At 36.8% G+C, this 121896-nt stretch overlaps 1 protein-coding gene across 2 annotated transcripts; it reads left to right on the top strand.

The window, feature by feature from the left end:
• The first annotated feature begins 402 nt into the window (after positions 1-402).
• Positions 403-70493, top strand: CLIC5 (CLIC family member 5). 2 transcript variants are annotated; one of them, XM_087919404.1, is made up of 6 exons: positions 403-933; positions 45096-45205; positions 45425-45550; positions 46755-46861; positions 65342-65523; positions 69117-70493. In XM_087919404.1, exons 1-6 carry the CDS (start codon positions 505-507, stop codon positions 69270-69272), a joined length of 1110 nt encoding a protein of 369 aa, XP_087775530.1. In that variant the 5' UTR covers positions 403-504; the 3' UTR covers positions 69273-70493. The 2 variants fall into 2 exon arrangements, with proteins under 2 accessions (XP_087775530.1, XP_087775531.1); XM_087919405.1 differs by lacking the exon at positions 403-933 and adding an exon at positions 15277-15677.
• Positions 70494-121896: the final 51403 nt, after the last annotated feature.

Genomic DNA, 121896 nt, shown 5'->3' with positions numbered 1-121896 from the left:
TTATTCCTGTGTTGTGTTGCTTTCCTCAAGTTTTATGAAGACTACCCTACGCTTTTGGCAAAACTAGAAAAATCTTTTCAAACTGTTCACTACTCTTTTGTATCCATTATCTAAATTGTTATTCTAATGTGCTTTTTGAGAAGAAATGGTGATCCTTGGGGAGAAATGTTCCACAGGTTTGTTATTAGAAAAACAGATGAGAACTAAGGAAAATAATTTATCCCTGCTGTCTGTCTGCTGAGAATATGTGAGTCAAAGTTATTTTGAAGAACAAGTGCTCACACTTCGAACTGTGCAAGGGTTAAAAAGTAGTCTTCAGTGGATATGCAGTTTGTTGATTTAAAGCTCTTTGTAAATGATTGTTCGAAACTTCTCAGGTGTAACAATGTGTTCAGAAAACATATCACAAGCACGGTTTAAGTAGGGTTTTTATATATCACCACCATCATCTACCTAGCTTGATTTGATTCCCAGAGGAACTGATAATTCATTGAATTGTCTGTCATGGAAAATGGGGAGCTTAGCAATGCGCATGAAAAAACAGAGGAAGATCGGTTTTATGAAAATTCAAATTTAGAGGAAGGAGAATGTGAACAAATCTCTAATCAGAACAGTGGAGATTCACTCTCTCCTTGTTTAATTGCCATGCTAGACAGCATGGACATTAGATGTGAGAATAGCATAGAAATTAGCCAGCAAAACTCTTGTTCCTCCCAGCATGGATGTGACAGTGGGGAAGAAGCAGATTCTCTGCAGGATGGTTCTGAAGACAGTCAATACAAAGTTAGAGAGGACAGAACTTTCGAAAGCACAGTGGCTATGGAGGACATTTTCAAAACTTCAAGAAATACTGTCAAATTTCCCTTCAACAACAGTTCAGAAGAGAACAACAATTTTCCAAAGGAAGAACATAAGATTTTCCTTGTTGTTAAGGTAAGTTCTTTTGCTAGGCATTTATACAGTTATGGTAGTCTCAGACGTAACATAACTTTTCCCTAACATTTGGAGAAAAGCAATAATTTTACTTTTCTGCTCGGTGGAGAATTAAACCACATTTTTGCATGTTTTTACCACTTCAATAAGAAATATTGTGTCTTATCCTTATCCAGTATCAAAGAGGATACCGCAGTTGCCCATAAGCTAATGATAATAGCAATCCTATATCTGCTTTTCAGGGAATAGGATTCTCTGAGAAAGCATGCAGAAATTGGTGGAAAATATTTTGAATATTTTACTGAGTTATTTAAGTGCCTTTCAGAATATTAGAAATTTGTGATATCTGTAGAAGCTTCATGTGCATATTTTCAGGCCATTGCTGTGCTCTATCATAGCTTTTTCCTTGCCTGAGTTGGTTGAGAAAAGCATATACTTGACAGTACTTAACACAATTTAGTGCTTTTCCCAACACTATATAGATAAAGAAGGTGTGAATATCAGTTTTCCAATTTATTCTCTGAGTAAAAACAGAGCCTTGTTGCCATTCAGTTACTGAATGCAGAAGTTAAGGGTATATATTTGTTGGTGCTCACAGAGGAGAAAAGCAAAAGCCGTTTCCTTGATTGCATGCTCAGAAGTTAATCTATTCCAAAAATTATGCAGAATGTGGTTTTGCAGTTCTGCTTTTACTCCTCTATACACAATTACTCTGGCTGCAATCTTGTAATCACTATCCTTTTTTAAAAAAAGATTTTTAGGAAAACAACATTTTTTTTTTCATAGATGCAAATTTGGTATTTTGATTCTGTAGGAATTGAGAACTGTAGAAACAAATTAATTAAGAAGAGAATCAACTTAAAAATAAGGGGAAATTTCCTGAAAGAACAATTAATCAGTAGAATGACTTGTCTCCAGAAGATGTGGGTGCTCTAACCACTGGAGGTTTTTAAGAAGAGATTAGACAATCATTTATCTGAAACAGTATAAGGTTTCCTGCTTGACTAGAAGCTCTCCAACGTTCCTTCCAACTCTATTATTCTGTTAAAGTTATAAATATTCCTTCCAGTTGGTAGTAAAAATATATTTTATTTCTGTTATTTTAATAGCTCAGAGTGCAACTTGGTAAAATGTGATTTTGTTTTAGTGGTGATAACCAGGGGTGGGATTCAGTTGTTTTAACAACTGGTTCTGTGGGCGTGGCTTAGGTGGTGGGCATGGCTTGATGGTCATGTGACTGGGTGGGTGTGGCTTGGTGGTCATGTTATTGGCTGGGTGTGACCAACTCAATATCACTCACATCGAGGCACGCATCTCCTCGCCTGGCCTCTCATGACTGTGGGGATGCTACAACAGTTGTAAGTGTGAAAAATGGTCATAAGTCACTTTTTTCAGTGCCATTGTAACTTTGAACGGTCACTCCACACAAGCAAAGTACCAGCAAAGGAGGGGGAAAAAACTCCATAGAAGTTCCTGAGACAGGAAGTCTAATCCTGTCAAGAATGTAAAAAGGGTTAATGGAGAGGCAGTTTCTGTAAGCAACACCAGAATGTTTCCTTCCTGCTTTCCTTACAGGATTAGGCCAGTAATTTCTTCTAACAACCGGTTCTCTGAACTGCTTAGAATGTTAACAACTGGTTCTAGTGAATAGGTGCGAACCTGTAGAATCCCACCCCTGGTGATAACGGTATTCAGGTTATTTATGAAGAAATACAATCTGAACAAAACATGTAACATATAAATACAGTATGCACATGCTAATTTATAGTCTTGTCTATTGATGTTACACTTCTCAATTTTATCAGGTCGTTATCTGAAACCCCTGTTTGTTGAGTGAGGATACTTTTAAGTGTTTCATTTATAGCAATTAACAAGTTATTTTTTCAGATTATTTCTCTTTAAACTGTAATGGATATAATATTTTATGAAAGGATTAGGGGAAAATTATACTAACAAAGCTATTTAGCAGCACAATTCTATTCCTGCTTCCTGTGGAATAACTATTCCATTCTGTACCTAGGCAGTCTCCTATCATACCAGTTCATTATTCAGAGACTGTTTGCAGATACTAGAAGACTAACAAATAGTTTCTGGTTGCTTGAAACAAGTTTAAACTTGCTAAACATAAACAAAGGTTTCCATAGGTTATGTTTTATATACAAAATGAAATGACTCCCAAATTAGAGTCTCTGGTCATGGATCATATTTCCATAATTTCATGAATAATTAGAAGACACCTAATCCAATGTTTATTATGTAAAATAAGTTAACAATAACTCATTGAACAAAACATTTTGCATATTAAATTGAGGTATCATATTGTTAATGTTTGACTATTCAATTGTTCAAGAAGAAATAATTTTCATATTCTGCTTATGAGTATAAAGAACAATAGAAGAATATGCTTTCTTGTTTTTTACTCAGTTTCTGATGTGTATAATTCTCTCTTCTAGCAGGAGTTCTCTCTCTACAGGCTCGGGCTACCTATTGACTAGGCCTTTTAGAGATTGCTGAACTAGAGCCTATACTAAATCCAGCCTCTTCAGTTTATTGGAGGCTCCTATATGTAATTATTATACAGGGGTAGGAGGTCAAAAGGAGACAATGCCAACATCTTGCAGGTCTACTGACTGTTGATAATTGGCTTCTGGCCAGATTATCCCAAGCTGCTCCCATCACGCAGGAGGCATTGCTGCTTGACTGTGTGCTTAATCTTTCATTGTGCAATTCCAGGGGGCCCTTAGGATGGCAAAAGTAGTTTGAGGACTGCATGTGGCTCACATGGATTGCTTTTGTCTATCTTATGTCATAACAATTTTAATGCCATATGAAGGTGTGAGTAATGCTCTACCTTTTGTCCTTCAGGTGCCACTGAGAAGTTAGGCCCTTTCTTCCCAAGAGTTTAATCATTGAACAAGCAAAACATGAACTGGCCAAAGGAGCAATTTGCTTCACCTATTTTAATATTGTCCTTATCTTTCAGCATTGTACTTCACACACTACTCAGTCCTATTTTGTTTAACTATGATTTATTGGTTCATAATTGACTCATTCTCACAATATGCTAGATTAAACTATGGCTTATGAGCAACAAGGATTAGATTCACTCATTAAACCAAACCTAAACAAATCACGTTATGACTTAACTCTGTTTCCCTGAAAATAAACCCTACCCCAAAAATAAACCCTAGTGAAGAGGGGGTGAGCATGTGAGTACATGTTGGGCGAGAATGTCTGGCAGCAGCCGCATCCTGTGCAGTGCAGGTGAGTTGATTATCAGTCCAAGGAGCAGGTGGGAGCAGAGGTGGAGTGAGTCATCTGATCTGGATGTGCTGCGTGGGCTGCGCAAAAGCCAAGAGACCATGGGCTAGAGTGGGCTGGTGACTGTGGGTGGCTTGTCCTCATGTGGCAGCACCGGCACCAGATGGCAGCAGAGGCATGAGGGGGGAAGCAGGCAATCCTGATGCTGCAGGCATGTCAAGAGACATGAAGATGAGCTACCTGTCCACTCGGTCCCACCGTCTCTTGGCTTGCCTGCAGCCCATGTGCCTCCGGATTGTGTGCCTCCCCCCATGCCTCTGCTGCCATCTCCGGTGCCACCACATGAAGATGAGCCTCCTGTGCCCACTCACCTGCCCTAGCCCACCAACTTTCAGCTTTCCCGCAGCCCACATGGCACATCCAGATTGCATGCCTCCCTCCTGCGCTTCTGTCACTGTCTGCTGCTTGGACAAGTAATCAACTCACCTGTGCTGCCCAGACTGTGCAACCCGAGAGTGCACCAACCAAGGGGGCAGAGGGCTGCAGCTGCTCCAGACAACGGCTTGTCTTTTGCATTTGGAACAGATTTCGGGTGGGGAGGGGAAGTAGAACTCTTTAGCATCAGAGCATGTTAATAATAATGATAATAATATACAAAATACTAATGCTCTGATGGTCATTTTGAAAAATCCTTTCTTAGAAGCCAAGAGGAACATACCTGTGAAATTTCAAGTTTGTAGGCTTTACGATTCTGGAGATTTTGTGATGATGCGTGAGTGGTATTTCACATAGATAGATAGATAGATAGATAGATAGATAGATAGATAGATAGATAGATAGATAGATAGATAGATATAGATATAGATATAGACATAGACATAGACATAGACATAGACATAGACATAGACATAGATATAGACATAGACATAGACATAGATATATAGATATATGCCAAGAAGTAGATATTTGTAGCTTTGGCTTCAGTTCCTTTTTTAGTTTGGCCATCAGTAAGCCAGAACCCAGATCTTGGGATCCTGGTGGTCACTACCTATTTCCTGAAAGCTGCAGAATTTTCATCTTTTCCTTTCTTACAATGCAACTGCGGCTCTACTACAGATTGCTACACCTTTCAAAAGGAATCAGAGGAGTTGGCATAGTGTTACCATACACTTGGCATTCCATAGACAAGCTGGTTTTTAAACTTTGCCCATTCAGCCAGGCATTTAAGAAGATCTAAAATGTCCCAACCAACTTCCTTCCTTCTCTTTCCAGGTCTGTGTGCTGTCTTGCTGTCATGACACAATCTCTTCATTAAAACATATACCATTCCAAAGTGTGTGTTTTTTAAAGAATAATAACCCTAACTTGGCACCAAGCAATGAATTCTTCTCTGACTCTCAGATCTGACCCCAAAATTTGAAGCTTACTAGATTGTGCATCCTTCCTTTGTTCCTTCTTCCCTCCCTCCCTCCTGTTATGAACTGTTTGTTACATGCTCAGCCCTGTTATAGATAAACTACTGAGAAATTGGCCATACTATACAAATACGTTCATGGTTAGGCATCCCACTCCTTTGAATTTCTTTATTTTTTCAGACAAATCTTTTAAAACAGTAAAACAGTGCCCTCTGCAAGCTGTTATGATAAATAGCAGCAAAAAAGACGTAAATTAGATAATTATGTTTTTTTTTTACTGCGATATAATCTGTTACTAATTCTAAATGTTTTCTAAACATTTAATTTGGACATTTTACTTTCTAAATACATTGATAATATTCCTGTGGCTTCTTTGTCATAATATGTACAAGACCAGTGAATCTGTATAATTCAGATGTGAATTATACAGATTCACTGTAAATAATTCAGAAGATGGAAGCAGAGATTACCCTCGCCCACCTCACATGCATACGTAGTACAGAATGGAGGCAACTTTCATATTCATGACAGTAGGTTGCTTTATTTACAGTATTTTATAGGGAATCTGATTAACTGCATCCTTCAATATGATCTTGTCAAATTTTTCTACATTTTCATATATGGGGTTATAAAAATAATGTAACTATTATGAGCTTTAGAGTAAGAATTTGATATATTTTAACCTATATTTGTAATAAAGTTAAAAGTCATTTTAAATTTTTTTTCTTTTTGCACTTCTATCTCTCCCTCCCCTTTCCCCCCCAGTTCTTTTTCTTCTTGCTTTATCTTTTATTCCTGTATTTTTAAAAACTCCAATAAAGTTACATAGAAAACAATTCCTGTGATGGTGAAATGTTAATGATCTTACAAGATTTTGGCTATTTCTTAAAACATAATGATTTAATTTTGAGGTTTGCTGTTGCCCTTTTAAAATGTAGAGAATCTGTCATAAACTCTGACAGAAATAGAATTAAGGTTGGGCCATACAATAGATTATGAGAACAAGCTCTTTACCTCCATTTCCCAGGTTTTATAGCCTTTTCCATTAGTGCCTCTGCTAAGGTTCATTTCATTCCCACCACAAATTGAATGAAATGTCAGGATATGGCAGCTCTGGATAAGCCAATCTTCACAAATTTTCTGTTCCTCTGAGCTGTATTTTTGCTGGAAAGAGAGGCTGGAAAAAGGCATTACACTGTTACAGGCTGCCGCTTTTTTTCTATTCCCCAGTAGTTTTGCAAAATGTGAAACCTGCTGGATCTCCTCTGTTTAGAACTCCCAGAAAACATATGTTCTTGTTACAGGGAAGTTGCTATTAAAATGAATTTATTAGACAATTACATATGTGGCTTCATGCTCACTGTACCAAGAAATAATCTTTGCTCTGAAGTAAGTCATAGTTTAGGCCCAAGAAATATGAGAGAGCCTTAAGGATAAGATACAATAATGCTTTCTTGCACAAAATGTTACAACTTCACTTCCAAAGCTGCTGCTCTGTTTTATTATTAATGGGTTGGTGTGATCATTTTCAGTTGTCCACTCCTTAGAGGAGAAACTATAATGAAACTCCTGCAAAAGCAAGCCCTACTATTCATTTGTGGTGTGTAATTTTAAACCTTTGTAGTTCTGGATTGATAGGCAACACCCTGGCTATCTAAATGAAGTTATTTCTTACAGTAACTTGAGAATGCACTATTTGTTTCCTAAACACATTGAAAGTAATGTGACTTCCTTTCCACATTGAAAGTAATGTGTTGACCAAAGCAACATTGATTACTGTAATGTGGCAGACACTGTTTTGCTGATATTTTTACAATTTAGTGTTGTAGAAACTAGTCAGGAATTGGCACCAATAAAAAACAGAAGCAGTTAAATGAAGGGACAAATGGAAATTTGATAAGGACAGGTAAAATATTAAGCTCCTTGAAAGTTTGACACATTCAGTTGATGGTATGTCAACAGCCATAACTCATGTTTCTGAATTTTATGCAAGATATCACATTGGGCTTCTAATGTAGTTAGATTTGCAAATCCTTTTAGCATCTAGATGTGTACAAGCCAGATCCAGATGATCTTCAATTTACACACAAACAACATTGGAACAAAGATTAATGCTTCTTCAAGTGGCATTGAATCCTCTAAACTTAACACATCATTGTTAAATCTAGATTAAATTGCTGCCAAGTTAGATATAGTTACCTGAAAATGAATTCTATTGACATTTGTAAATTATGCTATAAACAACTTTCTTTCAATGTGATACCAATTAAATGGTATGTTTGTAATGATTTAGTTAAATCTTTTAAATAATCCTCCTGCAGTCATACAAAATAAAATGTTTGCTTCATATCAAGGTACTGGATGTTCTCTGAAAAGCATAGAGTAAGTGATTTGGGTTGAGATAGGGAGTATTAACTTTCACTTTGCAGGGATATGCAAAACTGCTCAGGTTAAGGTTCTTGAGTTCTTAGGGAGGAACTCAAGAACAACAGATATTTAATTACTGACCTTAAATAACTGCTGAATCTTAGCATTCCAAAAGATTTTCTTATTTAGTATTATTGTTTAATTAAAAACCTGTTTCCAAAGAAATATAGAGCCCTGTAAGCATTTTGACCTGTGCAGATCCTAAAAAACTTTTCAGACTACAGAATTGATTTGGATCTGTTTGATGGGATTAAAATGAGCTGGATATTTATACCTTGTCCAGCAAGGGACAACAGAATAAAACAGAAATGGGAGCACCTTTAGGTAGACTCCTATTCAGTATATTACTTAGGTAGTTTGTTCATACATTTCACTAATATTGGCTACATATAGGAATAGTATGCCAAGGTATACTAGGTTTTGTGGTGATACAGAATGTTATGAAAAGTTGGATGTGATACTGGACACCAAACTTTAAATGACTTATTCCCACAGTGTCATTAGATAGAACCTTAAAGTCAGCAACCAACCAAGATATTGAATAGAAGTCCTAGATAACACTTTCAAAACATGCTATTCTTATTTGGTGGGCCATCAGCAATCAGTCATCTGCTTTTGGGTTATTGTTGAATCCTTACAAAAACTTCACTCTTTTTGGAAAAGTGATGGATTCCAAATTAAAGTGGCAGTATGCTGTTGAACAAACATCCTAATAAAATGAAGCAATTGCAAATCTAGCAAAGTTATCCTCTTGTCACTGTCTACAGTTGCTTTGGATAAAAATAAAAAGAAGTGACTGTAATATGAGAGAATGGAGCATGCAAACAACAAGCAAAGCAAAATAGTGATCTCCAGTACATTTTTTAAAGAAGTATGCACAAGATGAAGAGAATAAGGATTGTTTTTTAAAACAAGTTTTATTCAGTTTCCCCCATTTTAACATCTTTTTAGTGAACAGCATGATTACAGGTTTCATGTATACATACAAATATGACGATGGTTACATATACAATTTTTGTATTCAATTTCTTATTTTAACAATGCTTTTATACATTTTCTATTTTATTATATTATTCCAAATGCTTACCTCTTATTTAGTTCACCTATATTAGCTTCATAATTATTACACTTTGATACTTTTAACTGTCACATTTGTATATTTCATCTTAAATTCTAATTAAAAACACTCCTAATAGTTTCCCCCTTAAAATATCAATTTAAGTATGCCATCTCTAAATACTACGTATTCATTATCTCCCCTTTTAAATCCCACTAAACATTTAACTTGCCTAAAACATTAAAATTAGTAATCCCTTGAAAACTACATAGCGTATATAAATCAGATTATGCATGGTTTTTCCCCTTTTTTATTTTATAAGATTTGTTTACAATTTCAAAAAAGAAGACATATTAATCTACTCATTTAATCCTGAATCCTGGTGTTAATTCCATTTCAGCTCTCCTCCTATATCATTTCATTTATTTCAGCATATTTAATACACAAATTCCATCAATTATTCTATTCATCTTTATATATTTAAACAAAAAAGCCTGCAATCCACTCCTAAAATAATATCTACTGCATTACAACCCTTCTTATCTTTCATTTCAATTATTTCAATATATTTAATAAACATATTCCATTGGTTATTGTAGTTATCACTGTACATAAAAGAAAAGAGCTTAAATTCCATTATCAAAAGTAACAGTTCTATTTTCCATCTTATCGGTCTATATGTTCCTTTTTCATAATCTTAAATTTGTTTATGTTACCTCCCAACACCTTGCAGAATCCCCTTTCTGAATTATCAATCAATATTAATTATTATCTCTGTGTCAAATTAAGCAATTTTCCCCACTTTTTTTACAATTTCCATATTTCTTTGTTTCTAAGTCCTGTTTCTTATCCCCTTTTCCCCTTCTATTTTCCCCTTTATTCTTTCACTCCAGTTTTTCTCCCCCTCTCTATTTGTAGCTTCCTTCCACCCTTCAAATTTCTGCCGATTCTTTTTACCTTTTTTAATTTTTGGAATATTCCCCTCTATTTAACTTCTTAAATCTCCTATATTTATTTCCCACTCCTTTCCTCTTTCTTTCCAGGATTCTTTGTTCTTGATGAAAATTAAAAATGGCCTCTTCTGTAGTTTGCTCCACTTCCTCTTCTGTCTTTTGTCTTTGTTGTTCATGTTCTGCAATTGCATTTTCCATAAATTTTAAAGCAAAGTCCAACAATTCACTATGCTCTTGTAGTGTTTCTTTCATGTTTTTAAGTTCCATTTTTAATTCCAGAAGAGATATCACCATTTTAAACCTTTTCTATTTAACAATTTAATCCAAATAGTGTCTATGAAATTACTTTCCAACAATCAGCTTTTATTTTATTCCTTTCACGTTTTGGTCCTCAGCTAATCCAATGCTACATCCATACCAGAATCAACAGTTAATCCAAGGGCAGAATCTTCTTGTTTCTTTCTTTGTTACAACGTTTCAGTTTTTCAAAGTTCTTCTTTAGTTGTATCAATTTTCCTTACAGTTTTTAAGAAACAGAGTCTTTTAGAAAAAAAAAAACAAGTTAAATTCAATCAGTTAGATGGCACTCTTTGTTATAACAGATCTCCACCTCCTCTTTTTTCCAGCTGTTCAGAGCTTTTTAAACCAGTCTTCCAAGAATAAAAATCCAATCCAATTAGTATTAAATTTTCTCTTTAACAATCTATAGTTCAGCTCTACTAGTGCCTATATAGAATCAAAATATACTTATCCAAATTAGTTAAATATTTCTTTTTCCAGCTTCTACCTTTCTTGGTTCAAAGCCCCACCACTGTCAAAAGCAATTCACACCTTTTTTCCTCCTTTCTCCTCACTGCTTTAAATCCTTTCTTAAAGATTCTTGAAAAAGTTAATCCTGGGGGTATTTTCCATTTAACTATATCATCCCGTTCCTCCTGCTGTTTGCTTCTTTCTCTCTCCAGCACAATCTATTCCAGTTTAATCTTCCTCTTCAGGGTGGCCATTTTAGACCACTAGTTCAGATGTCTTCGGGAGGGAGCAATTGCCAAGCCAGGGAGGGGATTTGCGACTCCCCTCTACCTGGCTGATGGTCTCCCCTTCCTCCACTGTCCCTACAAGGTGGCTTCTGCCCCAAATCTGACCGATAGGGGTTCTCCAATGCCAAAGCATGGACCAAAGCCATGGACAATCGTGGTCAGCGGTCCATCTTCGGGGAAGTTCAAAACTGGAAGCCCTAGAGAATAGAGATTGTTTTCTCACCCTTGAAATTTGTCCTATTCTCAACAGACCTGAACTATGCTTTGAGGTGGTTGTTCTTAGCTGGCTTTTCTTATGGGAATTCCATTAATTCTTGTTGCACTTTCCCTGCATATACCATGATTGGTTCATCATGAAAAGCCTTACCAGCCAGCATTACTTGTTTAGTTTTTGGATCAATTTATATTTTAATTTACAAAGCCCAACTTGCAAATTGTATCTCTCTGTGTTGTTGGTTTATGACGCTGTGGCTAATGCAAGCTGAAAATCTTATCAGCACCAATACCGAAAACAAATAACAACAAAATGATAATGTAACTGAGGTGAGTCAATAATCATTCAGTTTCTACCCACTACCGGTGGCTTATCCACCATTCTGGCCCATCACCCAAGAGAAAACCCAGATCTTCAAGGTCTTGTGGAAAGCCAACAGGTAAAAAGGTCTTGTGAAAATCCAACACCCAAATTTCAGGGGTTATGTTGTTCCAGAGGGCAAGTGCTAACAACAGAGAAGGTTTGCCTCCTGAGTCTCACTAGATGACATTGTTTTATAGAAAGGACCCAGACCATGCTCAACTTTTCAGATTTTGTGGGATAGTCAGAAACAATTGGAAAAAGGGAGTTCCACAAATCACCTGGTCCTGCAATGGAGGAGTGTATAGGATTGCATTCAGAAGTTTTCTGAGTACAATTCATAAAACAAGGATATTACATCGGTGTGCCAAGATGTGTCTTTAGTGATCCATGTCACCGCATTGTGTGGTTTAGTTAAGCTTCAGGTTGGTGTTCAATGACAGGACCATGTACAATACAATGTAACAGTTCAGTTGGGAGATAAGCAAAGGCATGAATGACTGTGAGAAGAGTCTCCTAATCAAGGAATGGACACAATCGATGTAGCAATTGCACTTAGCACTTATATACTGCCGCAAAATGCTTTACAGCCCTCTCTGAGTGCTTTACACAGTCATATTGCCCCCAACAATCTGGGTCCTCATTTTACCAACATCTGAAGGATGGAAGGCTGAGTCAACCTTGAGCCCAGTCAGGATTGAGCTCCAGACTGTGGGCAGAGTTAGCCTGCAATACTGCATTCTAACCTCAGTGCCATCAGGGCTTTTATTAATTTTCAAGGATTTGTGCAAAGGCTTTTCTTCCATGGTTGCCATTTGCTGTTTATCAGGAGCCAAAAATCCAGGAGGATAGCCAAATTGTGTGCCAGTTCTATCCAGATGAAAAGTTCTTAATAGTAATGTTTACATTTTTTTACCATGCCATTTTAGATTGGAGATATATAGAGAGTCATAATTGTATGACATTCAGTCTGGGAGCTTTGTTTTCAATGTGATATTACAATAAATAATAATTCCTATCTGCTTTAAATATTAATTATATCAGTTAGAGTGGCCATTAATTTGCCTTAAGAAAAGAGGGCGTAGCAAAAAAGATGAGATTTAAAAAAAAAACAATTAAATGCAGTCCCACTTTTTTTAAAAAAAAAACCCAAACAAATTATTTAACTCTAAGCTTAATTACTTTGCAGTCAGAAAGCTCCAACTCTGAATTATTGCAACTCACATCTTGTAATCCTACTGTCAACCCACTTAAAGGAAGAAGTAAGGCTTAGAAACTTGTCTCATAGCTCAGTCATTTGATTTGCCTCATTCACTTGAGCGCCTTACCAATGCAGACTCCTTAAGAGTTCGGTGAATCAGTCTTTGCACTCACAGGCACTCCTGCCATCTACATGTCTTGTCCCATGGGAAGTCAAAGTAGTAGGATGACTCAATTTGAGCTACAAAAATTTGGTTGACCGCTAAATGGCAATGAACAGGAAGTGTGACATCCTCATCAGTAAAATGAATGATTTCATTAATCTTATATTGTATGTGTTACCTCCTTTTAATCATTAATATTCTATATGTCATAGATATTCTCAAACTTTGCGCACCGATTACTCGCCATGAGACAATTGTCCCATGCAGGCTTGCACTGGCAAAAGGAATTTAAATTTGCTTTGGATAGTACTACTGCCTTCCCTGTGCTAGCCTGATCAATCTGTTGTTGTTTTTTTTGGTTTGTTTTTAAGTTGCTTGTGGTCCCTTGGGATTCTGATCCATAGTTTGAGAATTGTGCATTAAATGCAAAGGCATCCAAAGATCCTATTTTTAAAAACTGGGTTTTTTTGAAGAGGTACATTTAGACAGAAAAGGTAAAAGCTTAAAATATCCCCCCCCCCCAAAATCAGCTACTTAACATATTCTATAACAATAGTTGTGCTTCTCCCGAAGATCTCCGAAGGATAGAGCTTTCTGGGCTAAGAATGTATTGAGCAATCTGAAGCAGGGAATCAGTTCATCGCTCCTCCAGCACTTTCTTTGCCTCACCTCATTGAAGCAGCCTAATAAAACTTCTTGATTTATCCTTCAAAACTGTCTTTGAAGGAGGAGCTCCTTCAAAGACAGTTTTGAAGGATAAATCAAAAAGTTTTATTAGGCTGCTTCAGTTTGTCTTCGCTGCTTCAGATGAAGGAAATGCTGGTTCTATCTACAGTTGGACTGGCCATGGATTCTTATTTCAGCACTGGCAGAAGAAAGGAGAGATTGCATTACTCCTGAAGGTAAAGATTAGCTGAGCAGAGCAGGCTACAGGGTTCTGGGAGAATATGAAGCCTGAGATGCAGCAGTGGTATTCAGCAGATTCTGACCAGTTCTGGAGAACCGGTAGTGGAAATTTTGAGTAGTTTGGAGAACTGGCAAATACCACCTCTCACTGGAGATTTTACAGTATCCTTCCCCTGCCACGCCCACCAAGCCATGCCCACAGAACTGGTGGGAAAAAAAAAATTGAATCCCACTACCGCTGAGATGGATTCCTCATTTTGCCCAGTAATCCTGATCCTAATGTTTTTATAAAGTTTTACATTTGCAAATCAGAATACAACATACTGAAATGTGAAAAGGTCAACAATTAAAGTAGGTCTGGGAGGATTGATTCACATTTCCAGAGTTGTTACTTGCAGTCTGCAATACAACGTGGCAGCTTATATGTGTGGAACCTTTTCCCAAAGACTTATCATTCCACATTCCTTCACTGGAGGCAGGTTGTTGGCCTGCTGCTGCATGAGTAAAATTACAATGAGGATACTCTTAGAGAACTTAGTCTGGGCTCTATTTGGAAGCAAGCCTTATATTCCATCTTTTTCTGATTGAGAAGCTAGAGGAAAAGTAGCATATATATGGAAGAACAATAATGCAAACTGTTTTCATGGATCTATCTCACCCCACTTACTCAGGCTTGTAGCCTCCCACAGTTCCTTCACCTTACTAACTTAATGCTCAACAGGCAAAAAGGAATCCCTCAATGGCAAACAAAGGGGTAAAAACAAAGGAGTGGAGCAAAGATGTCTAGCACTTTCCAATACCAGGAGCATTGAAAGAATCTCCCAGAATTGATAACTACATTCATAAAAATTATGAATGTAGGAAGAATTTAGGCAGATAATATGCTGTGGAGGTGTGGCCACATGAAGGTGCCTTATCTCTCATCTCTGATTGTTGTAAATGCAGAGTGTAATTGCTTACCTTCCTTTCTCCCAGTCACATTGTCTTCCATGCCCTACTGCCCTGTTGGATATTTGGATTTTACAACAGTTCTCTTTGATATCAGGATTCAGTTAGCACCCTTTGGTGAGTGAGTGAGGTCTTTTGGCTTTTGGCTTTCTGTGCCAGGAAAATGTTCTGTGTTTGCAACGATCAGAGCAATCAAGCTGTGTTTACCTCAACCGAATGTGTTTGGGGAGTAAATGAAAACTTGAGGAAGGCTCTCATACTGTTTTTCAAAAGTACTGCATGCAAGAATGCTAGAGAGGGGAGTGCAAGAAAGAACTATTTTGACAGAGTGGGATTAAAAGAAATGGTTTGTTCCGAGGTACCACAGGCTGTGCATTAACCCCACCCTCCTCTCTTGCACTTGGCTATTTTGGGCTGGCAGCATGAGCCAGAGCTCTGACAGATGAGCACTCAGAAACACAACACAGAGCACTGTAGCACTTGTTGCTCCGAACACCAGTGTAAGCTTCTCCCGCTTTGCCTTTCTTGTCCTTTCTGGTTTATTTTGTTTACAGTTTCATAATTAGGAAAATTATTGTCTGAGTTAGTGGAAGTTTCAAAAGCAGCAGCAGGCGCAAAGAGATTGTGTAGAGAAGGAGCAGGAAGCCTCGCAAGTGCTGTGGGTAAAAGGCGAAGCTGTGCTGGCCCTGGACTCTTTGCAGAGCAAGGAGAACAGCTCCTTGCCTGAGGGGGATCAGAAATGAACAACTCGTCTCCTGCCAATGGAGAAGGAAAAGACCCTGAAATTGAACTCTTTGTCAAGGTAGGTCAGACTTTCTCTAGTCAGCTGCAGACGCTCACCGTGTCTAGAGTTCCATTGTGTTTTAGTGCAGAATTTCTCCCTTTTCCCTCCCTGTTCTTGTTGCTTTCCCTCCTGCTGTTGGCTTTAGTCTTTGTTGCTCCAGTGCCATCTCCTCACTTGAATGCCAAGCCTGAGCCACAGTGGTTTCCTCTCTGAATTTACTTTGAGGGAGGAAAACAGCCTGAGCCACCCAAGAAGCTTTGTAGCATGCAGGATGTTAGGGAAACCTTTGTGTGTGCAGTCAAACATCTATTAGCACAGGAAACAGTGTGACACCTGGAACGGACTCTTATTTGCATGTACATAATGTGATTCTATTCAAAATGTGACTAGTGGTGGTTAATTATGTGGACTACCCACTCATATAAAGATGCCAAATGATGCAAAGTGAAACATTTTTAGTAGTATATTTCCGATTGGTTATTTATATGTGCAAGCCATTAATTATCACGTATGTTTGCAGTCATTGGGTAATCAAAAATGATAGCTGTCAGAGAAGGATAACCATGTGGGGTGTGTGTGTGTGTGTGTGTGTGTGTGTGTGTGTGAGAGAGAGAGAGAGAGAGAGAGAGAGAGAGAGAGCAAGCCAGCCTATGGTCTTTCAGATATTGTGAACTTTTATCTCTCAACAGCCACAACTAATAAGGACAATAGGGAACCTTGCTGGAAGTGTAGACTTCATGGCATTTTAACCATCTTCAAATAGAAATAGTAATAACAGTGAAAAACAATAAGGATGTTATATGGTATGCCACCCTTCAAGCATGCTGGAAGAGAAAGGGAGAAAATACAGATAAGGGCAAAAATGAGCTCATTCAGTATATGAGAAAGGAGTGCAAAGTATATATTATAATTTCCAGTCAGACATACAGCTGGTGAAATCAAAACTGACTCTAAATAAAAATTACTTTGGAACCTACAAGAACAAGGCAAACATTCCCCACTGCATGTTCAGATGAGCATTTTACCATTGCCGAACCCATTTCAGGCCTGGTGCAGATGCTCTGCTCCTTGGAGAACTGTATTGACACATAAGATCAAAATTCCCATTGCCACTATTCCCAGAATTCTCCATGACAGCATTTAGGGCTTTGGAGCTATTGATCAAGAGGCCAGGGAAGATCCTTGCGCCCCTCTCTCCTGCTGATGTGAAACTCTCCCACTTTCTTTTAAGGAAAATTAGGTAGGCCTTCGGTAAGTAGCAGGTTGATGCGGAATTGGATACAATTTTCTCTTGGTTATATTGCAGGCATTAGTGTGTCACCCTGGTGTCCTAGATGTTTACCCATAGTTAAAATAAATTAGTCATCAAAATATCTTGCTAAAACAGTGGTTCTCAACCGGTGGGTCATGACCCCTTTGGGGGGGTCGAACGACCCTTTCACGGGTTGCCTAAGACCATTGGAAAACACATATTTTCAATGGTCTTAGGAATCGACCCATAATTTTATGGTTGGGGGGTCACTACAACATGAGGAACTGTATTAAAGGATTAGGAAGGTTGAGAACCAATGTGCTAAAACAATGGCAATCCTAGAGAACGTTGGCTGAAAGTGATGCTCGTATCTCTTGCCTCGTTAATGGGTCATCTTAGGATAGCTAAATTTAGTCAATTGAGTAGCCAGCTATTGCCAAATAATCTACACGGGTATCAATCTTTAAAGAGTGGCTTATCCTATTTTAATGGCATCATTTCAATTCATTCCAGTATTCTTTTATTGTAAGAAAGCTGTGATTGATAGTGTCCTAGCTCTGATTCTTTGAAACCAAGATGTAGACAGTGGGTAGCCAGTAACTTTGATAGGCTTCTCTGTGGTTCCCCCACCCCTAGGACTCAAACTGATAGTCCTCATCGCAACTTGTGTAAATAAGTTTAACCAGGTGCTGGGCACTTCAGAGCTTTCACCAAGTGGTGCTCTTTTCCATCTTCCTGCAACAACTGTTATTGGCTGCCATGAGTTTTATTTTGACATGAATACATCTGCTTGCTTGATAGTATTGCATAAGTTACCTCTTCACTTCAGGCTGTTTAGACTGTCATAGCATAGAGATGGCAGTAAAGCTGTAGTCAATGTCACAAGGAGATGTTTGTAACTTTACAGATTACAAGAGTCATTCCAGAACAGTAAATGTCACCGGGATCATCTGTCTTTGCCTCTCTAAATATGCAGGGGGATCAGCAAGGAGCACTGAAGCACATGAATAACCAGTTGAATGCTATCCCAGCTTGACTGGCAATGCCAGGATTAGGAGACATGATATTTGACCTGAGGTCCACAGTGAAATAATGGCAGATGTATACATGCCATGGTGAGTCATGGCATGTCATCCAAAATTCTGAATTAAATATTAGAAAGTCCTGACTTTTTAAAGTTAAATAACAAATGTTGTGAAGATTTGGCAAGGTTGATCTAGACATCCTAATTATTCAAGAGTCCTTGGGTATTATTATTGCCCACTTATGTCTGCAAACATGCATGCAACAATAGCAGATTTTGGAATAATAATACCTGGCCAAATTTGAACAATCCTAGCTGTTTAAATAGTGAGCGACATGCTGTATGCAGCACACATCGTTTTAAAAAAAATTATTATTATTAAAAGAAACTGATTTCAGTTCGCTATTTCCCTGCTGGGCAACTCTTTTGAAAACCTTAGAATTTTTTTTACCTAGGAATCAAAGTACAACAAAAGTTCTAAAGTTGAACCTCACCATTAATGTGCCCAAAATTGAACAGAAAAATGAAAGAGCTTTATTTTAAGTTCCATGCTCAAGAGATGTAGGAAATTTCAAGTTGCCATGGTACTGCATGTTAGAATTAGGATGTGTTCTTGGGCTGTGATCCACAGTTTGTATAATAATAAATGTGGAACTTTTTTTTTTCTACCATTTCTCTCGGCAGACGTGTTCAGAAATATTTACAGTAGCTTGTTAGAATAGCAGTCAGAGACGTTGGCAGGAAATTACTTTTAGCATACCTGTTAGAGTTGTTCTTAGTGATCCAATTAGCTTAAAGTCAGCAAGTGCAATTTTTTTACCCAAGTGGATCTTAAGCCTTTGCTTAGCCAGTCCTCTGGTGCAAATAAATGTGAGAATCCAGGAAAATGAAGTGTGTTTCAAATATATCAGCATCTCTGAGTTTCTCAATAACAGCAATCAATGGGTAGTATATTTGATACCAAAAATAATTTCTGGGAAAATGTAATCAGCAATTTACTTAAAAAATATTACAATTAGCTTTTTAAATGCTTAGATTTTTTTTTCTTATTATTGCTCTTTATTTACTTTTGTCACACACTGACCTTGGCTGAACTCAAAAAACCCTGAACAGATAGGGAAAGAAAAAGCTAAGAAGAATTTGTATGGGAAAATAGTCAGTAATCACAGGATGATAGGTTAGTCAGAGAAGTTGGGAAAAAAACATTTTGGAATGTTTTTAGGAAATGAAGAACCACTTCTGTATTGTTTCCAAGTGAATTATATACCTGTAGGACACAATGCTCATTTTAAGTTTTTTAAAATATAACCTCTATAATATTATACTTTTTATAATGTATAACTTTTATTATATAACATACCAGGGAAAGTAATAGGTTCAATTCATATATCATGTTATGCCATGATGAGATTTGAGTTTATCTTAGGATATTGTATGAAAGGCAACCAACTGCATCTTTTTCTGTCAACCTGACTTAGTGAAATGTGTGAATTCTTCCATTGTGTTTAAGTTTCAGCAGGTCTTTGTTTAACTGGTGCCTAAAATTGGTTTTAACATAATGTAACATAAAAAGAAAGCAATAAGAAAAAATAATTTCATCAGCAAAAGCTGTCATGACAGGAATTAAAGTTTAGTAGAGGATGCATAAAATGTGCATAACTAATATTTTTGATACGATTTATATCCAAATGTGATTGTTCCTAAAAGCTCAGAGAGAAACAGAAGGGGACATTAACACAATAATAAGCTTTATTCAAGTGTTAGTTATGAATACAAATTATTAACATTAGCATAATTAATACAAACTATAATTCTTGTCTGTCTGAGGATCTCTTTCAAAAACAACATTGGACTGTTGTCCCAAAGGTGCTTTTTCAGGAGGCACCTTGACTTTCTTGGTTTTTCTTTTGAAGACATTGAACTATGACTTATCACTGCATGCATGAACATCTGGTTCATGTATCCTTTCGATGCAGCTGCAGTAAGGAGAATAGAAGCTTTTCCGACCTTTTTCAGTTACTGTGTCAATTGTTATGTCAAAATATAGAACTGGGGTCAATGTTTGCTGTTCAGATTTCCTTCTTTCCTCCCTGCTGCTATAAATAATAGTGATGATTTTCTAGGGTTTCCAATATACGAATAGACTGAGGTGAAAATAGTGAAAATAGAAGGAAAACCTCTCCTCAAATCTTCTTTTTTTGAAAACCCATTTTCACTAATAAATGTTTTTCCTAACCACTATGATACATTTTTGTCGCCTTCTACCAGCAGTAAATACTGCTGGTTCAATGCATTCACATAAAGGGCCATTTTCCATACAAGATTTTCATTGTTTGGTACAATTTTGTATTTTGTATATTGGGCCAGGAACAACTGGTGCTACTGGATTCTGTCTCTGACATGCTTATATCCATATTGATCGATCATGCCATTGCATTTTAAAATACATTTGCTGCATATTTCATTTCCTAGTACTCAGATTCAGTCTTAAATTATATTTATTGTTGGAAATAGGGTTTTCTTTTCATTACTTGGATTTACTTTCATGTCATGCTTGCATTTGAAAAAAGGGATGTTTTAGAGTCCAGCTTTTGACATGCTGTGTTATAAGTGAGCCAGAGATTGCTGTGAAAAAAATGGAAACAGGCTTGCAATATGTTAAACCCTGATAAGAGAATAGAATTTTGTTCAATCAGAAAGGTAGGCATTTCACACTGCTAACAAAACTGCTGCTAATGAGATCAATCTTAGTGCATGTCTGTATTTCACGTTTAAGCTGCTCCTGCCCTATGCTTGATTCTATACTGATTTATGAAAATCCTGTCTAGACTGAGATGCTTACAAGGTATCCCATTCACACAAAAACTACCACATCCCTTTGTTGGACAATTCACCTGCTGCTGTCCCCTTCCACTTTTCTCTTCAGGAAAGCAATGGACAATTGCCTTCCCTCTTGTTACTATATCTTACTGGATATAAATACTGTACTATTATTCAGGTGTATATGGATGGATGTGTATGAATACACACAAACAAAAACACACACATCCAAATCATCCAAATCTATATATGGTATATGCAGGCAGAACAATCCGATTGAAAACAAAAGTCATTTTCTTGTGTTTTCCTGCTTTTACTGACTAAAATCCATTGCCGTGCCTATATAGCAGGTGTTTCTCACTTTTTAAATGTCCAGATGTTTTAACTGTGAGGCTACCGGTAGTGTGGAAGACTTGCTATAACACAGGTTGCAGAGTAGATCCTAATGAGGAAGAAGAGGCCAGGGATCATTCCTATGTTTAGAAAGCAGCTAATCAATCTGCAGTGAGATTAAAGTGCAGCAGGCCAACCTGATGACAATTCTCAAGATGACAGAAGAAGGAAAACTCTGAAAGCAGTACTGGAGACATGCTCAGAGGTCATAGTCATAGTGGGTAGAGCTGGATGAGTACAAGGTGATGTGTGTTTCTTATCTTCCAAAAAAGATTGCTGGCTCACACTGATGATAGGTCAACCTGGCAGAATAAATAACCCTTAATAAAATCACTAAAACCCCTTTTCTCTCTTGCAATGCTAACTATTGCCTGCTAATATAATTTACTATTTGAATTTATAATTCAAATATGCTTTTTTATTTATTTGAACAATTATTGGGAGAATTTATAATCCATCCCTATCATTGCGAAAAATGTAGGTGATACACACTTAATAAATAAACACAACCTATAGTAGAGTATAACTTACCCTAGAGTATTATCAATTGATGTACAAGTAGTTTTCATTACTGACTGCCTCATTTAGTGATTGTTTGCAGTTATGATAGTGGTGAAAAAAATGATTTATCATCAGTCTTTGCATTTACAACTTTCGTAAATCTGTAAAGCACAGGAAAGCTAAAGTAAGTGGCGAACACACTTGCAGCTTCGCTTACAAACCATTTCATTTAATGACCAAATTGCCAGAAATACCTGTATGTGATCTGAGAAGATAACTTATTCCATCCAAATTTCAGCAAAAAGGATAGGGTGTTTAAGAAAAGGGTGTCTGAGGTCACATACAATTGTTACTTGAGTATAAAGTTCCTTAATGTCCAGTGGATTAATTAGAAATATATTAGCCAGTTCATTTTTAATATTTACCTTATATTGTCTAGTGTGACATTATTCTTACTCTTCACATCTTGAGGGTAAACCTCAGCAGCCCTTTGTATCCACTTAGGATACCTATGTACTTTAGAGGGTTATGATTTGGTTCTCCATATTCATTAAACATATTAATAATGTTGTAACATATGATAAAACAAGATGTCTGCAAAATCTTAGTCAGAGATGTGGCTCCTAGGATAAGAGTGAATTCAGTGAATTCAGTTAAATGGAACTCTGAGGCTGTTAAGCAGGGAACAATAGAGTCTGAAAAATTGATGCTGCCGATTTATCACTTTATTTCTGATCAGAAATTTGTCACTTGATTTCTGATCAGAGGCAAAGGGGCTCTCTGTCAGCAAACAAAGGAGCTGGGAGGAGCGCTAAGCAAGGCTGGCATTCTATTTTTATACCTCAGGATACAGGAAATGCAAAGCAGCAATACAATGATTAGTTAAAAATTTCTTATAGTCATTAGAATAGCACATATGCAAGTCATGCTGTTCAGCTTGGAATAGCATGTGTACAAGTCATGCTATTCAGCTGTTCCTAGCATGACCTATACCAGGGGGGTCACCAACCTTTTGGACCTCAGGGATCACCAAACTCATAATTTTAAATCCCGCGGACCACTATTATGAATTTTGACTGATGGTGGCTTGCTGACATTTTCCCAGGGTCTTTGTAGAAAGCAGCAGAGATACTGGGAAAACCCCCCAAAAAAGTCTGCAGGAAAATTCCCCACCCCATTTTCCTACCGATCAATCATTCTTTATTTGGGATCACAAGATACCATCTCCAGCTCCATTCTCAGGGGGAGAGAGAGAGACTTTTGGCTTCATGCAAGGAAAGCAGCAGAAGTCTTTCTTTCTCTCCCCCAAACTCTGCCAGAAATTAGTCTTTGCCGGTGCAGCCTTTTGGAGCAGGATGCCTTGCAGGGTCCCAAAGACTCATTTCTGGCAGAGTCTGGGGGAGAGAAAGAAAGACTTTTGCTGCTTTCCTTGTGTGCAGTCAAAAGTAGAAGAAGAAAGAAGCGGAAAGAAGCAGCCCGGTAGCCAGGCCAGGTGCATGGGGTGTGTAGAGGAAGTCCCCCCTCCCCTCTTTTCCCCCTCCCCTCACTACCTTGTGTTGTTCACAATGCAAGTGACGCAAGCCTTGTGTTCCTACAGGCTATGTGGGTGGTGCAGCCTTGTGTTCCTGCGCAGCCTGGATTAATTGCTTTGGGGGGTGCTTTGCGGGTGACAATTCTCTGTGGACCACCAAAATTTTCCCGTGGACCACCAGTGGCCCCCGGCGCACTGGTTGGCGACCACTGACCTATCCCACCTAGACCCCTGCTTGCCCCTCAACCCAAGCTGCAATAAGCTTCTAGGTACTGTTCTAATCACATCCTTCAGACCTAAGTATAATTTCTTGCTTTGGTTTAGCAAAGTGTTTGGCAGTTTCCTGTTTTTTGCTTCTGTGCAGACAGGATAAAATGAAGCAAGAGCAGTATGGAAAGAAAAGCAGAGGCTTCTGTAAAATGGGTGTTCTTTAAGATGAAGTTTGGGAAGATGAATCTGGGGCCCCAAGTATGAAGTTACGGGTTCCAGGCCTTCATTGGGATGCAGAGTGTGGAAGATGGAGCATTGGTTGTGTCAGGGTGGGGGAGGCCTTGAGAGGGCCAGGAAAGGTGGGTCTGGGCCTTTACTAGGCCTTCAACAGGCCTCCCCTACCTAGGGGCCACCATGCTCCACTTAGCGACCTGCACATTCCTTTAACATTTCATTGGGGAAAGCGGAGATGGGGGGGTTCGTTAAGATGAGACATTTCACCTTAATCCTGCGACATGTACCATAATGTCAAGGTTTGCCTGTATTTTGAAAATGCTGATAAATGGAAAAGATACAATATTTTGAACAATCTGTGTTTCCTGTAATGTAAAATATGGAATTCAAAACAGTTGTAAAAATAGTAGGCTAAAAACAATTTATTATCAACATATGCTTCCTTGTAATCTTGAAAAGCATATTCTTTATGTTCTTAAAAGCAACTAATCCTTATTGTGGTTTTTGTGGCCATCTTTCAAGAGTCTTTATATATACATATACTTGTGGGTCTTCCTGACTTTACCTACTTATTGTAAGTGCTGCTGCATTTGCTAGATGAATATTTGCTTTCGTTACCAGTTTTTTTTTCTAGATTTCAGTTTTCTTTGTGATATTCAACTGGCAATATAGTACTATTATTTTGTTTTCCTTTTTGGTGTGTGGCTGAATGGTCAAATTAGTTCAAAGAGATGCTGGTGAATATCAGAAGAGGAAATGTGTTGCAATTGAAATGAGTATTGTTAAAAAATATTACAAAAGCAGCATTTATAGGAACTTTTATTGGGCAATGAAAAATTATTTGATATTAAAACAGGGAACTGTTATTCAGAAAGTTCTCACGGGTAATAAAACCATGATAAAAGGCTCTGTTTAATATTAACCTCCAAATTCTTTTTAATTCTTCACCTAACATAATACCAATTCTTAATAGGATGGTAGTCTTCCTAAAGCAGCAGTCATCAACCTTTCTGGCTTTGTGGATTGGTGGGAGGGGAGAGGGGATGGTTCCACATGCTCACCTATTGCTTGTGCAAGTGTAGCTGTGCATGCTCACTTGCCCATCACCTCCACGGCTCTGTTCCAAACAAGCTGTGGCCCACTAGTGAGCCAGGGGCCGAGTGCTGGGGACACCTGTGCTAAGGATCAGTTCTACTATCTGGAGGTCCTTCTGGGCTTGCAAGCGGTTGGAGACAATGGTTGGTTTGCCAGATGCAACCTTTCCTGAACCAGGATTGGAAAGATTAGGCCCTTATTATCTCTACGTGCAATTTGCACTACCTGAAGCTTCCTTGATGATGAATCAGAAGCTATACTAATACATAATACAATTGCCTGCCTGCTGCCTGCCTGCTGACCAATGCAAACTACAAGTCATCCTTGACTTACAACCATTCTTTTAATGTCCAAAGTTTCAACAACAATGGAAAAAGTGACCTATGACCATTTATCACATTTATAACAGTTGCAGCATCACTATGGTCACATGATCAAAACATGGATTCTTGGTAGCTGGCCTGTGTTTATGATGGTTGCAGTGTCCTGGAGTCATGTGATCACCTTTTGTGACTTTTGACAAGCAAAGCCAGACTCACTTAAAAATTATTTTACTAATTTAACTGCAGTGAATCACTACGGTGGTAAGAAAGGCTGTCAAATGGGGGGGGGGGGGACTCACTTAACAACTGTCTTGCTTAGCAATGGAAATTTTAGGCTCCATTGCCATAATTCAAGGACTACCTGGAATATGATAGAGTGATAACAATATGGGGGTTCCATTGGCTGCCAGTTTGCTTTCAGTGGACTGGAATTAATCATTAGCATTAGATGAAATGATTATTTATAAAGCCCTCTAAGTTTCAAGCTTCTATTATCTTTGGGACTGTTGGTTCGAGGTAGAATCTGCCTGCCCAATCCATACAGGCCAAGGGTGCATTCTGTAGGTCCTAGCTCTCAGCTCTTCAAGGTAGACCAAGTCAGGAAACAATGCAAGGTTTCCAGGAATGCTACTTTATTAGCTGTAGAGAAGAGTAACAGAATCTGGTCAGCCTGCCAGAATTTCTCTCTGCCTCATCTTATGCCAAACACTATCAAGTTAGGGTTATTTTGAGTCTACTTTCCCAGGAATTAATTGTTTACTTTCTTTCAATGATCTTTTAATGGCCTTTAAGAGAAAACCATTCCTTTATCAGGACTGTCTGAAGTCCTTGACTATATTACTAGTGGACTGGACGAGTGCTGATAGACTGAAAATAGAAGTACCATGGAGAAATGAGCAAAGCTCATATTGTTTGATTTGTTTTGAATGAAAATATAATTTGAAGGATCAAGTTTGACAATCATCTTGAATACTGAGATGTCAAATCATACACTCCAGACTGCTGATGTAAATGGGAAAAATCTGGTTAGAAATATTGATATTTACTGTATTCATCTTTTCCTTTTTACTGTCTTTGGTATTACATCCATTTCCTGAGGTCTTTTATGTTGATACTAAGATAGCCAAGGCTTGATTTGGCATATGCTTGCTTTTTCTTTGTTCCATTTATATCATTACTCTATTTGTCAATACACCAAGAGAGAGTATTAAGACTGAAATACCCACAGTGGAGTTGTCACTGGTGAAGATGACAGAATTTGCAGAGATTACAAAATTGACTTATTTGATTAGAGAAAAGACCGTAACTACATTTTATAGTGACATAAAACCCTTCATGGCCTTTTTTTTTGCTGAAACAGAAAAAAAAAGAGCTTGTGATTTATAGGCTAGATGAGTAGAAAGGGTGGACTATTGAAAGAATGGAGCTGCAATCACAATGAGAGAGAGGATAAAATATACACGCATTTATAACTACTGTAAAGTAGACTAAAGTCCACTTCTCTCTATATAATATTTCTATTATCATTTTCTTTTTACATTTTTTACCATAGCCCCCCCCGCTTTTCTCTAAGTTCGTATTATTTTTATTCTGTAAAAATACTTTATTAAAATCCTTTAATAAAAATAATTAAAAACACAAGAACAAGTGTTCTGGCGGTAGTAATATGCCAAATTTAATCCATCCTATCCATGCTGCTATATCTGCATTTCTTCTGCAGTAAAACATATGAATCTGCCATTTTCCTTCAAATGTCCAGAATTCCAAGCCTTTGAAGGTTTTGGAACCTGAAGTCCAACACATCTGAAAGAGAACAGATTGTGAGGAAACTGCATGATTTCGTAGGGCTCTTAAATCACCATATCTTAGGACAATAGGATTGTACCTTTATGTTTCAGAATTCAAAGCAGGAACATAGTTTGTCTGAAGCAAATTACACTGAAATGAGGACAGAATTCTGAGGAAATGTTTGAGATAAAGATGCCAGATTAAATAGTAGCTTGACTGTAAATAAAACATTCTATTTCAATATTTGCAAGAGCTGTACATTCATACTGTTTCTAATTGTGCTAGCAGCGTCATGGAATTCCAATAAATAATTCAGTATCTTCTCTTATTACATTTTCAGAGTTCACTTTCAGTTCTTGGTTGCCATGAATTTTAGTTCATCTGAAATAGTATTTAAAATGATGGAAATGTGGTTGAGATTCATTCCCACTTGCAGGGATGCTCACAAAGCAAGGTGCCCAGGGGTTCTAAACACTAATGGAAATTCAGATGTACATAATTTATATGACATGCATAATAACTGTTGCTGGTGAATTCCAGAATTGCTTTGAGAGATTAAAAAATGGTTGCACTACCATAATAAAGCATCTCTGCTAAACATCATTCCTACCATTGATTCTCATATGACAAGTGATTTTTAGCAACTTAACACGCTTCAGATTTAAGAATTGTTAACAATAAATATAATGCTAATGGTGTACTTACTTAACCTTTATCAAAAAAAATGGATGTTTCTGCTTTTCTGGAGTTTTCTGTTGTCCAGCTACAGTTTGATGTCTTTTCCCTGCTATTATGTCCAATTATAGTGATACAGGATGCAGAATGCATGATAGTTGTCCTTTCTATTCCATCTTATTTGTGTATGTGTTCTTTGAACCATTCTGAATTAACTTGGTCCCACTTTTAACATAAATTGCCCTTGGGTCTCTGAATCTTTTTCCCACTTATGCTTAACAATCATGTAAAAGTACTCCAGTAACCTCATTTTTCTGCCATTTCCTGAGGACATTGCTATCACCTTATAACTGACCAATATTTGAGGCATTTCTTCATTGTTCTGGTATTCAAGTAGTGCTTGTCCCTTCAGGCAGCAAGCCAGAGCAGTTTTACTGAAGTTGACATACTTCACTAGCTGCTCACTGTTGCAGTTGGATGACTCCCATAAGGATAGGATCAACACATGACTTTAGGTTGCTTTTGGACTCTGGGTACTCCCTTTAGAGCTATTTTGATTTGGGCAGGGCGAGAATCTAGTTCTTTTATCAAAATTTCCTAGCAAAATTTTGTATGTCAGGCCACCCCCACACTGTAATTTATACAGAGGCAAAGTTTCTGCTACATCCTATTAAATCCTATCTGAAGAACTGCCTACTTTAAGTAATACCAATCTATCCAATATCTTTAGTTAGAATGGAGCTGTTAAAAATCTCAAACTCAGATAAGAGAAGTAGGAACAAGAATCTGCTGCTGCTTTTGTATATATCCAAATGACAAATACTTTTCCTCCTAAGATTCAAGTGGCACCTTCTCCAACAATGTTCTAAAAGACACTGAAGACATAATTATTTTTCAGAATTTTGAAGAGTTGAAGAGAAATTATGTAATAAAATGCCAGGTTTAAGTGTGGATGAGGATGCATTTATGTGGTGTTTTTGTTTTATATAGTTTTGCTAGCTGTAGAGAATTTTTAGAAATCAACTGTAGATAAATAATTAATAATTCATAAATACTGAAGAACCATCAATCAACCATCAAGGAATGTTTGGGGGGGCGGAGCTGGCGTCGCAACGATATGGCATGCGATCTTGGAGGTCTGAGATTGCTGACAATATCTTTGCTCCTGGACGGTCCAAGTGGATCTAAACCATCCTGAAGAGACGGTGAATGTAAAGAGCGCATCCTGTTGATCCCAGGGATATCGCAAAGTCCCTAGTAGATCCAGGAGAAGCTCTTTTTGCCAATGGCAAAGAGGCAGCTATTAAAGCTGCTGAAGTTGGGACAGCTCCGAAACGGAAGAGAACGAAAGAGAAAGTGTGCCGGTTTGGTGAGAACTTTTCTTTATTTAAAGATTTGAGAGGACACCCTAAGGGAAAGAAAGAATCTGTAAAAGTTTTTTGACAGAAGTGAATAAGCGGCGATTTTAAACAGGAATGTCAAAGTAATTTTTTTTTCTTATTGCTGATGACCCTATATTTTGAAACTGGACTGGTTTATTCCTTTTTTTATCTACTCTTTTCTTTCCCCTTTTTGATTTTATAATATATTAAGCCAGAGACTCCCTTTTAGTCTTTTTTTTTTAAAAAAAATTATTTTTTTTCCTTTTTTAACTAATTCTTATTATACTCTGCCAGAAAAGGAGGGGGAAAGTGAAAGCTAAAGAAACTTTGTAACACTGCCAACTAGAGGCTTGGAAATACTCTACTTTTCCTTTGACCAGACAAAGCTGAGAAAGAATTGAGACTTTTTTTCAAGGACACTGCCTGTTTGATAAGATAGAGGGAAGAGCATGGGAGAGTATTATTGCAGGTGCTCTTCTGGGTTTCTATCAACAGCTAGAGTCTGGTGTTGAAACCTAGGGGAAAAAAAGGTGATAAGTTTTTGGAGAAGAGAGTTATAATAAGAGCCTTGGATAAATAGACAAAGTGCAGCGTGCTCTTTTTACTTTTTCTAAGTTGTGCTATGCCTCCTCACCAGCTTTATTTTATTTCATTTTATCTTTTTTTTTTTTTTTTTTTTGCAATAGCTGTTTGGATCTTTGGCTTTGTTGGAGCTTGTCTTTGTTTTTCATTTTTTTTTCCTTTGGAAGTCCATCTCTACGCTTGCTTTTTATTTTAAAGGGAAAGCTTTAGTATTAATGTTTCCTTTTTTAAAAAGGGAATAGTCTTTTTTTCTCCTTTCCTGGTATTTTTGTTTTTTCATCTACCTTTCTGGTTTATTTTTATGCACTCTTTTCTATTTGAGACCTCTCAATTGGATTAAGGTGTTGAAGAACCTGAAGAATTTTTCCTTTCCTTTTCTTTTTTTTTTCAAGCCTTTTTCTTCATCTAACCACCAGTTGGATAAAGGTATACAAGAATCTGAAGAAATGTTGTCCTCCCTTATTTTTTCTTCTTCTTTTTTTATCATTACTATTTGGCTTTTTTTTTCTACTATTTTTATTTCGAACTACAATTGGTTATTTCACAATTGGATTAAGGTTTAGAAGAACCTGAAGATTTTGAATTGCTTAAAATGAGTAGGAAACTAACAGTTCCTGGTTCTTCAACTTCTACTTCCTCCTCCCCACCATCTGGAGGACAACGTTCAATACAAACAATGTTAAAGCAAGAAAAAGAACAAGAAAAGTGACTCTGCAGATGATTATGCAAGGAATTCAAAATATTCAAGAAAGATCAGAGAATATTGAAAAGAGAATAGAGAACATTGAACAAAGAACAGAGAACATTGAATGAAGAACGAAGAACAGGGAAAACTGATGAAAAAGTGGAGAACATCCAACAAATGATGTTGAAGTATGAGGAGATATTCCAATAAATTGAAGAAGAAGATAAACAAAGAGACAAGAAGATTGGAGATATTGATAATAGAGTAACGGTGGTTGAACAAGATAAAAGTGGTATGTTGAGATGGGAGATGGATAGATCAGAATTCTGTCTTAGATTCCAAAACATAGAGGAAGAAAAAGGACAAAACTTAGCTGAGATAATGATAGAAATACTGGCTGAAGCTTTGGAAATAACTGAAGAGAAGATGATGGATGGAATAGATGAGGTTTATCGAGTTTTCACAAGATATGTGATGAGAAATAGCTTACCAAGAGAAGTTCACATTAGATTTACAAAGAAAGCCATTAAAACGCAAATACTACAAGTGGCAAAAGAGAAAACATTGAAATATAAAGACAAGGAGATTGTGGTCTTGAAACGAATACCCAGAAGAGTGAGAGAGATGAGAAGAGAATACCAATTCTTGACTAAAATGCTACTTAAAAAAGAGGTGAATTATAGATGGCTGATTCCAGAAGGTTTAATGTTCACATGGCAAGAACAGAGACATAGAATTGACTCAATTGAGAAAGCAGAATTATTTTATACAGATTTTTTGGGAGGGAAAGAGGAAGAGGCAGAAAAAGAAATCTCACTAATTGAATTCCAAGAGGACTGCCAAATGGCGATTGAAAAAGAAGAAGGTGCAGAAGGTGGAAAGGTGGAAGCTAAAGAACAACGTGAACCAAGATCTACGAGAGCTGCTAAACCTAACTACAAAATATAACCATGGAAGAGAAAAAGCTGATTACAATTAATATAAATGGACTTAACTCAGCCGTTAAAAGAAGGAAAACCTTTCATAAATTAGAGAAATTAAAATTTGATATAATTTGTCTACAAGAATTACATATTAAAAAACAATATGAACAATTGTTGATACAGCCAAAACTAGGGAAAATATTTACTTCCTTGACACAATGTAAGAAAAGAGGAATGGTTTTATATATTAAAGAGACCATCTCAGCAAAATTGATTTATACCAATGATGACGGAAGAATATTAATGGTGGAAATAATGGACAATAATACGAAAACACTCCTGATTGCATTCTATGCCCCGAATGACAAACAAGAATTCTACCAAAATTTAAATATGAAAATAATTGAACTGGAATATGTTAATATAGTTATGATGGGAGATTTTAATGGAATTGTAGACAATAAATTGGACTATACAGCACAGAAAACAATAAAGCAAAACAGAAAGACTCCCTAAATCTTTTTTTTAAATGGTAGATGAAATAAACTTAAAAGATACATGGAGAGAAAGAAATGCTAAAACTAAACAATACATCTTCTACTCAAATAGACACTTATCATGATCCAGAATAGATATGATATGGATATCAACAGAATTAATAATTAATATTCAAGAAATAAATAAATATTGAAATAATAAGAAATAAATATTGAAACAAGTGCTTGGGCAGATCACAATCCAATGATAATTAAATGGAAAGGTCAAAAAAGAAAATCTAGATAGATGTTAAATAATACTATTTTAAAGGAAAAAACTTCACACAGTGGATGGAGAAAGAATTGGCTTTTTTCTTTAGAGAAAACAAAAAAGAAGATACATCAATTCAGAATGTATGGGATACAATGAAGGCATATGTTAGAGCCTTGATAATAGACTATACAAGGAAAAGAAATACTATGAAAAGATTAGCCTCTAAAGCCTTAGAGGATGAGTATAAAAGACTTGAAAAAGAGCTACAGAAAATGCCACAGAAAAAGGACATCGTTAAAAATGGATATAGTTAAACATAAAATGGGTCAAATAGAAAAAGAAGAATTAGCACAGAAAATTGGAGGTGCTAAACAGAACTACTTTGAAGATGCAAACAAACCAGGTAGATGGTTAGCATACAAATTGAGAAAGGAGAAAGAATCAAGGAAAATATTGCAATTAACAGATGGCCAAGGCCAAGTTTGCTATGGCAGTAAAGAGAAGAAGGAAATCATTCGAGACTTCTATGGGAAACTATATATGCAAGAGAATATTGATGAAGAAACAGTACTTACAGAATGCTAATTTATCTCAGATACCTAAAGAGATTGAAACAATGTTAGAAAGCAATATAACGATGATGGAGTTAACTGAAGCACTCAAGCAAAATAATGGAAAGGCACCAGGCCCAGATGGACTTCTGGCAGAATTTTATAAAACATTACAAGAATCATTGAATCTTCCATTGCTAGAAGTTATGAATGAAGTTATGTTAAAGAAGAAGATATGTAAATCATGGTCAGAAGCCTATATTACACTTATTCCAAAAGAGGAGGCCGATCCACGACAAATTAAGAACTATAGACCTATTTCTCTACTAAATGCAGACTACAAAATCTTTGCTTCAATATTGGCAGAAAGACTTTAAATATAATTAAATAATTTTATCCATCCTGATCAAAATGGATTTCTGCCAAAGAGACAAATTAAAGACAATATGAGAGTAATCTTGGACACGTTGGAATACTATGAGGCACATCCTGAAAAACAAATGGCTCTGATATTTCTAGATGCACAGAAGGCATTTGATAATGTGAATTGGTGATTCATGTTATTACTTTTGGAACAGATGGGTTTTGCTAGAAAATTTATTCAAGCAATAGAAGCTATATACTATAAGCAAACGGCAAAGGTAATGATAGAGGGAGAACTGACAAACTCTATTAATATAAGAAAAGGAACAAGACAAGGGTGCCCACTATCACCTTTGTTGTTTGTATTAACTTTGGAAGTGTTAAACAGAAATATTAGAGATGAAAAGAATATAAAAGGAATGAAAATCAAAAAGGAAGAATTTAAGCTGTAAGCATTTGCAGATGATCTGGTTTTCATTTTAGAAGACCCTTTAGAAACAGCATCAAAACTGATAGAAAAGATAGAGACATGGAAAGGTGACTGGTTTGAAAATAAATAAAGATAAGACAAAGATTTTGACAAAGAATATGCTATTAAGACAAAAGGAAGAACTGGCAGACCTATTGAAAATTCAGGTCATGAATAAGATCAAGTACTTGGGGATATATTTGACAGCAAGATGTAGTACACTAAAAGAGAATAATTATATCAAATTTAAACAGCAGATAGCGCTAGATCTGGCAAAATGGGAAAATTTACAACTGTCACTAATAGGGAGAATTTCAACAATCAAGATGAATATATTACCCAGAATTTTGTATTTGTTTCAAACAATTCCAATTAGGCTTGGGAAAGACTACTTTGAAGATTTAAATAAAGTTGTGTTGAAATATATATGGCAAGGTAAGAAAGCGAGAATAAAGTTAAAACATTTGCAAGATGCTAGAATTAGAGAGGGATTTGGTTTGCCTAATTGGGAGTTGTATTATCAAGCTACAAATCTGATGTGGGTTAAGGAATGGATAACACTAAGAAATATTAGATTGTTGACATTAGAAGGACATGATTTGTTGTTGCTTTTTTATGGTATAAAGGAACTAAAACATAGGGGTATTTTAGAAGACATTATATACAGGAGTCTCTGTGGTTAAACTGGGAGAAGATTAAAAGACAATTTTATTTGAAAATTCCAGTCTGGCTATCGACTATTGAAGCATTTTCTCATCCTATAATATACAAAAAGGAACAAACAGATATGGTGAAATATTGAATGAAAAGGTTGAACTTAAATCTATACAAAAACTAGAGGAACAAGGTATAAAGATGAATTGGTTTTCATATGCGCAAATACATTCAAGGTATGATAAAGATTCTAAAATGGAAGGTTTCTATGATAAATTAATTTAGATAAGATTTTGACAGGTACTGATGAAAAGGTGATTAAAAATTGTATGGATATTTATTAGAAATTAAATTAGAAGAAGAACAAGTTAAAGAAACTATGATTGCTTGGGGGAAGACTTTTGGATATGGGATTGATTTAGAGAAATGGCAAAAATTGTGGTCTCAAAATTATAAAATGACAATGTCAACAGCATATAAAGAAAATTTGTATAAGATGTTTTACAGGTGGCATTTCCCCCCGACAAGAATAGCAAGAATGTTCAAGAATAAATCTGAAAAATGTTGGAAATGTCATCGGACACCTGGCTCATATTACTATATGTGGTGGACTTGTGCGGATGGTAAAAAATACTGGACTAAAATCCACATGTGGTTGGAAAAAATGACAAAAAAACATATAGACTTGAAACCAGAGATATTTTTATTGGGAATTTTACCTGAAATATACAGTAAAGACTTGAAATATCTGATTGTTAATGTGTTAACAGCGGCTAGGATTGTATCTGCCAAAAACTGGAAAAACGAGAAAACACCATCACAGGAGGAAATCGTTAGGAAAATATTGGAATGTGCTGAAATAAGTAGATTGACATTTGAAATTAGAGAACAAGAGAATAAACAATTTTCTAAAATTTGGGATCTATTCTGTCAATGGTTAGATAATAAAATACAGTAATGAAATATGTAGACTTTTAGAAAATAATAAATATATAAAGATGTACTTCTTTCTTATTATATCTACAGAATGATTTTAGGATAGATTTGGATGATAATATGAACTGTTATAAAACAGACTAAGTAAATTATGATTATCTTGTAAAACATGAATGAATAAAAGTATAGTCAAATGATTGATTAATAATGATACTAAGGTATTTAATTTTTGATTGAAAATATGAGATTATATGCAATGTAATTGTAATTGAAGACTACGAAATGGAAGCACAAAACAATTTGTAAGCCAACTGGCACACTGTATGTATACATATGGAAGATGGCTTGATGTTTTTATGTTTTGTTTGTTTATGTTTGTTTTTAAAAACCAATAAAAACTTAAATTAAAAAAAAGGAATGTTTGGACTTCTCTGGGGTGGAGGTAATAAAGTGACCTTCAGACTGAAGATAATAATAATAATATTCACATTCATTTACTCTGTGTAGTCTTCTGGACTACTACTACATTCATGTCGGAAGTGCCTACCAAGTGATATCACCGTTACTCAGGGGATTCCCAAGAGGGCTCCTTTCATGTCTCTGTTACCTTCCCATCAAAGTGGTGCCTGTTTATCTACTTGTATTCACATGCTTTTGAACTTCTAGGTTGTCAGGAGCTGGGACAAACTGATAGGAGTTCATTCAGTCACTTGGCTTACATTTTGAACTGCTGAGATGTGGATCTCTCAATGGTCTTCTGACTCAGTGTTCTCACCATAAGAGCCACCACAGCCCTTAGGACCTCTGGAAAGCAATAGAAAAATGGGTGGTCAAATTCCTACCTCTGCACCATGGCAAAATCCAGTTGGACCAGGTTTAATTTTTGCTTTTTGAAATGCCTTTTTGAAAATGCACACAACCTTTGACCAATGTAAAAAAAAATCCCATGAAAATGTATGATAGAATATTTATGAATAAATATTCATTTTTATGTTATCAACTCAATCCAAAGAGGAAAAATCTGTAAGTAGTATATATTAGGGTTGTACAACCATTTGGAGGGGATGCAAAGCACTTTTTGGAGCCTGTCATTCAAAACACTGATGTAGCTGTGAACTGACTGCAATAAAGAGATGACGCATGGCTACAGTGGCACTTGTCAAATCCACAGCAAGTTACCCTGTGCAGGGAGGAAGATGATCAGGGAATCATACATGCAAGAATTCTTTTCCAAAGCTTTGGGTTTCATTTGCTGGAGAAGTTGGGGGAATGGAAACTGTAGTCTTTCTCATTTCCTATTTCTCTGCTTCATTTATGATGAACTGAAATATCCTGCTTTTATAACAGTCTACCATTGTTCATCACGTATCAATAGTGACCAATCAGGATTACAGATGTGGTCACGTGACATGAACTACATTTCCCAGGATACCTTAACTACATTTACCATGATGCATTCCCTTAAGGGGACAGCTCACAATTGCTAATTAACTATCCAATTCCCATACACTGGCTGGACAGCACACTCCCTGCCTGGAATTGTAAATTCCACTATTAAAAAAAAAAAGATATCCAAAGGATTGGTCAGTAAAGAAGAACTTCGTCACAAATGTGAGTTATGAGGATACCTGATGAACCAATAAAGACTTTGTATGGATGTTTTGTTGAGTTTATCTATCTGCATCTGTACAGAAGACAAAATCTATCACCGTACAGAATACAGAACAGTAAAAAGATGGTTATCTCCTATCCCTTTTCTCCCATCTTGTAGCAGTAGAAGTAGAACAGTTACCACGAGTCTGTGAGTTCAGCCAAGAGTGAGGAAACCTCCCCCAACCCATTGAGGGTCAATTTAGTGACCAATCAGGCTTACAAATGTGGTCACGTGACATGGACTACATTTCCCAGGATACCTTAACTACATTTACCATGATGCATTCCCTTAAGGGGACAGTTCACAATTTCTATCCAATTCCCATACACTGGCTGGACAGCACAAAGCATTCTCCACTGTTTTGACTGTACTGTGTTTGGCTTGAACTGTAAATAATAAAATTATGTTATCAGTATTTTTTTTTAAATGAAAGCTTTACGTATGCTTTCTGGGGAAGAAAACTAGTATGAATTTCAATTCATTGTCTCAGCAGGAAATTTCAGCAGGTGTGTATTTGTAAAGCGTGGGAAATGATCTATTAACAATTGAGAACAAGTGACCATTTCCTACAGGTTCTGGTGCTATTTTTTGTCCTAAAATATCTCCCTATCCTTCTGCTTTTTATTTGCATGCGTCTTGAAAGCCTCATTCAATCAGTCATTGCAAATTTCCAGTGTTATTTTCCTCCTTTCTTTATTTTTTATTGTTTTCCTTGAATAGTATCATAATTGTTCTTTTAAACCGTATAAACCTTCTCCATTTTCCCACTATTTATAACACGGTATAATCCAGCCTTGGAAAGGGACAGGAGACATTACTCCCTAATAGGACTCAGTTGTGCTATCCTGTACTGGAGATTTTTCAGTGTATCAAAATACAATATTGATAATTTTAGTTTAGCAAGGGTACTTCATTTATTCCTGTTGCAGCAATCCCAATTATAGCAATTGTTGCTCCCTTCTTAGGGAGTTAATCTTTACCCTATCTTAAGTTAATGTTGTTGATGATTTTAAGGTACTTAATAGAATGATTTAAATAAAATATATAAAATTAAAAAAGGAACTACAGAATTTTTAGGGATACAATCCTATCCCAAACCTGTTTGAGCCTAGTAACAGAATTTCCATTTTACTCTGAGTTTAATCATATTAATCGTCATTCTGATCTATTATTAATTACCAATTTTCAGCACAATATAACAGCTTAGCTATGCATCTGTCCTGATTTGACCCCCTCTAGCATAGCTATCTGCAATATGAATTTCTAGACATTTCATCCTGAATTTTTGGAGAAGAGGAGGCTGAACTGCTAGAATCCCTAGGAGAGATACCATGTGGTTCAGCACTGGTCTCCTACTGCCACCTTCTGGAACCAACTCTTTAAATATGACAGAGACCACTTAAGGACAGTGGTCGACCATAGAACTAAAGTACAATCAATAATAACTCTCAATTCTCAGAATCAAGCAGGTGCCATCAATTTTCCAAGGTAAACTGCAAGTAAAATTCTGGAAGATTTCCTTCTCATTGAATGTGTTGCTTTTTTTTTTTTTTTGCAAAAATTTAGCATTCATGTTTTATTCATTCAAGTGGGAGTGGTATAGTCCTGCCCTGGGGAATGAAAGAGATTCATTTCATCCAAACACTTTTTCAGAGAAAAATAAGAAAAAAACAACCACTTATTTTTAGAGCTACATCTTTTTTAAAAAAGTTAAAACTTAATGCAGAGAACATTACTGGGAGCACAGATTAAAGGGATGTAAAATAGAAGAAAAAGATTTCTAACTTCATTGGTTTATATAAGGAGTGAGATAAGAAGGAGCTTCAATCCCAGAAAATGGCTCAGATAACAGATAATCAGATTTGGAAGGGACCTTATAGGTCATCTAGTCCAACCCCCCACCCAAGCAGGAGACCCTACACCATTTCTGTCAAATGGCAGTCCAATCTCTTCTTGAAAGTCTCAAGTGATGGTGCTCCCACAACTTCCGAGGACAAGCTGTTCCATTGGTTGATTGTTCTCACTGTCAGAAAGTTTCTCCTTGTTTCCAGGTTAAATCTCTCCTTGTTCAGTTTCCATCCATTATTCCTTGTCTGACCTACAGGAGCTTTAGAACAGGGGTTGCCAACCTTTTGGACCTCAGGAACCACCAAACTCATAATTTTAGATCCCAGGGACCACTAACCAGTTCTGTGGGCATGGCCTAATTTGTGGGTGTGGCTTGGTGGTTATGTTACTGGCTGGGCATGGCTTGTATGTAAATATTATAAGTATTTATATAAATATTGAATTTTTTATAAAAAAGAGCAACTTTTACCCAAAATCAGGCAAAGCAGGCAGATTGAGTTGCTCAGAGAATCATTTAGTGATCTATCTATCTGCCATCGGCTAGCTCAGTCTCTCAAATTTGCTTGTCGTAAGTCTTCACTGAATTTGCTTGCAAGCAAATCTTTAATCCTAAGGAAAGCAGAGCCGAAGTTCTAAAGACTAGCTAGAAAGCAATAAATCCAACCATTTCCTGCTTCCTAGCTAATTTAAATCTCCCGGCACAGCAGAACAGATGATGGTTGGAAAAAGGAAAAATAGCAATTTAGCAGGCAAGTTTACTGGGTAAGGAGTGAGTGCGCGGGGAGAGTTCCCGCAGGCCATGTGGGCGGCGCAGCCTTGTGTTTCTTTGCAGCCTGGATTAATTGCTTTGGGGGGGTGCTCTTGGGGTGAGATTTCTCTGAGGCCCACCAAAATTTTCTCAAGGCCCACCGGTTGGCAACCACTGTTCTAGTCTGTCAAGATCCATCTGGATCTTGGGTGTTAGTTATTCCTGCCAGCTTTGTATCATCTGCAAATTTGGTAAGTTCCCCTTCTATTCCCTCATCTAAGTCATGAATGAAGATATTGAAGAGTACTGGGCCTAAGACGGAACCTTGTGGCACCCCACTGCTTACTTCTCTCCATGTAGACTTAGACCTATTAAGGACTGCTCATTGAGTAAGGTTTGTCAGCCAGTTGCGAGTTCATCTGGTGGTGGTGCTATCTCTTCCACTTTTTTCTAGCTTACAATGATGTAGGTAGTGATCTACTTTGTCGAATGCCTTGCTGAAATCTAAATATATTATGTCCATAGTATTTTGCTGGTCTACTAATTTAGCCATTATGTTGAAGAATGAAATAAGATTGGTTTGGCATGATCTGTTTTTAACAAACCTGTGCTGACTGCTAGTTATTACTTTACTTGTTTCTAGATGTTGGCAGATCTGTTTGAAGCTATGTTAGTTTCTTTTTAGATTTTTGCTCAGTGATATTTCCAGTGATGTTGGGAAATTACTATGGGTAATTTCCAGTTTAATCTGTATCTATCTACTCTAATCAAGCCCTACCTCCAGAGCAAAGCAAGTAATCAGTTCAATTAGCAAAATTATAGATTCATGTTTCTTCATGAAGCATCCGCATACATAAAAAGAAGTTAACTGGAAAAGGGGGAAAAGGCAGGTAAAAATGTATATAATGAGACATGAGCACTAGAAAGAATTTATGTTATCTCTGTGTCAAAAGCACACAAAACTTTCCAGAAACTTTCCAGATTACTGTGAGTAATTAGGAGGACAGTGCCAAAAGGAGCAGCTTTTCGTCATTCTAATAGCAGAACAAAGATGGAAAATGTGACCCCAGGTGACCCTTCCTCTATTCTGCACTATTTAAGAAACAATTTGGTGGGTGGGGGACAATATATTCAACACTTTGGAGGTACTCCTCAACTTACAATCATTCATTTGGCGACCATTCAAAGTTACAATGGCACTGAAAAAAAGTGACTTACGACCATTTTTCACACAACAATTGCAACATCCCCATGGTCCAATGATTAAAATTCAAATGCTTGGCAACTGACATGTATTTATGACATTGCAAATGTCCTAACCATGTCCCAATCACCAGTTGTGACCTTCTGATAAGCAAACTCAGTGTGGAAGCCAGATTTGCTTAACAACAGTGTTACTAACTTAACAACTCCAGTGATTCACCTAACAACTGTGGCAAGAAAGTTCATAAAATGGAGCAAAACTCACTTAACAACTCTCTGGCTTAGCAACAGAAATGTTGGGCCCAGTTATGGTCAAAACGTCAAAACTGACTCAATGCCATAGTTACACCTGCTGTCGTTCTCAGTTTGCCAAACAGCAGGTTTGTGTATGGGACGTAGGTGAATTCCTAAGGAGGGAGGGATGCTCCAGAATGCAAGATGTTTAGGCACCAAGGTCAAGTTATAGAATGTTTGAGCAGCACAGACAATCTTTCCCCCCCCAAAAAACCCAAACTGAACCCAATTGGTTAACGATGAATTGTAGGTGGCCTGGAGGGGGAAAAGGGATTTTTACCTATGTGGGGTTTTGTGACAAAATCCAAGAACTGACTTTGCTTCTGTTGTACCTAGAGGTATCTTTCAATCTAAAGGAGCTGAGAGGTTCTTTGATTGAATATGCCGAATGGGGTGGTTAACATATAAGTCAAGGACTACCTGTATTACTCAAACAGATGTTTGGGAGAGGTACAGCTTTCCCTCTTTCTTATAAACACGTTAATGCTCTTTTCTAACAACTTTAGAACAGGAATGTATCTGCAGGTGTATGCAACTAAACAACATGTATGTTGAAAAAGGTTAGAGTGCCAATTAAAAGGGTGAACTTTTGATATTGTTTAATAGTTCAAATTGTTATTCAGTGGTTGATAATTAATAGGTAATACTATCTAGACCAGGGATATCAAGCTCTATTTTACTGAGGGCCATATCAGGGTTGTGTTTGACCTTGGGAGGGCTGGGGGCATGTCCATCTCAACATCACTCGTGTTGGGGGTGCTTGTGTTGGCCCAAGCACTCTGACAGCAAAAATGAGCTTTCAAGCTTCGTTTTTACCCGTGACAGCCTCCTGCAGTCCTCTGCCAGAAAAAATAGGCTCTCAAGCTCCATTTTCATTTGCGATGGCCTCTGGCAATTCTTTGCCAGCGAAAACGGAGCTCCATTTTTGCTGGCAGAGGCCAAGTGGGCCGGTCCTTTGCTGTTTCTAAGACAGCCCCACAGGCCAGATCTAAGCACCCCAGCACATGGGCCTTGAGTTTGGCACCCCGTTCTAGACTGCCATTATGTGGCCTTTGAGACCACAGCAGTGGAAAGCCGCCATCTCCCCACAAGGTTAGAGATTTCTTCCTTGGTGCTTTCTGAGGTTGGAAAATTCCAATCTTTGAAAGTTATGAAAGGAGATGCAGAGCCCTGGATAGGATGTGAGGAGTTTTGGATTCAATCCTTGTACAATCTTCTGCCACATCCCCAAATTAGGGCAGAAATGTGGACAGCATGAGAGCTGCTCTAAATTAATTTCTCTTTTCCTGCAAGGGGAGCTATATTTTAGGAGAGAGTAGAAAAATGCAAACATTTTTCTATCTTCATTTCCATCCCTTTGGTCTGTAGCTGACAGAGCATTGGATATATTGGCGTGCTTAGCATGAGCTCATGACTGCCAGTATCAAAAAACATTTCATCGTTGACACACAGTCACCCTTACATGCAGTATGCATTTGCTTTGGCTGAATCCTCAGTTAGTAACCAAAATGGACACATCAAAGCTATTCTGACCTCTTCCAATATGTATTTTATCAAAGATTTGGAATCATTTCAGAGCTTCAAAGGGTGCTTTTTTGGTTCTTTTCCTGTCCACTCAACATATTTCTGAACTGTCTCTAAACTTTCTACAAAAAGTAAACTTCAAGTTGGGAGCAAGGAAAGAATGTAGTCTGGTGATCGGTAGCATCCAGCCACATAATTCACTTCAATTTAAATTTATTTTTGGTTGCAGGCCAAAATTTTGTTTTAATTTTTAATTCCAGCAGCAAACCGTACAATAAAGAAAAAACGCCTACATGGGTCATTAATTGTTTTTTAATATAGAAAGCAGTCTATCAGATTTTATGTATACTTAGAATTTCTTTATATTTGAACCTTTTTTAAATGTTCAAAGAATTTATCAGGTAATAGAAAAACAGAGTATTAGTTTCATAGAATAACTAGAGCAGTTTGAAGGTGTGGTATTAATTCTGGAGGCCCTGTACGGACAGCTCAGCAAATAGTGATTCAATATTAGGTCTTTAAAGGAAAGGTTACTTTATTTCCCTTCCAGAATTTTGATTTCATTGATGATGAAAGTAAATGTCTATGGTGAAAACAGCAAAGATGTCATAAGCACCTTTAGGAATAGGGGCGGAAAACCTGAAATTTTACACGGGTAATAAATTCTGCTGCTATTGTTCTGCAAATTTCCACCTGGGACATGTTGATTGACCTTTTCTAGAACTCTCAGACCACAGTATTCTCAAGGATTAGCTAAGAATCTATAATAAGACAAATCTATGTTTTTTTCCTCATGAGGAATCAAAACATGTTGACAAGGATTGCCTGGTTTAAGATTCTGTCAGGCCCCAAGAACCATACCTGAATAACAGAATAATATAGTTAGAAAGGACCAACCCCTGCTCAAGCAGGAAATCTTATACAATTTCAGACAAATGGTTATCCAGTCTCTTCTTAAAAACCTTCAGGGTTACTTATGAGTAGTTTCTTTTATTGTTCTTCACTTGCAGACAGAATCTTGTCAGACTAAAGCCATTGTTTGTATAACTACAGAAATATTGGATCTAGACAACTTAGAACTACACCGCCTACAGTCTGACCTAAGTTTAATGCACAAAATTGTCTGTTACAGCATCCTACCTGTCAATGTCTACTTCAGCTTCCACCACAATAACACTCGGGCAAACAATAGATACAAATTTAAAGTAAACTGCTGCAAACTCGATTGCAGAAAATACGAATTCAGCAACAGAGTGGTCAATGCCTGGAACTCACTACCTGACTCTGTTGTTACATCCTCAAACCCCAAAACTTGAACCTTAAACTGTCTACCGTGGACCTCACTCCATTCCTAAGAGGTCTGTAAGGGGACGTGCATAAGTGCACCAGCATACCTACTGTCCCTGTCCTACTGTTCCCATTCATGCATTTATTCATACTCTTTTATTATGTATATACTTATACCTGTTTATACTTATATGCTTATATGTTATGTTCATACTTATACTCGTTTTTCTCATACATGCTTGACAAACAAACTAAATATATATATAAAAAAATAGAAATAGGAAAGTCTTCCTAACAACAGTTTTACCTGCCACAATACAGAGGTGGTATTCAGCAGGTTCTGACCAGTTCTAGAGAACTGGTAGTGGAAATTTTGAGTAGTTTGGAATACTGTCTCTGACTGGTCCCGCCCCCATATATTCTCTACCTCCCGAGTCCCAGCTGATTGGCTGGATCTTCTTTTGCTGCCCTGCACAGGAGAACGGAGCTGGAAAACAGGTTAGTGGGGTGGGAATAGAGATTTTGCAGTATCCTTCCCCTGCCACACCCACCAAGCCACGCCCACCAAGCCACACCATGCCCATCAAGCCACGCCCACAGAACCAGTAGTAAAAAATTTTGAATCCCATCACTGCCACAATAACACACCATATATAATAATTTATTTGTCCCAGTGAATCAACTAATGTTTTTGTGTACTAGTCCTATGTCCTATGTTCCTTTAGGAACTTTTTCCTTTGTACCATCATTCAAATATCCTGACATGGCATGTTGCTTCATCCTGGAGGGGAGGAATTCTTTTTGTGATCTTTTAAGGGACTTTTTTCTCCAACTTTCCAAATTTATTCATACTTCAGTGTATCTCTACAATATTGTTTTTGCCTTTGTTAGACTTACTTAGCTCAAGCATTCCTTTAAGCATTCTCTCTCCTCATCCCACCGGGCATTTGGGGACCACTATGAACAGCTGATGGGGAAACCTGTCTACTCTCCATGGGCTCAGTTACTCTTTTGATCAGAGTTCTTTCCCTCATCACTCCTATTGGGTTGGATTCCAAACATGTCTGTTTGCATTTCCTGCAGCAATCAGACACCAGTTGTCAAAGGATTTTTATTTTGTTGACTTTAGACAAATTAATAAACCATTGACTGCATGAAAGGAGGGCGAGACAAATGACAAAGAGGATCTTTTCCTGTTTTCTATAGAATTTTTTTTTTAAATTTGTAACTCCCAGGGTCCCCATATGCCAAATAAAATGGAAAACTGTGGGAACTGTGAACAGACATCAATAAGCCAGCTTGGAAGTAGCACAATTACAACAGAGATACCTAACACCTTGAGTTTTGTGTAGGAATTTTTTTAAACAAATCTCTTTCCCTAAAAAGCCTAATTTCCCTTCATTTTTTTTCTTGCCTGAACTTGACTTCAAGCTTAATGCTATATCTGTTTAATAGCCGTTTACAAAATCTGATCCATTCTCTCCAAGTCTAGTGAACGCTCACTGACAGTTTATAATTCATTGGCTGGCAATGATATGTAATACCTCTGTTCTAGCCAGAGTTTTGTTTGGAAAAAACAAACAATAACGATTTATATGCTCGGAATAGAATGAATAAAAACAATCCATGTAGTTATCCTAAAAGAATCCAGGGTTTACTTTTATTGTTAAGCCAAACTTTTTTTTATCTTAAAGTAATTAATTGTTTAATTCTCTGTTGATTTCCTATTATCTGTAGGCTGGCATAGATGGAGAAAGTATTGGGAACTGTCCATTCTCACAGCGTCTTTTCATGATACTTTGGCTCAAAGGGGTTGTATTTAATGTAACCACAGTTGATCTGAAAAGGTAAATATTATCAATTAAAGTAATACTATAAGTTTTTGGCCCTCTTGGAAGAATGTTTGTATAATGATATTATATTAATTTATTCCCATCTTTATGGGACTTATTTATGCTACTCAGAAAGAATGAAACAATGAATCATTACCAAAGAGGAACATTATGAGTAAGTAAAAGCACAACATGATTAAACATATCTTAATGTATTCTTCTTGGTTTCCACAGAAAGCCTGCTGATTTACATAATTTAGCTCCTGGGACCCACCCACCATTTCTGACTTTTAACGGAGAAGTCAAGACAGATGTAAACAAGATTGAGGAATTTTTAGAGGAAACTCTTTCACCTCCAAAGTAATATATATTATCTTTGTTTCTGAAATATTTTATTAGAGTTATGTTAAAATTGCCAGGCACTATATAAAAGTAAATGACAAATATATCAATAACTTTGCTTATAATTAGTTTGCCTTCCTCATAGATTGTCAGTCAGGTAACAATTCTAAATGTGTATCTTCTTTCTCTATCCTATGAAGTCATATTTATTTGAGTTTGAATTGATGGCCAGAAACCTTAGCCATGAGTTCTTCTATTTTTAAAAATGTTCATCTGAAGTATCTTGCTTCAAATTAAACCACCGTTCCTGGGTCTCCAATTGGGAAATAAACTCAGATAATCATCCAAATAAACTATATAATTAGTTCATTTCTTCAGTAGCTGAATGTCATTCAAGTGTGTTAGACCCAGCATATGTAAGTATGAGTATTTATGTCATGCTGAGTTGTGGGATACTTCTTCCCCCAGTATAAAACATGACATCACTTACCAACACACTTATGGTCTGTAAGATAAATGCATTTGATTTCAGGGACTGTAAGTTGTAAATTTTATTCAAAAGTTTTTGGTTGCAGCTGGCAGTAGATACTAAAATCTGATTAATTTTTTAAGATTATGATTCTCAGCCCACAGGAAACTTCTTAAGAATTACAACACACTTTTCAAAATTCTATTTCTATGTAGAACTTTAATCACACATCTCTTTAAGTGCACACATACTGGGAGCCTCCCTCCACTTTTTTTTTTCCTGTTGTTACACTGAAAAGGACTATTATAGCTTGGACTGATTTTCAGCAGAGGGAATTAAGCAATAGGCTACATTTACAATGAAATGAAGCTGTGTACTGCCAAACTCCTCCATATCATTGAAGATATATGGCTTGTTCTGATATAAAATTACAGTTCTTTGGTTTCTTTGACTTTAAGCATTGGTGCAATTAACCTTGTCATAAAACCCCCGGCGGTGTGACTTAAAACTAGTTGGCTTCCTATGGCACCACTCATTTTCAGCAGGGTCCTGTAAGGCTGACATGCTGAGATAAGAGGCAGTTTTAAAATAAAAATTGATCTTCAGAAATGTTGTTTTGTGTTCTAGCAGCACTTGCCAGGAACAAAATGTGTCTTTTAATGGTGTATTTTTGTGTGTGCATGTATTTGTGAAGTTTTGTTTTTACCTTCCTGGGAACATTATTTTTTAAAAACCACCTCTTTCTATTTACAGATATCCTAAGCTTTCAGCCAACCATCGTGAATCTAATACTGCAGGCATAGACATATTCTCCAAATTCTCTGCCTTTATCAAAAACACAAAGCAGCAGGACAATAACAGTAAGTTGTGAGAGAAGAAGCCACTGCATGTGCTTCCTCTGCAGATCTATAGAACACTCTCTTTCTCTGATGATGAAGCATTCTCTTCACTTCTTCATGACCAACGTCTACATTTTGCTTCGCTCCCCAATCCTCAGCCTTTGTTTCTCTTCATTCACTTTTTGGCAGTTCATTAGGCACATGAAAATGGTCACTCAAATGGGCAATTTTAGTTGGTGCATGTATCCATAGTGTATTTCATAGATAGAAGAAGAAATATTATTGCCATTTGTGAATGTGTATTATTGCCATTTGTTCATATCTCATGTTGCTTTCTTACAGTAATTTGGATGTGGATTTGATTGCTGAATGTCTAAGCTGCAGGGACTTCTTCCAAGGGCCAAGAATAATTATTCTTATAATTATTCTACATTGATAGATCAGTCACCTTTGGGTAAACTTTGCTTAAATCAGACTGTGAATTGATGTTAGTGGCTCTTAAAATATCCTGATAGGGGCAGAATGCTGTTGAGAATGAAGGATGCCTTGTACGCTTCCCTTGCCAATGAATTCCTCTTCCTTTTCTTGGATTGAAGGAATTTGCAGTTTCATGTTTTGCATTATTTGATATTTTATTTATATTATTTTTTTACCTCTTTTCATAAAGAAATCATGAATGTTGGCAAATTCTCAACTCAGTCTAACATCCCCATTTTTAGATGGTAGAAGAAGGAACATAATTCTGTTTAATGGTAATAATATGAATGTGATGGTGAATCCACATTAGGATAGTAAAATTCCTTTCACTCAGTTGAGCCCTACAGGAATTCATTTTCAGTCCTTTCTCTCTTTTGTTTGATTAAGTTTGCTGCCTTGAAATATACAAATTGAAAAGTCTGGAGCAGCCTGGCTAGGACTGTAAACCCAGAAGCAAACACATATCAAAGTTCCACAATTTTTTAGCATCTTGAAAGTGAGGGAATTGATTCCAGATTTTCAAGTTGTGGCAAGCTGTGTTTAAAGAAAGTGTGCATATTTATTATTTCAAGCCAGTTCAATTACAGCCAACTTGATTCCATCTACCCCCCAACATCACCCAAATCATTTTAATAACAGGTTTTTCTAAGGCTTGATCTTCACCACATACCATCATAGACTCTGCTTTGACATTCTCTGTATAGTCCTAGTGCTGTAGTTGCCATAAGTATATATTCATTTCTGATCCAAGAATAAAGAATTCTAGGAAGATACACATGGGAGGATACTCAAAATCAGTTTTTTTAGAATCTTCTCTTTGAGTGTCCCCTAGAGTTAGTTTCTTTCTTTCTTTCTTTCTTTCTTTCTTTCTTTCTTTCTTTCTTTCTTTCTTTCTTTCTTTCTTTTTCTTTCTTTCTTTCTTTCTTTCTTTCTTCTTTCTTCTTCTTTCTTTCTTCCTTCCTTTCTTTCCTTCCTTCCTTCCTTCCTTCCTTCCTTCCTTCCTTCCTCCCTCCTTCCTCCCTCCTTCCTTCCTTCCTTCCTTCCTTCCTCCCTCCCCCTCCCTCATGATGTAGCAGGTTAGTATAGCCTTTTAAACACTAATAAATAAACTGAACAGCTACAACTTATTCATACTTATCAGCCATATTGTTTATTTGCTGCTAAGGAGGAACATATACATCATCAAGATCGTTCCAGTTGACTAAATCCTTCTTAATGTTGTACTTACTTTGGCATGAAGAATTAGCCCTTTGATTTCATTGGAGGCTGTTTTTCAATTTGCTTCTGAAATTACTTTAAAGGGTGCCCAATGTGGGTGGCTGCATTCATTAAGGTATTTTACTGGGTTATTTTCACTGCAAACTGAACTGAAAGACCACCTGCATGGTTTCTTTCATTGGACTTTCCAGCTGTCTGACCAGAAGAATCTTCAGGCCTGGCCTGAATTCAAATCAAGCCCCCAAAATAAAAGAACATTAAATCATTAAATTGACATTAATTAAAACTTTCTCCTTTTGCTGATCTAACGAATATTATGGCCACATGATAAATGGATTAATTGTTTGCTGCTATATAGAGCAAAATAAGGTTGGTTAAATGGTGTGGGACATGTTTCCCCATGTAGTTGCATGAGTTTTACTCCAGCTTAGGCCTGCTGACATGGATGTATTTACAAGATGACTACAAATATTTAGATTCTGCTTATGCTACTTCTTTAATTAAGCAATTGCTGGAATCACATATGGGACTGTGTCATGATTAGTTTGAAGTATGACTTGTTCAATTAGTCACAAGATCTAGGTTCACACAACATGTTGAGTCAATTGCAAATCAATTGCATCTGTCTTAGCGCAGTGCTTGAGCCGCAGTGCATGTCACAGTTATCAACTTCCTAAACCATTTATGATAACTAGAGGTTGGGTTAACAGGCTGTAATTAGGGCTGTACTCTTCTGAGCTTCATGGAGTGGGGAATTCTACCAAATACAATTTCTTCTGTCACCACAGCTTCAGATGAAAAGAACTGGGCCTGGAGAAATTCACTATTGGAACTTTGCCAGAGTTAACATTTGGCAACCTTGCAGAAGGAGTGTGTGCATCATGAATTAAGGTGGTCAGAATCTAAGCATTTTTATTTTCAGGAAAAGGGTTTGAGGTTTCAGTGTATGGATTTGATTTTCAGGCCTTGCAAAATGCACATTTTTCCAAATTGAATCACTAAAGCACAAATATGGATATCTCTTCTCCCTCTTCCCACCCAAATATTTCTCAAAACTTGGAGTTTTATTCTCTGTTAGGTGTCTGAGCACAGCAGAACACAGTGGAGAAAAAAGTTTTATGAAGGTGGACCATTCAGGGTCACAAGTGCACATCCTGTGACAGGCCAGGGAGGCAAGGCAAGCCACATGAAAATGGCAGCCCTCTTCCCATTGATCCCATTAAGCAAGCAACAGAGGGAGCCAGAGGATCAAAACAAGGAGAATTCTGTTCTGTATATGGTTGTATTCCAAATGAGTTTTTATTCCCCCAGAAAGATTAGGTGTATAGCTTGAGGATATTCCCAAAGCCATCAACTGTCTATTTCTTCATCCAGGCCTTCCCTCTGTGGTGTTGCATAAATAGTTCCCCCTCTATTTTTTAAATAATTATCAGATCTCATAGAAGATCATACATTTTTCATTAGATTATACAATTCAATTTCTTTAATTTTGAACTGCTTTGAGACATAAGGGGGTAAAAATAAGATGGCAGGCTGACACTTTTTCTAGCAAGTACATTTACACAATGATAAAAAGAAAAAGATTTTGGTGGCTTCATTTACTTCCCTTTTATGCTTGACCTGCTTATGACTTGAAAATGTACAAGCTTATAGTAGACATGGAAAAATGAACAGAATTTATGCAAATCTCCCAGAAAGCTTTGTGCTGGGGAAAAGCAAGTAATCATAAACTGCTCATGTGTAGAAAGGAATTGTTTTTCAGCTTTAATTTCTCTTCTTTGGTTTATGGTTACAGTATTCTTTAGCTCTTATATGGAAAAAATTACAAGGCCCTCTGGGGAGAGAATGAGAACATTGATAAAATTGATAATTGATGTAAGCTTCCATGAGCCAGAATGGTAAATTATAAATTAAATATATAAAATAGCCCCTGTTCCGGTAAATTAATACATAGTATCATAAATTATAAATAAGAGCTTTGGTTTAATCTTGGGCCATTAATCATAAATAAGTTTAAATCTTGGCTGTCTGTTTTCAATTTCTTTGCTGCCTTTGAAAATACTTTTATATTATTACCTGTGATGCATTCTGTACTTAATATAAATCTAAGATCACTTATGTTGCCCCAATTGAATTTAACCAAAAGGAAGATGACTCTGAATTTATTACTATTCCTCATACTCCAAAGAAGTGTATGAATGTGTGGATGTGTTACAAGAAACTACATACCAAAAAGGCAGAAAGTTTAATTAATTACTATTTAATTATATGCAGAATGAGATACCCATTTATAAAATTAATTGATCCCCATATGCACAGCCAACTTTTCTCTCTCACACACAATCTACTCTTGGACACGCAAACACAGAAATGCCCACATAGACCTTATCCAGCTAGCAAGCAAGCAAGAAAACTGAACAGAACAGACAGGAGCAATGAAGTGGTTGTTGCATTTGCAGTAGGCAAGTAAAAAAAGGAAGATGGAAATGAGGCAAGAGAAAGAAGTAACTGGGCAGGAATGCAAAGATAAGAGAGAGAAGCCTGTTAAAACCCCTCCTTTCCTATTGGGACCCAGGATAACTATGCTGATAGGAGAGCAACATTGGAAACTGTTCCATTAGCTCAATTCCATTGGCACTAACTGGCTCTCAAAGGTTTCAGAGAAAGTTATTTTTGCTCAATCCAGAAATATTGGAGAATGAATTTAGGATTATGTTAAAGAAAAGAACACCTAGGCTACTATAGTTCTTCCTTGACTCTCTTTGTTGAGTTTCTTCCTGAGGTTTTGTCCTTTGTATCAGCTCTTCTTCTTTCTTGACAATTCACACCACTATCTGCTGTGGACTTTCATGGTTGGCCTCAATTCACACCATTTGTTCTGATATCTTTTTTGCTTTCTTCTGTTTCTTGGTCTTTAGCAGTTGCATTGACCACCAGGAGGCAGACAGGACATGACTCTGTTTTTTTTTGGAAGTTTCTACATTTATCCTTAACAAATTATTTGATTTGATTTTGCAGTTCCTCGAATTCCCTACCTATGAAGTTCAGGATTTCAAAGTGATTCCTAGTATTCTCTTTAAAAATGATGGGTGTATGCTGCAGATCTTATTATGGAAACTAGTTGGCTTTGTTCTTCTACTATATTTGTCATGGAATTCACACATGAGCAGATTGTAATCTATTCTACAGTTGGTCTCTAGTTTTCCTTAGTAGCATGCTAAGTGTCACCTGACTTGAGGGGACTCATCATCCCCACAAGCACTTTATAATGTCTACCCTTGTATGTGGTAAAATATAGGAATGGTTTACAATTGTCTTATGCTGTGCAGGATGAATTGATGTCTTTGCTATTGCTGATATCTCCAGAAATTTTAAATCATGCTGTCTGATACACAGTAAGTGCTTGCTTGCTTTAGCAGGGCAGCTAAGTTGACCTTCATGCTTTGGGTGACACTGCTTGGTGTATATACTTTTGACATCACTCCCAACATTTTCCCATTCCTTCCTTCCTCCCAGGAAAACACCACACACACACACACACACACACACTGGGAAGCATAACTAAACTTGATATAATATTAATGATGGAATACTGAGAAATGCTTTAAAAAAACAAATTGCTGGGTCTGTCAGGTACTTTGGTATATACCTGTGACTTCCTTGCATGTGTAGAAGTATGAAGGACTCATATCTATTATGGGGTTATAAAAGCCCCTTTCAATGATACGTTAATGCATTGCTTACAATAAATAGTATGTTGTTTTTTAATGGTTCTTATTATCTTTTTCTTCGTACACTAAAAATAACATAAACATATAAAATACAAGAGCCATTCAAAATCTAGTAAAAATATTGAAAAGCAATTTGGACGGCTGCTAAGACGCAAGGGGGCAGCATAGTCTAGGCCAAAGATGTTAGAAGCACTTCTATTCTCTCGTGGTTGCAGTCTAGCATGTTTGGAAAAATTCTAGTTGCTTTGGATGCCTGATTTTCAAGGTATCCCCCGTTGTTCTTTGATCATTTAAATTACACTGCACACTGTGTAAACACAGAGCAGCTTAATTTGGAATGCTGTAATGATCATCTTTCATTTATAAATTGCAGTGGCTTTATATTTAGGACTTGATTTTCCTTTATTGCATTAGTACTTGGTATGTGGTGTAAAGAAAGGAAGCAGATAAAGGCACAAACTATCAAACACAGTTTCTTTAAAGAAACAGATCAACAAACCAAGATTGCGAGTGACAGTTTCTTTAGAAGGCCAAGTGGGGCTAGAATAAATTCAAGGTTTGCCTCAAGATGCTTTAGCTTCCAGATAGTTCTCTATTTCAAGCCCAATTTGTGCTTAGTGATTGTTGTGAAGGAATCCCTTGGGGCATGCCAAGTTTTTGGAAGTCCAGGCAACTTGATTTTTGGACTTGAATCACATGAAGTTTGCAGTTATAAGTAATGCTCGAATGGAGAAAACTGTCCTCATACATACTGGAAACTCTGCAATCCTGTGATGGGAGGCTGGGCTGGGGTGGAAAAAAGCAATGCAATTTCCTTCGCTATATATGGTTTTACTATAAAAATGTGCCCTGTTTGCTTTATGCATGAATGAGCACTTTGTTGATATTATAACTATCAGCCTTTGATATCCCTTTGTTTATGAATTCTCTCTCAGATGGTGTATATGTAGTCACTTCCCCTGAAAAGTTGACCTTGTCAATCATTCTTTCTGAGACAATTCCATGTATAAAGGATGGGCAACTTTTTATTCCCAGGGGTTGCACATCATATTTTTTTAAAGGATCAAAGATTGTGGTGTATACTGGATAGGCTCCATCTTATAAATGAGCAAAACTAGGTTCTTCCTTTTTCTAATTTCAGGAGTCTGGGGGTTTACAATAAACTGTTTTTCTCAAAAGGGTAGATTTTTTTGTATGTAAAGTTAAAAGGTTTGGGGGATTCATTTGGCATCTGTTCTTAACTACAGTGATGCTAGCATAGCAAAATGTGTCATGATGCAAGCACCAGCCTGTCATGGTTGCACTTGAGTATGTAAGGGGCAGAATTGGGCCTTGCTTGCCTCCCTCACTTACCTCCAGTGGATGTCTAGGTAGGGAATTGCAAAAATGGAGTGGGAGAATTCTGTGTACCTTTGACCCCCTGTATGGAAGCCATCTTAAGAATGCTCTATTTTTTTCACAGATATTGCAATAAAAAGTATTTCTTCATCTCTCTTTTTCTCCTTGTTGTAAAGCAATCATACTGTCCTCCAATGATTAAAAAAAAAACCCACTTATGAAGGTATCATTACTTAAAATGGGAGAGTTAAATAAGACAAAAACACAGAAAAAGCATTTGATTTAGCCTCTCAAAAGTATGTTGGAAAATGCTTAGAAGAAGAAATAATGGACTCACTCCAGATTTTCATTTTGCACCAGCTTATTCATGTAATCCATTGAATGTGACACAGGAATGAAGGCACTTTTTAAAGCTGGAGCTATTGCTTTTGACTGGTGCTCCAGGTGTTTCAGAAAGAAAGTGGGACATAGAAGTACAACTTTGGAAATTTTAAAGCCATTTCTCCTTCTGTCACGTTAAAACTTACCACAAAATTGGATGAAAAATTTGCAAGGATTTGGAGAACCAAACCTACCCCTGGTGCTCCAGATTGTGCACCCCTGCTTAATGGCTACTAGTTTTAGTCATGCTGATTTCTTCCTCCGTGGCCCCTTCTACTGAAGTGGACTACAGGTACTTACTGCAAACCAACCTTATTAATAATTCATATTGTCGTCCATATGAGAAAATTGCCAATAATAACTAAAAACAAAACAAAACCCTGCTGCTGTTCCAAAATAACTTCTCTTGTAATTCGTCTGATTCATCAAACCTCAAAGCTTTAGGCAAAGCAGAAATGTAATGCTAAAAATGTCATTAAGACAATCCACCCCCCACCCACCCCCAGTGACTTCCAAAGTCATCCAACCATTATATTGCCAAAATTATAATAATGAGGCAGGCTTTGTATCCCTTCAATGATGGCTGGCTGATGCCAAAAGACACCCTAGGTGTATAGTGGGAAAATGGCCTAAAGCTTTTGTTGAGTTGTACAGCAGATGATGAATGGAGAGACAGCCAGCTTATTGTGAAAAATACGGTTTCAGTGAACTGGGCTAGACACATCTTGGTTTGAACTCCACAAAAATAGTTTCGCCTTATATTAACATAACACTTTTCTTTTAGAAATAAGTATCTAACCAATTATGCAGAGGATCTAAATCTTTGAAACATTTGGAATAAAAATGGAGGAGTAGGAAAAACCAGCTTTAGTGTTGTATCCTAACTCTGTACACTCCATTGAATTTCATGGATTATGACCTGCTCAATAAAGAGTCAATCATAAAAACACATTTTCTTTGCCTCTGTAAGAAAATGAGATAACAAGCTGTTTGGATGTGGATATGTGTGAGCAAAATAATTGCAATTAACAAAAATGTACACTCTGTTTTTCCATTTTAGTTATAGAACTGTAAATCTTTGGTTTAAAATTATTTTTATTTTCTATTTGAAAACAGTCTGTATTCAACACCACAGTGCCCTTATTATAATATTATCCAGCTTTTTCCAACTCTAATTCCTTAATTGAGATTGTAGAAAGCAAGTAAAAAAGTTTCTAAAAGTTATTTTTTGTATTGCTTCATATATTCAGTAAATTTATATGGGCACTTTGTTTAGTTATTATATTGCTATACTGTTTTAGGTGTTTCATAAAATAAAGGTGAATGCAATAGAATATAAGTCAATGCTAACAAACATTCCAGTGGTGGGATCCATTTTTTTTTTTTACTACTGATTCTGTGGGTGTGGCAGGGGAAGGATACTGCAAAATCTCCAATCAGAGGTGGTATTTGCCGGTTCGCTGAACTACTCAAAATTTCCACTACTGGTTCTCCAGAACTGGTCAGAACCTGCTCAATACCACCTCTGAAACATTCTTAAAATACAAAATAACTGAGAAAACTCTTATAAATATACCAATTGTTTCAGTTAGAGGAGGAATGTTGGGACTAAAACAAAACAAAACAGTTTCTTGCCTTTGTATATGTTTCCATGCTTGAACTCCTTTCTGGTATAAGTTGCTTCCCAACCCACATTGGAAGAACTGGCTGCTTCTGAAACTACAGAAGTTGGCCATCTTGAAGCTAATAGGATTGTTAAGAAACTGAGTTGGGGTTAAATGTGACCTTTGATGGGCACATTTTACCAGAATGGATCAAACTGAAATCTAAAGATTAGTTGGTTAGTTTCAGCTAACCAACTGGATAGTCGGTGGGACGGCTTGCCTTCAGAAGTTATGGCTGTTCCATCACTGACGGCTTTTAAGAAGAGACTGGACAGCCAATTTGTCTGAAGTGATATAGGGTTTCCTTTTTGAGCAGGGGGTTGGAGTAGAAGACCTCCGAGTTCCCTTTCAACTCAGTTATTTTGAAAGTTTTAACAAAAATGTGATGGCTTTGAAATCTCATTAGCTGATGAAGTGGATTTGTTTCATTTTTAAACCTGGCATTTCTTTTCCACCTTGTTATTCCCTGCATACCAGAAAATTCGAATAGACCTCATGCAATATCAATCGCAATGAATCTGGAAGTGATCAAGGAAGGTGGTTTTGGTTTTTTAAGCTTTTTTTTTTAAAAGAGAATAAATCTCGGGTGAGACTGAATATTTATGAACAGTTTTCCTCTTTGACTCATTTTATGTTGCATCCAGTTCATCTGTATGTGTTATGGGATAAATTTTGTGTGGATGAGAAGAGCAATAAAAAGAAAAAGCATCAATCACTGGGCTAAGGTAGCAGCGGTCACGATTCATTTTGCACACAGGTCATAGTTTGTTGAACATGGCTCTGCATGAGAGTTAAGCAGCCCATAGATTTACAGAGATCATTTCAGTTGCAGATTGAAAGGAAGACCGGTTGCCTTTAAAACAAAAACAGATCTGGGTATCGGCACCACTAAACTAATATTCTCTTATATTGCTATCACAGACTTTATTGTCTCCATTAATACAAATTCTTTTGACACTTAACTGGAATAAGGAGCAATTCCTGCACTAAATCTAGAATACTCACTTTTGAATTTGTTGTAAAATTGACCTAAGATTTTTTTTTTTAAATCATCAGCCCACCTAAGGTGGCTTGTCAATTTTATATTTGACTTATACATGGTTACATGAAGGCTAAAGTTCAGGTAACCACTGGCTCACTTTCAAGAATGCCATTTCCCTTAACCTAATAGATTTATAAAACATATCCATCTACTGGAACCATGGGCCGAAAGAAATGAGCAGCCCCTGATGCTGCTGGATCATTGGCATTATGCACTTTCTCTGTACCTAAATATAAAAAGGCTACTTGCCCATTTGCAGCACGTTGATCTCCTGACATTTCTTAACACACTCCATGAAAGCAGGTGGCTTTAAAATGAAGAGTGCAACTGGCTGATCAAAGCTCTGTGTCTTCTTAGTGGATATTATATACATTGTATATATACAGAAAGGTGTGGGATTTTGCCTGATTTTGCCCCCACCCCCCCACCCCCCATTTTGAAGCCAGTAGATGCTCTTGCAGTATGGGCATTATGTGTTGACATTGTTTAGATTAGAAGAAGCCTTCTACAGAAGGGCCATTAAATGTAATGGCTTCTGGGTCTTTATTCTTTTAAAAAGGGGGTGTTTATTTTTATGCTTTTTAAATGTAAATAGTACCTTCTCTATCATCATAGAGGAAGGTGATTTGGAGGAAATTCAGTTGTACTGTAGAAAAATATCCTTCTAGACCAAGAAATATATTACTTTTGGCCCAGTAAATAGTGGGGCCCAACAGATTATCCTCATGAGAAATACTTCTAGCTCTGTACTAAAAAATAAGGTTTACCAACTGGCAACTTAGGGACAAAGGTATCTCTGAAAGCTAAGATTACCTGCTTTACCTACCAAATGGTAGAGAAGGTCTAGTGCCAACCTTGTTCAAGCTTTTACAAGTAACCAACTTCCACATTAGGAATCTTAATACTCTGAAAGCAGTTCCAGATTTTGGGGTTCCCACAATGTCCTTTACCTGCAGTGAAGATAAAACTTTCGCAAAACTTTGTTTATTGCTTGATATGCTTAATTTTCCCACTGAAAGGAACTGTTGCTTCTCACTCCCTCTTAGCTCTGAATTTCAGGTCTTGAAAGAGACATGCTAGTTTGATGGGTTTGAAGTGCCCCTTCAGTACCTTGAACAAAGGGGCAGAGTCAGTTCGCTTCCGTATTTTAGCAGGGGATGAGCAGGAAAGCTAGTGAGCCATCCATCTTCCTTCCTCCCTCCCTCCCTTCCTTCCTTCCTTCCTTCCTTCCTTCCTTCCTTCCTTCCTTCCTTCCTTCCTTCCTTCCTTCCTTCCTCTTTAATAAAATAGAATGAAGAGAAAGGAGAAAAATTTTTCCCCCTTTCTCTTGTGTGGAAGGAGTAGGGGAGAAGATGAAAGGAATTTTGTGGCTACTAAATCTGAGGCATCTCCGGGCAAAGCATTGAAAGCTCCATTGAATTTTGAGCTGACAGAAGGGCAGAAAATCCTATGTCCTCCCAACTGCTTCTGAGGGCTGAGGGAGTTAAAAATAATGGTAACATGCCACAACCTGTGAAGTTTCTCAAACTGCATGTATCAGTTAAACCAGAGTGGCTCAGAACTGAACCAGATCACTGGTAAAGATGAAAGAGTCCATTCCTCCAAGTGATTGTCAAGAAATTAACACTCCTAAGAAATGGGGTGCTCTTGGTCCCTGCTTCAGGACATGAGTACAAAGCATGGCTCTGTGTTTCATGCTCCCATCCCACTTCCATTTGGCAATCTCCAACTGAAAATATGAAGCAGATGGTCAAAAATAGACACTGATTGGTTGAGCCAGGATTTCAAAAATCAAATTGAGTTAAATTAAGTTAAATAAATAAGTTGATTTTGGAAGGGAGGTTAAAACAAAATAATATGATTTCTTCCTGGCTGTGAGAGAAAAAAAATAATTCTTCAGGTGTTATTATTCTAAAACCCAATTGATTTTTTTAGGATTTCCAGGGTTCCTCTCATAATAGCATTTTGGGTTCATTGCCATCATTACCATTTAATGTGTGCCTCATGAAGAAAAAAGCAGCTGAAGGAAATTATTCTGACAGGAGAATGTCAGTGTAAAAATTCAATTTATGAGCTGACTAAAAAGAGATAGTAACACTTTTGTTTGAGAACCTGGCAACACTTCAGTTCTTTTTAGCTATGCTTTTTAAAATGACAAGTATGACTAGCAACAACATGTGCAACACATGTACCTCCAAAAAGGTACTTCTGGCCATGCCATCATATAGACCAAAATCCAAGCTTAGTATGATCACCAGGCTCTGAAAATCTAAGAGATTCAAGAATCGGAAAGGAAGAAAGTCTTTTCTTTGTTTTTGGCCCCCTTTCTACCTTATTCTCTTAGTTTTTATCTAGAATATGAGAAAGAAGGCTAGGAAAATAGACAGGCTGCCATGGCTGCAGATAGGCCCCACCCCACCCCCAGTAAAATGTATTGGCTCTTGGGTAGGTGGGGAGAATATTGACCATTAAAATAGGAAGACTAATATGAATTTCAATGCTTCAAAACAGAGCATTCTCTGAACATGTCACACATAGAAATCATTTGGAAGTTGGTTTGGTTTTTCCCTCTTATTGACAAGCAGACTGGTTCCAGAGCAGGTTTTATTTTCCAACAACACTGAGGAGAAGGAAAGAGGATGGGGGAGGACTTGATTACTTGGAGTCTCTTAAAATGAGTTACTACTGCTTTTTTCTCTCCCCTCTTGTATTTATGGTGAGAGTATATTGATCTTGCTCATAGGTTTCTTCTTAAAATTGAAATAGATCAGCTGGGTGAAACTTACCATTTATAGGCATACTTTTCAGCCTATGTACAAAAGGAGGGTCAAAAAAATGAAGACTCCTGTAATAAATTATTTTAGAGAATATAATATTCAATGTATTAATGAAGATTCTCAGCCATCCAGGTAGAATTGTCTGGAAGTTGAATCATGGCAACTGGACTTCTTTCATTTTGATTTGAAAAGTTTCATTGCATATCCAAGTAGCTTCTTCAGTCTGAGCAAGTTGGTGAAGGGGCTCTCCAGGACACAACCTGTCCTCTATTCATACAAAAGGCACAGTTGTGTCTGTACTGCATTGCATTTTTTGACCCATGAAAAAGAGCAGGATCCTGAAAGCAGACTGCTGCCTCTTAAATCATGGATGGCACATTCTAAATATGAGTTGCTTCCAATTGAAAATGGAAAAGGCTGCTTGTTTGAGACCTTTGAACCCCCTGAATGGACTTGGTTGGTTAACTGGGAGATGGAGCCATGAATCCTGGACTTGAGCTTTTGACCTCATCCAGATTTTTTTAGGTTCTTAGTTATAAAAATTAAATTCAGGAAGGATCTACGAAAACTTGCCAGTAGACGTGCATATAGGTACATCACACACATACATCGATGTTCATGGATAAAAGATGCAGCAGTTAAAAAGAAAAAGAAAAAACAGGGAAGCAACCTGGAATTAGGAAGAAACTTCCTAAAAGTGAGGACAATTAAACCAGTGGAACAGCTTGCCTTCAGAAGTTGTGAGTGCTTCATCACTGGAGGATTTTAAGAAGAGACTGGACAGTCACTTGTCTGAAACGGTATAGGATCTCCTGCTTGAGCAGAGGGTTGGACTAGAAGACCTCCCAGGTCCCTTCCAGCTCTATTCTGAAGATTCTGAAGTCGATCACTGGTAGGGATTGTGGTGTTTAGTGCTGTCAGTTTCTCCTTCTCTATACACTGACACTCTGCTCAGCTTAGTTTCTCCTTCCCGAATGAAGCCTTGCATCCAGGAAGACGGGCAACATGCCAGTCAGTGGTTGAGCCTCTCCTTCTCTCCTTTGCTAAGCAGCAATAGCCATTTTTGTTTATCTTTGAGCAAGAGGCTCAGGCCCCTGGACAATTAGGAGAGAGGTTCTGATTGCTTGTTCCTTGGCTCTTGGGTGCTTTTCAAGGATTGTTAAACTATCTATTTCTCCTGGTTTTTTTTTGTCTCATTAGTATCAAGATTCTTATCTCTTGCCATGTGTGCCCCTTCGGGCATGAATATGAGTATGGCACTTTTTCAGATTCCGCTTTATGTATGAGCCTCCCGAAGTCAATCATTCTAAGTCTGGGTCCTCAACAAAACCAGTAGAATTTTTTAATAATCTAATTTTAGATTTTGGCATCATTTCAGGTCTGGATTTTAAGTTCAGTTTGTGCTTTTCTTTGAGGGTTTTCCCTGTTTGAAAATTACTGATAAATAACTGCGTAATTCAGATATGATGCCTCATTGTTTTTTCATGTGAATCAAGCCTATGGGAATGGGCATAGAATTACAGTTAATTAAATACAAGATTGTCAATGAATAAGGATCTTCGTGGCAGGAGAGATACTTTGGCCACATAGCATCTTGTTATGGTGAATTTGATACCAGATCAATTATACACTGTTGAAAGTTCTTTGTAAATCATTACCATTCCAGTGGTTAGAATTTTAGCATCACAATTCAAATTGTTTGGTATGAAATAATGATAAATATTAAACTTGGTATCAGTGTTCCTTTTAATGTGAAGAAGATATTTTACAGAATACTTTAGAAAGGGAAAACAATCCTGAAAAAGGAAATGAAACCCAGTTTGCATTTTGAAATATGTCCAAAACTAACAATTCTGTAATATAGTGCAGATGCAATATCCCAGTGGTGCTTAATCTGCATAAGGCAGAAGCTTATTGTTGCAAGACCCAGAATTGCAGGAGTATGTCCAGTATGTCAGTGATAGAATTTTGGATTACAGCCCTAGAAATCTGGATTTAAATTTCTATTTAGGCTGAAATTGGCAGACTTCATGCTTGCCTCAGTAATAAATCTCTCCCAACACTAAATCTCATATTCAGGAATTTGCTTGCAGCAGATATGGCATGGCTAGACAAGTTGCTTTATTGCAGACCAGATAGTAGTTACGTATGCATAGATAGAAGATGTGCCCACTGGTAAACAGAGAAATTGAAATGCATGCATTCCTGCTCCAGGATTTAAATTCTTGGCTCCCAACTTTTCTGAATATGGGTGCTCACTGAACATGGCCTGAAATTGTAACATCTGAATAGACACATGAACCCAATTAGAATAGAATAGAATAGAATAGAATAGAATAGAATAGAATAGAATAGAATAGAATAGAATAGAATAGAATAGAATAGAATGGCAGAGTTGGAAGGGACCTTTGAGGTCTTCTATCTAGTCCAACCATCAAATTCAGTCATCGGTTAGATTGTCAGGCCAATTTCTTGCTGGTGATTTGTTTAGCAATGACATTATTGGTCTAGGGTGGCATTTGTTCTCTATGTTTTTCCATCCATCTATGGGGATATATCTTTAGCAGTGGGATATTTTGTCAAAATGATAAAAGAAGCATCTTTTATTTATTATTAATTTATTACATTTATCATGCTGTTATAATGCAGACTCCATTCCTTTCCTATGTGCATGCAATGGCTTCAAAGATGTGGAAATGGAATGGAAGTTTGTGTTATAGTTGCATGATGTTGATTTAAATAATTCCCCTCCCTGTGGTTGTTTACGTGATTGTAGGCAATGAACACAAAACAGCTAGAGATTTATATGCTAGAGATGAACCAGAGTTTCCCCCAAATCTGCCATGAATTCTGTACCTCTATCAGAAATGAAATGGTAATGCAACTCATGATTTCAGAAAACCCCTGACTAAATAGATCAGCCATTTCAGGAGAGGAGGGAGGTCTGTAATTAAATCGCTGCAATTAAAACTTTTCATAGAAAAAAACATGCCATTATCTACGTCTAAATGCACATGTAAGTTTCTGTCCACAACTAGAACACCTATGCCCCCACTACAATAATTCATTTGGCATTTGACAGGAATGCATTAAAAACCCAAGGATTAACACATATTTTTCCCTGGTAATTTTTTTTATGTATTTACTTCTCGTGCTGCATTCATCTTTTGTTCCCATTGCTTTTATTGTATTCAGCAACCAATCTCCAACTTCCTATTAAGGCAATGTTCCCTAATTTTCCCTGTACACTTTATCATAAGCTAACAAATGTACAATAACATTTCTTTCTTGTATTCAAATATTTTTCAGTGACCCTCTGAGGAATCAAATATTGTACATTCTTTCCTTAGCAGAAATACACACGGCACTTCCCAAATTTTGATCATTGTCACTTCTTGTGCCTTTTTGATCAGAATCCTGCCAAACATCTTCCCAAGCACATGTAACAATCTAATCCCCATGTAATCTTTGTATTCATCTGTGCTTTTCCCCTTTGAATAGGAGAACAGTGACAACATTCTTTCGAATCATCAGGCACAGATTGATCCCTCACACACATGTTAACCAAGTCACAAAGCCACTGCCTGAGCAAACCATATCCATATTTTAGCATTTGACAAATTACCATCTACATCCGCAGGCGTACATATGTCCAAATTTTCACATCATTTATGACTTGCTTTTCATCCCCACCCCCAACACTAACATTTGTAGCATTTGTTTCAATTCCATCCTTTGGTGTTTCATTACCATCTTTATATAAATCTCCAAAGGACTCCTTTCAGCTTTTCTTCAGTTTCATCCCAAATATTTTCATCACTTTTAGTTTAATTCATCTTGCTTAAGAGTCCTTGTTTAGCTCTTCAGCAACTTCCAAAGCATTTTTATTTCTGTCGAAATTATTCTGCCTTTTTTCTGCCTCTCAGTTTTAACTGTTCTTTGTTCTCCTTCAATATGTTTTTGTAATGATCTTGTTCTCTGAATAATATTAGGCAATATTTTTAGTCATTATTTGCAACAATTATTCTCTTATGAACATTTTTTCTTCTCCACATCCTCTTTCACATAATTCCACCAAACATTCTTTTTATCCTGAGGTGCTCCATCATTGGAGGTTTTTAAGAAGAAATTAGACAGTCACTTATCTGAAATGGTATAGGTTCTCCTGCTTGAGCAGGTGGCTGGACTAGAAGATCTCTAAGGTCCCTTCCAGCCCATTCTATTCTATGCATCTTTCTCATTACACTTCTGCAGGTAGTGCCTGGTTACTTATTTATGAGGGACTGGAATTTTGCTAAGTGATATTTATGAGGGACTGGAATTTTGCTAAGTGATACAATTATTTAGTGAGTCATTGTGTTAGTGGACCAGATTTTATCACTAGTTTTACTGCGGTTGTGAAGTAAATCACTTAGCTAATTAAGGTTCAATTCAATAAATTGTGAGAAGCTGACTGGGAAGGTGCTATGGACATAACTTTGAGGACAGGTTGTAAGTCACTTTTTCAAAGGCTGTCCTAAACTGAATCATTGTTAAATGAACAGTTGTAAGTTGAGGACTACCCGAATAGCATTTTGTTCCCAGTAGCTTCTACAACTATTTATGTTTATTCTTTATTCTACTTTGTATTATGTTGAGAGATTGGTCTATCTTTTGATATTTTTCATTCAAGACTCTCTTTTCTTGCAATAGCTCTGTTTGCAATCTAGTATCATTCATTTTTTAAGAGAAATTCTCTTTGCAAGATCCAATCTTGCAAGTTTAACAAAATGGTATACTCCACATTCAGAAACTTTATGGCTCCTGTTTTTTTCCTCACCAATTCTCTTAGTCTTCAACCATAAATCAATCAATTATGCTTTTATAGTTATATTCCTTTGCCGTATATGTATTAACAGATTTATGCTTATATTTGAAAATTACAAACCATTTCCTAAGCAAATTGTCCCAATCATCATTTGTATTCATTCTTAATTCTCCAAATAGCCCAATTTGCACACTCTTTCTCATTCCTGTCTATTATAGGGGGATTTCATATAACAGAATCATTTTTTCTCTAATTTCTCATTTTTTTCCTGGGGTTTATTCAAAATATTGAATAGGTTTCCTCAAAACTAATTTTTGGATTTTCCATTATCATCACTCATTAACAACATACAATTGTTATCAAACTCTGAATTCCTAATCTGATTTCTGTCTTTTTCATGACATGTATTAATTTAATACTCTTTACTCTTTACTGTTTTTACATTTCAAATCACAATCTTCCATATACTGTGATTATCACCAGATAGATTCATAGAATTTTACTTCCAGAACCATTATAGCCTTGGACAATCAAGGTTTCACATAATATTGTTTAATACTGCAGAGAAGATATACAGTAAGCTTCCTGTTAACTATAATTCAGTCAAGTTCTGCTCAGTTGGAATTTCTACTAAAAATCTTGGGATCTGACTCTTACAGGTCTATATGATATAGAGCATTTGTAGAATTAATCACTAATTTTCTTTTGTAACGTGCTTCTTATGTACAGTTTTTGGCCTCTGGCCTCTAATAAAGTAAGTAAAATAGTATTGTTTATGTATGTTTTTCCCATCCAATCTGGTCAATTTTTATCTTGTTTTGACCTGAATTTGATTTACTTCTTTTTTAAAAAACAAAGTTCCATAGTCAATATGTTTTATATTTTTGTAAGTTACTTTGATGTGTTCTATTTTCAGTCCTTGGCAATCCAAAAATACTGCTAATAGTGTGGATGTTTATAGGTTGGCCACTCTAATATTACAGGCATTGTCATCATTCTGATTCATATCTTTCTCCAGATTTAAGTATACAGTTGATTTAACCACATCTTCTTTCTAATTATTAAGGTCTTGAGAGAGGGTTAACAAAGGCTTTGAAGAAACTGGATGACTATCTGAGAAATCCTTTGCCTGAAGAGATAGACACAAGCAACACTGAAGAGGAAAGAGTGTCAAAACGCAAGTTTCTTGATGGGGAGGAGCTGACCCTTGCAGACTGTAATCTCCTGCCCAAGCTTCATGTTGCCAAGGTGAAATGCTCTCATATCCACGATAGACCTGAAACTCAAATACCAACAGTAGTTGGTTGCTACTAAGATCCATTTATACTATGTTTCCCACTTCTGTTAGGAGAGAGAAGTTCAGAATAAACTAACATAGATAATTAGGTGTTCTTTGAATGAGTTGAAGAACCTGTAAACATATAGCAACTTCATTCATCAAGGTACTACCCAAACATACTGAAGTAAGACTGATGAAACCAGGTATATAACTCTTAGTCTTGCTTAAGATTTTCAAACAACAAAAATAGATCTCTAATTGCCTCCAATACCGCCTGCCAATCTACTCAAATCTTATTCAAGTAGTCTTTTTTTAATTTAAGCTTGACTTAAAGGGGATTTTACTTCTAAACTGCATGTGAGTCAATAATGTGAGATATCTGAAAAAAAAATAGGTTTCACATCTTAGGAAATAAGTTTGGTACTTCAGTATTTGAAGTGGCACTGTAATATTTAAGGTGATCAGAGTCTACCTCAAATATTGTAAGTGTTTTGGCTCCTATTATTTAAAAAGTGCCAATAAATTTGCAACAAGTTCAGGGAAATAGGAAAAGGATAGTTTTTCATCTTAAATCTTTATTATAGTCTTAAAATCAGAATGGTCAGACAGAAGAATTACAAGTAAGCTTTGTACTCTTTCATGGGACATTTCTTCATCCCTAATATGGAAAATATGGATAAGAACAGGATGATCATTGGACTAGAAGCCAAATCCTATGAAGAGAAAATGAAAGAACTGGAATGTTTAGTTTTGAGAATAGAATATTATGTGGGAATAGAGCACAATTCTTCAAGTAATGGAAGAGTGTAGCAAACATTTTCTGACAGCAAGAGCAATTAATAATAGAACTAATTACTCAGACAGGCAGGGGCCTCCCTTTCAATGCATGTACTGAAACAGATATAACAGACAGTCATTTGTTACAGATGCTTTAATTTGAATCCTTGCACAAGAATAGATGATGTCTTAAGTGGCCCCTTCCACCTCTATCATTCTACATCCCTTCTGACACATCCTGGAAAGTATTGGTTTCATAATTCATATAGCTTCAGAAGTTAAGTGTATTTTCCCAAGTTAGATATATTTTTACATGTGACTAAAACAACCTTTCCAGGATGTACAAATTTGAAAAATCTCTGAACACCTTTCTTTACAGGAGTTTATGGCAGATTCTAGACCAAAATAGAAAGCCATGTCGAACATTCTGGCATAGCTAAAGGATGCTTCCTCAACTAGCTGTCCTCCAGATGTGTGAACACCAATGCCAATAATTTCTCAGCCAGCATGACCTTATTGAGGATTCTGTAACTTGAAGTCAACACATCTGGAAGAAGTCAAATTTGAGGGAGGCTTGGCTTCATGCTAGCCAAAGGTCACATTCAGGCTTTTTTCAGTGAATGATAAGTCAAAGGCTCCAAAGCATCCTATGGGTGAAACGTTTTCTTTCTGAAATTTGGGAGAGAGGAAAAAAAAAGATGAGTGAATGAAGACATAAAAGTTACTGTAAAAATTATGCATTTTCCCACATGTTAGACAGCAGTGGCAGATGGAGGCATGTCAAAGAAAACAGGATGCACAATAATTGGCAAAACCTGTTTACTTTAAATTATACAGGACCATGGTTATCATTTTGCTGTCATAATATACATATTTAAAAAAAATTATAGTGTAAAGACGTAAATAGGGCAGAAGATACTTCAGATTCTGTAAAAGGCATCTAATTAACATTGATCTTTGGCAAATAAATTTAGCACAGACGCCTCCTCATGCTGTTCAGGAAGATAAATTATGTAAGGTAAGCCAATCTATCTAAATGTATTTTCTAATTGCTGAGGTTTCCATAAAGCTAATTATATATACCAGAGACAATTAATACTATTATCATTTAGTTAATTTGATTTGAAACTATTGGTTAAGATTCCTGAAGGCTTACTGGCCTCTATTGGCAGAATTAGGCGTATACTTATCTCTCTCCTGATTTAGTTCCTTTCCGTCAAAATTAATACATTGGTGTCTACAGTTAGCCTTACAGTTTCTAACTTATTGTATTGTTAGTGTTTCATCTAAGTAGTTGCTGTGCCACCAGTCCTGCACATCTCATGTGCAAGCATGAGGTGCATGTTTTCTATTTCCCCTTTTGGGGCGTATGTGTGTCTTTCTGCCAGTGTTGATATCTGGAGACTGCTTGGATGAATCCTCATAGTTTTCTAGACCAGTGGCTGCCAACTGGTGGGCCATGAGAAAATTTTGGTGGGCCGCCGAGAAATCTCACCCCCAGAGCACCCCCCCCCCAAAGTAATTAATCCAGGCTGAGCAGAAACACAAGGCTGCACCGCCCACATGGCCAGCAGGAACTCTCCCCACCCACTCACTCCTTACCTGGTAAACTTGCCTGCTAAATTGCTATTTTTATTTTTTCCAACCATCATCTGTTCTGCTGTGCCGGGAGATTTAGATTAGCTAGGAAGCAGGAAATGGTTGGATTTATTGCTTTCTAGCTAGTCTTTAGATCTTCGGCTCAGCACAGAACCTCCCTTAGGACTGAAGGTTTGCTTGCAAGCAAATTCAGTGCAGACTCATGGCAAGCAAATTTGAGAGATTGAGCTAGCTGATGGCAGATAGATAGATCACTGAATGATTCTGTAAGCAACTCAATCTGCCTGCTTTGCCTGATTTAGGGTAGAAGTTGCTCTTTTTTAAAAATAAAAAATTCAATATTTACATGCATGGTATGTTGTGAGTTAATTTTGTGAGTTTGCTTGCTGGCAAATTTTATGTGACAGACTGAGCTAGCCAGTGGCAGATAGATCTGTGAATGAATCTGTTATTCTGTGTGCAACTCAATCTGCCTGCTTTGTCTGATTTTGGGTAAAAGTTGCTCTTTCTTTATAAAAAATTCAATAATTATATAAATACTTATATTTATATACAAGCCATGCCCGACCAGTCACCTGACCACCAAGACACACCCACAAATTAGGCCACACCCACAGAACCAGTTCGTGGTCCCCGGGATCTAAAATTATGAGTTTGATGGACCCTGAGGTCCAAAAGGTTGGCGACCCCTGTTCTAGATAATATTTCTTGAAGTGGATTGCCATTGTCTCCTGCCTTGGGCTGAGAGAGAGCAACAATCCAAAGTCATCTAGCTGGGTGGATACTTAACGCAGAGGTAGAATTAACAATCTTTCATTTTCTAGTCTGATTTCTTAAACATTACAACAAACTGGCTTTCGTTCTTTATCTATAGTATGCATGTATGTATGTATGGATGGATGGATGTATTTATGTATGGATGTGTATTTTTATAGCTGCCCATCTCTCTTAGGTTATTCTGGGCAGCTCATAATAATCTAACAAAAAACAAGTTAAAACCCAAGATACAAACATATAAAACCATAAGTAACAACTTTAAGCAAAAATAAGCATATTCCATGACAAAAAAAAACCCTATCCTTTTATCAAGCTCAACAATGCCATTGTAAAATGTTATTTCCTTTCTTTTGTGTCTAATAAAATCAATAATATTTATAAGTCCTAAAACTCTCCATTTTCATTTTAGATTGTAACAAAGAAATATCGAAATTATGAATTCCCGGCAGAAATGACAAGACTGTGGCAATACCTGAACAATGCTTATGCTCGGGATGAATTCATCAACACTTGTCCTGCAGACAAAGAGATTGAAATAGCTTATGCAGAAGTAGCTAAGAAGTAGCTTTGCAAATCTTAATCAGAATCAGCAAGGTCCATTTCTCCAGAGAATTCCTGTTTTATAGATGCTTCTCCATGAAGGCCTTCAACTATATATGTATGAAAGTTGGATAACTTTGACAAAATTGATCACTTTTCTGGATGCATCTTGATCAATATTTCACTGATGAAATACTGGGTGAAGACAATGTGGAATAGAGAAAGCACAACTCCAAATTATTATGTTTTATAATTTATGATTTGGTAGGAGTACTTGGAGATGGGGGTGGGGGGAACCTTCCCTTTTCCTACAGAAAATGTAGGACAGGAGAAGGCATTTCTGAAATCTTTACCAATAAACTGGAACAAATGTTATATGGTCCACTGATATCATTTGGTTTCATTCATATACTTGGGCTAAAAATTGAAAGGTAAATATAAAATATAATTTTGCCTTATTTCTAATTATGATCTATCTGAAAATACTGTATGTTGCAATTAGGGTTGAGAAGTTTAAATTTGGAGGCAAAATACGGATGACTGTAAGAAAATGTATCTTAAGCAGAGTGTTGCCTTTAGGACTATTTAGCATAATTTAAGGCCTTCTAAAACCTATTCCATCCACTCAGATAGCAGGGCCTAAAGCTCAATGGAAGCTTTTAAATCTTAAATATAATGGGAATCATAACCCAAGTGTATCTAATGTGGTTCAGGCTGCTCATCCTTACACATTTAAAGGAAAGGCTGGAAGTCCTATTTGGAAGTAGAATTTTACTACCTAGGTTTGGGTAAAAGTAAGAAAATGCCACTGACCAAACCTGAGTGAATATTAAAAATAGAGAGGTTCGCGTATCTCATTTTCTCCCATGCAGAAGATGGAAGCATTGAAATAGTGATTTAAAAAATTATGTGTCTTTATGACTGGGGGGGGCGGGGGGAGGCAGGTGTTAGAAGGAGTGATACAGGAACAGGGATCTAGATAATCTTAAAATCTCACTAATGTTCTGAACTTTGTTATTTTGTAATACATGCAGTCTTTGCAGAAAGATTTGTGCTTTAAGACAATGACTGCTTTGTTCTGTCAATTGCTCACCACTGTATTTTTTTGTAATGAAATGTAGAGGTTGAGTTCATATTCTTTTGGCACTTGCAAGAAAAAAAAATGAATATGATATAGCAGGACTGCCAACTAAGTTGGACAACATCCAGTTGCACTCTTTTAACTTCAATAAAGGAGACATTCAAATTTTCTATTATTTTCTTTAAGCCATAGAAACAAAGGAAGATTTTTGTTTGTAAAATCTTTATTTGAGACCAGGCTCAAATAAAGTGAAGTGAAGTGGTATAGAAAACTAGGAACCTGATCTTAAATCTCAAGGAACATTCTGGAGCTCACAACCTTCAATTCTCAAAAAGTGATGCCTCCTGAGGGTGACTCTGTGGACTAGCAGCAAAACCTAATATATAGCTACTTCAGCTTGTCTTGCTTAAGTGATATTTCTGTGGAAAGCAAAAATAAGATAGAGACTACAAAAAGTAGTGTGAGTGGGAAAGGTATAATAAGGACCTGATGGTGACATCCATAAATTCTATTAAGTCAGGGAGTGGCCACAGTAAAAGTTTTTCCTTGAAACACATAACAATTCAAAAATATTTTTCTTTTAAAAGTAGCTGCAGAAATAACCCTGCAGCTATGTTCAGAATGTAAGCAATCTAAGACAATACAGATTTCATCAGCCTCTCCATGCGCTCTGATGCAGTTCTCACATACCTACCATTGATTGCAATGAACTTCCACTGGAATCTAAAAAGATTTGGAATCCAAAATCTTGGCTGCAAAAAATAAAACTGTGCTGTATCCTTTGTTTATATCCAGCATTTGTTTTCACTGAACTTTGTAATTCCTCTTTTGAAAGTCCATAAACTCTCCAGTTTTCCTTCTGAATAGACAAATTAAAGACAGGTTAGACTAGAAAGTAATGGCTCCTGACTTTAAAACATTGCCGAGAAATCAGCTGGCTCAGAAAATGCAAGTAATAGCCAGAAAAGTCTAGTGAGATCACAAAAATCTATTTGCGTAAAAGAGAAGAGAAAGCAGGCTAGAATTATTTCTTCTTTAAATATATGAAATATTTTCCAAATCAGCATTCAAAAACAGATGATCCTATATATAATAAGCATGGCCTGTTTTTATGTAAAGAAGAGTGATATTGATATTTCTCTCTTTTTTTAATGCTAGCCTTCACTTCTAAAACTGCTGACCAGTTAGGCTATTGCGAATAAATTTAGAGCTAATGGCTCAATAGTTGTAATATCAAGTGAAGACTTGCATGTATGAATTGAGACAACACAAATTAATTTGCATAGTTATAATTCTCATTTCACTTATCAAGAAAATTCAGTCCAAAAAGTTCACATTTCTCCATGTACAATCAAATGATAAGGAATCAATTATATTAATGTGTGAATCAGCTCCCCTTTGAATGGAATTAAAACTGATTCTTTGCTTCAACACTAAAAGCTGAAAAAACAAGCAGAGGATTAAAGTGTAATGTAAGTGCCATTGATTCCTGAGTACTTCACAACCTTTCAGTGTAGAGAATTTCTCTGGACCCCTCTTTGTCTATTATCCTGCCTGTTGATTTAAAATATTGCTTATCTCAGATAACTTCCTTCTTCCCCAAATTCTGATAGCATATAGTTAGCTCTGTACTAGGCTTTGCCTATCTATCATGCAATAAATAACTTTGTGTTCAGGGGTGGGATTCAATTTTTTTAACAAAAAAAAATTGGGCATGGCTTAGTTGGTGGGCATGGCTTGGTGGTCATGAGACTGGCTGGGCATGGCCAACTCAACATCACTCACATAGTGGCACACATCTCCTCACCTGGCCTCTCGTGACTGTGGGGATGCTGCAATAGTCATAAGCGTGAAAAATAGTTATAAGCCACTTTTTTCAGTGCCATTGTAACTTTGAATGGTCACTCCACACAAGCAAAGTACCATCAAAGGCAGGGAACAAACTCCAGAGAAGTTCCAGAGACAGGAAGTCCAGTCCTGCCAAGAATGTAATAAGGGTTAATGTAGAGGCAGTTTCTGTAAGCAACACCAGAATGTTTCCTTCCTGCCTTCCTTACAGGATTAGGCCAGTAATTTCTTCTAACAACTGGTTCTCCGAACTGCTTAGAATGTTAACAACCGGTTCTAATGAATAGGTGCGAACCTGTAGAATCCCACCCATGCCTGTGTTATAGTAATGACTTGTTTTACTCATTCTTGCTGTCAGTCTCAGGAACTCTCATACAAGACACAAAAACTTCCTTCCAATGGGGAGTCTGTATTTCCTCCTGTCTCTGAAGTTCTCTTTGAAGACCCTTTAGTTCTTTGGAGGGCAATCCTCAAAAATGACTCTCAGGCAGAAAGGAGAGTTACTTTCATTCACAGAGTCCTTGGCTAAATTAGAAGCTGGGGAACTTATGTCCCTTTCCCCGCCCCCAGATGTTATTGGACTCTCAACTTCACATTCACTAACTTAGGTAAGAATTGCAGGTGTCATGCTATGGGTCAGAAGTTCCTCAACTTCATTCTAAGGCTTTCTGGGAAGCTAAAAAAGCTCTTTTAGCCTTGGAAGGAATGCTTATTATCTTAGCTATAATTTAGAAATGTTCTTCATTACTTCTTGGAAGCAGCGCTCCCTATGCTGAACTTAATAGCTTTGCCTTGCCATTTATCATTCAATTGGCTACTGATACAAGGAATTCTGAAATCTGTAAAACATCTGATCATCTTTTTACTTTTTACTTTACATACAACTTCCTTGTTCTCTATCAGAAATCTAAATATATCATGTAGTGAAGTGGCCCAAAAGGTTTCTACCAAATCCTCAAATTCTCTCACTTCCTAGCTATTATTCTCCTCTTCCTCCAATGTCAAAGCTTTCTTCCTTGATACATAAGTTATTGTCCACCTGGTTCTCTTTATTTAGCTATTTCCCCAGATTTGTCCACTGAGCAAGAAATGTTAATATTCCTGAAAACTGACTCCTTCACTATCTCATCTCATCCTCGCATCAAATGTATTGGAATGAGGGGAACAACTATGTATTGTAGTTTCACAAGTTTAGTATGAAGAACATGGAACTGCTAGGTATATAGTTGCTGAGGAAGCATACACATACTAAAAAGTGTGAATATTATTCCTTTGGCAGGCGAGACAAATGAAATGATAATTGATAGTTGAGAGGGGTGCTTTTTTTTTTTACTTTTAATAGCAAGTATGTTACAATCATCCCGTTTCAAAAACTAAAGGCTCAATGTACATGTTATGTTGTTTTAGGCTAAGATCCTAATCTTATACACTAAGACAGAACTGGCTGTAGTATATACTGTATTTAGTAAACAGATACTGCAATGCCTCCCTACAATTAAGGAACCCATGGCTTCTGTAATTCAAATACTGAATACTATAGTTTTTTAGTGCTTTGATTTGAGATCTGATAAAAAATAAGGTAACATGCTAAAACCCTGTATACTGTTTTCATATTTTTCTCCTTTATTAAAGCAAGCTATTAAAATATGAATTTATGCTAATTTTATGAGGAACCAGCTTTCTTGAAAATAGCCACTTAATTCATTATACTCCGAAGGCTTAGATAGTAATTGAGGAAATCTACATATTTCTAGCATGTGTATATTTTCAGCTTCTGATTGACATCAAACAGAACTAGAGGTTCTTGTTTCCTTTCTTTTCCTTTCCATTGTAAATGTGAAGTAGTATGTGTTAATCCTGCTGAAGATTGTTTATCTATATTGGCAAAGTAAGATTGTTGAAAAGAATCTAAATGGTGAGACAGACAGTATGGATTAACAATAACTTTGTTCATAAATTTCTCACAAGATGTAAAGAAAGATGCAGATCAGAGGGGAAAGTAGCCAACAATATGGATTTAATCACTGATGTTTCAGAAAATGCAGACCAAATGTCTGTAAAAATGTCAATTGTAGCCAAACATTTCTTAGATATTTGTTTCAAAGACATCAGAACTTCACACAGTATTTCATTCCTAACTGGGATCCACATTGATCCCTGTTTTTGTATTAGTTTAAAAACTGCCAGTGGACACCTTTTTCTGATGGAGTACTTGAGCTGTTGAGGATATCTAAAAAGCCCGGCCATAACATTTTAAGGAATTTGAAACAAGTTCTATGGTAAACACCTTTTGCAAAGGTTTCTGTAGGGTAGCTGTAGCCCATCACAGTAACAAGAATAAAAAGATAAGTTGGTGTCTTAAAGACTGACAGATGTGTTATAACGTATGTTTTTTGTGGACTACAGTCCACTTCAGCTGCATCTGGAAAAGTGAACTACAGTCAATGAAAACTTTAGTGTAATAAATCTGTTGATTTTTAGGGTGGCATAAGACTATTTGATTTTTTTTTTTAAGGAAGTTGAATTCCTGAAAGTATGCAGTCTCAGGATTGGAAGAGCTTTCTAATGATTTGCATTTTTCTTATATTGTATGTATATTTGGAGAATCCATGAAGCTATATTTATTTTTTGACTTAGTAACTCCAGTTTCCTTCTAATGGCTTAATACAATATTTGGATACAGCCAATGGGACTTGTTTCTGAGTAAACACATTTAGGAATGAGTTTTATGATATATGTTATGTATAACTACTAAAAAGTAGAATCCAACTAGTTCATTGGGGCTTACTGTCAGATAACATTTGGAGGATTATGATCTCATACTCTCTAATTATATTATCATAAGACTATTAGGATTCCTGTCATTCTCTGTTAATTGTGAAGAAAAACAGTTTAAAAACTATGAAGGCTCCACCTGAGCCTGGTTCTTTCCCACAATTTGAGATTCTCAATAGTTGTGATATCATTCATTGTTGACATTAAATTCGTTTGCATCAATAATTTACTCTCATTCAATAAATTCTTCTGTGAGAATATGGTCCTCTAAAATGTAGGAAATACATTTCTCATACAGCCTCATTTTTTAATCTTCTTGAATAATATTTGCATCAACAAGATTATGTTTTTTATAAATCATTTCAAGAGATATTCAGTGAATCCAAATACTTGAAATCTTTGATAACAATGATTACAATGAATCATCCAGAATTGGAAGATGTAGTCAAAAGTTAAATATGAATCCATTGGTGGAGGAAAGAGCTGTATGTACAAGAAGAATATTACTAATGTTAGATTTTTCACTTTCAAACTATGCTGTAACAACAAAAGATCATACTAGATATGCTAGAAATTGTTAATCAAAGTCAGTAATTAATTATTACATAAATAATATAGCAAAATCTTGCGTAAAGCAGAATGATACTGGTCTCTATTAATTTTCCTGATCACAGATCCGTTATCAAAATATGATATGAAAAATAAAGTATGATTAGAGGAGAACTTACCACCAGCAAGGAGAAGTAACTAGTTTTCTATAAAAAGAAGTTTCTTTGTCCACAACAAATGAGACTAGCTCTGATGGGGCTTCATTCTTAGTTAGAAAAAAATAGATATATTTGAAGCTTCATGTCTGACTCAGCAAGAAACTGTTGTTCCAGAAAGCCTGAGGTTTTTTTTAGAATTTTTTTTCCTAATTTTGGAAGGATAGTCATACAAGATACTTATGAGCTAAGAGCTGTTTTGTAGATCATATATTATGGAAAGGTTTTAGTAAAATGAACAACCCAAACCACATTATAGAGAAATTTGTTTGTAAGTAGCAGGATACATATTTTTACATATTATAATTAATATGCTATTAAATATATTACATATTACATGTAATTTAGGGCACTTTAAAAACTCAGCATGAGTATTGTATTAGGTTTTGTGTACATTTTAAGAAAGGAACCTACCCCATTCACAAATTATATTATCTATAGCATTCAGCATGGGAGAGATTTGGATTATTCTCTACTACCTGTGGCCCCTACCTTTTGGGCACCAGGGACCAATTCCATGGAGAGAGGCTTTTCTGCGGACCGTAGGGGGGTGTTTTCACATGTTGCTTGTATCCTGCTTGTGTGGCTCAGTTTCTGGATTGCCATGGACTGGTGCCAGTCTGTGGACTGGGGATTGGGGACCTCTGCTCTACTTCACATATCTCCACAAACAACATGAAAAAATATTAATGGCTGTAAAACAAAATATATGATAGATAGAAGACAAAACCAATGTATTGTGATTGGTAAATATTGGGGGGGAAGGGAATCTCCCTTATTAATGTGAAGCAAAATAGAATATATTTTGTTCAGGAAGTGGATATTTCTGTCCATTTTGTTTAAAAAGAGGAGAATAACTTTTATAACATGATTTTCCTACCTCGGGGTATGAAATATGGATAATCCTAGAATATCTTAGATATCTTCTTTGAGATTACACAATTAATATGGTTTTATTCATTTCTGATTTTTTGATATTCTAGTTTCAAAATATGAGGATGGTTGGCTTTTAAGTGCTTGGTAAACTTTGAACAATGCTAAAAATTATTAAATATATTCTTAGGACAATAATTACTTCATTTTACTTGTACACTTTTTGTGTGTGTCCTAGAACAAAACTAAGCTATATGGAGGAATTGGTCAAGAAATGTTAAAAGTTGTTTAACAGATATTATAGCTTGAAAAAATGTCATTTCAGTGTAATATATCTGACATTCTTTTTAGTAATAGAAAAATAATTGTGAGCACACTTAAAATTAGAAATTTTCAATCCTATTTTCAGAGATTCTGGACTTTTAAAAATACAATTTGCTAATCTAATTTTCTCTCTTAATAGCCACTTAAGCATAGGAGTATTTGTTGTTGTTAATTTGGAAACTGTGTGCCCAACTCTAATGAAAAGTGCTGGGCAATACCAAACAGGTTGCCCTAGAAAAATTTCCAGATGCCCTTGCTGCCAATGTATATGAAACATTTGCTACTGTAGACCTTTAAAAGTAAATGAGTCCCTGCAGATTTTACTCTGCTAGTCATTGCCAACTATAGGGGGCAGTGCTCATCTCTGTTTCAAGGCCACTAAATCTGCGCAGTCCAAAGACATTTCCATGATCATGTGGCCAGCATGACATCACGGAACAGTGTTACCTTTCCACTGAAGTGATACATGTTTATAGGAATAAGTGGTACCTATTTATTGTAGACCATTATAAAATGTGATTTAGAAAGTGCTGCAAATTGGCTGCCAGGCAACCAGAGATAACCTATGCTTACAATACCAAGTTGGTCTGGTTCTAAAGTGATACACAGTACTTGGCACCAATCATATTTTTCAATTTAAAAAACAGCACAACCCTATTTTGTAACAACACAAAAAGCATAAAAGGAGCATGCATTAAACTTGGAGGTTTAAAAAAAGGGAGATGGGTGGAATTTAGTATGGGGAAATTAACTTCTGTGGTTAATAATGGAAAATATTTTTGTAGCTGATATAGACTTGTCTCTGTTGGCTATCATTTTCCACTGAAACAGCAGCTTGTGTATATAATGCCTACAAGTAAATATGATTGGGGGAAAATCTGGGAAATTGAAATATTTATATTATTGGTTGTAAAATTGTGTCTGATTGTTTTGCTAGGAGTTATTTTTAGAAGGAATAAGCAAAATTATGTCCTGAGAAATGTATTCTGAACTTAAGAAAGAAATCAAGAGCTAAAAGTGGAATACTTTTGTATATAATAAATGTATGAAAGTGTATAATGTAGAATAATCTGTGTATAATGTTTCCTTTTAAGTGAAATATATGCTTCTGATCTGGAATAGGTGATGCATTTGTGCTATAATAATATACACATTGTCATGTCTAAATTACCCTTTGTATTTTGTCTGATAAGAAAAAATGGTTACTGATCAACAGAGAAAATAAAATGAGATCTTACAGCTTTGGGTAGCTTACAGCTTTTGAAGCTCTATTAACAGCCAGAAAGTTAGGAATTGACCAATCTTATTTGCATATCAGATGAACTAGGCCAAATGTGACTAGCCTTTAAAATGTGTCCTGCTGATGTGTATATTAGGTAATTTCTGAGTCTTAGAGTCATAATGACAATAGCATAAAGAAAAGGATGGTGTAACTCCGACATTTGAATATAAATGGTTTCAGTAACCAGGAAGGATCAGGTTGAACTGTTGGTTAGACTGGTTGTTTAAAAAAAACTTCTCAAGAGAAAGCAATGGCAAACAACTTCCATATTATTGCCATGGAAGCTACATGGAATCCAGTCTTGCCATAAACCTGTTGCTGTCATTGTTTCACATTGTAATTTTGCTACTGGATAGCTTGATCTTGCTGATACAACACAATCATTGATGTTTTAAGGACTATCAAGTTGCCTTTAAAATTACTGCTATGTGTTTATATAATCTGACAGATCTCAATTACTGTAAGTAATACATTTAAAAATAAGATATCCGAGGGTAAAACAATGTATTTTTACATTTAAAACAGCTGAGTTCATTTTGCTTTGAATAAATATACAATATAAAATTTGTTTCCATCCTCAAAAAGGAAGGACTATATTTAAAGTGTCAACATTTGTATGTATGTACTGAAAGATAAAACAGAACTTTCCAAAACTGAGATTTTTATAATACTTTCCCTTTTCCTGATTAATACCAAATGATTTCAATAAAAGGGTTTATTTTCTCATATTAAACAAATAGTTGCCAGTATTCTTTAATCATTTCTGTTTTTATCACCAGTAATATTTACCTTTTGCAGTAAATTATAGTATGTTGAGATTCTTTCTAGGAAAAAAGTGAAAAATTAAACTAAGTAAATCAAACTGGATCATCTGGAATTCTTTTTTTTAAAAAAGGATTCTTCCTTGACAACATTACTTTTCACTTTTATATCTAGGCAAGGAATTGTGAATCCAAAGGGCTTAGCCATTACATCACACTTCTTAGCAGTAAGTTAGTGCTGACAGAAAGCATTTTAACCTCCTTTTGGTCAGCGGAGAAATTTTAAGTAGATGTTTGAGAAATAAAACTGGCAGGGCCCCCAAAGAAATAATACACTTTTTACAGATGTATTTCCAATGGTTCTGCTTTCTGTATAATGCATGGAGTTAATGAAAAGATCAATATAAGTCTATTGTAGTTATCCTATTTAAGACTGTGTGGTACAGATTCAGATCCAAAAAGGGGCTTTGGAGCATCCCAAGACATGAATGTAATCCTGTCTAAAGCTCATCCTGATCCCAGAATAATTCTAGTTGCAGGTAGGTGCTACATTTGTTTACAAATTATTTCAAAAGCACACTGGGGTACCAAAGTGTAACTTATGGCTATCCATCATAAATTTCAGGTAATTCTAATTTCAGGTAATACTCTGTCAAGCCCCATGTAGACACTTTGCAAGAGTATATATGTTCCTGAGTTATGGCTCTTGGGGTGCATGTTTTAAAAGCAGTATGATTACCCAAGGAGGCTACAAACTTGGTGACATTTCAATCATGTAGAACAACAATTATTGCTGCAGGTAAATAAGTCTTGTTCAACTTGACTCCCCCTTTGAAAGAATCTTGACTTGGCTTCCCCTTCATGTTTTCTGTGATGTAAGTATCTAAGATACTTACATAGAATAGAATAGAATAGAATAGAATAGAATAGAATAGAATAGAATAGAATACTTTTATTGGCCAAGTGTGACACAAGGAATTTGTCTTGGTGTAAATACTCTCAGTATACATAAAAGAAAAGATACATTTATCAGGAGTCGAGAATCATAAGATACGACACTTAATGATAGTCATAGGGTACAATAAGCAATCAATCATATTAGGAAACAGTCAATATAAATTGTAAGTAGACAAGCTATAAAGTTACAGTCATACAGTCACAAGTGGGAGGGGATAAGTGATAAGGAGTGATGAGAAGATTAATAGTAAGAGTAATCCAGACTTTGTAATAGTTGAACAGTGTTGAGGGAATTATTTGTTTAGCAGAGTGATGGATTTCAGGAAAAAACTGTCCTTGTGTCTAGTTGTTCTGGTGTGTATGCTCTATAGCGTAATTTTGAGGGAAGGAGTTGAAACAGTTTATGTCCGGGATGTTTTCACAACCCTCTTTTTGACTTGTGCAGTATACAGGTCCTCGAATGAAGGCAGGTTGGTAGTAACTGTTTTTTCATGATATATTACACGATATTTTTCATGATATATTTTACATGATATATTCTTGATAATTTATGTATTCATGATAATTTTTGTGTTTCCTTGTGAAAACAGTCAAGTAAAACCATCCTTGTGGATTTCTGCTCAGAATAAGAAGTCCTGGCTTGCTCTATAAAACAACTACTCTTATTCTCAAAGTGTAAAGCTGTCAATAATATACAGTATAACAAGGAAGTAAATGCTGAAATAAATATATTCACTAGAAACATTCCAAAGGGGATCTAATATTTTGCATAGCATCAGAGGCTGAATGGGAATGGTGCAGTGACCTAGAGGTAGGGCTCTCACCTCACAACCAGGAAGCTGTGAGTTCAATCCTAGATAGAGGCAGTTATTTCTCTTTCTGGGCACAATGAGTAAATATCAGCTGTGAACTCTGCATTGGTGACAGGAAGGGCATCCAGGCAGTAAACACTCAGCTCCACTTGGTTGCCCCTATTCTACCCCACAAGGGATTAAGGGATCATTAAAAGACAAAAAATAAAATAAAATCAGAGGCTGAATGGAACCTCCACCCCCTACCTGAATCTTGACACTGAATATGAAAATCCCATTCTTCTGAAACTATTACAGTACCTCATTCAGTTTTCTAGGATCTAATTTAACACTAAATAACACAATTAACATATTACAGTATATTGCAAAAAAAAAAAAGCCAAACATCTAAATAAAAGTTCCAGTTTTGCATAGGCAAAATGACAATGGGGTGCTTGAGAATGCACATTCTTTCCAATGCATACCAAATTTACAATGTTGCTGCCTTTGCCATTTGGAGTGAGTCAATTCATAGAAGGAGATGCTGTAAGAGACAATTCAAGGCACCTGTTTTCAGGTCCCTGCTCATTTCAAATATTCTGTTAAGTATTTCTGACAGAAAACTGTCCAGTCTCCAGTCACTGCTTGAATACATCCAGACACCACCACCTTTCATAATCCATTCCACCATTAAATTATTAGGAAGTAGGAACCTTGACCTGTCAGGACAATCGCCAAAGCCAAACTATTCTGAAATAGTAAAGAGAGGAATGTTACAGTGGTAAATACACACCACCATCATCATTAAAAAAAACTTTACTAGTTGCTATAGGATAGGTTTTTTATTAACAGTTGACATGTAGACTAAGATTGTGGATTCCTTTACAGATACAGATGGCAACAGGCATGACCTTAAATTAACATTCTTCATGACCTCAGGATTTACTGACAGCCTCCTAGCAGCCTCATTCAGCTGGCTCAGATTCAAACTTTGCTCCTTCCCCAGTTCAGATATTTTTAATAGGGAAAGAGGAATCTTTCAATGCTGGGCAAATAGAGAGGTAATATCCTGTGAGGTGGAATACCAGAATTTGTCTGATCTTTATTGGTCTCTACGTGCTCATATGCAATGACCTAAATGCTGAAAATTGTACCTCTCTGTCATCACTTCCATTTTAAGCTCACCCATTCCGGCTATGATACACTCATATGGCAGCAGTAACTAAATCCCATGCACCAGCAGACCAGCCTGTGGCCATCTCCCAATGTGTCACTTTCATATCTGTGTTTTGTTTTCCGCTTCTCCTTTTGTTTCCCTTGGCTGATTTCTGCCCTTCACCAGTGCCTCCCTCAAGCTTTGCAATACATTAGTATAAAGTCAGATTTGACAGCTATCCTAAATTTGTATTTCTCTTCTAATTTATCAGGAGCACCAATGGGCAACCAGGTGATTTAGTGCTGCACAAATATTCAGGAATGCAATGGAAGGCCATTATTAATAACAATCATAATAACTTGCAATGTCCCTTCTCAGAGCATTTGATGGCCATGCCACTCCATTTAGCATTTTAATGGTGGCATGTGGCCTCTGCATGGCACCTGGTTAGAGCTGATGGATTTGAGCAGGCTAGCCAAGGAAAGGTTATTTGTCAAGTATTCCATCGTTACTCTGGGCTGTTTAGAAAACTCCAGGTCAGACCAACTCCAACTGCATTCTTGTCCATGCCTGAGACTTGTCACATTATTAAGCTGTCAGCAGGGCTCTAGGGTGAGATAGATTTCGGCTGTGAATTCCATGCAAACGCTCACGGCACTCTAGTGGAAATAGCCTGAGGTAAACATTGCCAAATTATTATCCTAAAATGAAAATGCTTAATAGTCACCAAGGTAAGACATTTGTGAGGAAATTAATCTCAAGGAAAAACATGAACCCAGGAAGTAATAATCAAAGTAATGCTTTTTATAAAGAATATGAATTTGGATAGATAGAACAATAAGCATGTTATAAATTATAACCGTGGTCTGCTCTTCCTCTTAAAAGCTCAGGGCAGTTTAAAACCAACCTCAGGGGTACCCTAACACATTTTGCTGTTTGAAAGATAAGAGGGTATCTCCTCATCTCCAGTTTCAGATATAGAAAACAGTGGGACTGGTAAATCTAAAATAAATTAAGAAGTTTGGATGTTCTCTTGAGCTAAATAAAGGATTGTCACAATATTAGCAAGGCTGGATATAGAAGAACATCTCCAGTGGCTCTATGAAAAGCAAGCTAAATGTCAGCATAAGGTGAGTTCTGATGTTATATATTGGAATACCTTACCATCTCCCCCCACCTAAAATGTACCACTTGAAGCAACCATGTTCTATCATGACTCCAAGACCCTCACTAAGTCCAATTATCCAACTGGGAAATTGTGGAATAAAGGAAATGTGATTTATGAACCTCATCAATGCTTGGTGGGGGTCAGCTGAGGGCTTCTTGGTTGGTCAACCTGCAGGATTCCCTAAAAGAAAGGGATATCTTAATAATCATTTTCTTCCTTTATAGAAATTTCTTCAAAGCCTGTTACTGATCCTCAGCTAATGACTAGTGAGTTTTGGTTAATAATAACAATGGGGTATGCCAAGATTATCGTAGCTATGTAACATGGTCACATGACTTCACACTTTACAACCATATCACTTAGTGACAGAATTTATGGTCCCAATTGTTGTCATAAATCAAGGATTGATTGATCAAGTTTCTTTATTTGATTTAGGTGCTGCCAAACTCCCAAACAATCCCAGAAGCTCACAATATAAAAATAAAACAAGAAATTAAATAGCACAGTACAATAAACAAGATAGAAATCCTGCCACTCAATTAAAAAAAATCAGTAAAATACATGGTACAAGAGTTTGGGCTTTGCATCCTGTGACAATTTGTACCAGTTCTTTTGTAAAGATTCCAAAGCATACACCTTTCCAGGTTTGTTTGTTATTTGTTTATTTAGCATATGGCAAATACATGGACTTATAGTAGATCAAATGTCAATGTCCAGTCCACCCAGCCATTCAAGGACAAGGTGGTCCATGCTGAAAAAATCAGACACTGGGCCAGTGCAAGCTCCCAATGGACACCCGGACACAATGGCCTAAAGGGGCAGAGACAAGACCCCACTCAAACAATGAGTCCTGGCAGACACCATGCTGGGCAGGATCCTGCTCAGAGCCAACTAATGCTAGCGAGGAAGGCCAAAATCTGGCACCTTCCATGCAGGGCCATACACACAACTGCCTGTATCTGGTCGCTGATGTCAAAACTGTCAGCTGCTGAGTGAGTGCTAGAGAGGCCCCGCTGGACCCAAGCCTGCCAACTGATAGATGAGGAAGATCAGTGTGCACAGGAAGAAGTGGGCCCCTCACAATTCTGTTGTACTCCTTCACCAAGGCCCTTGCAGCGCCGGTCATGCAATGTGGCTCAAGAGCCAGGCAGGGTGGCTATGGGAGCCAGATGGGGTGTAGTGCTAGTTCGCCTCCTTGTGGTGCACCCTGGATAGCACGGAAGTGTGAACCAAATGACAAGCAACAATTGGCAGCCAGACTACATTGAAGAATTGGCAGTTAATGACAGTTGGCAGCCAAGATATCTTTGTAGAACTCCTGGCTCTCTAAATGCAACCCATCTGTCTCCAGGTAAATGATAGGTTCAGACAGATTTAGCTCTAGCAATAGAAGATCCTACGTCTGTAGAGTGTTTTGTGGGATTGAACCCAGATTCCAGGAAAACAACTTTAAATGTACTTTGATGTTAACTTCAGCATGCTTCCTGTATGCCAGAGGCACAGTGGTTAAAGCGCAGTATTGCAGGCAAACTCTGCCCAAAGCCTGGAGTTTGATCCTAATGGGCTCAAGGTTGACTTAGCCTTCCATCCTTCTGAAGTCTGTAAAACAGTTTCCAGACTGTTGGAGGCAATATGAAAATAATGCTTCTACCTTGTAAACTGCCCAGAGAGTGTTGTAATGCTCTATGGGATGGTATATATAAGGCTAAATGCTATTGCTATTGTACAGAACCATAGAACCACAGAACTAGAAGAGAGCTTAGAAGTTGTGTTGTCCAAGCACATGCTTTTCCTGCTTCCAGGAAAAGAGAGCCAGCCATCTCCAAGACTAGATTTCTGCTTCCCTGAAATTTCCACCTTCCCTGCATTTTCCACCTACAATCATACATTTGCTGTATTAGAATACAGAACAACAGAATGGAGTTCTTCTATTCTAACCCTATACTCAAGAAGGAGACCCCATACCAATCTCATTCTACAAAAACAGCTGTTCAATCTCTTCTTTAAAACCTCCAGTGATTGATCACCCACAGTTTCCAAGGGAGGGGACTTTCCATTGATTAATTGTTCTTATTGTCAGTAAATGTCTCCTTAATTCTAGGTTGAATTTCTCCTTGATCAGCTTCCATTGGTTGCTTTTTCTCCTGGTGCTTTGAAGAATAGGTAGACCCCCTCCTCTCTATGGTAGCACCTCAAATATTGGAAGACTGCGATCATGTCACCCTTAGTTCTCTTTGCTGGATTAGACTTGCCTAGTTCCTTCAACTTTTCATCGTTTATGAACATTGATTGATTATGCATCATTCATTCATGCTTTAGCTCTAATCCCTAATTGGTTTTATTTTAATTAGCTCCCTTGATTTCATATCTTTATGATATGATATGAGGAGGGATTACTCACAGTTGATGTAAGGTAGTGTGGCCAAACAATTGCAGAAACGAAAGAAAATGAAGAGATTGAATAATGCTTAGCTTTGTGCTTTTTTTTTTCCCTCAAAAAAATGCAACATGGCTCTGAAATTGGGACCCTTGCCCAGAACAGTTACATGAGCCAAATGATCCATATTCTACCATAAGCTTCAAATGTGGAGAAGTGATTTGGAGCTGCATTTAAACTGGTGGGAAACCCTTGTGTAGAAACACCATCACAATTTTTGAAAATCTATTAAATTCAGCTTATGAAGCTTGAGAATTCTTTTTGCACCCCCAAATATATTTCAGAGAATAGGAATTGCCATCTTCATTCCGAATTTACATACGAGATCTCTGATATTGCATCGATTCCATGAAGTGTTTTATGTTTATCTAAGTAAACACATAGTGGACTTTGAAAAAAATGATTCTTGAAAGAAAGATTTCCACCTTTTAATTGACTAAAACAAGGGTCGGCAACCTTTTGGACCTCAGGGACTACCAAACTCATAATTTTAAATCCCGCGGACCACTAATACGGATTTTGAGTGATGGTGGCTTGTTGGTGTTGGAGGGAGAGAAAGAGAGAGATCCGACCTAACCTCGGAGGGCTGTGATGTTTGTTCCCCCCCCCGTCACACACACAGAGGTCCCTCACACACTCCTACCCCCTCCAAGGCAGCCATATTCCTAACCTGCTTTTCAGCTCCATTCTTGGGGGTGGGAGGGGGGAGAGACAGTATCCTGCGATCCCAAATAAAGAACTATCAATTGCTAGGAAAATGGGGTGGGGGGTTTTCCTGCAGACTTTTTTGGGGGGATTTTCCCAGGGCCTCTGCAGAAAAAGCAGAAGCAGCCTGGATTAATTGCTTTGGGGGTGACATTTCTCTGCGGACCACCAAAATTTTCTTGTGGACCATCAGTTGTCCCCGGCCCACCGGTTGGTGACCACTAGTCTAAAATAATGTTCTTTACAATTTAAACTTGTTAAATTGATACCAGTAACCTTTGTTTTGGTTTGCTTTCTATTAGGAAAAAAAAAAACATTTAAAGCATCTTATCCTTTTCAACATCATGTAATCAATGCATGTGGGAATAGATATTTAACTTACGAAAAGTGGTGTGTTGAGAAAGTTTGGAAGAAAACTTTTGTTTCAGGTAGTTAATATATTTCATTAATTTTGCAACATTAAAACCTCCAGGTAGATAAAGAAACTCAAAGAAAAAGAGGGGTGTCAGGTCATATCTCCCCCCGCTCTCTTTCACACACACACACACACACACACACACACACACACACACACACACACCACAAATTAAATTAGAACTCTAACTGAAAACTGAAAACAAAAAGAAAGTCTTATTTTATGTTGGGGGTGTTGAAAGGAGTTCAGAAAGAATTAGTAGGTCTAGGCTGCAAAAAAACAGCTGATCACTAGATTGCACCTTTAGTATCTTGCTACCTCTTGTTGTTATATTCTTTCAGTCTGTTTCTGGTAGCTCTAAATAGGAGACTAAATGGTTTTAAGCATCATTTCATCCATTAAAAATTCAGAAAAACTCCTAACATTTATTTATTATTTATTTATATCCTGCCCTCATTATTTTTATAAATAACTCAAGGTAGTGAACATACATAATACTCCTTCCTCCTCCTGTTTTCCCCACAACAACCCAGTGAAGGGAGTTGGGCTGAGACAGAGTGACTGGCCTAAAGTCACCCACTGGCTTTCATGCCTAAGGTGGGGCTAGAGGTTATGGTCTTCTGGTTTCTAGCCTGGTGTCTTCACCACTAGACCAAACTGGTTCTCATGCAGTGGTTGTGGCTACTGCACCTTGTTTCTTCCTTGAGCTGTCAAAGGTCCTGGGAGCAGACAACCAGTTCTTGACTTGTGTTTTATTAAGGGTATAAATGACTATGTACAGGAGAAATGTTTATTGTTAAAGAGTCTTTTCTTAGCATATAATAATATTTCTTCGTGCAATGAGGGTAAGTTGATTTTGTCTCAGAAATGCACAAGTACTTTACTTTTTAGCCCAGATAGAAATAGTTTTCTTAGAAGTTAAACTTTAGAGATCAACACGTTTACTGCATATACTTAATACTTAATTTTCCAGGAAAACTTTCACTTCACTTGGTGTTATAACATTTAATTTAATAATGATATTTAACCAAAATAAATGTATTTATGTATTTATTTAGCATTTATGTTATAAAATTAGATGCCCTGAAATGACTAATTGGTTAGAATCAGAGCAATTTATGCATAAAAATATGACTCAGATATTTTACTGTTTTTCTAATGACAATTACCAAAGAGGTGTATTTTGTGATCAAACAAGTGAAGAGGATCAAAAAGTTCAGGAGTGATATGACGAATTGAAGACAATTGTGCAAAAGCAGAACCAATGACCATCGAAAAGACCAAGGAACTGGCAAGTAGACAAGTTTGTTGGAAGATCTCCAGGTAAGGTGAGGATGGGAGCTCACCCATTGCTGCTTCACACAATGAGACATAAGGACAGCGATTGCCAGAAAATTAAGGAATTAGCCATTTGCTCACAATTGTATTATTATTATTATTATTATTATTATTATTATTATTATTATTATTATTATTATTATTATTATTATTATTATTATTATTATTTTTATATGCCACCCATCTCACTAAGAAGTGACTCTGGGTGTCTTACAAACATCATGAGAACAAAGGTACAAACATTAAAACATTAAATAAGTTAAAAACCAGGATACTATGAGGTGGAGGTGGGATATTTTTCCTAATCCACTAACTGCCTCTAATATGGAATGCTCCCACCAGGGCACCAGACCAGTTGGCCACACCAGGTCTTGAGGCTCTTAGGGAAAGACAAGAAGATAAATGTGGATCTTACCTCAAGGGAAACAGTGTTCCAGAGGGCCGGAGCCATGGCAGAAAAGCCCCTTCTCCTGGACCCCACTGGCTGGAATTCCTTAACCCATGAGGGGTGCAGCATGCCCCTCCTGCCAGAAAGAGTGAGGTGGACCAATCCCATTGGGCTGAAACAGTTGCTTAAATAGCCTTTTAAATGTGCAAACCTCACTTTGCAATCACTTTTGGAAATTGCCTATTAATCATTTTAAAATTATTAGAGACCTTCAGAATCTCAAGTTTGAAAAGTCTGCAATGGACGAGTTTATTTTCAACCCTGAATAAGATAACAATTAATTATAAGCTTAGGAACTTAAAGAATCCTGGAGTAAACAGTACAAAGCTAAATAAGATTTTGATTTTAGGAAATTGTAAGTGGACTAAGGATCCAGATAAATTTGGAGTATTAAAACTTTTACCTTAAGACTTTGAAGCAGGGGTGGGATTCTACCAGTTTGCACCTATTTACTAGAACCGGTTGTTAACATTCTAAGCAGTTTGGAGAACCAGTTGTTAGAAGAAATTACTGGCCTAATCCTGTAAGGAAGGCAGGAAGGAAACATTCTGGTGTTGCTTACAGAAACTGCCTCTCCATTAACCCTTATTACATTCTTGACAGGATTAGACTTCCTATCTCAGGAAAGTCTCGAGTTTCTTTCCCCTCCTTTACTGGTACTTTGCTTGTGTGGAGTGACCATTCAAAGTTATAATGGCACTGAAAAAGTGACTTATGACCAGTTTTCACACTTACGACTGTTTCAGCATCCCCACAGTCATGAGAGGCTAGGCAAGAAGATGCGTGTCTCGATGTGAGTGATATTGAGTTGGCCACACCCAGTCAATAACATGACCACCAAGCCATGCCCACCCAGCCACATGACCACCAAACCACGCCCACCACCTAAGCCATGCCCACAGAACCGGTTGTTAAAAATTTGCATCTAATCCCTGCTTTGAAGTTAATAATACAGAACAAAACTTTTCCCATGGAAAATAGATTTGTTTGGGTTTTTGGAAGACATAACAAAGATAACCAATTTCATGACTTAAAAACTGGACACAAGACAGGACTAAAGATTTTACTTAGAGGAAAATGAAAACATAAAATGAAAAAGAACAATGAAAATACTGAAGGAAACTTTTAAAGAATGGAATCTTAGAAATTAGTAGTTGTGTCAACAATGTCAGTAATGATGTCTGCTTATATGACTAGACTATGTCTAAAAGATGTTTTTGAAGAAAATGAAAACGTAGAACAATTTTTTTCTGACAAGATAGGGATGGCATTAAAAATAGATTTAACAACTGACAGGCCAAGATAATAATTTAGAAAAGGTTGTTTCACTGGATCAGTAAAAGAAATTGGTCAATACTTAAAAATTAAAAAGGAAAATAAAAGAGAGTGACAAACCAAGAAAGTCACCTGGATAATTTTTTTCCTCTTGGTTTTACAAAAGAGGCTTGTTAAAGCTTTGAAGAACTCTGTGTGATAGGACAAAGAAAAAATAAAGTGAAATTAAATCCTACAATAATATTTGAATTAATTAAAGATTAAGACTGTTAGAAGTAAAGGGGAGGAATATAAAATTGGTTTATTTGATCAAATTTAAAACAAGATGTTGTAGGAGAAGAGCAAAGCAACAGTCGGGGATGGTGTTAAATGCATCATCAGGTTAGAATCATTGCATTCCCACAAGAGGTCCAAGCCCAACCCCTCCTGAATTTTCTTACCCTTATTTTGTGCCAATTTAGTACTGAACTTTAATTGACTAAATTTTTGTAAATAGTCTTGAAGATATCTTCTGTGCTGCAGCCTAACAGATGGTCTTGATTCTTTGTGCCTAACAGATATGTTGTTACTTCTGGCTACAGTATTTCGACTTTCTGCAGTCACCAGGACTGAAAAGCTAATGTTTCATGGATTTGTCTATAGGTTAAGGATATGATATGGGATGAAGAAATATATGTTTGTAACCTTAAAAGTGGGATGAAGAGCCACTAAATTTGTTTATTATTCTGGTGGTTAGAATTCTTTATGTATCACTTTTCTCTTTATCATATGTTTACTTTCTTCTTTTTTCTCACACTTTTCTTTCTATTTTCTTTTCTTTTAAGTTTAGTATGTATCAGAAGTTACTATTATTATCAAAATTCTGGAAAAAAATATTTAGAAAAACAAAGAGCCATAGTTATTTTTCCCATGATTGTTTTTTTTTAAACCAAATCTGAAGAAAAAATTTCATTTTCTCTATAGTGCATCAGTATTGTCTTATATAGTTCAGACTGATTTGCTATATGGACTGAAAAAAAAGGATACAAACCAGTGGTGGGATTCAAATTTTTTCTATGGGCGTGGCTTGGTGGGCATGGCAGGGAAGGATACTGTAAAATCTCTAGTCAGAGGTGGTATTTGCCGGTTCTCTGGACTACCCAAAATTTCCGCTATTGGTTCTCCAGAACTGGTCAGAACCTGCTGAATACCATCTCTGATACAAACCCTGAATGTTCAAGTTTTCCCCCCCCTTCTTTTCTCCCTTATAAGAATTTGGCACTGAACAACATCAAGATGTCCTTTGCTTCAGTGCAGCAACTTGGCAGCTACTTCCATGAAGAGACTGACAACAAAGAAATCCATGATTACTGTTACATTTCTGTACCTTTGGACTAGACACATTTGTCAAAACTGTTATAATAAGAAATGCAAATCTAAACAATTTCAGTCACCAGAAACGGGGTGGAATAAATACTGTCTGGCAGCTTCTATGGCTTTTGATCATGTTTGCCACATTCTTAGTTGTCTTATGGAGGGATTGCATATAGATTTATTGCAAAAGATTTCCATCCATGTCTCTCATTTTCTTTTGTTCCATTTCCTGAAAAGATGTATCTGATAAAACAATGTTAAATTTCTTGATAAATCTCAATTAAAAGCATCTGAATTTTCTTAATAGAAAAAAGATCCAGAATCTACTTTGCTGGCTCATACATGAATTTGCAGCATGACTATTTATCTTGCTTAATTTTCATCCTAAAGATATAGCTAAAAATATACGCAGAAAACTAAACTTGTTGGAATGAAATCACCTTGCTTATCGCTGGCACTCAAATCACTTGGAAGATGCAACAAAAGTGTAAAAAGAATGGCTTGTATTCCTGTCTTACTTTGTTAATCCCTGAATTCATATTTATTCCTCCTCAATAGTGATAACTGCTGTTATGAACAACTCTCAAATGGGCTTATACCATCAATGCACATGACATTGGCAAAATATTTTTTTAAAAGAAAAAGTTTAAAAATTGTATTGAAAATAACTCTATGATCATAGCATTGTGACAGAAATATTCCTATCTGCTCATCAAATTCTGATGATTCCCTTGTTCTATCCATCCTGTTTCCGATTCCCTGTTAATTCTTCTCTCTTCGGTGCCTTGATGCCCATTGAGAAGTCAGTCTCAGAGATCCAATTCAGAGCTTTCTATCAGCAATTAATTCAGAAATCTAAATATGCCGAGCCGGTTCAATGACTTTCCAGAAATTAAATTTCAGAGGTTGGTCTTCAAACAGATGCAGTGGATATTCTGGTTTTATGTTTGCTCTATTTATGGCCAGGAAATAATTTCCCAGAGGTTAGTTTGGCTGGAGGCTGAGAAGCAGGAGAAGGGAGGGGAAAAAATGAAGTACTTGCTATCTGTTGTAACATAAAACTTGGCTCACATGCTTGAATGATCTGGTGTTATTTGCTCAATAGACACCTTTCATCCAATGCAGCTGTTTTTGGTTTATGGCACAATGCCTGATGAATAGTGTAGGCAAATGAGTACTGAAACCAGGCAAAAATATGTTTCCTACATTGGCTGGGGGCAGGAGGGGTTGTATGGATCTGATAAGATTTTGGATAGGTTGATATATTATCCAAGATCACAAGTCCCAACATTTACTCTATAAGCAGGGGTTGGAAGTGATGCACCTCTTCCACAGGATGTTTTAATTTCTTACTTTATTGAATCACTGCAAGACACATCCACAGAAAAACAGCATTCAAACTATTTGAATAATATCTAAATTAACCCAATCCTCCCTTTTCTTTCCAGTCTGAAGTAGATAGAATGGTTTTATTGTCTAAGGCTGATTCAGGGATGATTCCCCATTGTCATCAACATGGGAAGCTATGCTGGAATAATAAAACCTAAACAAGACCTAGGCAGAAAATCCAAATTACAGATGTCAAGCAACAGCCACCTCTGTCTGTTAAACTGCAGAAGGAAAGCCACAAACCCAGGGTGTTGCTTGTTGAATTCCTTAATTTGAGAGTTTGTGGCTAACCTGGCTCTTTGGGTTTTACAAACTATTCAGTCCCAATCCACTGGCTACTGTTCTCTGCACTGAAATGTATTATTTTGCTATCAATAAACAGCTGCAAAGTCAAATTAGTATTGTTTACTGTCAAATTAACATAGAAAGTGATATGTTCTGCTTTGTGTTTATAGCTTCTGCACAGCCCACTCCAGCAGAGAATTGACTAAATGAGAACGGACAACTTCCAGTGGTAGATGCTCTTTGAGATCAAACAGAAGGCAAATATTGTTTGTCTTATAAAATAAATAGTATCTTTTCAGGTTCATGTGTTCAGAATAACAACTATTATATTTCAACAGCTGCTTTTTATTCTGCAACTAATTGAATGTCTCATTCACAGACCATTGTTTCCATTCTTCGGCTGATTCAGAGAAAGGGAGAATGTCTTCCACAAGGAATGTGGCCCTGGGATGTTAGTGGGGTGGGGGAAAGACTGACATATGCACTCCTCCATTTGTTGTACCCTGAGCCCCTGAAGACCCCCAAATATTTCAACAACAAAGTCTGTGGGGTGAGTGTTTCTCACCCACTCCCCCTGTCATTTTTCTGCCTACTGGTAGATTCCAAAGATTTCTCAGAAATTACCAAATGAACTGTCTTCTAAAGATTTCTATTTCTTTTTACATTCTTAAGCCATTTTGCCATTTGTATTTTCCATTTTTTGAAATTTGAGTTCTCTTCAATTCAATACACTTCTAGTGATACAATCAATGTGGTGGCTTGTATTTTAACCATTTTTTAATCTTTACATAAGAATTGTCCCTGAAAATGCTTGTTGTGTGATGAAGCTCCTTACCGTAAAAAAAGAAGTGCAAAGTGTGGTAGAGTTTAGGCTGTTGGTCTGAGCTCCAAGCAATTTGGTTGCAAACATTTCATCACCATTTGAGGAGACGTTATCAGTGCATTTTGAATTGTGCTACTCTGTCAGAGCAGTGGTCTTTAAATACCTTTTTATGAGATGTGAATGAGTCTGAATGTTGTTTGTTCATATATTTCTGAGTCATGGTCTGATTTCGGATTTCTTGATAGGCTGGCTGTTGTTGCTGGGCTATAGTTAAGTACCATTTGTGTGATGCAGATTAGGATTCGAGTTCTTATCTGTGGTAGAGGTATCTGTCTAACCAAAGCCTTAGATAAGTATGCAACATTCAAACTCTAATGTTATCCAAAAGCAGCTATAAAAGAAAGTTTTAAGAAATGATCTGCTGGGCCTGGCCTATAGTCCATTTACCACAGTGTTTTGTTTACCTTGGTGGCCAACCAGGTACTACTGTAAAATTTATGTTGCAGTGATGAGGGCAAGAATCCCTTCTTGCTTTTGCTGGCCAGAAATAGGAAATGAGATTGTAGCGCCTTTGATTCTGGAGGCAGATACTTCTTTTCAATTACATTTTTTTCAGAACACAATGTTTTCAGGACATGTTTCATGGATTACTGAAAAAGAGGCCACTATACCTCTGTTGAATATAGCACAGCAGATTCAGTCATTGAGTAGTAATAGTATAAAAGAAGATGCACATATATTTTTATAACTATGATCTAATTTGTTGTCTGCACACATTGTTTTGCAGATATTATCAAACATAAGCAAAGTGACACAAACTTAATATGTATTTTAACACATATATTTGTTATCAAATTATTAGATATGTTATATGGAAAAAAGGAACAAAAGTCTAAGCAAGAAGACATGAAAATTAAACCTAAGGAACACTTGAGTACATATGCAAGACAATCTTTACCAAGAGTATATACAACTTTTGTCAGTTAAATTGAAATTTAATTCTTTCAATATGCTTGATAATAGAAAAGTGCACAAAGAAAAGGTATTGTAACTGAAGAGAAGACCTAATAAATTTCTGGATTCCTCACTGAAAATAATAAGCTGAATACATAATGATTCTAATTCAGAAAATCCCATGGTAATTTTTTATAACTGACTTTTTAAATTCTGATTCAAATTTTAGAGAGGAAGAGTTTTGTGAATAATATAGCTCTTGCAAAAAATAAATATGATCAAGATGATTATTTAACTGTCTCATTAACTCTTCAGAAAATATTTGTGATTACTCAATCTATCCCATTTTGACTCTTTAATCATTGGAAGTTTTAATGCTTTTTTAATAAATATTTTTGAATTTCATCTAGTGAAGCTTATATGAAAGTTTATCCTGTGCTAATGTGTAAACTATTTCTGATTTCCTTGTTAAATATTGATGCTATGTAACAGAAACCTTGAACATAGATTACAGATAATATTTCACATGATTGTCCATCCTGAACTATCTGGTTTTATAAACATGACAAACCTCAGATAATAGTAGATATCAGTATTATTTTTGTTATTGGAAGGGGAAGGAGATAAATATTTAGTAAACATAAACTCCAATGTAAACCTTATGGTAACCAATCAGACAAAAAGCTAACAAGATGCAGTTCAGTGATGAGAAAAGTAAGGTCCTGAACCTAAGCAGGAAAAAACAAATGTGCAAGTATAGAATAAGCAATGCCTGGTTCAACAGTAGTAACTGTGAGAAGGAAGTAGCAATAGCAATAGCACTTAGACTTATATAGTGCTTTATAGTGCTTTCCAGCCCTCTCTAAGCAGTTTACAGAATCAGCATTATTGTCCCCAACAATTTGGGTCCTCATTTTACCCACCTTGGAAGGATGGAAAGCTGCATCAACCTTGAGCTGGGTGGGATTCAATCTGCCAAATTGCAGTAGGAGTAGCTTGCAGTACTGCACTCTAACCACTGCGCCATCAAGGCTCCTAAGTAGTTATCCTAGTGGACCACTTCTTAAATGTGAGCCAGCAGGATAGCATCAAGATATATAATATAATACCATAATGCAGTACAATTATTATTATTATAGTATATAATATATACTATGTATTATATATAGTATATATAGATATATTATTTATATTGTATTATAGACAGATTGATATTCATTTACATATTTTAAAAGGTACATCAATGTTACTCTGCTTGTTTTATTTTTTTATTTTCAGTCTTTTCAGAGTTGTGTTTTCCAAAAGATGTCTATGAACGAACAGAAACTTACTGAGGTTTTATATAAGTATTGCTTAATAGAACATTAATAGGATACCAAGCAGAGTGTTATTGAGATAATTTTGTGATAATAAAAGGTATAAATTGTTCAGCTTAATGCTAAAATTCCACTATATTATTGTTTATGAATCTTAAAAAGAAATAGAACAGAAAACAAACAAACCTAAAAATAATATAAATATTTAATTTCTGACTTTCCAGTTCTTTGTAGTACAGCATTATTGGTATAAGTTTTAGAAACTGAACTCTAAATATTTCTGTTTACCTTTCTGTATAATATGTAATATATAGGAAAGCCATTCTTGCTTAAATTTAGTTAAACTCTTGTTATGTACATATACCGTTAGTTTTTGTCATTGCTGCATATTCTCCCAGTTTAAATTCCCAATCTGATATTGAAAATACTATGTATTTTTTGATTAAATTATTTCCTCTTTGATCAAAACATCTCAATAAATTCATTGAGGATATTCTTTAGCAATTATTTAATGTAATTTGATATTGGAACAATTACCTGTTGTATCAGGCAACTGACATAAAAAGCACTCATATTGCAGACAGGTTACTAAATTAATCAAGAGTAAACTTACTATGCCTGTTATAGGCTTATACAGTGAGCTTAATATATATATAAAATATAATGTATTTTTTTGGAAATGTGAAAAAATTGGGGTTTACTTGGTGTTGGAATTCTTGATATACTTGATCTCAAATTGCTGTAGCTTTAAATACCTCAAATTGTGTATTTCAGGTTAATGCTGATATAAATAGATGGTTAACAATTCCACTATGGTTAAGAAGAAATATAAACGTTGTAAAAATGACTATTATTTCAAGATTGATGTAAGTACATGAGGGAAATCATGTTTATATTTCACATGGATGAATAATTTATTAAGAAGGACAAATCTTTAGATTACCCTTGTCAAAATTATGATTATCCAATGATAATCATAATGAAATGAAAAGGTTGGGGGTAGGGAGTAATTTTCTGAATTCTCAGTTGTATCATTGGAATGCATTTAGACTTCCAGTTCTCTTTGGAATCCAAGCAATCAAATTTCCAAATTATTATTTGCGTGATTAGAAATTATTAATAAACTGTCTGATATCATGGCAGAGGTTTTGGAAAAATAACAAATAGAGAATGACGAATCAGTGGCTAAGAATCTTAAAAATATTAAGTAAGTTTTTAATGCACTTAAGAAGAGTTTGCTTCAACAAAAGGTTTTTGTACACTTATTGGACACCCCCACCCCCCATTTTTTTTAAAAAAGGTTGATTGTCAACCTTGTGATGCTGTAAATGATGGGACACATAAATATATGGTATGACTTGTTCGTTTAATGTTTTGTTTGGTGAGATATACTTACATTGTTGCTATGGTTTTTGAAAGAGTAATAAGGATTAAAGATATAAAACTGATTTTTAGTTGGACTGCATTAATTTATGAATAACTATGGGTTTACACATGAGGTGTAGAAAAAAAAAGGATTGCTGTTTTATGATGAAAAAGCAGTGCCACTACAGATTTATAATCATGGATTGCTTATGAACTGGCTGTGTAATGGAAAGCTGATCAATACTGTTTTGTGCAGCCAAGTTTTAATGCTTTGTTTAAAAATTGAGCATTTGCTTTTGTCTCTCCCTTTCCCCCCTTCCTCTTTTCTTTTTGTGGATTTTTTTTCTTTCTTTCTCTATACCAAAGCAATAACATTTTACATTCATTTTTGAAAGAACAGCCAAGCCTTTGAAACAAAATCCTACTCTTGCCAACTGAGTTTTAGAAAACGAGTCCGCCAGACTGGGCACAATGTGCTGATCATGTACCACTGCATTCCTTAGGAAGACTGGAGAAAGCACTGGCACTGTCAACATCCTTCAGCATCATAAAATATCCGAGAAAGAACCCTGACACTTGTCTCTCTTCTGCTTAGCTAGGGAAGCATCTGGGTGGTTAAAGCAGAATTATCAAACCGTGTTATGAATGTTCTAATCAACTTTTTCCAACCTCATATAGAAAATCCATATGGTGACAATGTCATTAAAAGCACAAAAATGTAAACATAATAAAGGTGGTCAAGATAAAGGGGATAGTTAGTAACATAACTTTTGTTTGATCTTTGTAAATACATCCAGCAATTCATAAGATTTGCAGGGTCTTGTTGATTTGGTGTACTGCACTCACAAAAATTGTATTTTTTTTCATTTCTTATTTAAATCTAATTTTGCAGCACATCCCCAGGTACCATGGTTGACATTCCCCAAACAAAGATTACTCCTGCTAGATGGAGCAAAGACTGGTTCCAAACTTTGGCCAAGGAAACATGTTTTGTATTATCCCAGAAAGAATCAGAAGGAACCAGATTAAATGCACAGATACTGAAAATACTGCCCAAAAAGCGAGCATTTCACCTTCTAATTTAGAATGAAAAATGCAGAAAATCCTAAACAAAAACAACAACCACCCACTTTAATATTTTCATTTTCCTATACGCACTGCTAACAGATTTCTGCTTCAAAAATATATTTGCAAATTTGGGTGATCATCTAAATTATGTACGTGCTGTTTTGTAGAGGCCAAGAACTGTAATTGACTTTTAAATAGCATACCAGGGTTAAAAAAATATTACATGATACCCCCTTAATAATTCCCTCACTCTGCCATATTGTAGTTTTTGATGTGATAGTGAGGCAGATACAATATTAAAGACTGTCCACTACTTCTGAGATTCCTGCTTACTCCATCTATGGGCCTTTATAAAATATCTTGCCCAGCAATAGGTGATATAGTTATGCCATCTTTCCGCTGCAAAACTACTGAGAATCTATCTAAAAATGGTCCTAGTTTCCATTTGCATCTTAAATCTCAGTTGCAGCAGTGAGATTACGGTGCCTTGCTTAGCCCCATACCCAAACATGCAAGAATGCAGGTTTCCCTCCTGTTTATTATTTGCTTTTATACATTTTCATTCCTTCTTTTTTCATGTACAACTTAAGGCAGCAAACACATCAATACACCTCCTCCTTCTATTTCCCCCATTTCATTTATTTATTAAATTTATATAGCAGAGAGCAAACATTCTGAAGGTGCCTAGATTTATAGTTCCCATGTTTTTAACACATTCATATAATTGTAAGCACCTTAAATGTTTCTTCTTTTTCTTCTTCTTCTTCTTCTTCTTCTTCTTCTTCTTCTTCTTCTTCTTCTTCTTCTTCTTCTTCTTCTTCTTCTTCTTCTTTTCTTCTTCTTCTTCTTTTAATTAAACTAGCAGTTTTTATTTCTCTTTCCCCCCACAATTTGGGATGGAGACAGCTTCAATTACTTAGATTGTTCTTTGAATATCAAGCCCAGTCCCATGGACTGGCAAGCTCTGAAGCTGGTTTGGCTGCATCTTCCCACTTTCACATAAGCTCAAAGCTATTAAATTTAAAGCAAACATTCAGTGCTTCATCCACCAAGTCAGAGGACACATTTTAAAAAGCTATAAAGGACCAATCCAAATGAAACTGTAGACGCTTTTCTGTCCCGAGGCATTTGGAAAGCTAGTTTGGAGACCGGGGGTGGGAAGGGTTGATAAAAGTTTCCTAATCGATATTTATTTACTCTTCAGTATGTAAATTTCATACACATTTCAATTTTTTTTTTTTTAAGAAAGGCAGATGTGCATATTCTTTAGCATTTCCATTGCTTAGCAAGAACCTCAAAGATACATGTGTCATTTTTATTTTGTAAATATTTTCATCTTTGCATCAAAACCCCTCCTGCAATTCCAGGGCATTTGCAGTGCTGTGCTACTCTTTCTTTGCCCATGAAGGTGCAGCCTTTCTGCAGCCCACTGGGGCCAAGAGCCTTCAGTCTGGAGCTAATTGGAACCACCCGCCACTGTCCGTGCTGACTTCAAAAAGCATCTAATGATACCATCCCCGAACTGTTTGTTCAGTGTCAGTCTGAATTTAATTCCACACCATTTTGTTTTGCTTTAATTTGACATTATTTCTGTATTTATTTTATCGAATAAGCAACCCGTTCTAAACCCTAAAAGCTTCATTTGGGAAGGCTAAGGAAGAAATTAAGAATGGGTGAAGCTTAGAATAACCACTGACCTGCTCGATTACGATACTTTGCAGTACAGTGTGAACAAGGATGTCACATCAGCCACAGAGATGAAATCGATAAGCGATAGAGGGATTTGTGCCACTCAGTGGAATTGCAAATGCTGTTTTAACTCTTTTGGGAAAGGCAGCAAGGAGTGGAGAGCTTTCCTTTTAAAGTATACGCTATTTATTCGCAAGTGTTCCATTTCCCTTTTCCACTTACAAAAAAAGTGAAAAGTTTTGATTCTTGTGTAGCATCTCTATTTTAAAATCACTTTGAAATGAAAAAGTAAAATAAGGTCTTTAAAAAAAAAAGACAGATTTGCATTCTTGTTTATGTTTGTGGTGGTGCAATGAGGGACTGCAGAGTCTAGACTTCATCACGCAAAGATAATAGTGTGGTATGATTAGCAATAGTTTGGGCTGTGCCAAACATTACACACAGAGAGAGAGAGAGAGAGACAGAAAGAGAGAAAGACACACACACACACACACACACGCACACACACACAGAGCATAGACATTGTTGAAATGTTTGGAGGTCGTCAGGAGCTCAGGGTACAACAAATGGAGGAGTGCATATGTCAGTCTTTCCCCCACCCCACTAACATCCCAAGGCCACATTCCTTGTGGAAGACATTCTCCCTTTCTCTGAATCAGCAGAGGAATGGAAACAATGGTCTGTGAATTGACTGGAGAATGAGACATTCAATTAGTTGCAGAATAAAAAGCTTTGGCTATGCCAAACAATACAGAGAGAGAGAGAGAGAGGAAGGGAGGGAGGGAGGGGGAGAGGGAGGGAGGGAGAGAGAGAGAGAGAGAGAGAAAGAAAGAGAGAGATAGAGAAATACATTCCTCTCAGTAAGGGACAGCTTCCCCAGCTAAAATCTCGAATCCTTATCACTCTTTTTTTTGGTCTGATTTATAGGGTTATGCCTCCTCAAAAACAACAAATGGTATATTAAACTTAATTTTCAAATCTATTTGTTTATGAAATTGATTTGCCACCTATCTCATATCCAATGACTTTGGATGGCTTACAGCATTGCACTTCAAGCCGAACTTGATGGGAGATCACGTAACTAACAACCTCTTTTTTATAAGCTGTTTCTTCCTTATACCTGGCGTTATTCCAAGATTCAGCAAAATGGCATATTTAAAAGGAATACTGCACAACAATTTTGGACTATAGATTCTATTTGTCTGCCAAAACCCAGTTTTCTAATATGAATAAATGGATTTTTTCCTTGTCCATTATACAAGTCAGAAGCCGGTTGCTACAGGAAAACTTATATCACATAAAGTAGATTTATCTTTCGTGTATTGACATTGCCTTAAACTGTCAACAGTGCTGTGCCACAGTAATCTGATTCATAGACATTACAGAAATGGATTTTGGCAGTCATTCCTATATGGCCACATGATCCAACTGGTACAGTGCTACAGAATTATGAAAAATACATCCTTAGTGGTGGTTGAAAGGACAGTGGGTTCACATAATGACATTCAAAGGAAAACAATTTCTACTGTGGAGAAATTGACCAAAGCAGTGTGGTGAGTGAGGCAGGTTCTTTCAGCTTCAAAGTCTAAGAAGCCACTTAACAAATAATAATATCCACTTCCTTCTGCCTTACTAAATTTACTCAAATTTACCAAAGTGGTTGGACTTTCTTTCTTTCTTTCCTTTTTACTGTGAGTGACCCCAAAGGCAAATTCTTTTACTGGAAGAATAGTAAGAAATGTGCCATGAAATCAGTTCTGCCAATATTTATACTGGCTATTGTGTTAGTCAAGAAAAGAACAATTCTTCACTTTCTAATTATAAAAAGTACTATTTTAAATATCTGGTGGCTGTTTTGGAAGTTAACTGAATATTCAGATGAAATGTACGCAGTCTTTCTTTCTAAGTGCCACTAAACAAGTTATTAATTAATGATAACTTTTAATAAAGGTGCTTCATCCTGATTCATCAGCCATTTGTTGAACTAGCAGCTCTCAGACTCTAGGAAGCCTTGTATAGTAATTGGGCCATACAGCAGTCAAACACTGTAAATACTTCCTGCTATGCTACACTCTGTTATTGTCTTCTGAACTGGATTACCTCTTTGGGAGAATTGACAGATTGCCCTCTTCTGGCACACTGAGCAAGCAAGGCATCTGGTCATGCACATCTTCAGTACTTCTATGATTCTACCAGAAGCACTGAAGATGAACATGCTTGCTTGCTCATTGTGCCAGTAGAGGGTATCCGTCAAATCAATGGGTTTATGAATAGATCAGTAAAAGGACCTTTTTTTGACAAGCTAAAGCTTTTGTTGTTGTTGTTCTCTTTCATTTACTGATCTTACTAATTTGGAAAAAGAAGTATGCTGGAACTCGATATGTTTAAATAAAGGCAAATGAAAAACAAACTAGGCTCTAGGCCTTATGTCTGAAAGATGTGTGTGCATTTTATGTACCCCTGTATGTGTAGGGTGGCTCAGTGGTTAAGATACTGGGCCTGTCAGCTGGAAACCAACAGCCTAGATTTGAGAGCCAAGTGAGGTGAGTTCCCATTACTCACCTCAGTTCTTGCTAACCTAGCAGTGCAAAATAATGCAAATGTGAGTAGACAAATAGGTACCACTTTGGTGGAAAGATAATAGTGCTCTGTGTTTTGCTGCATGCTCTGCATTGCTGGCAACATGACTGCAGAAAAGTCTTCAGACAGTGCTGAATCAATGGCCTAGAAATGAGTACTGCCCCCTAAAGTTAGCTATAACTAGGATCATAAAATCCATGGGGAGTCTTTTTTTCAGTATGCCAATCTATATATGTGTTTACATATACAGATCGATGTGAGAGAAAAGGAAAATAAATGGATAAATGAATGAATGTATAACTTTTGGGGCATGAGTGACTATTTGGGCTCAAACAAAACTTTCCTGTGAAGTGAGTATTTGATTTGTGCACGACACAGATTAACAAATAGAGTGTAGACTCACTTAGACTCCACTCATTTAGACAATGATCTTCACCTTCTGTGTAAGACTAACTTGCATTTTGAGCTTATTGCTTTAGATGTATTTCTTGCCTTGCTTCTCCATTGCTTTTCCTGATTGGATTTGCATTGACCTTTGGTTTTTCTGGCCTACACTTTGATCTTATACTCTTGCTTTTGATTTGATTTTGACTTGTTTTTCCAATGTTGGTTATTGGTTTTGTCACCAACTTCAAGTACTTGGCTTACCTTAGATATGGCCCAGCCCCAAGAGTGACACTTGAAGTCATTTTTGCTCTACACATTCCCTTAAACTCAAGGACAGCAAACATCCAGAGTTGGACAGAAACAGAAGTCCTCACAATGAAAACTTTGACAAAACTATATTAAGCAATTGAATACTATATATCTATTCAGTCAAAACCAAACACATTGTATTCTATAGCCCTTCATTTTTATACCAATAATAATCCAGGCTAGTGAATATTTTAAATGACTGCCAAAATCCATTTCTGTAATGTCACTGAGGCAAGGTTTATTCTTAGATAAAAGAAAACTTTGTAAATTTTATAAAAATGAATTAAAAAGGGCTGTTTTCATTGCAGCTGCCACTCTAGTTAAAGTCAGGGTTACAAAAGCTAAGGGAGATATTCTGCCAAATATGCCAGAAGCTTATATATGTACAACAATCCTTCAACTACTAAGCTAACTGTTGTATTAATAACAAATAAGGCATATTATTTAACTTATTAAAAACAATTCCCACTTCCACTTAAGACAATGTTGAGATGGTCAGATAGCAACACTGTTTTTGTCAGAAACTAAACTATTTCAGAGAGAGAGAGAAAGAGTTCAGTTGCTAGCCAGGGAACGTATTTTCACATGTGGTGGACATGTCCTAAAGTCCAAAAATACTGGTCTAAGATACAGATATGGCTAGAAGAGATGACAAAACTAAAGATTAAATTCAACCTAGAGACCTTTCTACTTGGAATGACAGAACCGACATGGAGCAAAAAACTCCAGCATCTGATATCACATATCATTACAGCGGCAAGGATAATCTTTGCCCAAAACTGGAAATCAACAATCAACCCATGGACCTGGCAATAACTGATAAAATCCACTAATGTGCAGAAATGGTTAGACTAACCATGTTACTAAAAAATAATGAAGAGGGGGAGTTTTTTACAATTTGGAATATATGGTACAAATGGTTGTATAAAAAGGAAGTAAAGATGTCTAGTGAAACTGATTAAACAAACAACAAGGGAAAATGGAAATAAGGATAAATGTATGTATATATGTATGTATGTATGTATGTATATATATATATATATATATATATATATATATATATAAGCTATGTATATATGTAAAGTAATATAATTAAATAAATATTGTATTATAATTATAATAATATTAAAAAGTAAGGATTTAAGAAATAAGTTATAGATTTACTTGTAACAAATGACTTTAATTGACGCTAACAGAAATGTACACTACTATGAAAACGTTGCAAAAATGTGAGAATATGTTTCTCTTTTTTAAAATATATTCTTCTTTTTTTGAAACTTTCAATAAACATTATTAAAAAAAAGAAAGAAAGAACTCAGTTGCTGAGGGACTCCAATATTTTCCTCAGGACTTTTCTACATGCTATCCACTTTACCTTCAACCCTATACAGTAATCACATTTTTATTACTCTTTGATGCCTATGGGAGCCAATGGGATTCCAGCAGACAGTGAGAAGAAAACCAAAATCAAGAGGCAGAAAATCTTTAATTTTCTTCATTTTTCACCTGGCCACACTAGCTTTTCACAGTAAGAAGCAGAGCATAAAGGCAAGTCCCAAGCATGCTTTTTCAAGAGGCAACTAGACTTTCTTTGTTTTTCCTTGAAGACATTTCACTTCTCATCCAAGAAGCTTCTTCAGTTCTGACTAAAAGGTGGGAATGGAAAGATTTACATTCCTGGTCATTAGCACTCTTTTTGAGAGTTGTTGAGGTTACTTGGAGGTTTACCAGTGCCCTCAGGATAACTTGAATAGTGCAAATGGATGTGGAACCTGTATATTAGCTATAACTAGCATAGTAAAATCCATGGGCAAATGCTGAAAGCAGACTCTCAGAAAGAGTACTAATGACCAGATGACTGCAAGGAATATAAATCCTTCCATTTCACACCATTCTGTTGGAACTGAAGAAGGTTCTTGCATGAGAAGCAAAACGTCTTCAAGGAAAAACAAAGACATGACCTGGATGATTGAGAATCTCAGTAGACATAAAGGTAAGTAAAAAAACTAAGGTGCCATATGTACTCTCTCTCTTTGTGTGTGTGTGTGTCTGTGTGTGTGTGTGTGTGTGTAATCTCATAGTTCAGAGGTGAGAGAAGCTGAAGATTTCTGCCCCTTGGCAAACACCCTGCTTTGTAGCTCTAGAGGAAACATTGCAGAATTGTTGCTGCAACTCTTCATTTGGAGGCAGCTCATCTGAATTTCCTAATAGCTGCATTGACAAGTCTCAATGCTGTGGTTCTGACTGTTAGTGTTGATCATTTCTGACTCAGATATAAAACTTTGCAATTAATTCCATATTTATTTAACCTATTAAAAATTGTTTTAAAAAGCCTTTTAGCACGTGGGTGGAATATCTATGAAACTTCAGTTATGGCTGAACTATCACTCCAAGTATCTATTAGTATAGCCATGCTGCCTGGATTTCTCACTCTTGCTTCAGTAAATGAAAATATGATAATAATTATGAACTGACTTTTTTTTAGCCCCAAATCCAGGCAGCAAAGTCAACAAAGTGAGTTTACCATTTTGTGTCCAACCTGGTCTCAGTTTGACTCAATCAAAGCATCTTTAGACTAGACTTTCAGGCTACAGATGTGCACTGCAGCCAAATACAACTATGTATTTCAGCAAGCATGATAATAACAGGGTATAGATATGAAGCAGCCATGACTGAAAGCAGAAGTCATACTTTTATGAGAATAGAAGACACGTGTTTGGGCTACTTTTGTGAGAAATGAAGGGATGAAATGATGCTTCTCTTGCAAGTCTCTAGTCTTATGTTTTCTTAGTGCCAGGAATGATTTATTTCTTGTAAACAATTTTGTTCAAATGGGACATCTAATTACTACAGAATTTTGTTTGGTATGAAAACTAGCTGCACAGAAAAATATATTGCCTTAGCAAGGTTTTTTGAGTTGTCAGCTCACAGATGTGGCCAAACATGCATTCCTTTGCTCGAAATATCTTCAAGATGCTTCACAACATCATAATGTCAAGAGAAGATTATAGTCATCACTCCAAGTGAGGCATGACTTAGAGGCAGGATATGGTGAGAAGACATTTCCAACAACAGCACAGTGTGGAAACTGAAGTGCTGGAAGTCTTCTCCTTAGTTGGAAAAGGAAGCATCTGAGAATTCTGCCTTTTAGACAAAAAAGCTCAGCTTTGGCTAGAAACACCAGGAAAAGACCCTTTAGACCAATCCTTAGACTTTGGATGCAGTACATTTCATCATGTGCTTCATTTTATATATATATATATATATATATATATATATATATATATATATATATATATATATATATATATATATATATATATATATATCTATATCTATATCTATATCTATATCTATATCTATATCTATATCTATATCTATATCTATATCTATATCTATATCTATATCTATATCTATATCTATATCTATATCTATCTATCTATCTATCATCTATCTATCTATCTATCATCTATCTATCTATCTATCTATCTATCTATCTATCTTTGGTTATTCGGGTTTCTCCCGTGTAAAATTGGAAGCATCTGGCGACGTTTCATCGAAGTCTCATTCATCATCTTCGGCTTGTGTCTTCACTTTGTGCTTCTCGGAGTAAAGACAAAGCTGAAGACACAAGCCTGAAGATGATGAATGAGACTTCATCGAAACGTCGCCTAGATACTTCCAATTTTATGTGAGAAAACCGAATAACCAAAGATCCACATACAAATACCCGTGAAAACCTCAGAAAACAAATATATATATCTATATATCTATACCTATATATCTATATCTATATATCTATATCTATATCATCTATATCTATCTATCTGTCTGTCTGTCTGTCTATCTATCTATCTATCTATCTATCTATCTATCTATCTATCTATCTTTTCTTAAGTTTTCACGGGTACTTACATGTATGGTATTCAGCTTTGTTCGGGTATTTTCCCACATCATTATAGTTGTGCTTTTAAAGTTGTAGCAACGTTTTGGCAGAATCTCATCTGCCATCATCAGGCTTCTGTATTGTGTTCATTTGTGAGTCAGACTTTCACAGCCTTTTCTGTTTTAAATTTGGTGCTGGCCTACTGCTGTGCCAGAATGGTTTTTTCTTCATCCTGATTGATTGGGAGTCTTGGTCTGTGTTTATTGGTCTTGGAATTTGCTGTGTTCTGCTTGATTGGTGTTTCTAATATCTTCTGTCTGTTTTGTAGCTTTTTTTGTCTTGATTGGCTGGCAACATTGTGTTTCCTGTATTGGAGGCTTTTAGTGCAGCTTGACTCCAAGTAAATGGATGGCTATCATTTATTAGGAAGCTAGGTTTCATCTGGGTGCCTGGTTGGGGTGTGTTTGAGCTGGAGGTATCAGGGGGATTTGTTTGTGCCCAGGTGTTTGCCTGGCTTGTGGTGTGGAGATTTCTTTGTGAATGCAGACTTCCAAATAATTGACAGTCTGGTGGAATCATCTCTTCTATTCATGTTTTCAGGTCTTTTTTCAATCTCTATGGATTCTCTGATAATTCTGTAGCTGGGGTTTTCTATAGTGGCTAGGGTTTTGGTGCCATTGAAGTCAATGTTATGACCTGTGGCTTTCATGTGTTGGACTAGTGAGGAAGTGTGTTCCAGCTTTTTTACTGCATTTTTGTGTTCATCTAGGCAGGTACTTATTCTTCTGTTGGTCTGTCCAATGTATGTGGCAGGGCATGATGCACAGGGGACTTCATATATGCCTTGGTTTTCCAGGTCAATTTTATTTTTGGGGTTTCTTAGGATGGCTGCTATATTTCTGTCTGTTTTGAAGGCAGTCTTGATGTGATACCTGTGTAATATCTTAATGATTTTGTCTGTAGTACCTCTTATGTAGGGCAGGACAGCTGTTCCATAGGTCTGTTCATCTTGTAGGTCTCCATTATGTCTCAGTGTGTTTTTGTGGATCAAGCCAGTGATTTTGCTTTTGTGGAAGCCATTGGCTGTCAGTACTTTAGTCAGGGTGCATAGTTCAGTCTTTATGTGTGTCTTGTCTGCCCAGCGTTTGGTTCTGGCAATTAGTGTTTTGGCCACGGAGTTTATCTGTGCTGGGTGGTGGTGGGATTGGGCATTGAGGTAGCAGTTGGTGTGTATTTTCTTCTGGTATAGGGTATGTCCTAGTGTGCCATCTGTTTTTTTGTAGATTAGTCCATCTAGGAATGGTAGTTGTTTGTTTGTTTCCGTTACCATGGTGAATTTGATTTTGGGGTGTGTGCTGTTTAGGTGTGTTAGGAAATTGTTTAGGTTTCCTTTTCCATGGGGCCAAATAACAAATGTGTCATCGATGTATCTTAACCATAGTTTGGGTTTGTGGGTGGCATTGGCTAGGGCTCTGGATTTGAATTCTTCTAGGAACTGGTTTGCAATTATAGGTGACAGTGGTGATCCCATAGGGGCTCCTTCAATTTGCTTGTATCTTTGTCCTTTGTATATGAAATATGTGTTGGTTAAGCAGTGTTCTGTTAGTTCCAACTCATACAAGGAAAAGAAATATAAAACAGAAAAAAATCTTTAAAACATTGGAAGATGACTACAAGAAGTTGGAAAAAGAATTATAGAAATTTCCACAAAAAAGGACATTAAAATTAAAATGGACATAACTAAGCATAAAATGGGGCTAATGGAAAAAGAAGAAATAGCACAAAAAAATAGAAATGCTAAGCAGAACTACTTTGAAGATGCAAATAAACCAGGCAGATGGCTAGCATATAAATTGAGAAAAGAAAGAGACTCGAGAAGAATAAATCAATTGATAAACGAACAAGGACTTGTATGCTATGGAAATGCAGAGAAGAAAAAAATTGTTCAAAATTACTATGGAAAACTGTACCATCAAGAGAATGTTCAGGAAGAAAGAATTCAACAATACTTACAGGAAGCAAATTTGCCCCAGATACCCAAAGATATTGAAACAATGTTAGAAAGTAATATAACAATGATGGAATTAACAGAAGCTTTAAAAAAGCAAAACATTGGGAAAGCACCAAGTCCGGATGGTTTGCCAGTGGAATTTTATAAGACATTTCAGGAAACATTGAAACTTCACTTATTAGAAATTATGAATGAAGTTATAATAAAGAAGAGAATACCCGAAACATGGTCAGAAGCATATATACACTTGTACCGAAGGAGGACACAGACCCACAGCAAGTTAAAAATTATAGACCTATATCACTATTTAATTCAGATTATAAAATTTTTGCTTCAATTCTGGCAGAAAGACTGAAAAGATACTTAAACAATTTTATTCATCCTGATCAAAATGGATTTCTGCCAAAGAGACAGATTAAACATAATATGAGAATAATTTTAGATGCACTGGAATACTACGAGGCACATCCTGAAAAACAAATGGCTCTGATGTTTATAGATGCACAAAAAGCCTTTGATAATGTGAATTGGTGTTTTATGTTGTTACAATTGGACCAAATAGGCTTTGGCAAAAATTTTACTCAAGCCATCGAAACGATGTATCATAAACAAACTGCAAAGGTTATGATAAAAGGAGAGTTAACAGACTTTATAGATATAAGAAAAGGGACCAGACAAGGCTGTCCACTGTCGTTGCTGTTGTTTGTGTTAACACTGGAAGTGCTGAATAGGAACATCAGAGAAGAAAAAGAAATAAAAGGAATGAAAATTTAAAAAGAAGAGTATAAATTACAAGCTTTTGCAGATGACCTGGTATTCATATTAGAGGATCCATTGGAGTCTGCACCTAAACTGATAGAAAAGATAGAAGAGTATGGGAAAGTAGCAGGTTTGAAAATAAATAAAGATAAAACAAATATTTTAGCAAAGAACATGTTAATAAGACAAAAGAAAGAATTGGAGGAAGTCTGGGGGATCCAGGTCACAAACAAGGTTAAGTATTTGGGGATACATATAACACCAAGATGTAGCACACTTAAGGAGGACAATTATCTCAAACTTAAACAACAGATTGCAACAGATTTGATAAAATGGGAAAATTTACAATTATCACTGATTGGGAGAATATCTACAATTAAGATTAATGTATTGCCCAGAATCTTATACTTATTCCAGACAATTCCAATCAGATTAGGGAAAGAATTTTTTGAAGATTTAAACAAAATAATGCTAAAATACATTTGGCAGGGGAAGAAAGCGAGAATAAAACTTAAATTGTTACAAGATGCAAGAATAAGAGGAGGATTTGCTTTGCCCAATTGAGAATTATACTACCAAGTGACAAGTCTGATGTGGGTAAAGGAGTGGATAACATTAAGGAATACTAGACTTTTGAATTTAGAAGGACATGACTTGCTGTTAGGGTGGCATGACTTCCTCTGGTATAAGGGAACTAAAACTCAGGGGTATTTTAGAAGGCATTATATTTGAGAAGCATTGTTTCTAAACTGGGAGAAGATAAAAAAGCAATATTATTTAAAAATTCCACTATGGTTATCTACTATTGAAGCTTTTTCCAATCCAATAATATATAAAAAGGAACAAACAGTTAGATATGTTGAGATATTGAACGAAAAGGGTGAACTTAAATCTATGCAAGTGTTGGAAGAACAAGGTGTAAAAATGAATTGGTTTTCATATTTGCAAATATAATCTAGATTTGATAAAGATGTTAAAACAGAAGGTATCTATGATAAGTTGACTGATTTAGATAAAATTTTGACAGGTATTGATGAAAAAGTAATAAAAAAACTTTATGAACATTTGCTAGAGTTTAAATTAGAGGAACAATGATTGCGTGGTAGAAAAATTTTGGATATGGGATTGATTTAGATAAATGGCAAAAATTGTGGTCTCAAAATTATAAAATGACAATGTCAATTGCATATAAAGAAAATTTGTATAAGATGTTTTACAGGTGGCACTTACCCCTGGCGAGAATTGCGAGGATGTTCAAGAATAAATCGGATAAATGTTGGAAATGTCATCAGATACCTGGTTCATATTACCACATGTGGTGGACATGCTTGGATGCAAAAAGTTATTGGACTATAATCCACACATGGTTGGAAAAAATGACAAACAACAAATAGACGTTAAACCTGAGATATTTTTATTGGGAACTATACCAGAAATATATTGTAAAGAATTGAAATATTTGATTGCAAATGTTTTAACAGTGGCTAGAATTGTATTTGCTAAGAATTGGAAAAATGAAAAAATACCTATGCAGGAGGAAATTATTAAGAAAATCATGGACTGTGCTGAAATGAGTAAATTGACATTTGAAATTAGAGAACAAGAGGATAAACAATTTTATATGATATGGGATTTATTTTATCAATGGTTAGATAAAAAGACATGGTAAAGAAATAGATTAGTAAGCCTTACAATAAAAGTTAATAGATTGATAAAGAATGCAACATAAAATATCTAACCATTGGATGAAAGTATAAGATTAAATCATAATGAAAATTAGAATATCTCATATAAAATGATGGAAAAATAGTCAAATGAATGTTTAATAATTGATATTATATAAGCACAAGCTAGACTGATAAGGTGAGAATTTATATAACTTGTGAGTAATGGTAAGAAAATGATAGCACAAAAGATTGTAACCAACTGACACACTGTATGTATATAATTGAAAGACGGTTTTATGTTTTTATGTTTTGTCTGTATGTTTGTTGTAAAAAATAAAAACTTTGGAGAAAAAAAATGCATTTTTAGAATAGAACCTTACCTATATTACTTCATTTGAGAATATTACTCATGCTGCCTTTTCCATAAGACATTTGGGAGTCTCTGGTGACCTATAGTCACGGGGTTCTAAGCCCTTGCATAAGCAAGTCTGTAATTCTTCTATACTTGTAATGTTACTTTATGTGCATAAAGTTGGGTTTTGAATATTAAACAGTGGCATATGCTTCTTTTGTAAGCTACAAATAACTGTTCATTCTTTGTTTCTTGCATTACAATATATTGTTCATATATACAATGAGATTCCTTCGAAGCCCCATTCATTGTTTCATAACTTTAGTCATTATTTTCAGTTCATATCCAAAACACCACTTACCATCTTCAGTTACTAGATTTCTGCTGTATTTTCCACTTCACCAGCACAGCTTCGGGGTTCCTTCTCATATAATTAGATGTCTTTCTGCAATTATAGGGTTTCAGAAATTTCAAAACAATATTTCAGTAGTAGCACTAAATGGTACTGATTACAAAAATGCTAGTTGGGAGGGAGGATCAAGTCTGGTAAAATATCCTTGTTTAGAACAAACAAACAAAAATGTCATATTTATTCCAAATCATGCATTAGAAGTAAAATGGTCTTGTGTCAAATGGATTTGGGATTGATTCTTAATCTGCTGATGCCACATCTATCAAACTGGAGTTTTCAAAAACAAAAAATTGACAACCACAATCTTGGAATACTCTGTATCATCTTAGTGCATTTTATATATTTATAAATTATATTGTATTTCAGGGTGGAGTGTAAAAACTGTACCTTCTTCCAAAATCTTCCTTTTAAATTTTCCATTCCTTTCCCAGTAGTCAGTCAAGCCTCTTAAGGAAGCTATCTGGGTTCTCTCAGCTGTCAAAGAGAGTCTTTGTGAAAGAATTAATATTTCCCAGTCAAAACAATCAGAGAGGAATTGTATCCAAGATATGTAAACTATTACTAAACAAGACAACAGGAAATACTGAAAGTTTTGGAATCATTTGGGAAAGAAGCTCATAGAAAATACTCGGTCTACAGAAGAGGGATCAGGCCTAGTTACTGCAGAGGAAATAAAGACAAAGACTCATCGATGCAACTGCTCAAAAATAAAAAATAGAAATAGAACATAATAGAAATAAAAAAGGTATGACTTTATGATACTTCCTCAAAGGGTTCAAGGAATTTTATAGAAATGCTACAAAGGATCTGATCAAAATGGCATGTTTGCCATCTTCAGTTGTGTATGAGAAAAGTGGGATAAAAATAATAATGAAACTTTATTGACTATATTATTACATCAATAATGCTCATGATTGTCTGAGAAGATGATTCATTTTATATTGGATTGCAAGCCACCATCTGAAGAGTTCTCAACTCTGTAATGCTTCTGGGCCTGACATTGCTTCTGGGTGATCTGTGGGCTGCTTAGGAAAGAGCAGTTTTGCACAGCTAAGTCTATCTTGGAAAGGACAGTCCTGACTAGTATAAAGGATCACATTTTGTTTCTTCTTTTCAATCATAGCTGATTCTCACAGGTTTTTCCCTACATGAAGCTTTCTTTATACAACATTAGATGCTTCCACAGCACTCAGTGCTGAGGTGGTTTATTTGTTTGCTTTTTAATTTGGCCCCCAATTCATTTCCAAGTGTAATTGAAATACTGGCTATAATCACTAAAGTTCTAGCTTGGGGATAAAACATCTTATAGTGGGCCAAATGTACAATATTTTCAATTATGGCTACTCTATTGGGGCTGTAGATATCCTGGCATTGACATTGGACGGCAGCAAGGAATTAGTTTTGTTATGGCTTTGCTGCCCTTTAGCTAACATTACCATTTTTGAAGCCAAGGTGTGGTAGCCCTAATCAAATAATTACTGTATTGTATCTCTAGTGTGTGTGGCTAAGTTTCAGAAACTCTAGAAAAAGAGCATGGAAGCCTTTGGACAGGACAGCATATACTTATAGTTTTGCTTTCATTTATTTCTTCATAAAAGTATAAACAAATCCAAACAAACTCAATATTGTTCTCTAAAAATAAATACTGTTTATTACCTCAACCTATTTTTTTCATTATCTGCAGACAAGAGCAATTACAAACATTTATGAGATTTAGCTTTATCTTAAATTTATCCCATAATTAAATTTATCCCATAATTGTAGCTATCTACAAATTGTATGATTATTATCATTGGTCATTGCAAAGTCAGCCAGATGTTCACATTGGATTTGGCATTTTTGTCTATCTATTGAGTCCTTACCAAGGACCTGGGATAAACAGATCTGGATGTTTAATGGTGTTACAGATATCATTGTAGGATGGAAGGTGTTCCCAGCCTTTTGCAATTGACTGATGGCAAATTTGTCAATGCCAAGAGTGTTCAAGTGGTACTGCAGTTGTTTTGGGATTGCCCCCAAGGCACCTATTACTATTGGTACTACCCTTGTTTGCCTTTGCCACAGTTGTTCTATTTCTATTTGCAAGCCTTTATATTTTGTTATTTTCTCCAGTTCTTTTTCTTCTATTCTGCTGTCTTCAGGCACAGGCCCATCCACTATCCAACCATTTTGTCTTTCTTGTCAACAATTGTTATATCTAAGGTGTTATGTGATAGCTGCCTATCTGTTTAAATTCTAAAGTCCCAGAGCAATTTAACTTCTTCATTTTCTACAACTATTTTATGGTCCCACCAGTTCTTGCTTGCAGGCAAATGATATTTCTTGCAGTTCTTCCAATGCACCATTATTGCTAATTTATCATGCCATTGTTTATAGTTTATTGTTTATCTTCTTACAGCAGCTTACCAGGTGGTTCACTGTTTCTTCAGCTACTTTGTATAGGTGGCACTTATGGTCTGTTGCTGACTTCTCAATGCTGTCTTTGTATGCATTTGTCCTTAAGCTTGGTCTTGTGCAGCCACAATTTGTCCCTTTGTCTCTTTCTTCAACTTTCCTGTTCTTAGCCATTGCCAGATCTTGCTGTTAACTGCTTTCCCTGCTATTTCTAATGTACTGTCCATGTAGTGCTTTGTCTTCCCAAGCCTCCATGTTGTTTTTTATTTGGTCTTTCTTGTAGGCTAGTTTGGTCTCTCCAATAGTCAGTAAGCCTTCTTGGTGTACTAATTTCAGTCCATTTTCTTCATTGTCTTTCAGAAATTATTCCAAAGCCATTTTTTCTTCTTCAACCACCTTTCCATGCCACCAGATAGATAGAATCTGTCAATGTTGCTGTGAGAATGAAGGGAATGATTGTTTGTCATTATTTTTCTGGTCTTCCTTTTCATTACTTTTAGTTCTGATTAAGTCCAGTCCACTATTCCTGCAGTGTATCTAATGACTGGAATTGCCCAGATGTTGGTATTGATGGTATTTCTCCATTGAGTTTGGGCTTTAAGATCTTCATTCTCTTGATGTATTCATCTCTAATCTTTTTCTTGACTTCAGTGTGATGTTGTCAGCTTGAAGGATATCCATGTATTTGTAGTATTGTAGTAATCATCGTCATCCAGACTCTTAATGTTATTTTTATGGGGCATCTTGATTCCTTCAGTTTTCACTATTTTTCCTTGTTTGATAGTGAGTGTGGCACATTTGTCCAATTCAAACTCCATTGCAATATCTTGGCTATATATATGGACAATGTTGAGCAGTGATTCAGATCATCCGTGTAAAGGAGATGGGATGGTCTGGCAGATGTTCTTGATGCTTGATAGCCACAGCTGGAGTTATTCAATAGTAGAGGGAAATAGCAGGGGAAATAGTGTAATGACAAATAGTAGTGGTAATAGTAGTGGTGATAGTAGTGATGATAGTGCAATGACAAATAGTAGTGGTGATAGTAGTGGTGATAGTGAAATATTGAAATATTTGTCTTTACTTGCTGCTGAGTTTAGATTAGGAAACTAAACCATATACCTTTGAGATAACTAAATAATAATAGTCCTTTCAGATAATGGTTTCCAAGCAGTTTTCTATCTGTATCATGTGGCACTTTTTTGTAAGTGGGGGAAAAATTTAGGAGCCCTTCAGAAGCCTTGGGGATGGGGGAGGGTCCCTATCAGCTATGGTCTCCCATTGCTTTCTTTGTGGTGTGCCTTTTTCCATACAATCTTGCCTTCTCTTAAGGTTTTTGGCAGAGACCTTCCTTTATATTCTACTGCTAATGGTGAAACAGGAAACCATAATAAGTCATAACAAGGAATTCTCTAAAAATGCACTAATTTAAAAAAAAATTCAAGAAATAAACTTAGCCACATTTTTTAAAAAATTGGGATGACCAAGCAGGAAATATGGGAATGGATCCCTGGTTTCCATTTGGTGAAAGTAGACCAGATAAATTACAGTTATCTCAATGGGATGTTTTGTGTGAATTTGGAGAATTGGTTTAAAAATATCAAACAACCTGGTTTTCCACATGTCCACACACTGAATTTATACTTTCAGTTTACCGATACAAGCTGGATCACCACCTTTGAAAACCATAGCAAACTAAAGATGCACACACGTAAACTAAATCTGCATTCATTGATTCAGTGAGCCACGATATAGCTAAGTTGCAAGGAGCCCCAATTGTCCTGCCTGTGACTTCTGTAAATGGTGTGACAACAAACTATGGGCAGCTCTGCAATTACTTTGCTTATACATGAAGAACAGAGCCTTTGCTGTGTTCTCAGAAGACATTCAACTGGGTGAAGTAAAGTTTCTTAATGGCTATCTAGACAATAAATGGGATATAGATTGAATAAATAATAGTCAATATTACTGTAAAATCTGACCCATCTAAAGTCCAATTAGTTATCTGTAGTTCCTCCGGTGACTTATCATTCTGGATATATGTTGTTTTCAAAACCTCCAAAATAAACTTTAGCCTACAAACGTGTGTAAATTATGTCCATTTCCTGCAGGTGACTCTGAATGCAACTATGGGAAGTTGTTTTCTCACAATATAACAGCCTAACAGTCATTTGTTTTATTCTTGGAATTTCACTGAGTTGTTAAGTTACTCCTCAAAAGTCAAGATTGTGAACCAGTCTCTGACACAAGGAATCATGAAGAAAAACCTTATGAAAGAATGCTTCTTCAGGTAACAAACCAATCACAACAGGGGCATTTAAGTTGACTACACTGGATAAAAAGGATTTTCTGATAAGTGGTTTTGGGTAACAAAAGGAAGAAGTTTGGGAAGCACTGCTTTAATTGAAGATCTAGTTGAGCCCACTTCTGAAATTCTGTAATGGGCTTTTATATTATTTTGTAAAAGCGCTTCTAGGTTCTAGAAGCAAAGCCCTGCAAAGTCCTCCAAGTTTCTGTCATTTTCTTTGAACATAATACAAATGCTACTGAGAACTTCAAAGGTTAATCCATTACAACAAAGCAATTAGATTTAGTAACTGTTTGAAAGATAAAAGCAGCAGGTCATAATCAATCCTGAGAACCCAGACATGATAAATATCCACACTTTCCTTCTACTTCATTGAATATGATAAAGCATGTTAGTATGGAATGATTACAATTTGTGTCCGAAAAGCTGGAGAATTTTTATTTTTATTACACATCTTATTTGTGCCCTCATTCTCAAATTTGACAGACACCATGTGGTAAGAATACCAGTTGAAAGAGGTGTGGGAGGAAGATGTAAAGATATTATCTCAAAAGGCCAATGAACTTGAATTATTATTTGGAATCCTTGGCTACAGAGCATGTGAGTAAATGGCACCCCAAGAACACGAAAGGCACAGCATCATACCATTTCAGCATTGGTGGATTTCTCTAGAGCTAGTATCCCAAGAGGCAGAGAATGGAGGATATATTTCAAGTTAAGATGGTAATTTTGGAGAAAGCCAAGGTCACCAGTTGAGATACTGGCCATCCTTACCAAATATTCATTTCTAACACATCAAAAAAGTACAACTTCAGCCTGAAAAATAGAGCTTTGTAGTATAGCACGTTCTCCACAGATATGGTATTTGCAATTCATATATAAAAGGCAACTTAGAATTCACTCCCAGCATCCAACAACATATAAATAAATTTAAAAAATGTTCCCCCCATTCCCCCCATCTCCTCAATTTCATGTCATTTTTTAAGATGTCTTGCAAAATTTTCCTCAAAGGCACCCAAACTTTTTGTTCTCCCTGACTTGCCCTATTGAATTTGGTTTTCTTTGCCATTCTTTGTAATGCATTTTGTCATTAACCCTAGATAACAAGCATGGGGACATGATGTTTTAATTTGGGTGTAGTGCTTAAAGATTTATGTATTGCAGATAAATTCTCATATTATAGCAGTAAGATTAATGCACCATATACTAAGGCAAGCTAGTTGGCCACTGTTATGTCCTGAGAACTCTAGGAGTTCTCACTCAGGTCCACTCACTTTGCGTGGGCATTCTTCCTTTCACCCATTGGTTGGTTCTCCCCAGCAGCCAGCTATAAAAGCAGGCTGCGGGGTCCCACCAGTTGCTGATTGCTGCGAGCCAGTTCCAGGCGTGGCAAGCACGGTCAGCCCTTTATTGTTTCAATAAAGTATTCGTTGCATTCATGCTCTGGTTCAGCCTCTCTTTTTCCAAACTTAACACTGGCGACGAGGATGGGATGGCTACCAGAAGCACCATGCAACCGCTGAGTCACTAGCCGCCGATCCGCAGCCAGAGAGAGCGATCGGCCGGCGATAGAGCAACACTGATCCGCAGCCAGAGAGAGCGGTCAGTAAACAAAAAGAGCAAACAAAAAGAGCAAACGCTGATCCGCTGACAGAGAAAGCGGCCAGCGAGCGATAAGCGAACACTGATCCGCAGCCAGAGAGAGGTCAGAATCGAAAGTTAGAAGCGTCTGTAGCCGCTTGTTAGCCCAGCTACAGGGAAAGTGAAGCGCTGCGAGCCGCAGCCGCTCAGAATTAGGCGCGAAATTCAAACGGCTGTCATTTGAATTTCAAACCTAGAAGGCACAGCACAGCGCTGTAGTCCAGTCACTGACACCCACACAGGCACGAATCTAGACGCCGCCAACGGCTAACAGCCAAACGTGGTTAACCCAGAGAGAAAGAGAGGATTGCGAAAAGCCTCTCCTGAGCTGAAATCACTCGCCTACCACAGGCACTAAAACATTGTCTGCTGCCCCAGAGAGATTTTTTCCACAGGTAGTTCAACCGGCCCCAGCACCATGAGTTCCAACCCAGTCTTCCCGGCGTTCAAACCAGACGAGGAGAAGTGGGAATCGTATAAGAACCGCTTTAATCATTATATCGATGCAGTCGGCCTGGCGGATGCGGGAGAGCATCGAAAAAATCCTATTTCCTAATCTACTGTGGAGCCACCGTCTCACGATACTGCCACGGCACTCGTGGCTCCTCGTGAGCTGAAAAAGCGTTCCGTGGTCTGAGTTACTTGAAATCCTCACTAATCACTATTCTCCCCGGCCCTCACAGATTGCCAGGAGATTCACCTTCCGTATGAGGAAGCAATCGAGCAAGGAGACCATCAATCAATATATGGCCGCTCTCAGAACAGCAGCATTGCATTGTGGGTTTGGAACCTACCTGGAGGACATGCTTCTTGATCAACTAGTCTGCAGGACCTCCACCTGCAAAGGCGCCTTCTTGCCAAAAAGACCTCAACCTCGCACAAGCAGTCGAGGAGGCCTTGGCAGCTGAGTTGGCAACGAACTCAGCCACCGAAATCCAGGGCCCAAGTGCCAAGCTGACATCACTTCCAGTCCACTCCGAGGAGGTGGTAACAGAGGAAGCCATCAGTGATGAAAACGATGTCTACCGCCTCTCCAACGATAGACGGCCGCAGGTAGGAGCCAAACAAGAAAACATCGGTCCACCCAAGCACATCACCCTGTGCCTAGCCTGTGGGGGATCTCATCAGAGGGCCACCTGCAAGTTTAAGGGAGCCACCTGCAATAACTGCCATAAAAGGGGACACATCGCGAGAGTCTGCCAAGCCCCTCAAATCGCAACACAAAGACACCCCCTCGCACTCGGGACCACAGAGGCAAGTATTGAACTGTCTACGCACCACCTTGCCAAGCACACTTGCCACACTGTTAGTAAAATTTCTCTCTCCATTTCCCTAGAAGGTAAACCGTGCCGCATGGAGGTTGACACAGGGTCAGCGCTCTCAATTATCTCGTGGAACACCCTCAAGAGGCTCCAACCCAGCCTATCCACTAGCCGGCTCCAGAGATGCCAGTTTAGCCTGAAGGACTACCAGGGAAGACCATTCCTGTAATCGGCAGAGGCAAGTTCCTTGTCAGTTTTAAAGCTTTTAAAGGTCACCTACCTCTAGTGGTAGTTAACGGCAATCTACCCACCTTATTGGGGCTCGATTGGTTTCCCCATCTCGGCCTAGGGCTAACAGGAGTCCATGCTGTCTCAACCTCAGACACTGACTCCTTATTCGCTGATTACTCAGATGTGTTCAGCGAAGAGCTGGGGTGTTATAACGGTACCCCCATCTCATTCTCAGTTGACCCCAGGCAGTCCCAATCAGGCTAAAACCGCGTAGGGTCCCATTTGCTATTCGGCCAAAACTTGATGCAGAATTGGATAAACTGTTAAAACAAGGGGTCATTGAGCCAACAGATTTCGCCAAATGGGAGACGCCCATTGTCACACCCTCAAAAAGACGGTAGCCTGAGAATTTGCTCGGACTACAAGGCGACAATCAATAAATTTTTGCAAGTTAGCGCTTATCCTGTGCCCGTCATTCAGCATTTATTACACACATTCGAACCAGGCAGCATTTTTGCTAAATTGGACATGTCTCAAGCATATCAGCAGTTCCCTGTTGATAACCAAACAGCGGAACTCCAGACCATTGTCACGCACAGGGGTGCTTTCCGATGCAAGCATCTCCAATTTGGCGTAAGTGTTGCCCCAGGTATTTTTCAATCCCTCATGGAGCGGATTTTGCAGGGCCTCCCTGGTGTAGTACCCTACTTCGATGACATCTTAGTCTCGGCCAGGGACAGACCCCAACTCTTCCAGAGAGTTCGAGCAGTGTTAGAGAGGTTCAGACAGCATGGCCTCAGGTTGAAAAAAGAAAAATGTGCCATTGCCACTAGACAGGTGGACTTTCTGGGTTATAAAATTGACGCCTCTGGCATCCACCCCCTGGAGTCCAAGGTTAAGGCAATCCACGAGGCACCCACTCCAACCTCCAAAACTGAACTGCAGGCTTTCTTGGGGCTATTGAACTTTTATGCATCCTTCTTGCCCCCATAAAGCATCAGTAGCCGAACCCCTACACAGATTACTGGATAAAAGTCACCGTGGCACTGGGGGCACAAAGAAGATCAGGCTTTCCACGCCGTCAAATCACTACTCACGTCAGAGGCGGTACTTATTCAATTCGACCCTAACCTTCCTTTAGTGCTGGCAGCAGACGCATCCCCTTTTGGAATTGGGGCAGTACTAAGTCACAGGCTCCCCAATGGCACCGAGGCTCCCATCGCCTTTTTCTCAAGGACGCTCTCTGCAACGGAGCGCAATTACAGCCAGATCGATAAGGAAGCCCTAGCAGCTGTTGCAGCCGTGAAAAAATTTCACGAATTTCTTTTTGGCCATTTTTTTGAACTGGTCACGGACCACAAGCCCCTCCTGGGCCTACTAGCTGGGGACAAACAGACCCCTCAAGTCCTTTCCCCTAGGATGACAAGGTGGACCCTCTTCCTAGCAGCCTACTCCTACAGACTTATACACCGCCCGGGTAAAACACTGTCCCACGCTGACGCTCTCAGTCGCTGCCCCTTGCCGGCTCCGGCTGAAGACCCTGCTCCTGTCCACGCGATTTTCGAGATCACCCAGTTGGACCTACCCATCACGGCCCTTGATATTGCGGCTAAAACCAAGGCAGATCAAACGCTCGCCCAGGTGCTCGACTGGGTAAGGAGGGGGTGGCCAGGGGGAAATGTTGAAAACAAATTCACACCCTTCAAGACTCGCATGCAGGAGTTGTCCAGTTTGCAGGGCTGTCTACTATGGGGCACTCGAGTGGTCATCCCGACCTCGCTGCGTACCCGAGTTCTGGAAGCGTTGCACG

This window comes from Pseudonaja textilis, chromosome 1 (assembly GCF_049901715.1).
Source record: "Pseudonaja textilis isolate UNSWEBS1 chromosome 1, rPseTex1.2, whole genome shotgun sequence".
Lineage (NCBI taxonomy): Eukaryota > Metazoa > Chordata > Lepidosauria > Squamata > Elapidae > Pseudonaja > Pseudonaja textilis.
The sequence above is the reverse complement of the archived record's forward strand: the minus strand, read 5'-3'. Positions and strand labels throughout refer to the sequence as shown.

Coding starts and splice junctions, on each gene's coding strand:
- CLIC5 (XM_087919404.1), top strand. CDS start 505: ATGGAAAATGGGGAGCTTAGCAATGCGCATGAAAAAACAGAGGAAGAT. Junction 934..45,095: donor AGATTTTCCTTGTTGTTAAG/GTAAGTTCTTTT, acceptor TATTATCTGTAG/GCTGGCATAGATGGAGAAAG. Junction 65,524..69,116: donor CCAAGCTTCATGTTGCCAAG/GTGAAATGCTCT, acceptor TTTTCATTTTAG/ATTGTAACAAAGAAATATCG.